General features: G+C 42.1%; 2 protein-coding genes and 1 pseudogene across 3 annotated transcripts in view; 2 read left to right on the top strand and 1 right to left on the bottom strand.

Annotated features, from left to right (window-relative positions):
• The window catches only part of TTC26 (tetratricopeptide repeat domain 26), a 54998-nt gene extending 5975 nt beyond the window's left edge, over nt 1–49023 (bottom strand). The window contains exons 1-16 of the mRNA XM_003261401.4: nt 48913–49023; nt 47985–48122; nt 44498–44590; nt 42442–42556; nt 39838–39887; nt 34878–35023; nt 33785–33956; nt 26996–27070; nt 22786–22888; nt 21128–21183; nt 19624–19677; nt 18675–18738; nt 9767–9855; nt 9470–9553; nt 8115–8184; nt 6847–6953 (exon numbers count right to left, since the gene is read on the bottom strand). Coding sequence (XP_003261449.1) covers nt 6847–6953; nt 8115–8184; nt 9470–9553; nt 9767–9855; nt 18675–18738; nt 19624–19677; nt 21128–21183; nt 22786–22888; nt 26996–27070; nt 33785–33956; nt 34878–35023; nt 39838–39887; nt 42442–42556; nt 44498–44590; nt 47985–48122; nt 48913–48915 — 1419 coding nt within the window. The 5' untranslated portion in view covers nt 48916–49023. The remainder of the gene's footprint in view (nt 1–6846; nt 6954–8114; nt 8185–9469; nt 9554–9766; nt 9856–18674; nt 18739–19623; nt 19678–21127; nt 21184–22785; nt 22889–26995; nt 27071–33784; nt 33957–34877; nt 35024–39837; nt 39888–42441; nt 42557–44497; nt 44591–47984; nt 48123–48912) is intronic.
• Nucleotides 10081–15605, top strand: LOC105740726 (annotated as a pseudogene).
• A 24929-nt stretch (nt 49024–73952) lies between the features above and the next one.
• On the top strand, nt 73953–143960 carry ZC3HAV1 (zinc finger CCCH-type containing, antiviral 1). Of its 2 annotated transcripts, none has more exons than XM_030826025.1 (13): nt 73953–74649; nt 97296–97431; nt 103290–103542; nt 107360–108133; nt 108950–109051; nt 111177–111300; nt 113540–113714; nt 122516–122636; nt 126986–127088; nt 132508–132598; nt 133701–133831; nt 134213–134343; nt 139621–143960. In XM_030826025.1, the coding sequence occupies exons 1-13, from the start codon at nt 74342–74344 to the stop codon at nt 139881–139883; spliced, it is 2712 nt and encodes a 903-aa protein (XP_030681885.1). In that variant the 5' UTR covers nt 73953–74341; the 3' UTR covers nt 139884–143960. The 2 variants fall into 2 exon arrangements, with proteins under 2 accessions (XP_030681885.1, XP_030681884.1); XM_030826024.1 differs by having other exon boundaries at nt 107360–108499.
• The last annotated feature ends 219 nt before the right edge of the window (nt 143961–144179 follow it).

Raw genomic sequence — 144179 nt, 5'->3', positions numbered from 1 at the left:
TCTGGGAAGTGGGGAGCACCTCTGCCCGGCCGCCCCGTCTGGGAAGAAGTGAGGGGCGTCTCTGCCCAGCCGCCCCGTCTGGGAAGAAGTGAGGGGCGCCTCTGCCCGGCCGCCCTGTCTGGGAAGAAGTGAGGGGCGCCTCTGCCCGGCCGCCCCGTCTGGGAAGAAGTGAGGGGCGCCTCTGCCCGGCCGCCCCGTCTGGGTAGAAGTGAGGGGCACCTCTGCCCTGCCGCCCCGTCTGGGAAGAAATGAGGAGCGTCTCTGCTCGGCCGCCCCGTCTGGGAGTTGAGGAGCGTCTCTGCCCCACCGCCCCGTCTGGGAAGTGAGAAGCGCCTCTGCCCGGCCACCCCATCTGGGAAGAAGTGAGGAGCGTCTCTGCCCGGCCGCCCCGTCTGGGAAGTGAGGAGCGCCTCTGCCCAGCCGCGCCCCGTCTGGGAAGTGAGGAGCGCCTCTGCCCGGCCGCCCCGCCTGGGATGTGAGGAGCGCCTCTGCCCGGCCGCCACCCCGTCTAGGAAGTGAGGAGCGTCTCTGCCCGGCCGCCCCGTCTGGGAAGTGGGGGGCGCATCTGCCCAGCCGCCCATCGTCTGGGAAGTGAGGAGCGCCTCTGCCTGGCTGCCCCGTCCGGGAAGTGAGGAGCGCCTCTGCCCGGCCACCCCGTCCGGGAAGTGAGGAGCGCCTCTGCCCGGCCGCCACCCCGTCTAGGAAGTGAGGAGCGTCTCTGCCCAGCCACCCCATCTGGGATGTGGGGAGCACCTCTGCCCGGCCGCCCCGTCTGGGAGGTCTACCACGGAGGCCAGATGCAATGTGGGGGCTGGACGTGGTGGCTCACGCCTGTGGTCCCAGCACTCTGGGAGGCCGAGGCGGGTTGATCACTTGAGGCTAGGAGTTCGACACCAGCCTGGCCAACATGGTGAAACATATGAAAAATACAACAGACAAACCAACCAACCAACCCAGTGACAACAAAACAGGTCTACCCTGGAGTCATACTCTAATTTTTTCTATTTTCCTCCCTTTCTGATCCCTTATCCCACTTTCTTTTTCTTCCTCTTCCTTCTCCTTCTTCTTTGTCAAATAGAGGATTGAGTTATTATCATTGATCCATACAAAGTCCCTCTCTCATTTATTTTCTTTAATTCCCACCCCCCATTTCTATTCCCCGTCTTCCCATGTGCAACCTTCCGAATATGTTTGATATGCATCTTTTTGTTTGTATGTATTTTTAGAAAATGTTTATTGTTTTGTGTGCAAAAAAAAAAATTAATTAAAAATAAAACAAAATAAAATAAAAAAGTCTTTATCGGCCGGGCGCGGTGGCTCACGCTTGTAATCCCAGCACTTTGGGAGGCCGAGGCGGGCGGATCACGAGGTCAGGAGATTGAGACCACGGTGAAACCCCGTCTCTACTAAAAATACAAAAAATTAGCCGGGCGTGGTGGCAGGTGCCTGTAGTCCGAGCTACTCGGAGAGGCTGAGGCAGGAGAATGGCGTGAACCTGGGAGGTGGAGCTTGCAGTGACCCGAGATTGCGCCACTGCACTCCAGCCTGGGTGACAGAGCGAGACTCTGTCTCAAAAAAAAAAAAAAAAAAAATACTCTTTATTGTGAAATAACACACATATAGGATGGTATATGAAACATCCATGTACATCTCACTAATTATAATGTGAAAATACTGTAAACACTACCCAGGTCAAGACACTGAGAGCAACACAAAAGCTCTCTGTGTGTCACTTCCAGACCATAACTCCCTCTTTCCATACCCGGAGGTAACTACTCTTCTGACTTTTACGTTCTCTCTTCAGTATACACATCTTTAAACAATATAATTGAGTTCTGCTTCTCAGAACTTTATGTGAACGAATACTGTAAATATTCTATTATGTCTTGTACCTATGATTCAACATTATAAGACTCATCTTTATTGCTGTATATAGCTCTAGTTGATTCATTTAAAAATTTTTTTTATTTTGAAGTATTAATAATTATAGATCCATGGACAAAGATAGGACAGAAGTCACGTGTACCTTTCACCTAGTATCCTCCAAAGGTTACAGCTTAAATAAGGATAGTAAAATATCACAATATCAAAATCAGGAAATTGACACTGGTACCATGTATGTTGATGATGGTCCTGTTATTTCATCCTATGTGTAGATTCATGTAACCACAGCCATACAACTATGAAGATACCGAATTACTCTTTTTTTTTTGGACACAAGGTCTTGCTTTGTCATCCAGGTTGGAGTGCAGTAAAGCAATCACAGCTCACTGCAACCTTGAACTTCTGGGCTCAAGTGATTCTCCTGCCTTAGCCTCTTGAGGTAGCCACCATGCCCAGGTAATTTTTTTTTTTTTTTTTTTTTTGAGATGGAGTCTCGCCCTGTCACCCAGGCTGGAGTGCAGTGGCGCGATCTCGGCTCACTGCAAGCTCCACCTCCTGGATTCACACCATTCTCCTGCCTCAGCCTCCTGAGTAGCTGGGACTACAGGTGCCCGCCACCACGCCTGGCTAATTTTTTGTATTTTTAGTAGAGACAGGGTTTCACTGTGTTAACGAGGATGGTGTCGATCTCCTGACCTCATGATCCGCCTGCCTCAGCCTCCCAAAGTGCTGGAATTACAGGCATCAGCCACCACGCCCGGCCTTCCAGCTGCTTTTTAAAAATGTTTTATAGAGACAGTGTCTCACTATGTTGCCCAGGCTGGCCTTGATCTCCTGGCCTCAAGCAATCCTCCTGCCTTGGCCTCCCAAAGTACTAGGATTACAGGCATAAGCCACCATGCCTGACCAAGATGCAGAACTATTATATCATCACAAAGATTTCCCTTGTTACCCTTTTACAGTCACATGCACAGCCCTCCCTGCTCACCATCCCTAACATCTAACAACCACTAATTTGTTCTCTATCTCAATAATTTTGTCATTTCAAGAATGTTACATATATGAAAGCAAACAGTATGGGACCCTTTGAAACTGGCTTTTTTCCTTCAGTATAATGTCCTTGTTATTCCCTGTTAATTCAAGTTACTGTGTGTTCCAATAGCTGGCTCCTGTTCTGGTCATCCTGCAAATGCAAGAGGGACTCCCAACCAAAGTTTGGTTTGGATGGTGAAACTGATGATGCCACACACACACAGCAAGAGGATATGAAACGTTTTCTTACATAGTTGAAGTCTAGGGAGAGTAGAACGGCTCTATTAAGCAGATCTGAAAAGGCCTGAGAGAGCAAGGAAAGGAGACTGGCTTTGGTGTTTACTGTGGTTAGGAGGTGGGGCCATGGTGAAGGTTCCTGTGCGTGGGCAGGGACTTGTGTGGTTTAAATCACCCTATGGTGCCAAAGAAGGGAGCACATAGGTTTTCTTATCATTTTGTCCAGATGTGGGGCACGAGGGCAAGAGGCAGGGGTGAGGCTTAAAAGCTGTCAGCAGTCAAACTTCCAGAAATGGAGTCAGACTTCTCATTATAGTTCCTTTTTATTACTGAGTAGTATTCCATGCCAAACCAGTCTGTTTAACCATTCACCTACTGAAAGACTTTGACTGTCTCCATTTTTAGGCTATTACAAATAAAGCTGCTATTAACATTTAAATATTAAAATTTGTGTTATTAACATTTATGTATTTCTGTGGATATAGGTTTTCATTTATCTGGGATAAACACACAGGAATGCAATTGCTGGGTCATATGGCAAGTATGTTTATTAAAGAAACTGCCAGCCGGGCGCGGTGGCTCACGCTTGTAATCCCAGCACTTTTGGAGGCCGAGGTGGGCGGATCACGAGGTCACGAGATCGAGACCACAGTGAAACCCCGTCTCTACTAAAAATACAAAAAAATTAGCCGGGCGTGGTGGCGGGCGCCTGTAGTCCCAGCTACTCGGAGAGGCTGAGGCAGGAGAATGGCGTGAACCCGGGAGGCGGAGCTTGCAGTGAGCCGAGATTGCGCCACTGCACCCCAGCCTGGGCGAGAGAGCGAGACTCCATCTCAAAAAAAAGAAAAAAAAGAAACTGCCAAACTATTTCATGGTGGGTTTTTTTTTAAATCCTTTTATTTTTGACCTATGTATATCAATATATTTAAAGTGAATTTCTTGTTGAGAACACATAATTGGGTTATGTTTTTTAATCCACTCTCTCAATAGATGTCTTTTAATTGGCATATGTAGACCATTTACATTTAATTATTGACATGTTAGGGCTTAATTCTGCCATATCCCCCCTTATTCTCTTTGTTTTTCTTTGACAAGGACCTCACACATATGCTTGATAAAGACTTGACTGTGTGATCCCCACAGAAGGAAGATAAGAAAACCTGTATTTGGCTTCTCTAGCCTTCACCTACACCTATCTTTTTCCTGCTGTTCCTGTAGTGTAATAAATTTTAGCCGTGAGTATAACTATATATTGAGTCATATGAGTCCTTCTAGTAAATCACCAAACTAGTGGGTGGTCATGGGACCACTGAGACACTAGGTAATGCCAACTTGTTTTTCAAGTAGTTATCTTCCTTTGATGTTAACCCTATTCCCCTCTCATCTGCTCAGGGCCTAACTCCATCAAAAATGCCCCATCCTCCTGAATCTTTAATCTTACTGTTCAATGGCTCATTTTCTTCTGCCTACAAATATACTCTCCTATCCCCATTCTAAAAGAACTCTCTACCCCATCCCCCCCAATTCCAAACCCTGATTTTCCATTTAAGTTAGCATTACATTTTTCCTTCTTATTTTTAATATCAAATTTTTTAAGACTGTGGTCTACATTACACTCGCTGCATCTGCTTTGTAATCTGAGTCTATTCTCTACCCTTACTGTCTTCTCAGTCTTCATGCATTTCTATCCAGGTGCAGATTTGACACTCTCCTGCCTTGGTTTTTGATTAAATGGGAGCAAGAAAAAGTAATGAAAAGCATTTTTTTCCTGTCCTCATTGTTTTCCTTCTCTTCTGTTCATCCTCTCTTTCATTTACTCTTCTTTCTCTTTCTAGCCCTTAAACACTGGTGTTCCGCAAGGTTCCTCACCCCATTTACTGGCTAATCTTATTCTCTCTCATACTCTGCTGTTGCTGCTGCTGCTGCTGCTGCTGCTACTACCACCACTAACTACGGTTGACTTCTAAATCTACATTGTTAACTACTAAATCTACATTGCTAATCCTGATGAATACCAAAGCTCCAAGCACAGCCTGTTAATTTCCTACTTCTGTTATCTCTGCTGGGAGCCTCAAAGACACTTCAGATTTAATACATCTAAAACTGAAATAATTTCCTGTCTTACTAATGTTTTCCTTCCCTCTGCCTCCCCTAACTTATTTAAGAGACTTGCCATCCACCAAGTCATGTTAAACTATTATTTTTAAGTTTCCTGTGTCTTAAAGTATTTTCTTTTCTTTTTTTCTTTTTTTTTTTTTGAGACGGAGTCTTGCTGTGTCCCCCAGGCTGGAGTGCAGTGGCGCGATCTCGGCTCACTGCAAGCTCCGCCTCCCGGGTTCACGCCATTCTCCTGCCTCAGCCTCTCCGAGTAGCTGGGACTACAGGTGCCCGCCAACACGCCCGGCTAATTTTTTGTATTTTTAGTAGAGACGGGGTTTCATCGTGTTAGCCAGGATGGTCTCGATCTCCTGATATCGTGATCTGCCCGCCTCGGCCTCCCAAAGTGCTGGGATTACAGGCTTGAGCCACCGCGCCCGGCCGTCTTAAAGTATTTTCCACTGATGGGGTTTCACCTCTTTTTTTGGTAATGATTCACTTTGAAATGAGCTTTTGTTGATTAATTTAATACGAGATTCTCTTTACCTGACATTTACCTGATTTTTGACATTTTTGGAAGAAATAATCCAAAAATAGGAACTTCCAGAATTTGAGGCTGATTTAAAAATAATCTTAATCTATAGGCTAGGTCCCCAAACTACTACCACCTCCCAGGCTTTCCAACTCCCCCCGCCCCTCCACACACACACCCCAGCATGCACACAAAACAGCCATTTCTTTACTAAATCTGACTAATTTTTTATTCTCTTTTTCTGGTTCCTTTGTCTTTCCTGTCTGCCATTTGCACCTCAAAGTTTGGTTTGCACCTCTTCTCACTTTACATTTTACTTGGGTCATCTCACTGTTTTTCAGGACTTCAGTTAATCCAGTCATGTACTTCATAACCGTATTTTGATCAATGATGGGCAGCATATATGACTGTGGTTCCATAAGATCATAATATTATATTTTTACTGTGCCTTTTCTATGTTTAGATATGTTTCAATACACAGATATTAGCCATTGTGTTATAATTACCTACAGTATTCACTACAGGAACATGCTGTACAGGTTTGTAGCCTAGGGAGCAATAGGCTATATCATATGGCCCAAGTGTATAGTAGGCTATACCATCTAGGTTTGTGTAAGTACACTCTGATGTTTGTACAATGACGAAATCACCTAATGACACATTTCTCAGAACTTATCCCCATTATTAAGCAACACAGGACTGTACTTAAATGTTGATGACTCCCAATCTATGTCTCTAGATGTCAGAAGACATCTTTCTTGAACTTCAGAACCAAATTTCCAACTACCAGATGAATATCTATACATCAGCGCTGACTAAAGATTCATATCCTTTAGAAATCTAAAACTTCCTGTCTAAATAATTATTTCATATACACGTAAATCTCTGAAATACTGCCTATCTCTGAGTTGTTAATTCATAAAAAGAACGGCATCTCTTATAACACTACGTGAATCCTCTCACTACTAGCCATTTAGTCTGCAGGACATTTTCCCCTAATATTTAGCCAATGCAGCAATGTGATACGAATCTTTAATGTTCCCTTTAGTCTCAGTCAGACTCACCTTGTAGCAGTCATTAGCAATGAGCTGTAAGAGACTGAAGGACTCGCCGGAGGTTTCCATCTTAAGATAAAGTTCCCAGGCTAGTCTTGGTTTCTTATTCATAATATCTGCAAAAGGAAACAAAGAGTTGTAAACAAATGAGTCATTTTTACATGTACAAAAAATAATTTCTGCACCTTTATTATTCTATGGATTTCGTTCTATATTCCAAATAAAGTAATGGAAAGCTTTCATGGAAAGCTTGCAATGTTGGCATTAAGCTGGCTCCCTGCCAGAATTCTACCATACTTAAAATATTTAAGTTAGGAGTCACATAATTATGTCTTTCAGATTGGATTGACTTCTGGTAGTTCCTACTTTGCTCATATGCTTAAAAGAGGATACCTATCATTCATTCAATCCTACTCATCGTTTCAATCTCACTTAGAAGATAAGATTGCTAAATTTTCCTCTGACTACAAAAACTCAGTGAACATTTAATTTAATTTTTTTTTTTTTTTTTTGAGACAGAGTCTTTCTCTGTCACCCAGGCTGGAGTGCAGTGGTGCGATCTTGGCTCACTGCAACCTCTGCCTCCCAGGTTAAGTGATTCTCATGCCTCAGCCTCCCAAGCAGCTGGGATTACAGGTGTGTGCCACCACACCCAGCTAATTTTAGTATTTTTAGTAGAGCTGAGGTTTTGCCATGTTGGTGAGGCTGGTCTTAAACTCCTGGCCTCAAGTGATTTGCCTGCCTCACGCTCCCAAAGTGCTGGGATTACAGGTGTGAGCAACTGTGCCTGGCCAACATTTTAAATCTTGAGTTTTAAAAAGGAACAAGAAACGATAGTGAGTGAGAGAGAGAAAGAGACAGAACGTAAAGTTCTATAACATACCAAAAAATTACATTTTTGACATTTTGCCACTTTTCAGACTTGACCCATAATGAAAAGTTAAAATCAGTGTAACAACATCATTTCACAAACAACACTATAAACTGAGACTCTGGAAACTTTAATGAGACTTTAGGAAGAACTTGACATTTTTCAGGCTATAAGTACTAGGTCAATGCTATACAGTAGAACTAATCACAGGGTAAACTTGTATGACACATTTACATGGCAACTCTTACTGAGTAGCATTAACAACCCTTAATTTCAGTGTTTACTCATTCTACAGAACAAAATGCAAAATAAAATTAGAAAACATTCAATGTCATTTCCAAACAGATTATGCAACCAAAAAGAAAAAGAGGATTCTTCTTGTAACATTTAAAAAAAGAAGACTCACAGCACCGAGCTAACCAGCTGAGGTAAATGTAATCGTTTTTCATCTTCTCACTTTGGATCAAGAGGAACGCCTGCAAGAAGAGGAAAGAAAGGGGAATACACATGAGGATGGTTTTACAATAAAAATACCCATTATTGGCTTGCCTTAGATTGATAATCACTGTAGCATTATAGATAACCAAATTCTACACAGGCTGCTAAGAAAAGTGAGGGACAAAATTGTGGTGATTTTAAAATATTACACCAGAAATTGATATTACAAGTTGACAAAAAGTTGGTAAGGATATAGAAGATTTAAACAGAATAATTAACAACTGTATGATACATATTCTTTTTTAAGCATATATGACCATGCTACACACAGGTCAGTAAGGCAAGCCTCAACAAATGGCACATGCCACTATACTCAGCTATTTAAAAAAATTTTTTGTAGAGATGGTGTCTCACTATATTGCCTAGGCTGGTCTCAAACTCCTGAGCTCAAGTGATCCTCCCACTTTTCAGCCTTCTGAAATGTTGGGATTATAGGTGTGAGCCAGCTCGCCCAGCCCAGAGCACATTCTATGACCACAAAAATACAATTAAGTTAGAAATCAAATAAGAAACATATTGATAGTCATCAAGCTGTATCCTTATGTATACTTTTCTGTACGTATGTTATAGTTCTATAAAATTTACTAAAAAGGGAAAATTTTAATATGGTTATAAAATCTATGTCTATTCACATTGTACTTTTTTTTTTTTTGAAGAGACAGGGTCTTGCTATGTTGCCCAGGCTAGAGTGCAGTGGCTATTCACAGGCATGATCATAGTGCACTGCAGCTTAAAACTTCCAGGCTCAAGCCATTGTCCTGCCTCGGCCTCCCAAGTAGCTGGGACTACAGGTGTGTGTCACTGCACCTTCTCCACAGTGTACTTTTTTTTTTTTTTTTTTTTTTTTTTTGAGACGGAGTTTCGCTCTGTCGCCCAGGCTGGAGTGCAGTGGCGCCATCTCGGCTCACTGCAAGCTCTGCCTCCTGGGTTCACGCCATTCTCCTGCCTCAGCCTCTCCGAGTAGCTGGGACTACAGGCGCCCGCCACCACGCCCGGCTAATTTTTTTGTATTTTTAGTAGAGACGGGATTTCACCACGGTCTCAATCTCCTGACCTCGTGATCCGCCCGCCTCGGCCTCCCAAAGTGCTGGGATTACAAGCGTGAGCCACCGCGCCCGGCCTCCACAGTGTACTTTTTAATGCATCCTAAGAATAGAGGAATCTTTAATAATCCTTAACCCTTGACCATTTTATTCCAGTGAGAAAAAGATAAGGATGTTTTTAGGCAGAATCATTCAAATGCTTTCAAAAGCAGGTACCCACCTCTTCACCCTCACTGGTATTGCCTGTTGCAGCTTTGGCTTGGGCATAATTAAAGTTAAAGATGTCATCATTATAGAAGTAACTCTGAAAAACATCCCAAGAACAAGTCACATTGCAAATGAACATATAAAGTATAAAACCATCAGTTATACGAGATAAACACAAAACTATCCTTAAGGATTAGTTGATGCCACTAATGCCACCACAGAAAAGGGCCATTTCTAAGGGTATCTTATCTTCTCTGACACATTCTATAGTATTTTGTATATAAAATCTTGTAGATAATTCTATACTGACCTTAAATGAGTTGAGGTAAATCAAAACATCATCAAATTGCTTAAGCAGGAAGAAACAGGAAGCCATGCACTGCCTCCCTGGTATTGTATCTGAAATGCAGAGGAAAAAAACCCACATATATTCATGAAACTAAAATCCACTTTAGCTGAAGTTTGAGTTATTTAATAATTTAGAGACAGGAAAATATTCCAAAATATCTTTCTAGATTCTGACATTATATATTTTGCTCAGTGGACAAAACCCCAGTATAATGGAGGTCACAGTCCTTGACAGTGACCAATAATCTCTCTGGGGATTAACTCCCAGAGTCCAAAATGAAGACACGCCCTGCACATTCACTAACTACGACATTACCCAGGTCATTTTCCAGGGCTTTGATTCTCTCATCCAACATGTGCACATTCAATTAGTGTGGCCTGGTCTCCATTATCACTTTTCTAAATCAACCTAGCACTACCAATCTCAAACGGAAAAATAATTTGCCATGGAACCATCTGCTTCTGATCCTGATCCAACTTTTTGCCTGATACCGGATTCCTATTTGAGTAGTGGAGGATTAGTATAACTCCCACCCTTACTTGCCACAGGCATTCCTAAGGCTCCTTATCCTGTTTAATTTTTTTCCTTTAGCATTTATCACAGTCTGATATACTATGTACATTTGATACACACACACACACACACACACACACTATATATATGTATGTCCGATCAGATATACATATAAAATATAAAACCATCAGTTATACCAGATAAACACAAAACTAATCTTAAGGATTAGTTGATGCCACTAATGCCACCACACAAAATTTTCTGGTATATCTGATGAGAGGTACATACATATAGTATATATATATATATATCTGATATACATAGTATATCAGACTGTGATAATTGATAAAGGAAAAAAATTAAACAGAATAAGGAGTCTTAGGAATGCCTGTGGCAAGGGTGGGAGTTATACTAATCCTCCACCACTCAAATAGGAATCTGATATCAGGCAAAAAGTTGGATAAGGATCAGAATACACATATCAGATATACATATGTAGTATAAATATATATATACACACATACTATATATATATATATGATATATTATTTCTTTTTTTCTTTTCTTTTCTTTTTTTTTTTTTTTTGAGACAGAGTCTTGCTCTGTTGCCCAGGGTGCAGTGCAGTGGTGCGATCTTGGCTCACTGCAACCTCCGTCTCCTGGGTTCAAGTGATTCTCCTACCTCAGCCTCCCGAGTAGTTGGGATTACAGGCACACGCCACCACACCCGGCTAATTTTTGTATTTTTGGTAGAGGTGGGGTTCCACCACGTTGGCCAGACTGGTCTCAATCTCCTGACTTCATGATCCGCCTGCCTCGGCCTCCCAAAGTGCTGGGATTACAGGTGTGAACCACCGTACCCGGCCACTGTATAGTGTTTCTAGTCCATCTGCCCTACTAGACTTAAGTTCCATAATGGTTGGGAGTTTTGTTTGTTTACTGCTGCATCCTCAACAGCTCAATAAATTTTTATTGTGTGAATGAATGAATGAATGAATGAATGAAATGGGGAAAATTGTACTCAATAACCAGTGTTGGTGAAACATTTGTGAATGTCCAGGAGTGATAAAAATATTTAATTTTCAGTTCAGCATGAACACTGTTACTCAGAATAGATGCCAGGCACAGACAACCAGTACAGGTAGCACCATATTGGTTCATGCTGGCTAATTGGCATCTCTTTTTATACCCCTTTCTCAAATCTTTCACTGAATCTTGCCTGATGAAATACTTTAATCACAAAAATGAAGTTTCAAGACTACTAGTGGGCAATATAGGTGAACATTATATAACTGTGGCAGAAAGAAAGCATTTTCTAAGCTTAATACCCATGCAAGAAATCATTATAGAAAAGAAAAACTTAATTAAATATGGTCTTAATATTTTTTGTTAACCTACTTTTTTTTTAATTTTTGTGGGTATGTAGTCCATATATCCATACTACATATGGATATCCAGTATATTTTGATACAGGCATACAATGCATACTAATCACATCAGGGTAAATGGGGTGTGCATCACATCAAGCATTTATCCTTTCTTTGTGTTACAAACAATCCAATTATACTCTTCTAGTTATTTTGAAATATACAATAAATTATATTGTTAACTGTAGTCACTCTGTTGTGCTGTCAAATACTAGATCTTAAGCTGGGCATGGTGGCTCACCCCTGTAATCCCAGCACATTGGGAGGCTGAGGTGGGTGGATCATTTGAGGTCAGGAGTTCAAGACCAGCCTGGCCAACATGGTGAAACCCTGTCTCTACTAAAAATACTGGGCATGGTGGCGGGCGCCTGTAGTCCCAGCTACTCGGGAGGCCGGCCGAGGCAGGAGAATTGCTTGAACCCGGGAGGTGGAGGTTGCAGTGAGCCGAAATCATGCCACTGCATTCCAGCCTCAGCGACAGAGCAAGATTCCATCTCAAAAAACAAAACAAAACAAACAAACAAAAAACAAATACTACATCTTATTAATTCTAATTTTTTTTTTGTAGCCATCCTCACTGTCCTCCCACTCCACTACCCTTCCCAGGCTCTGCTAACCATCATTCTACTCTATCTCCATGAGTTCAAGTGTTTTAATATTTTTTAGCTCCCACAAATAAGTGAAAAGTGTGTCTTTCTGTGCCTGGCTTATTTCACTTAACATAATGTCCTCCAATTCCATCCATGTTGTTGCAAATGATAGGATCTCATCTCATTCATCTCATCTCATCCTTTTTATGGCTGAACAGTAAGTATTCCATTGTGTATACGTACCACACTTTCTTTATTCCTTCACCTGTTGATGGATGCTTGGGGTGCTTCCAATTCTTCACCATTTTGAACTGTGCTGCAATAAACATTGGTGTGCAAATATCTCTTTGATATGCTGATTTCCTTTCTTTTGGCTATATACCTAGCAGTGAGATTTCTGTATCATATGGTCATCCTATTTTTAGTGTTTTGAGGAATTTCCAAACTGTTATCCATAGTAGGTGTGCTAATTTACATTCCCACCAACAGTGTACGAGGGTACCTTTTCTCTACATCCTCTCCAGCATTCATTGTTGCCTGTCTTTTGCATAAAAGCCATTTTAACTGGAGTGAGATGGTATCTCACTGTAGTTTTGATTTGCATTTCTCTGATGATCAGTGATGTCAAACACCTTTTCATATACCCATTTGTCATTTGTATGTCTTTTTTTTTCTTTCTTTCTTTTTTGAGACGGGGTTCCACTCTTGTTGTCCAGACGAGTGCGATGGTGTGACCTCAGCTCACTGCAGCCTCCGCCTCCTGGATTCAAGTGATTCTCCTGCCTCAATCTCCTGAGTAGCTGGGATTACGGGCGCCACCACCATGCCCAGCTAATTTTTTGTATTTTTAGTAGAGACGGAGTTTCACCATGTTGGCCAGGCTAGTCTTGAATTCCTGACGTCAGGTGATCCACCCGCCTCAGCCTCCTAAAGTGCTGGGATTACAGGTGTGAGCCATGGCACCTGGCCTTGTATGTCTCCTTTTAAGAAATGTCTGTTCAGAGCTTTTGCCCCTTTTAAATTGGATTGTTAGATTTTTTAACTATTGAGTTGTCTGGGCTCCTTCTATATTCTGATTATTAATCCCTTGTCAGATGGCAAATATTTTCTTCATTCTGTGGGTTCTCATTTCACTTTGTTGATTGTTTCCTTTGCTGTGCAGAAGCTTTTTTCACTTGATGCGACCCCATTTATCCATTTTTGCTTTGGTTGCCTGTGTTTGTGCAGTATTACTCAAGAAATCTTTGGGCCAGGCCACTCACACAAGGTCAGGAACCTCAAGTGTGCTTTATTGTTACTGTTTGCACCCCCTGACGCCACCGTGGGCTGCCAGTGGAGGAGGCCTCTGGACTACAGTTCCTGTCTTCATATTAAATCTCTCGTCCAGTGTGGCCCAGCGCCAGGTGGGCTCCCATGGGACGTCCTGCTGTCAGACCCAGATTGTTAATGTTATTGTTGGGAAAGACAAAAAAGGCAGAAAGATCCCAGAATATCTGATCTATTTTAATGGCTGGAACAGAAGCTGGGATAAATGGGCAACCGAAGATCATGTGCTTCATGATACCGATGAAAATCATAGATTACAGCATAAATTGGCAAGAAAAGCTGTAGCTCTCCTGAGGAGCACAGGAAGAAAGAAGTCCTGCAGGTTGCCTGGTGTTGATTGACTCTGTCTTAAAAGGCCTCCTCATTGATGAAAAAGATGAAAATGATGAAAACTCATTAGGCAGTTCCTCTGATAGCAGCAAAGGAGGAAGAAATAAGTGAAGAAAGTGATATTGAAGAAAAGACTGAAGTGAAAGAAGAACCAGAGCTTCAAACAAAAAGAGAAATGGAAGCAACAACAATAACTATAGAAATACCTGAAGTTCTGAAGCAGCAGAAGGATGATTGTTATTACATTAACAAGAGGAAATGGTTAATGAAACTTTCATGCCGGACCAACATCATAATGATTTTGGAAGCATTTTGCTCTCAATGCAGCCTTTTCAGCCAATGAGAGGCCTCGTCACCATCATGCTATGCCACATGCCAATATGAACGTGCATTATATCCCAGAAGAATGTTGACCTTTTTAAGGAGATGGTGGATGGATTAAGAATAACCTTTGATTACACTCTCCTGTTGGTTTTACTCTATCCGTATGAACAAGCTCAGTATAAAAAGGTGACTTTGCCGGGTGTGGTGGCTCACACCTGTAATCTCAGCACTTTGGGAGGCCGAGGTGAGTGGATCACCTGAGGTCAAGAGTTGGAGACTAGCCTGGCCAACATGGTGAAACCCCGTCTCTAGTAAAAATACAAAAATTAGCTGGGCATGGTGGCAGGAGCCTGTAATCCCCAGCTACTCGGGAGGCTGAGGCAAGAGAATCGCTCGAACCCAGGAGGCAGAGGTTGCAGTCAGCTGAGATCGCACCACCGCACTCCAGTCTGGGCGACAAGGGCGACAGGAGCGAGACTCCATCTCAAAAAAAAAAAAAGGTGACTTTGTCTAAGTTTTTTTTCCAATTCAGGTAAGTGCCACAAACACTAATACGATCCAGGAGGAACTCTCTCCCAGCCTGCCTTTGTTGAATCCATCCATGCCACAGTCCACAGAGAGTCAGCCAACCATTAGTGAACCAGCCACCCACAAAAGGCGCAAAGCTGAGTTGGAAGCATTGCAGTCTCTGAGGCGGTCCATGAGCCACACCACCAACTGTGATAGACTTTCTGACAGCAGCACCTCACCTCAGCCCAAGTGCCAGCAGCAGGACACATCCGTCAGTATAACCAAGCTGTTCCTGCACCTGGAAAAGAAGACACCTGTGCATAGCAGATTGTCTTCACCTATTCCTCTGACCCCTAGCAAGGAAGGAAGTGCAGTGTTTGCTGGCTTTGAAGGGAGAAAAACTAATGAAATGAACGAGGTCCTGTCCTGAAGCTTATGCCCGACAATTACCCACCAGGTGACCAGCCGCTTCCACCCTCTTACATTTATGGGGCATAACATTTACTGCGATTGTTTTTAAAACTTCCAGAAATCCTTGGAAAGATGTCCTTTTCTGAGAAAAATCTGAAGGCTTTGTTGAAGCACTTTGATCTCTATTTGAGGTTTTTAGCAGAATACTCTGATTACTTTTTCCCAGAGTCAGCTTGTGTTGCTGCCTGTGAGGTGCATTACAGCAGCAAGAATCTCCGGGCAATTTATTACAGTGTTGATGGTTCTGTAAGAACAACTCCTCTGTCTAGCTCAGCGCTCTGGGTTCCAGATGAACAACTATCCAGGTAGTGGGTCTTTACCCAGAGCACAAACACAATGCCCACCTGGCAGCTCTGACAGAGTTAGGTCCTGAGTTGCCCACATACTGTAGTTATTCTGTTAGGAATTGTTTCCTGGGTGCCTATAGTGCTCTAACACAACACTTGCTACTGTGCAGGCCATCTGTGATGGCAGGGAAAAAGCAACTGGGTCCATAGTGAAATGTTCGTGGAAGCATACATAGGTTAGGCTATTTCAATAGACATTGCAGTTAATTAGCTAGAACCACATTGTTTTGTTATTTGTTAGCATTAAATAATTTTTTTTTTTGCAAATTGGTTTCATTCTTTTGATGAAGCTGAGCAACTCTGTCCAACAAGGTTTAGTTTGTACTTGGAAACCACAAAGTAGTCTCAAAGTATTTTAGAGGGACTCGATATTGATGGCAAAAGAAAATTTGCAGCTACACATTTGCTTCTAACAGTTCCCTCTCTGTGAAACATTATTTTTGGTGGTCTAAAGACAGCATTGCGTTTCTTGTTTGAGATTTTACAGCTATACTTTGCTGTGTAATGTTATGGTTACTTTTCTGTAAAATGTTAGTTTTGGTGATCTAAATAAAGCCTATCTTGTTTGAAAGAAAACAAAAACAAGAACAACAATATAAAAGGAAGTCTTTGCCCACACCAATGTCCTGGAGAGTTTCTCCAATGTTTTCTTGTAGAATTTTCCTTATTTAAGGTCTTGGATTTCAGTCTTTAATCCATTTTGATTTGATTTTTGTATAGGGTGAGAAATGGAAGTCTAGTTTCATTCTTCTGCATATGGATATCCAGTTTTCCCAGCACAATTTATTGAAGAGACTGTCCTTTCCCTAAAGGTTCTTGGCACCTTTGTCAAAAACGAGTTCACTGTAGATGTATGGATTATTTCTGGGTTCTCTTAATGTGCTCCATTGGTCTATATGTCTGTGTTTATGCCAGTACCATGCTGTTTTTGTTACTATAGCTCTGAGGTATAATTAGAAGTACAGTGATTCCTCCAGTTTTGTCCTTTCTGCTCAGAACAGCTTTGGCTATTCTGGTCTTTTGTGGTTCTGTATAAATTTTAGGATTATTTTTTCTACTTTTATGAAGAATATCATTGGTATTTTCATAGGGATTGCATTTAATTTGCAGATTGCTTTGGGTAGTATGAACATTTTAACAACATTGATTCTTCCAATCTATGAAAATGGAATATCTTTCCTTTTTTGTGTGTCCTCTTCAGTTTCTTGCATCAATGTTTTATAGTTTTTATTGTAGAAATATTTCACTACTTTGGTTAAGTTAATTCCTAAGTATTTCATTTTATTGGTAGCTATTATAAATGGGATTACTTTTTTGATTTTCAGATTGTTTGCTGTTGGCATATAGAAATGCCACTGATTTTTGTTTGTTGGTTTTGTATCCTGCAATTTTACTGCATTTGCTTATGAGTTCTAACAGTTTTTTGGTGGAGTCTTTAGGTTTTTCCAAATATAAGATCATATCATCTGCAAACAAGGAAAATTTAACTTCTTCCTTTTCAATTCAGATGTCCTTTATTTCTTTCTCTTGTCTGATTACTAGCTAGGACTTCCAGTACTATGTTGAATAACAGTGGTGAAAGTGGGCATCCTGGTCTTGTTCCAGATCTTAGAGGAAAGGCTTTCCACTTTCCCCTTCAATATGATACTAGCTGTGGGTCTGTCATATATGGATTTTATTGTTTTGAGGCATGTTCCGTCTATACTCAGTTTTTTGGGGGATTTTTATCATAAAGGGATGTTGAATTTAATCAAATGCTTTTTCAGCATCAATTGAAATATCATATGGTTTTTGCCCTTCATTCTGCTGATATGATGTATCCCATTGATTTGCATATGTTGGACCATTCTTGCATTCCTGGGATAAATCTCAGTTGGTCATGATGAATGATCTTTTTAATGTGTTGTTGAATTGTTTGCTAATATTTTGTTAACAATTTTTTCATCCCTCTTCATTTGAGATATTGGACTTTAGTTTTCTTTTTTTGACGTGCCTTTGGTTTTGTTATTAGGGTAATACTGGTCTTGAAGAATGAGAGGAAATATTCCCCCCTGCTTTCTTTTTTGGAATAGTTTGAGTAGGATTGGTATTAGTTTTTCTTTAAATGTTTGGTAGAATTCTACAGTGAAGCCAATGGGTCCTGGGCTTTTCTTTACAGGGAATCTTGTTATTATGGCTTTGATCTCATTACTTGTTATTGGTTTGCTCAGGTTTTGGATTTGTTCATGGTTCAATCTTGGTTGGTTGTATGTGTCTAGGAATTTATCCATTTCTTCTAGGTTTTCCAATTTATTGACATATCATTGCTCATAGTAGCCTCTGGTGATTCTTTGAATTTCTGTAGTATTTGTTGTATGGTGTATACATATTTGAGATGAGGGTCTCACTCTGTTGCCCGGGCTGGAATGCAGTGGTGTAATTACATGGCTCACTGCAGCCTCAACTTCCTGGGCTCAGGCAGTCCTGACACCTCAGCCTCTCAAGTAGCTGGGGCCATAGGTGCATGCCACCATACTTGGCTAATTTTTTTTATTATTACTTGTAGAGATGGGGTCTTCCTATGTTGTCCAAGCTGGTCCTGAACTCCTGGGCTCAAGCCATCTGCCTGCCTCAGCCTCCCAAAGTACTGGGATTACAAGCCTAAGCCAGCATGCCTGGCTGGTTTTAATATTTTTATATGGAAAAAAATATCATAGGCAAAGTTTAAAGGCAAATGACCTACCAGAATGTGACAAAAGTTAATGCTCAAAAGAGCTCTTGAAAACTCAGTAAAAAATAACATTTTATATCTAAAACTGATTCAAAGTTTTAAAACTCTCAGGAACAAAACAGCAAATTTATTTATTCTCTTATCCCACTTTCACTGAGATGTTGAGAAGAACTAATTCAAATATTCTCTCTTATTTCTGACCTCACACTTTATAATGTGAAGCCTAATAGATACATCCCTAGACAGAGAATCAAACTTCACAGTCAATATATGCCCCACTCCAATTATGAAGCAGATCATAAGTACAGATTTCAGACATACCACATTCGCTAGCTGATCCTCCCACCAGCTGGAAGAACTGCTGGGCAATTTTCATATGATCCCTCTGAAAAACAAACTGAGCTGATATAGAGGAATAAGGTAAAAATATTTTATTTTATTATACTTTATCGTTCTAACATATTTGTCAGGATTTAAATATACCCTTGTTTTAAATCTTGCCCCAAACAATACTAATTCTCATTAACATAACAACTAGACCTGAAACTAACTAAAACCTGTGCAGGGACAGGCAGAAAAGAAGAAAAAGAATCAAATCCTTAAATTCTATCCTAAAACTTCATTAAATGAACACAATCATTCTACAAATATCTATTGCTCTTTTACCATATATCAGACCTTGGAACAGGAGCTATAGATATAACAAACAGTATTTATTAAACTCATTTATTTAATAAATATTTGCTGCCTATCTACTACACAAGGCACTGCAGAATGAACTTGAGATAAAAAGATTTATTCGTATCCCATTTTGTTCCAAAAAGAACAAATAACGCTGTATTAAGATGGATAAGAGCTTAATTTTAGACAGTGTTTTGGTGTTTATAAAAATAACTTCTCCAGAGAAACAATTTTCCCCACTTTACAGATGCCAAAATTATAACTAGATATATGTAAGTTAAAAAAAGTCACTGCAAATAAGAATGAAGTTGTGCAATGATTTTTAAGTTTTTATGAAATAAGTTGCTATTTAAAAATTGGACCCTTTTAAACAAGCAGGAGTCTTTAGGGTTACAAGTTTTTTTTTGTTTTTTTTTTGTCTTTAAATAACATAACATTCTTTTCACAATGCAGTCTGGATTGGGGGATATGGAGAAATAAAAGGAGCTACCGGAGAGCCTATTGCTGCTTGCACTTTGATAGTCATTTTGTTCTCTTCCATACACCTATAACTTTGCAACCTATAGATTATCAGTGATTTCATACTCACTGAACCCATTTCCTGGCCAAGGGCTGCATTGACCACTCCTTTGAGAATATACTCCTAGAAACATGGAATAACATTGATTAAGAGGAATGTGGAGCTATGAGATCATTTTCGAATTAACCCCTTGTATTAACTCAATACTTTACATAAATTATCAAAGATTACCCACAGTTACTTTTCTCTGTTCTATCCCTGGCTTGAATGAAAGAATTAGGAGACACTCATTTAGTTTCCAGCAGCCAAGTATCTATATAACATAATTTACCATATTTGTAAATTCTCAATCTTAAGCAAAAATAATTCAGTGGAAGCTCCAGGAGATAAGTTTCATTTTATTTCAATTCTATGGAAAAAAAAGTAAAATGTTGATACAATAATTTTTATTACCTTCTCAACCACTGCCATTCTCTGTGACCATACCATATATATTATTTTCCTTTTCCAATTTTTTATTTTTGAGACCGAGTCTCGCTCTGTCACCCAGGCTGGAGTACAGTGGCAGGATCTCAGTTCACTGCAACCTCCACCCCAGGGTTCTAGCAATTCTCCTACCTCAGCCTCCTGAGTAGCTGGGATTACAGGCCCCAGCCATCACGCCCGGCTAATTTTTTTGTATTTGTAGTAGAGATGGGGTTTCACCATGTTGGCCAGGCTGGTCTCGAACTCTGGACCTCAGGTGATCCACCCGCCTCAGCCTCCCAAAGTGCTGGGATTACAGGTGTGAGCCACCACTCCTGGCCCCTTTCCAATGTTATAGTAACTTTTCTTTGCTAGAAATCCTTTTCCTAAAAAAAAAATAAATAAAAGTGTCCTCTGATGTCCATTTATAAGGTATTCTCTCTTTTGGAGTCCTGGGGCCTCACTTGTATCCCTTTTTCCAGACTTGGTTCAATTCTTTAATAGATACCCTCCCTAGCTAGCAGCTTTATCAATCTTTCATTTAAGAGAGCTCACAAAGAACAGCATGAAAGAAGCTGAATCTTTTAATATACTTGAGAAATATAGTTGTTTAAACTCCATGGGGTCTGGAAATATTTTTCATTCAGTCTTTCATTCAATAAATGGAATGTTTACTATATACTTTATGTACATAGTGTTAGAGATACAATATAGACACAGTCCCTGACTACAAGGAGTTAACGATCCAATGGGGAAGAAAGACAAGTTACAGACAATTTATGAGATAATTGCATGTATCCAGTTGTTACTTTCATCAGAATTCTAAATTTTCATATTTCCAAATACTAAAGGAATTTTCCAAATTTCTTTACCCTTTTTGAGAAAATGACTACATATAAGGGGGTTTAAAAACATCAAAAAGCCTAGAACATTCATTCTCATATCACAAGTTGCATATAACATTTCTAAATGAATACATATGGTCTTTTCCTGGGATTCTACAGGCAGGAGTCTGCCTAATCTTCTCTAATATGACTTCCAACTAAATTTCTGAAGTTCCACTTTTAGCAGAACTTGGTTAGTAAAAATGTAAAACATTCTCAGTTACCTGAGGAGTAGTGGGTTCCAGATCCTTAATTAAGTTATAAGCTTCTTGTACATCATCTGAAACACAACAAAGTAATTATACTAGCCTGTATTCCAGAAAACCCTCCTGAAGCAGTCCTCCCAAAAGATAAGATCCTTCAGTACTTAAATATTCATGGGAAATATGATCTGTTTTATCTGTCTTCTAACTCTCCATGTTCGGTGTTGAGTAGTTATGCTAAAAATAACGAAATATCCTTAGAAAACTCATATTAAGCCATGAAGTACCTTAAAAATTGTTGAAGCTAAGAACATGGATGAGGCAGTCTATGCCAATGGCATTGTATTAAATAAGAAAAGCAATGATTTTTTTTTTAAAAGAGATATATATATATATTAAGTATATAGGAATTAAATGACATGAAGTCTGAGATTTGCTTTAAAACATTTCAGGAACAAAAAAGAGGTGATGAAAAAAGAAGATTGGAAATATCTTGAAAAGTGCCGAATCCAGGGTGAGTATTTGGGTGTTTATTGTACTATTTGTCTATGTTTGAAATTTTCCATAATAAAAATAATTTATAAAATATATATGCTGTTTATTTCATTCTTGTCCAAAACATATTTTTTTTTGCTTTTATATAAAAGAGAGGCTGGGCACGGTGGCTCACACCTGTAATCTCAGCACTTTGGGAGGCTGAGGCAGGCAGATCACCTGAGATCAGGAGTTCAAGACCAGCCTGGCCAACATGGTGAAACCCTGTCTCTACTAAAAATACAAAAATTAGCCAGGCATGGTGGCGCACGCCTGTAATCCCAGCTACTTGGGAGGCTGAGGAAGGAGAATCGCTTGAAACTGGGAGGCAGAGGTTGCAGTGAGTGGAGATCACGCCACTGCACTCCAGCCTGGGCAACAGAGTAAGACTGTCTCAAAATAATAATAATAAATAAATAAATAAATAAATAAATAAAATAAAATAGGACTGTTTGCAAGTTCATATTCTTATTTTAATAAATACATTTTCCTCCATGAGGAATCTGTTGTCCTGGTTGGATTTTACCATGCACCTAAAAAGGCCCACATTGTTAGTCCAGGGCCCATGACCAAATGCCACCACAAATGCATGGTGGCTGCTACCCTGTACTCATAGCTGTTAGAAAAGGCTGCTTTAGGTGTGTGTCTGACCATTTTAATCTTACTTAGGGGAAATAAATATCATATCCTCTTTGAATCATAGTATTTCTCATAAGCAGCCTGGGGTACAAAGAAACAGAAAGGCAGACAATCAAAGCAAATAAGAAACAGTTAATACTTTTTCCAAAAGACACAAGAAAATGTGAATGTACATTACACAACGGGGAAACTAGAAAAAGAAAAAAGAACTATAAGGGAAGGGGAGGAAAAACAATGAAAAAGAAAGAATGGATAGAGAATAAAGGACAGAAAAATAAAAGGAAAAAAGAAAAAGCAGAATGAGGGAGAAGGTAGGAGGCGACAGAAGAGGAAAGAGGATAAAAAAAGGCACAACAAATAACCACCAATAAACTTGTTCTATGAACTCGTTGCAAATATATTTTTGGAAGTATGAATTTAAAAAGTGAAGCAAATAGTTCCATCAGACATATTTAACTATTCTAAAATATCTCATTGTAAGTAAGACCAGGACAAATTTTTCTTACCTTGACGAAGGTAGTAAATCACCAAGTTTAGCCTAGCTTCAGGAATGACATCAACTAGGGGAGGTAAAACCTGCAAAGCCCCTTCACCTCCTCGGAAAACAACCTAGAGATACAGAAATCATGCTATTATGGCAATAATGATGTATATATTTATTGGTGACAATGTTTAAGGAGCTGGCACATATAACTGGGTTCATGATATTCAACTAAAATAGTTCTGGGAATCAGTTGATATATTGAGAACTTTTACTATTGGCTGAATTTATTATTGCCTACGTAATCCCTATGCTTCTTACCATCTCTCTTCTTTTCTTTCCTCTCTGCTTTTGATCCTTCTTGACAGCCTTGTCATAATTAAACATTTTATTTTTAACCCTATGTAAAACCTACCTCCATTATCATTCTCTCTATACCCTTGCCCTTCTTTTGTATTCGCAGCACTTATATCCTTATTTTATTGTATATTTCTTTATCTGTTTATCTGTTACATCCACCAGAATATAAGCTCCATATGGCAAGGAACTTTGCATTTACTGTGTATTCCTAGCCCCGAGAACTGTGACTAGTATAGTCGGCACTCAGTTATTTTTTGAAAGGACGAATATATTTTTGAAGCTCTATTTATACATATAACCTTGACCTCATTGAAAGAAAGCCATGATCTAAATTATAACAATATACACCTACTGTATACTCACAAAAATTTAAATTAAAAAGATCAAAACATAAAATTATTATAACTATGAGAAATAGAATAAAAGCATAACCCTTATTGTGTACATCTCTTTTCCTCTTCATAAGAACTGCAGAAAACTCCTAAAGTACCCAATAATTAACAAAACTCTTTTCTAGGCAGACATTCTAAATCAAAAACTCCATGATGGAATTTATATATCCTTTCTGAGCCTGTTTCCTCATCTCTAAATGGCATTAGTAATGCCTACCTTTCAGGTTATTATGAGGATTAAATGAGCACAAGTGGGCTAAATGTGTGGCACATATTTCAGTGTTTCATTGAATTAATTTAGTAAACATTCATTAGCGTGTACTATATGCCCACTACTGTAACAAGCACAGGGGTTATAGCAGGAACAGGCCACTCCCCTGTCACCACAGACTAGTCAAGTGGGGACAGACCTCCATAAAGCAAGCAAATAAATATGTTATCAGGTGATAATAAATGTTACAGAGAAAAGCTTAGAAATCAAAACAAACAAACAAAAAAATCCATGAAAGGACAATTTATTTTGTGTACTGTTGTATTTCTAGAGCCTAGCATAGTGTCTGGAATGTAGCAAGCTGTTTCACAAATAAATGCACAGAAAGCAAGGTCATCCAGCATGAACTACATAATCTCTTCTCTCGATCCCGAAATATCTATTTAGTGACCTTTTTTGGTTCCTTTTTCAGATATTCCCTTCTTTTGCCAAGATTCATTCACCTGTCTTCTTGATCCCATGACTTCTAACTCCATCTGAACCTCTTTTCTCCATTAATTATTGTACCTTCAATCTTCCCAAAGCCCTGGTCCTACTTCTCACTTTAAACACACACAAGGGGTTTTTGTTCTCTTGAAAAATCTTCCACTTGGCCCCACTGTTTCCTCTGGATAGTGCCCTATTTTTCTCTTTTCTTTCAATGCCACACTTCAAAAGTATGTTGCTTACTGCTTCTACTTTCTTCTCATCCTCACACTCCTTAACCTCTCAAAACATTGGCTTCTGCTCTCAGTATACAAATAAACTCACTCTCAGGAGTCACAAATTAATCTCTTTAGCCAAATTCAATGGACTTTTCTGTTCTCTTGCTCCCATGATGTGTCTGCAGTTTTGACACTGATGCCTCCAAGATGCCAATAATAACAACAATGCCATTTTCTTTTTTTTCTTTTTTTTTTTTAGACGGAGTCTCACTCTGTCACCCAGGCTGGAGTGCAGTGGTGCGATCTTCGCTCACTGCAAGCTTCGCCTCCCGGGTTCGCACCATTCTCCTGCCTCAGCCTCCCGAGTAGCTGGGACTAAAGGCACCCACAATAACGACCGGCTAATTTTTGTATTTTTAGTAGAGACAGGGTTTCACCATGTTAACTAGGATGGTCTCGATCTCCTGACCTCGTGATCCGACCGCCTCGGCCTCCCAAAGTGCTGGGATTACAGGCGTGAGCCACCGCGCCCGGCCTATCAATGCCATTTTCTAAATGCATACTGTGTGAAGCACCTTACACATATTACCTCATGTAATCTTCCCAAAAAAAAGCAAGATAAGTACTTTTTTTTTTTTTGAGACGGAGTGTCACTCTGTCGCCCAGGCTGGAGTGCAGTGGTGTAATCTTGGCTCACTGCAAGCTTTGCCTCCTGGGTTCAAGCAATTCTCCTGCCTTGGCCTCCTGAGTAGCTGGGATTACAGGCGCATGACACCACGTCCTGCTAATTTTTGTATTTTTAGTAGAGGTGGGGTTTCACCATGTCAGTCAGGCTAGTCTTGAACTCCTGACCTTGTGATCCACCCGCCTTGGCCTCCCAAAGTGATAGGATTACAGGCATGAGCCTCCGCACCCGGCCAAAATAAGTACTTTCATTTTCCCTATTCTACATATGAGAACACAGACTCAGCAATGTTAAGTGACTTACTCAAAGTTACAAAGCTAGTACATGGTAGAACTTGATTTTGACCTCAAATCTAACTTCAAAAGTTGATGTTTTTTAACAACCACTTATATTGCCCTGATATTTTTCAGGTTTAAAAAAAAAATAAAAGTAATATGTGTTCATTGGAAAAAACTTAAAGTATTATGAAAGAAAAATTTCCATATCGTTACTTCTCTTTCTAATCCTACTCTCTAAGAATTATCCCTATTTCATATGTTCCTTTCAGTCATATATTCATATAGTGGTTCTTTACCTTAGCTGTACATTATATCCACCTGGGATGCTTTCAAAAAAATACTGATAGCTGGGCTCCAGACCAACCATTAAATAAGATTACCTGGGGATGGGGCCCATGCATCATTAATTTCGAAAGCCTCCCAGGTGATTAAAATGTGCAGTTGTAAATGACATTACATTATCTAGATGCTTCTTCTTGTTTGCCCTTTCTTGTCTCATTTGTTGATACTCCTTCCTCCTGTCCCATAAATACAGATGCTGTTTTGGAACCATATTTTTCTATTTTTAATCATTTCTACAGTATTTATTTCACTTCAGCAATTGAAAACCTTCCATATTAATCTGTCAAGACTCTTAAAATAACTCCTAAATCTATTCTCAAGTCTTTATCTTTCTCCAAGCTTAAATTCCAGACTACTATATAACCCATAATTCTCCAGAAAAATTAATCTGGTTTCAATTTAGAAACTAAATTTGAAGTTAAAAGATTAGATGCAGAAACTCATAGTAGTAACTATCCAAATAAAACTGTATCTGCGATGGAGGCCTGAACTAGTGAAGAAATGGAGTAAATATAAGATACTGTCAACAAGAAGAGAATAGGATTTAGTAACTGAATAGAGATGGAGATAAAGAGAAGGGGAGTCTAAAACAGCTGTGGTTTACTGGAAGAACTGGTACTACAAAAAGGAATAGAGAAATCAGAAGGAAAAAGCATAGTTATTATTATTGCCACTTTTGGATGAAGAATCTCAGTAGTATTAGTTGATTTGCCCAGTGTTACCAGGTATCTGAATTGAGAGCAGCTGTTCTGCATCTCACTATATTACTTGGTCAACAGAATCATAATCTAGCCCTAAACCCAACCACCCATCCAACTTGAGTGTCTGCTATTCCCCAGTACAAATTTACTGTTCTAGTAAGATCAATCTGCTCACAATCTTTTACATATGTCAGCCTCATTCTAGCTCCATGTCCTTGACTAGAATGAACTCTCAGTCATCCTTCAAAGATGCAAAAATATTTCCCATTTATTTTAAACCACAGGGGGATATGTTCCTTTGTCTTGCTCAAAAAAACAGACACCTGGATCTACACTGCCTTGTGCTTCTTTCCAAATATTAAATATATTCCTGTTCTCACAAGGATTTCCTTAAGGAAACAGATTAGTACTTTAAAACTTATCTCCTCCACAGTGAGGAGGGGTTCCCTTGGAGTAAAGCATTATTTGCTGGGGCATCTCCTTTCATTCATCTTTCTAATTGCTGTGATGTACCAAAGCAGAATAGGACTGAACTCAGTCGAGACGGGAAATCGTTATTCACCAGATTGTGCCTGATGAGTTCTTTAGCAAATTCAAAGGATGAAGAAGCATTGTCCATCAAGCTTTTGAGTTCTGCCTGAAATTTAAAAAAGAAAGGCTTATGAAAATGACAAGTGTATAGTTCTTATACCATATATTGACACAATGGTTTATAATTTACAAGGAATTTAACATGCTATTTCATTCGATCCTCATGACTCTAGATCAATGTAATTATTATTATCCACATTTTCAAATGAGGGCAATAATAAATGGAAACAATGAGGCTTATAAAAGTTAAGGGACTTGGGCCGGGCGCAGTGGCTCATGCCTATAATCCCAGCACTTTGGGAGGCCAAGGCGGGCAGATCACAAGATCAACAGATCGAGACCATGTTTCCTCTGGTCAACGTGGTGAAACCCCATCTCTACTAAAAGTACAAAAAAATTAGCTAGGCGTGGTAGCACGCGCCTGTAGTCCCGGCTACTCAGGAGGCTGAGGCAGGAGAATCACTTGAACCTGGGAGGCGGAGGTTGCAGTGAGCCAAGATTGCGCCACTGCACTCCAGCCTGGTGACAGAGCGAGACTGTCTCAAAAAAAAAAAAAAAAAAGTTAAGTGACTTGAAACTTATACTAAGCAGCAAGTTTGAAAACTGGGATACACAAGTCTGAAGACTCCTAGAGTTAGTTTTTTCTTTCAGTGTCAAAGGTGATTAACGAGCTAAGCCTTAAACAACTAAGGTTGATTCTTTAATCTGAAAGGAGATGTTAAGAAATCCTCCTTTCATCCCTTTTCTATTTCTATTAGTGGGTTGCTAAGCTTTTCTGGATAAAATCATTAAATTCTTGATTGTTCTTCACTAACTACCACAAACTCATTCTGCCTGATCTCATAGTTGGGAGTGCATGTCTGCTCAGCAATTTTTTTTTATCACTCTTCTCTTGTCCACAGTACAATTCCAAAGTTTTGGGTAGTATTAGTTTACATCAGCAGTTTTCAAGCTTTTTGGTCTCAAGATCCCTTTTATACTCTATAAATAATCTCAAAGAATTTTTGTTTATGTGGGAAATAGCCATCAATACTTATCATATCAGAAATTAAAACAAAATTTTAAGTATTCAATTCATTGAAAATGGTAGTAATAATACGCCTTAAAATATGTTGGAATTAACATTTGGTCTCAATTTCAGAGCAACTTGTCATTACTGAAGATAAAAACAATTAAATTTTTTAAAAGTTTAAAAATAACAATAATAAACCCCACTACATATTGACATACATATTTTTTACTTTAAGAAACTGTATTTATCAAATCAAAAATTTAGTGAGAACAGTGTTATTGTTTTACATTTTTTGCAAATCTCTTTAATGTCTGGCTTAACAGGGGATAGATGGATTGTCATATCTGTATCTGCATTTGATCTATTTTAAGACCATTTGGTGCCAGGTGACAAGGACAAAAAAGAAAGCCCAATACCAGCACAAGGTGGGAAGTCTAGTGAAAGACCCTTCCCACAATCAGCAGGAACTACTAAAGAGCTACACTGGCAAAGGAAGGATAAAATGGAATTTTCTATGAACTTTTTGGGGACCCCTTGTACATAAATTAATAAAATAAAAAAACAGTTATATAATAGGATTTTTGAAAGTTGATTTTTGAAAAGACTAAAAAAATGTGAAAATGTAAATGAGATTGTCAAATTTTTAGAAAAATACAACTTACCAAAAATAACACAAGAAGAAATAGAAAACATGCATAGTCCTATAACCACTAAAGGAACTGAATTAGGTAATTTAAAATCTTCCAAACCTAGACAGTTTTGTCAATGAGTTCTACTAAACATTTAAGAAATATAAAAGCCAATCTTATACAAACATTTCCAGAAAATAGAAACATATGGTACCTGCTTCAATTCATTCATTTTCCTTTGAGATAATCTTTGCACCAAATCCTGACAAGAACTATACCAAAAAAGCAAATTATAAACCAATCGAACCAATATGTATTGATGCAACAAATTAAATAATAGCTATCTAATATGTGATATGTAAAGAGAAGAATGAACCATGATGAAGCTGGGTTTATTCTGGTATAATGTTGATTTTTAAAATATTTTGTTTTTTGAGACAGGGTCTCACTCTGCCACCCAGGCTGGAGTGCAGTGGCACCATCTTAGCTCACTGCAACCCCTGTCCCCCAGGCTCAAGTGATCCTCCCACCTCAGCCTCCCAAGTATCTGAAACCACAGCCACAAGCCACCACACCAGGGTAATTTTTGTATTTTTAGTAGAGATGGGATTTCACCATGCTGTCCAGGCTGGTCTCAAACTCCTGACCTCAAATGATCCGCCTATCTCAGCCTCCCAAAGTGCTGGGATTACAGACATGAGCCACCATGTCCAGCCTAAAGTTGATGTAACAGTAGAAAATACTTCAAATAATTTGCCACAAGAATAAAGGAAAATGATATGACTGTCTTAATAGACGAAGAATACAAGATGTTATACTTCAACATCTGATCCTTATAAAACCTCTTAGCAAATTAACACTAGAAGGGAAGTTCCTTAATCTGATAAAGGATATCTTTAAAAATCTACATTAAACATCATACTTAATGATGAAATATCATCAAAAGCTTTTCCTTTGAGATAAAAAAACCTTACAAGGATATTTCGTTTTTTACTTTGTTTTTGTTTTTGTTTTGAGATGGTGTCTAGCTCTGTCGCCTAGGCTGGAGTGCAGTGGCATAGTCTTGGCTCACTGCAACCTCTGCCTCCCAGATTCAAGCCATTCTCCTGCCTCAGCCTCCCAAGTAGCTGGGATTACAGGTGCATGCCACCATGCCCGGCTAATTTTTGTATTTTTAGTAGAGATAGGATTTCACCATGTTGGTCAGGCTGGTCTGGAACTCCTGACCTCGAGTGATCTGCCTGCCTCGGCCTCCCAAAGTGCTGGGATTACAGGCATGTGCCACCACGCCCAGCTAATTTTGTATTTTTAGTAGAGATGGGGTTTCACCATGTTGGTCAGGCTGGTCTCGAACTCCTGACCTCAGGTGATCCATCCAGGTTGGCCTCCCAAAGTTCTGGGATTCCAGGCGTGAGCCACCGTGCCTAGCCAGAAATGGTTTCTTAAGATACAGAAAGCACTAAACATAAAGAAAAAGATCAATGTGACTATGTTTCAGCCTATAAAATCTTTAATAATTACAAATATTTACTGACAGTTTACTATGTATATCAAGTTAAGGACTTTACATACCTCATACCATTTAATCTTCACAAGAACCTACAATGAGTCAATACTATTTTTTCCCTGTTTTACAGATGATGCTTAAGGAAGTTAAGTATTTCACCTGAAGTCACATAGCAACTATGCCAGGGTTGAAATTTGGGTCTATCCGATTCCAAGCCCAAACTCATCATCACTACCCTAGAGGCTGTGCCAGTTTTGGGGGAAAAGTTCTTCAACTCTTTAGTCTCTAAAACCAGCAGCTTTCTCCTCCTTTTTTATTTTTTTAAACCAGCATCTTACATTCAATGTTTCTATTTTTTCATCATCTACTTGCCATCCTTTCTGCCACACCCTTTATGAGAATTCTCAATCTGAGTTGTTACTCACTCACTCCTGATCTCCTTGCAACCTAGCTTCAAGCTCCAATAATAATGATATCCTGTGGCTCACGCTTGTAATCCCAGCACTTTGGGAGACCGAGGCGGGTGGATCACGAGGTCAGGAGATCGAGACCACGGTGAAACCCCGTCTCTACTAAAAATACAAAAAATTAGCCGGGCATGGTGGCGGGCGCCTGTAGTCCCAGCTACTCGGAGAGGCTGAGGCAGGAGAATGGCGTGAACCCGGGAGGCGGAGCTTGCAGTGAGCCGAGATTGGGCCACTGCACTCCAGCCTGGGTGACAGAGCGAGACTCCGTCTCAAAGAAAAAAAAAATGATATCCTAATCAGATAAGGAAATGTAGGAAACTCTAATTAAAATGGCCTTTTCTCAGTCTTCATTTCTGCTGACCTTTTGTACCTCCTCCTTCTTTTAAATGTGATTCTCCTTAATTTGTCAGTCATACTTTTAATTTCTCATTCAACAAATAAGTAGTTGGCATCAAATTTGTGCAAGCATTGTGCTCAGTCCTGGGACACAAATGTCAAAAGACACAGTCTCAACCATCAATGAGCTTGTTTAGATTGAAGATAATTAGGCAACTGACAAATAATAAGCAGAATGGAGACATTTTTTGTGTGTATATGGCAGGACATTTTAGTGGTTACGTCTATGTTGGAGTCAGATAGACAAAAGTTTGAGATTTGAATTTGCCACTTGTTATGTTAGTTGCATAAGCCTGAACAAGTTACTCAAAGTACTTTAAGAACTAAGTCAATCATTACAAATTATTTCCTGTTTACTTTAGAAAAGCAGGATGCTATTGGTGTTTGTGAGAGACTAAACAATATAATATAGACCCTATTATACAAGTTAGAAGAGTGTCTGAATTTAAATAGCTTATTAAAATTATAGTAATTAAACATAAACTCTATCTTACTGCTACCAAAAAAAGGTTCTTCTGGTACATTTGACATAGCCTTCTACTGCTGGAGTACATTATAAAATCAATATATAAACTACATTGACACAATTTCAAAGGAAAAAGCTTGTCTTTTGGGGTTAGAAGTACACTCTGATGTCCTAACTTGGATAATGCTAGGTGTATACTATAGATAGGATATTGAGTAACCATACTATGGAAATGACATATACAGACAAAATATAAACATTTAATAAATTGGACCATACACCAAAATTGGTAAATTTCCCCAAGACTGATTGACTCCAGGTAGAAGGGCAAGAATGTATTTCATTTATTTGTTCTTACTAATGGGTGAAAACTCTAAAGACACCAAATTGCTAATTCAGTCTATTACTAAACTGCTGATGCTGGAAACAAGCCAATTAGATAGACTTGGGGGACTCTTTAGTTGAAATGACTATTATCCCAAGAATGTATTTTATTTAATATATAAGTATATATTATGTGCTCAAGTGTATACTAAGCAATTCAGTTTGGAGGGCAAGGGTAGGATTTTTAAAGTTTGACACATGCAGAAATTTTACATTTAAATTTTGGTGGCTTCTGACATCAACTAAAGTAATAACCATGTTAAATTATCTATTTATATCCATATATTTGTATATAGATATAGTGTAGAACATATTCTCTATTCTTTATCTATGTATGTATCTACCTATATCTATATATGTACATATATGTGTATATGTTAAATAAAATTATGTTATTAAAATGTTAGTAAAGTTACATGTTATTTAAAACATGTTAAATTAAATAAAAGGAGGTAATAATCTATGGCCTCCTGTGTTTTCTCGATTTCCTACAAAACGAGAACTACGATAGCCTCTAACCACAGGCTTGTCAGGGAAATTAAATAATGGATTTAAAGTGTTCTGCATGGTGCCTACAAGTTAGCCAATTTCCAAGTATTTATAAAATGTCCACTATTTTTGCCTCTTGGGCTAACCTTAAAAAAGAAGTTGACGTGTACCAAGCAGAGAAAGAAGGAAGTCATTCCAGGAGTGAGAATGCTGCACACAAAGCTATGGTGGTAAGACAGTATGACATGTAGAACAAATTCAGTGGTCGGACTGAAGATAACAAGACTGACTAAAGGCAGGAACACTATTTAAAGAGCCAAAATAAGAGGTAAGAAACTCCTGGATTAGAATAGTGGCCAAGGAGAGGAAGGGATAGATAAAAGATATATCTAGGATGTATAGCTGATAGGAACTAAGGGATGATTATATGGAGATGAAGAAGAGAGCCAACAGATATGCCAGGTTTCTTTCTTTCTTTTTTTTTTTTCTTTGAGACGGAGTCTTGCTCTGTCGCCCAGGCTGGAGGGCAGTGGAACGATCTCGGCTCACTGCCAGCTCCGCCTCCCGGGTTCACGCCATTCTCCTGCCTCAGCCTCTCTGAGTAGCTGGGACTACAGGCGCCCGCCACCACACCCGGCTAATTTTTTGTGTTTTTAGTAGAGATGAGGTTTCACCGTGTTAGCCAGGATGGTCTGATCTTGTGATCCACCTGCCTCGGCCTCCCAAAGTGCTGGGATTACAGGCGTGAGCCACTGCACCCAGCCCAGATATGCCAGGTTTCTAATGTGGTTTACTGGATGTATGTTGGTGACATTCAATCACAGAGCCACACACAGATTTTAGAGGAAGAAGCTGAAGCATTTGTTTTTTGGTTTTTGGGTTTTTTTGAGACAGAGTCTCGCTCTGTCGCCTAGGCTGGAGTGCAGTGGCTCAATCTCGGGCTCACTGAAACCTCCACCGGCCCCCAAACCCCCCAGGAGCTGGGATTACAGGCATGCGCCACCACACCCGGCTAATTTTTTGTATTTTTAGTAGAGATGGGGCCGTGTTGGCTAGGCTGGTCTCAAACTCCTGGCCTCAAGTGATCTGCCCACCTCGGCCTCCCAAAGTGCTGAGCTACAGCGCCCAGCCAGAAGCATTTGGTTTTAAACATAAGCATTTGGTTTTAAATGTAAGGCATCTCAGTAAAATAATCTACAATTTAACGGACATAACACAGAGAATTCAGAAGTCAACATTCTTTTTAGAATACCCGATAAACATATAATTAGGTTCTTATAGAATCACACTGGCAATGACAAAGGGATATTAATCAAGAGTTACAGATAACAGAGTTTCATGAATAACTTGGAAAGTATAAAGTAATTCAAATTGGAATGAAGTACATTAAAAACACACTTCCATCAATACCTCCGCTGCTCTGCCATTGTAAAGGCGAAAATGATTACAGGCTTTAAGATTGAGTGCGATGGTACTATCAGGAATTTGCTGAAGGTAAACAGCCAAAACTTCTTGAGACACATCATAGTAATCCAACTTGTAGTAGCAAAGGGCTACATAAACATTGAGGGCAAGGTATTCCCTATTAGATGAAAGAATTAGGGTTAACCATTTAAGTCTACTTCACGGAAATGTCAAATTACAAAGCTCAAACGGACAAGGCAAAGAGGACAGTTCATGAACCTGCCTTATGAAGAAAGAGGGCAAGATATAATCAGTATAATTTTTTTCTTTTCGCATTGCAATATTTGGGTGTTTTGATATAAGTAGAGTGAAAGATGACAACCAGAGAAGGGAAAGTTCATGCTATTCATACTGAAAAACTAATATATGCAATAATTGAACATAAACACAAGCACAGTCCACACAGAAGACCAACAGACAAGACATGTAGGCTTGATGGCTGGAAATGGAAGCAGGTAGGAGACTAAGAAGGTAATGCAAAAGAGGATGGAAGGAAGGGGGATGAGATATTTTTTGGGAAGGGAGAGAGAGGCCAAGTGTTTAGTGATAAAGTTGGAATGTAAATTCTTAAGAATGGTTTGTATCTAATTTTGTCAGCAAGTTACCTACAATGTAACTATAATACTAAGTTTGATACATCTAGACCATACATTTCAACCGGGGTAATATCAATATCACCCCCAAAGGGGAAAAATTGGTTCTTAATGGGAGGATGAAAAAATCATACTCATTTTATATGTAAAGCACAGTTATACATATAGTACATAAATGGATATATATTAATATACATCTATCAGTATATTAAAATTTCATGGGAGGGCAATTGGGGGAAAAAGTCTTTTAGAAGGGTGACAATGCACAAAAAGGTAGAGAAAGCCTGATTTAGACAATATCTAATTCTTAATCTCACCAAATTATCAACTAAACAGATTTGAACACATAGTGGTACTAGATCCAGAGGACACTAGATTCTCAAACTAGTTACAGAAGAAACTAACAAAATGAAAGAAATGTAGAGTAGGCATAAAAGGACACAGACCTGTTATCTAGCAGTATTCGCTTATATATATCTATAGCTTCTTGGTAGTGAGATCGCATATAGTGGATTGAGGCCAAACTGAGTTGATCTTCTGTGACATCCTGAAGATTTTGATGAAAGCTCATCAATTTTTTCTCATCATTAAACTAAAATTGTGAGAGTGAAAAAGACATGTAAAGATTCTTATTAGTGTTGTTAGAGAAATCAATATCTATGTGATAGAGATTTTAACTCTTCCTTCTTTAGCCATTGTGTCTCTCTCTTCTTCCTATTTCCCTTAGGTTCTTTGTCTTCTACTTCATTTCCCCTGCAAAGAAAGAATGGAAATAGCCTCTGGAGGCATAGCTTGACAATGACAATGGAAAGCCCTTAGGTTACAGTTAATATTATTTGACCCCTCCCCTTATCTTTTCTTTTTCTTTATATTTTCTCCCTTTCCTTTTTTTTTTCTGTCTACTCTCTTTACTATTACCTGGTAACATTTTTAATCCGTTCTTTCTTTTTTTTTTTTTGAGACGGAGTCTTGCTCTGTCCCCCAGGCTGGAGTGCAATGGCACGATCTTGGCTCACTGCAACCTCCGCCTCCCAGGTTCAAGCAATTCTCCAGCCTCAGCCTCCCAAGTCCCTGGGATTACAGGAGCGTGCCACCATGCCCGGCTAATTTTTTGTATCTTTAGTAGAGATGGGGTTTCATCATGCTGGCCAGGTTGGTCTCGAACTCCTGACCTTGTGATCTGCCCACCTCGGCCTCCCAAAATGCTGGGATTACAGGCATGAACCACTGTGCCCAGCCAATCTGTTCTTTCATATCTCATTCTTCTTGGTAGACAATAGGGAATCAAAATGTATTTCTCATCATGTAACCTAGTGTACCCAATTTTTAATTTCCTGCTCTACATTTTTTCATCCTTTCTTCAGTTACTATACATTGTTGTTGTTTGAGATTGTCAGAATTCTATCCCAACCTTGTAATGCTTATTTCGTTAGATGGCTGCTGCAAATATTAGTTGCCTTTTGCTTATATATGGGGCAGAACAGATATATTTTTGACAGTGACCCTTAATATGTAGATTGCTCACTCCTGCCTGTTACAGAGAATGACTTATTAGCTTAAAAATTTTGTAAAGAATTGTCTTCTGTAGACTATCTAGTTACATGGAAAAATGTTCATGATACATTTTTAAGTGAAAAGCCTGGTTATAAAACAGAATATACACTATGATCCAAATTTGGCAATATAAATATAGATATATATACACACATAAAAATACAAATTTTTTAAAGACTGGAAGAAAAGAGAGTAAAATATTACAGTGTTAGCTCTATGTGGCAATCTTACATGAAATCTTGATTTTTGTATGTATGTAATTTGCTATTTCCTAAAAGTACTGTGAACATGTATTATTTTTGTAATCAGAAGAAAAACACGATAAAATATATTTCTTTAAATTCAAAGACTTTCACTACTAATAATATTAGAGTAGCTTATAGTATGCAGTGCTCCCACCAAGAACATCTAGAAAATCTTAAAAACTACTGAAAAATCTGTGTAAAAGGGGCCGGGGCAGTGGCTCACACCTGTAGTCCCAGCACTTTGAGAGGCTGAGGTGAGCAGATCACTTGAGCTCAGGAGTTTGAGACCAGCCTGGGCAACATGGTAAAACCCTGTCTCTAAAAAAATTAGCCGGGCGTGGCGGTGCACACTTGTAATCTCAGCTACTTGGGAGGCTGAGGCACAAGGATTGCTCAAGCCTGGGAGGCAGAGGTTACAGTGAGCTGAGATGGCGCCATTGCACTCCAGCCTGGGTGACAGGGAGTGAAATCTTGTCTCAAAAAAACAAACAAAAAAAATCTGTGTGAAGGGTTCAGAGAGCTACCAAGTGAGTGAAGACTTGAGATACCAAGATCCCGAGCAGAACAAAAGTGCAAAGAGGTGATTCTGATATTTAGTACCATTTTTTTCTCTAATGGTACCTACCAATTCTCAATTGGTGGCTGAGTTGCTGAAAATTAAGCAGAGCTTCAAGAAGTCTTATGGGCTTAATGGACAAAAAAATAGAGATTGGGGCCCACCAAGCTATCAGTTGGGACCATTGGAAAGCTACCCTAGAAACAGAGGTAAAATGGAAATAGACCAGCTTTAAATTGTTACAATCTCTGACAGGTATCGTTGATTTGCCCCTTTTCTATGTGCCTGCCAGAAGTAAAAGTAAATTCTAAATCCTCTCTGGAAGAAGACAAAAGCATCCAGAGACTCAAATTATCTCTATATATTTTAATATACAATAGCCAGCATTAAACACAATATTGCCAAGCAAACCAGGAGATAAGAACATTTGACTGAAAACCAGGAAACAGCTGTCTACTATCGGAATTACTAGACATGGACTTTAAAAATAACTGTTATCAATATATTTAAGAAATTAAATTTAAAATTAGGAAATTTTAACTGGAAATTAGAAATTTAAAAAGTAATAAAATGTAAATTCTAAAAATAAATACAATAACTGAAATTAAGAACGAAATAGATAAATGGAATAGCTGATTAGACACAGCTGAAGGACGATGATTAGTAAAATAAATTTCTGCAGGAAATATACAGAAAATGTGACAAAGTGTTTACATGTGATACAAATAAAAGGTCTATATACATACATATTACTGGGAGCCTAGAAGGAAAGAAGAGAGTATAGAGCAGAAGCAAAATTTGAAGTAACAATGACCAAGGATTTTCTTAATTAAAAAAAGAAAAGACCTCGAGCAAGCACTATGAACGTGATGTAGCGTAATACAAAGAAAACCGTATCTGGGAATATTATAGGAAAAGTGCTAATAACAAAAACCAATGTATAAATCTTAAACATGATCAGAAAAAACATCTTCATAGGAGCAACAATAAGACTGATGGCTAACATCTCAGTAGAGACAAGGACCTAGGAAGCAATAAAGCAACATCTTCAAAATGCTAAGCAAAAATAATTACCTACCTAGAACTCTACACTGAGAAAAAAATCCTTTAAAAAAGATAGTCGAATAAAAATATGTTTAGACAAAAACTGAGAGAATTCATCACCACTAAAGGAAATATTAAAGGAAATTCCTCAAATGGAAAATGATTTTAGATAGGAGCACAAACATGCAAGAAGAAATGAAGAGCAATGGAAAGGATAAATATGGCTAATTATAAATGAATATTAACTGCATAAAACAGTAATAAAACAGTCTTATGGGATTAGAAACATATAGACACTTAAAATATATTTCAAATTTGCACATAAGATGGAGAGTAAATGAGTTTAAATGATCTAAGGTCCTTTAATTTTCTAGAAATTGGTAAAAGTACTAATCAATATCAAACTTTTTAATATGCAAAAGACACATGATATGGTAACTGCTAAAATAATATTAAGAATGTACATAACTAGCAAGCAAATTGAGGATAAATACATAGTTTTTAAAATCAATCCAAAAAAAGACAAGAAAGGAGAGAAAAAGGAACATAGACCACATGGACCAGCTGGGCAAATAGAGAACTAATAATAGGATGGCAGTTATGAAGCTAACCGTATTTGTAAATACATTAAGTAAATGGATTATATACTAGAGTTTTTTTTTTAATAAAGATTTTAACTGGATTTTAAAACCCACAAAACTCATTTATATGCTGTTTATAAGAGTCACCTTAAATTTAAGGACATAGAAAGGTAGAAAGTAAAAGGATAGATGAGAGATATAATAGGCAAATGCTACCCAAAAAAGCTAGTATAGCTTACAAATATGACAAAGAGAAATTTTTTAGAGATGAGAGATATTTCATGATAATATATGTTTCAGTCTACTAGGAAGACATTATTGCTAGACAGTCTACTAGCAATTCTAAGTTTGTGTGCACTTAATGACAGAGTCTGCAAAACATGTAAAGCAGAACTAAAAAGAGAAAGAGACAAAGTGACAATTACCATGTGGAATTTCTAAATGTACCAAAAATATTTTCATATAATGCCTGTGGATGATTAAACTTTCTGTAAAACAACTTAGCAATATCAATTAAAAGCTTTAAAGTTGCTCATATCCAATAGGTATGTCCATTTCTAGGATGTTCAGAATGACATTTTTATAAATTTTTAAAATTATAAATAATCTAAAAGTCAAATAACTAAGAAACGTTGAATAAATAATGGCACATATGATGCATTTGGTGGAATGCTATAAAACAATTTTTTAAATAAACAATTATTTAAAATTTTAAATTTGAAAAATTATTTTAAAATAATTTTATCATTATCAAAATTTTTACAAAATTATACAGCAATTCTGAAAAGTGTATATTTATTTCTAGGAGTCAGGAGAAGGAGACTCTGAGTCTGTTTCCTAAGAGATAATAGGATAGTTGACACAAACTAAACTTATTTTTTTTTTTGAGACAGAGTCTCGCTCTGTCGCCCAGGCTGGAGTGCAGTGGCACGATCTCGGCTCACTGCAACCCCCGCCTCCTGGGTTCAAGTGATTCTCCTCCCTCAGCCTCCCCAGTAGCTGGGATTAAAGGCGTGTGCCACCAAGCTCAGCTAATTTTTTTTGTATTTTTAGTAGACACATGGTTTCACCATGTTGGCCAAGCTGGTCTCGAACTCCTGACTTCAGATTATCTGCCCGCTTCAGCCTCCCAAAGTGCTGGGATTACAGGCGTGAGCCACCATGCCCAGTCTAAACTTCTTATATGACTGTTGCTTAAGGAGAAATAAAACCTAACATCTCTGAATAAATTCAGCAGGTAAAGAACATTGATAGAGGAGAAAATATCAATTTCTCCTCTATACAATTAACAGTTATATTCCACTTGTTCTAGAAAACCATTAACAAGAATTTCTAATTAAGTATCTCTCACTAGTGTTAGTAACAAGAAGGAAGAAAAATAAAAATATTTTTAAAACAAAAAAATGTGAAATGAGAACATAAATACCTTGTGAGCCAAGTGGAAGAGGAGGCGGTTTTGGAGTCGGCTTTTTGAAGCTGAAAAAAAAATCCAAGCTGCTTATTAAAGAACTCAACAGTCTAGCAGTCCCTTGTAGGAATGAAATGAGACTCGGATGAATCTTCCCAAACCTTACTTATCTGATCCTAATATGTCTCTGCTAGAATACATAGTGTTTGAGTCTGGTCTCCACCTGCAGTAGCAAAAACAGCATCAAGAACTAGAAGAGAAATGTGCTAAGATTCTGCTCTTCTCCACTGCTTGTTCTACCTGATCCTATTACGGTGATCCCCGACGCAACACTCCACACACAGGGTTATAGTAGCAGCCCGCCTCTGTGTTGTTCATATACCAAACCAAACAGTGGTAAGAGACAACCACGGTCATCTCAATGTGTGTATGAATCCACTCTCATTCACCTCTTAGTCCCAGTATTCTTTGTTAATTCCTTCTGATATCTCCTTTTCCACAATTATACTGCCATATTTTCCTAAATACTAGCCCAGTCTCTATCCCACAGATTTTCTAGCATAATTATGTGCCATACTGAAACAGGCAGTCAAGCAAAAATGTTAACAGCTTTTAAGTTCCAAATCTCCTTTACACTCTTGGAAAACTTTCTGATTCTGGATACCCGATTCTTTTTTTTTTTTTTTTGAGACGGAGTCTCGCTCTGTCGCCCAGGCTGGGGTGCAGTGGCGCAATCTCGGCTCACTGCAAGCTCCGCCTCCCAGGTTCACGCCATTCTCCTGCCTCAGCCTCTCCGAGTAGCTGGGACTACAGGCGCCCGCCACCACGCCCGGCTAATTTTTTTGTATTTTTAGTAGAGACGGGGTTTCACTGTGGTCTCCATCTCCTGACCTCGTGATCCGCCCGCCTCGGCCTCCCAAAGTGCTGGGATTACAAGCGTGAGCCACCGCGCCCGGCCTCTGGATACCCGATTCTATCTCTTTTACAGAAAAAGTCATACTTCAATGCATAAGAAAGAAAAAAAAATATGGAAATAGAGATAGCTACCACGATCACCTTATATGTGTCTAACACTGTTCTTAGCACAGATAAAGCCTACAAATATGAGATAAAGTAAGTAATATAAAAGACCTTATAACTAAATTAGGAAAAACTACATTAGTACATATGAAATAATTTGGGTGCAAATCAAGAGAGGCTTTGCTGGGCGTGGTGGCAGGCGTGTCTGTAGTCTCAGCTACTCAGGAGGCTGGGGCTGGAGGATGGCTTGAACCCAGGAGTTTGAAGCTATAGCATGCTATGCTCAGACCTATGAATAGCCACTGTACTCCAGCTTGGGCAACATAGTGAGACCCTGTCTTTTTTTTTTTTTCAGAGTCTTGTTCTGTTGCCCAGGTTGGAGTGCAGTGGCGCAATCTCGGCTCACTGCAAGCTCCGCTCCCCGGGTTCATGCCATTCTCCTGCCTCAGCCTCCCCAGTAGCTGGGACTACAGGCGCCCACCACCACGCCCGGCTAATTTTTTTGTATTTTTAGTAGAGACGGGGTTTCACCGTGTTAGCCAGGATGGTCTCGATCTCCTGACCTCGTGATCCGCCCGCCTCGGCCTCCCAAAGTGCTGGGATTACAGGCGTGAGCCACTGCGCCCGGCTGACTCTGTCTCTTTAAAAAAATAAAAAAGTCTTCAAGTTCCATGTTTGCCATGAATTTGGGCTGAAATTCTTTATATGTATAAATTAATTCTACCTCGAATACATTCTTCCCTATCAAACATTACAGTGCCCACTTTCTCTGCATTTCCTTGAACTTAATTTGGTTCATACTTTAACAAACTTTTTTTTTTTTTTTTTTTGAGGTGGAGTTTCACTCTTGTTGCCCAGGCTGGAGTGCAATGGTGCGATCTGGGCTCACTGCAACCTCCACCTCCCGGGTTCAAGTGATTCTCCTGCCTCAGCCTCCCGAGTAGCTGGGATTACAGGCATGCACCACCTTTTGTATTTTTGTATTTTTAGTAGAGATGGGGTTTCTCCATGTTGGTCAGGCTGGTCTCGAACTCCTCACCTCAGGTGATCTGCCCACCTTAGCCTCCCAAAGTGCTGGGATAATAGGCGTGAGCAACCACGCCCAGCCATCTTTAACTTTTTCTACCATGTTTCCCTTTTATTCTTATTTTTAAATTTGAGTACAATCGCCCTGAGATGAATATCATATGTAAGAAAGCAGAAGGGATGATTTCTGGATTCTTCAAACTGAAATTGCTGGGTTTCTCACTTAGAAACAGGAAAAGCAGCCAAAAAGTCCACAGCCATAAGAGCCTGAACAAAACTATACCTAACTACCACCAACAGCATGCCCACCCTCCTGTGATGGGGCCTAAGAAAGACGCATGGACCTTTTTCTTCTTTTGTCCTTCTGTTTTTTGGCTGTAGCCTGGTGAGGGGTAGCACTAACTCTCTCTTTAAACATAGTTACTCTAATCCAATATTCTTTGAGGATTAAAGCTATTTTTTTAGCTTTCTAATATCAATTTTTTTTCTCAAGAGAAGAAGGAATACATTGTTTTAAAATCTTCAAAACAACTCTTAACTATGAATGAAGAATATCAGATATAAGAGCCCCTTTACCTTTAAATCCAGCTGCTTCAGCTTGTTTATACATCCCAAGAAAGAAGTAGGTGCAAGCTAGGTTCACCCAGACTTCAGAATTACAATTTTCCTCTTTTGTAGCATTTTCGTATTCCTGAAATATATAGTAAGCAGTGATCTCGTTTTGGCAGCAAAGCAATTGATGGGCCATTCTTCCACAATGGAATAGGATTTCATACTGAGATTAAGCAACTTCACATTTAGGGAATCCTACACACTCTGCAATTATTCTATCCTGAAAAGGTTAAATACTGAAACTAAAGCTCAGTCCTGCATCTGCAGGGCTATTGTCCATATAATCTTATACTTGTGGTTTTTGTCCCCCAATTAATACTGATAGGGACTAACAAACAGTAGAAACAAAAAGTAACTGAAATATTTTATTTCTGCTAACTTAAAAAGACATACAAAATACCCTTTAAGAAATTCACACATTCTTAAAATCTGATGGCTTTAATACACTACAAGTTTCATTTCATTCTAATTGTTTTCTGGCTTTTTTGGCATTGAGGGGGCCTTCATATTTTTAAAATGTTTTGTTTTTCCTGCCAAGGACACTTTCTAAGACTCACTTTGTTAGTGACATTTTCCATATACTCTCACTTTTTATCGGTCTTTCCCAGGTGCCTTTATTTCATTTTCTTACTACAAGTGGGTTGTTCTTTCTATCCTCCTATGCCTTTTACTAATACTACCAGCCTCTATTCTGTCCTTTTCACATCTTCCCTTTTCCTTCACCAACTTTGTTGCTTTGTTCTTCATCTCGCCTCCTCATTACCTGTCCTTGAATATTTTCATTTTAGTTATGAAGGTTCTTCAAATTTGCTTAGATTACATCTTGGGAATGAGAATATGTAGGAAATGTGGCTGGGCGCAGTGGCTCACGCCTGTCATCCCAGCACTTTGGGAGGCCGAGGCGGGTGGATCACGAGGTCAGGAGATCGAGACCATCCTGGCCAACATGGTGAAACCCCATCTCCACTAAAACACACAAAAAAATTAGCCGGGCATGGTGGCGCATGCCTGTAGTCCCAGCTACTCGGGGGGCTGAGGCAGGGGAATTGCTTGAACCCAGGAGGCGGAGGTTGCCGTGAGCCAAGATCGCACCACTGCATTCGAGCCTGGGCGACAGGGCAAGACTCCTCAAAAAAAAAAAAAAGAAAGTAAATCCATAATCCTATTGATTAATTATTGTAGATGGGTAGGGTTTACAATGACCAAGAAAAACAATTTCCCCAAAACAATTCTACTTGTAAAAATATAAATATAATCATTCCTATGTCTAAAAATAACCAAGCAAAGGAAAAGAGAAATTCTCTTGAGAGAAGACTCATGAAAGTTTTTATCAAAATGGCTTAATTTCCCTGTTCTGAAGATTGACTTAATAAATGCTAATACCAATATGTTGTACAATCTCATTAGTATGCATGTAAAAGTAAAACGTACACAAGATACATGTACATATACAGTAGCCCTCCTTTACCCACAGGGGATATGTTTAAAGATCCCTAGTAGATGCCTGAAATCTTGGATAGTACTGAATCCTATATATATTATGTTTTTTTCCTATACATACACAGCTGTGATAAAGTTTAATTTAGAAGCTAGGCACAATAAGAGATTAACACCAATAATGGATAATAGAACTATAACACTATATGGTAATAAAAGTTATGAGGATGTGGTCTCTTTTGCTCTCTCTCTCTGAAAATATCTTATTATACTGTACTCACCTATTTTTAGACTGAGATTGACCTTGGGTAACTCAGATGGACCTCGGGAAGCAAAACCATAGACAAGGGGGAACTACTGTAATGGAACATATTAACATCAGATGATTACTGAAGCCATAAATTTTTAAAAAGTTAGTGGTTACCTTCATTAACAAGTATAATTGAGGAATGCAAATAGGTAACTTCTTTTTGTTTCCTTCTGCATTGTTTGAATTTTACCATGAACATGTATTATTATAATATAAAGTTTAATAACATTTTAAACACAGTTCTGTTAGGAAAAAAAATTTTTTTACACTAACCTCCAGAGCTCTCTTGTAGTCACCCAGATGAAAGGCACAATATCCAATCCACAAATTAGTATCCTCTTCTTCTTCCCCAACATGACGTTTGAACTTCAGGTTAAAAATGTATTTAAAAAACATGAAAATTTTGAATAGTAAACTCTCTGTTTAAAAAAAAATGCTATGTTGGGTTACTGACGAACAACAGGCAATCTAAGTATTAGAAACATGACAATATGAGGTTTAATTAAACCTATACCTACAGGACAAGTATCTTCTAATTGTCACAGAAATTTATATTTTCAAGTATTTCATATTTGGCTTTCTGTATTTACTGATATTATACTCCAGAAAGCATTTGAGTTGCCTAACAATTCTGGGTGATATATAAAGAAGAGAATTATGTAAAATATTTAAAGCCAAATAACTGAAGGTTAGAGAGGCTGAACCATGAACTCAAGGCCACACGGCCAGCATGTGTGCTGGCAGGGACTTAAAGAAATGCCTGACTCCAAAGCCTGTGTTGTCACCCTCCACGCTCTACTGCATTTAACCTCCCGCTTGAGTCCTGTTGCATTAACACACGCATATATTTACTAATAGGTTGTAATCTTTCACTGAGGACAAGCCATTAAATCTTTCTATTACCCTTGAGCAGGCTAGCTTACAAGGCCTACAAGAGTTAAGGATGTTCAGAAGACTTGGCCTCACTTATGTCCATTGTGAACAAATATTTATGAATTCCTCAGCCAACAAAAGAAAAGCCTTATTTTGGAGGAAAAGACTGAGACCTTGACGGAGAATTCTGAATTTCCATGGTAAGATGAGTTTTTTTTCACTCTACAGGGTGTAAATCAAATAGGGAGCCAACACTTATTTACGGAGCATCACTATAGAACTTCAGGTGCCTCAGTCATTACAAGATGAAGACATCCCTTTGATATTTTCTTGTCTGGGCTAAGAATTTACTCCTGTAGCTAACTCTACAACATTAGAAATCCTCCTCATACCAAATGCTATGAATTTGAGTATCGTGCCTTAATTCTAGAGAAATTCTCATGTGAGGTTTCCCTGAATTCCCTGGAGCTACAGGAAAGCCCATGAGACTTCCTTACTCCAAACCATAGCAGTTTCCATTCCCACGCAGCAGGGTACTCCAACTAACGACCTAAGAATGTGAGCAAAGAGCAGAGCCTCCCTGCCAACTTAAAGGCAGCCTGGCCCTGTAATCCCAGCATTTTGGGAGGCCAGAAGCAGGAGGATCCGTGGAGCCCAGGAGTTCAAGACCAGCCTGGGCAACATGGTGAGACCCCTGTCTCCACACACACACACAAATAGCCAATCAAATGAAAATTAGCCAGGCATAGTGGCACGTGCCTGTAGTCTCAGCTACTTGGGAGGCTGAGGTGGGAGACTTGTGTGAGCCCTGGGAGGTTGAGGCTGCAGTGAGCCACCATCACGCCACTGCATTCCAGCCTGGGTGACAGAATGAGACCCTGTCTCAAAAATAAAATAAAATAAATAAAGGCAACCTGGTGTTATGCAATAAGGAAAATGTGGTCATTGTCTTAGAGAAAAAAGAGGAAAACAGACTGATGAAAATAGATACATACATAGCACTCAGTCCACTGATTCACAGAACTAGAAGGTTCTTCCATGCCAACTCCCCCACTGTAAAGATGAGAAAGCTGATGCCCAAAAAGCTAAACAACACGCTCAATGCCAGAGCACTTAGTAAAAAGGCAAACTAGGCCGGGCGCGGTGGCCCACGCCTGTAAGCCCAGCACTTTGGGAGGCCAAGGCAGGTGGATCACCTGAGGCCAGGAGTTTGAGACCAGCCTGGCCAACATGGTGAAACCCCATCTCTACTAAAAATACAAATATTAGCCAGGTATGGTGGCAGGCACTTCTAATCTCAGCTACTCAGGAGGCTGAGGCAGGAGAATTGCTTGAACCAGGGAGGTGCAGGTTGCAGTGAGCTGTTGCGCCATTGCACTCTAGCCTGGGTGACAAGAGTGAAACTCCATCTCAGAAAAAGAAAAAAGAAAAAAAAAAGAAAGTGAACTATTCATGGAAGATGGAGAAATATATGTAAACCTAATTATAACAATTATTAATGGTAGATTCAGAGTAATATGGATGGAGCAGCATTTTAAGAGAAATGAGTGTGGCACAACAAAACCAGACCATGCTGTCAGAACTCTTCATTCTTTGGTGCAACCCTTCACCCTCCTATAACATGTGTTTCCCACAAAGCAGTTTTTCAAAGCGTAGTCTCCTGGGACCATTTCCATCAGAAGCACTTAGACTACTCACCTTAAAATGCAGATTCCTGAGCACCACTGCAGACCTAGAGCAGAAGCCCAGGAATCGATATCTTATTAAGCACCCTAGGTAATTCCAATGTATATTAAAAGGTGAGAACTACTGCCTTGGAGATTTGAAATATTTTCTGGGGCTATATTTTCAACCATAAGCATGTTAGAATTATTTAAATTTGATCAAAATTTTAGAACACATAATAGGAAAAAATCATACATTGAACAAGGGTTGGGATAAGCAATGTGTGAAATGACATTGTATTAAATATCCCTTCATATTTTTAGATTGTAATCACCATTGGTGAACTAGACATACTCAAAAGTGGCCCTCAAGAAATAAGTTTTTTTGGTTTGTTTGTTTTGTTTTGTTTTGTTTTGTTTTGAGACAGAGTCTTGCCTTGTAGCCAGGCTGGAGTGCAGCGGCATGATCTTGGCTCACTGCAACTTCCGCCTCTCGGGTTCAAGCGATTCTCCAGCCTCAGCCTCCCGAGTAGCTGGGACTACAAGCACGTGCCACCACGCCCAGCTAATTTTTGTATTTTTAATAGAGACGGGGTTTCACCATGTTGGCCAGGATGGTCTCGATCTCTTGACTTCGTGATCTGCCCGCCTCCGCCTCCCGAAGTGCTGGGATTACAGGCGTGAGCCACCACGCCCGGCCAAGTTTAGTTTTTTTAGTTCATTTTTTATCAGGTTTATAGTTAACTTGGAATTTGGAATCTGTGCCTGACTAGATTTACAGGGGATTTGTACAGGAAGCCCCAGAATGCACCCACCTATTTCTTTCTTTCTTTTTTTTTTTTTTTTTTTTTGAGACGGAGTCTCGCTCTGTCGCCCAGGCTGGAGTGCAGTGGCGCAATCTCGGCTCACTGCAAGCTCCGCCTCCCGGATTGACGCCATTCTCCTGACTCAGCCTCTCCGAGTAGCTGGGACTACAGGCGCCCGCCACCACGCCCGGCTAATTTTTTGTATTTTTTAGTAGAGACGGGGTTTCACCGTGGTCTCGATCTCCTGACCTCGTGATCTGCCCGCCTCGGCCTCCCAAAGTGCTGGGATTACAAGCGTGAGCCACCGCGCTCGGCCCGCACCCACCTATTTCAACAGCATAGCAACCAGCATTCACCCAAGCATTCATCTACAGTCTGGTATTCATACGCTAAGAAGCAACGTTCTTTGGGCATTACCTCCAACAGGGTAATAGCTCCAGTGAAATCTCTTTTTGAAAGTAGCTCCTCTAGTTTTGGAATCTTCCTATCTCTCTTCTTTCTTTTGTCAGTGTGCTGTACGCCTCTGCCTACAGCAGGTTTGGCCCTTGAAAGCATCTGTAAAAGAAACAAAGACAGCTGTATGGTCCAATTCTGATTATCAGATTTAAACTGAGAATGACAGCTCTGTAATTTATAAATCAAGGCCGGGCCCAGTGGCTCACACCTGTAATCCCAGCACTTTGGGAGGCCAAGGCAGCGGATCACGAGGTCAGGAGTTTGAGACCAGCCTGGTCAATATGGTGACACCGCATCTCTACTAAAAATATAAAAATTAGCCGGGCGTGGTGGCACGCGCCTGTAGTCCCAGCTACTCGGGAGGCTGAGGCAGAAGAAACGCTTGAACCTGGAGGCGGAGGTTGCAGTGAGCCGAGATCACGCCACTGCACTCCAGCCTGGGCGACACAGCGAGACTCCATCTCAAAAAAAAAAAAAATTATAAGTCAAATCCTTAACAACGAACCCCAGGAAAGCCTATTCAAACTCGTTTTGTAACAAGTATTCTACTAGAAGAGCCATCACCCAATACTTAGGAAGGACCAAAAAGCTATTCCTAACTTTATCTTCTCTGGCTAGAGATGCTTTCGCACAGCTTCTGTCATCTCAGCTTTCCCTTCCTCTGCTTCCCATCCCACGAGTGGTTTAGACTGGGTAAACGGAGAAGCAGGAGGGAAGAAAGCATCGAGGTATTTACAGTTGCATCTCTGTCCCCCGTGGGAACACGGGGAGAGCTGGTGATTACCCTCTGCGGACACACCTAGACTTTACACAGAAGTGTGCTGGGAACCTCTAATCGCCAGCCTCAGGACCTACTCAAAGTACTCCCTCACTATTCAGAGCCACTAACCATCTTGACGTCGGTCTTGTGAGTCCCCTCCAGATAGCAAACGCCGCTCCTCAGCGTTTCGCCGCATCCACACAGCACGCTCTGTCTCCACGGCAACCCCGCCGGGAGGCTGGTACGTACGGGAGAAAAGCTCGTTGGAGAACCAGCGCCCGCGGCTTCTTGGTTCCGTGCAGCTTCTGCAGCGGAAGAGCCGAGGTTCCTCTTGGGAGGAGAGCGTCGTTCTCTGTGCTGATAGCGAAAGTTTGGTTGTGTCTCTATTTATGAGTTTACTTTAGGAAAAGGCGAATTGGAATGGCATTGTTTTTCAAATGCAAGTTTTCTGGGAAATAAATTTTCAGGGACCACTTCCGTTTTGGGCCGCGTTGGACTCCATAGCAACCCTTGGCTATGTGCACCGCAGAATCTTGGTCTCCGGCTGGTGCGGGAAGCTTAGAAAATTTCTGTTGAAGGGGTTGTAGTTCCGTGATTTGGAGGCAGGAGTGCACCAAAATACAGTTTCCTATTTCCACAGATACACCTACACACAATAGAGAACTGTAATAAATATTTGTCGATTGAATGACTTAATTTATCTATCTTACTCCTGAACCCAGTTAATACAGGGGCAACCATAGTCTTTAAATTCACGAAATCGTGGAATGTTAAAGTTGGAAGGGACCTTACAGGACCTCTGGTCAACCCCTCAGAATTAACAGACTGAAGAACTAACATCTTGTTAGTTAACTAATGTCAGCCTAAAATAACCAAAAAGCTCAGGGATCCAGTTGAAAGAGTTTATTCAAGTGCAAAGTGTGAGGGCGGCTATCCCGGGAACCACTGACAGCAAAGAATGGTGATCAGTGCTCCCTGATGTAGGGAAAGGTGCGGGTCGTTTATATCGCCAAAACAGGGGTGCTGTACGTAATTACAGCATTTTCGAGATGAGGCTAAGGTACACAGAAGATTCAATTCACTACTATTGATTACACTCTAAGGGGGCTGTTTAATATTCTATTGTAAAGAGGTAACAATCACAAGGGAAAGAGGTAACAATCACAAGGGTCTCTATCTCCAACGTCATTTAGTCTGAATAAAGAATAAAAAATCTGGCCGGGCGGGTGGCTCACGCTTGTAATCCCAGCACTGTGGGAGGCCGAGGCGGGCGGATCACGAGGTCAGGAGATCGAGACCATAGTGAAACCCCGTCTCTACTGAAAATACAAAAAAATTAGCCGGGCGTGGTGGCGGGCGCCTGTAGTCCCAGCTACTCGGAGAGGCTGAGGCAGGAGAATAGCGTGAACCCGGGAGGCGGAGCTTGCAGTGAGCCGAGATCGGGCCACTGCACTCCAGCCTGGGTGACAGAGCAAGACTCCGTCTCAAAAAAAAAAAAAAAAAAAGAATAAAAAATCTGGTTAATGTATAACATCAACACAAAGATCAGGAAGCAACAGTCATGCACCAGAGAAGAAAAACAGCCATATTCTGTGATTTAGGTTACAGGGCTTAACTTTTCCCCTTGGCGTAACACGTTTGGAAGGTGCTGAAATTTTCTTTTCACATTTTCCCCTTTTCTTCAAAAGCTTTCAGAGAAAGCGTTATAGAAGAATTATATTCTCAGGCCGTGTATTTGATGAAACCTCATGTCACTAGGAAGGCCCCTTCCTGGCAGTCACATCCCAGGGAGGAGGGGAAATTGGAAAGGACCAAGTCCGTATTATAATGCAACAAGAGAAAGTGGTTCTGGAACCTGATTCAGGCTACATGGCTGCCTCTTCAATCAAACAATTCTCTGAGTAGTCTTTGTTCTAATTTTCTCAGCTGTGTGTTGACCCAATTGCAGATAAATACCATAACAGCTCTGCAAACAAAGGCAAGACAAAACAGGAACTGTGGTAATTCCTAAAATACATAACAGCTTTTGCCACCAAGTTCCCCAAGATCTCAATCAACTACTTAACCAGTAGCTTAGAGAGGGTTTTGGATCCGAAAGGTTAATTATTAGAGTTTTTCAAATCAGTCATTAATTTGGTGACATTATTTGATTCATCTGGGATAGAAACACAGCATTCAGTTTCCGTCATAGCACAGGTTCCTCCTTGGGCTGCAGTGAGTATGTCTAAGACCATACAGTTTTGTAATACAGTCTTCTCATGAGAGTAACTTCATTATTTAATAATGAGACATTCATGTGGCTGTCATCTGGGGCCTTTTGTGTGTAATTGGTTAGGGCCTCTACATGGCAAATGACATCTTCAATACCCAGTTGTGGTACAAAGACAGAAGCGAATCTAAGTGGCTTCTGGAAGGTAAGTACTTTCTATTTCTTCTGTTAAAGACACTATTGCGTAAACCTTTACAGTAAGTTCCAGATTCATCCTTTAAATAACATCCGTCTGTAAACCCAACAACATCAGCCTAAGTAAGAAAAGTCTCTTGCAGATCAGTCCTAGGAGAAAACAAGTTTATCAATTAGAGTTATGCAATTGTGTGGTGTTTCATCTGAAAGTGAAGGAAGAAGAGTTGCAATATTTAGCTTATTACATCTAGAGATGGTGACATGAGAAGCTAAAAGAAGTGAAACTTCCTACGAAGCTAGTCTACTCATTGAATAATGTTGAGTGTGGTGTCAGTTTAGCAATGCTTCCACAGAATGAGGGATGAAAACAGTAAGGGGAGTTTTAAACAATTTCTTTTCTCCCAGAGTGTAAAGAGAAAGGAAAGGCCTCTTTAAGTTCCATGGAGCACCCCCATTCTTTATTTTCTGCCTCCACCTGTTGTTCTTTCCTTTTTAGTTTTTGGCAGTTCTTTTTAATGTGATCAGGCTTTTTGCATTAATTGAAAATGTATGGTTAGGTCTATTTGGGGGTTTATAAGGATATTTTGAAGGTCCAAGTTGTGTGGACATTTCTTTCGACTGTAAATTCATAATTTTATTAACCTTGCTCTTTTGTTTGGCCTCCTTCTCAGTTTCATCTTCAGTTATGAGATAACTGGGCAGCAAGACTGACCAAATTATGAATTTGAGAAGTGGCCCAGCGAGAGTTTTGTCTTTTCACTATTAGTGCTAATTCTTCATCTAACCCATTTATAAAACTGGAGTTGAGAAGAATATCATCTTGATTATTAGCTTAGCTTTCTTCAGATAAACCCGAATATTGTTTAAGTTTACTCACATCTCTCAAAATATATTACTGAATCATCTGGATTTTGTTGACCTTGTTGTATTTTAACTACAGTCAGCTACTCTTAGAAACAGTGAGGAGTGGCTTGAAGCAATGCCTTTGCAGTTTTGTGTGTCTGCCTACAGTCCTGAGCATTTATGAAAGTATTCTAAGAGATTTCTATAATGGGCCTTGTCTGTCTAATCTTTTTTTTTTTTACTTTAAGTTCTAGGGTACATGTGCACAACGTGCATGTTTGTTACATGTATATACATGCACCATGTTGGTGTGCTGCACCCATTAACTCATCGTTTACATCAGGTATATCTCCTAATGCTGTCCCTCCCCCCTTCCTCCACCCTACAACAGGCCCCGGTGTGTGATGTTCCCCTTCCTGTGTCCAAGTGTTCTCATTGTTCAATTCCCACCTATGAATGACAACATGCAGTGTTTGGTTTTTTGTCCTTGTGATAGTTTGCTGAGAATGCTGATTTCCAGATTCATCCATGTGCCTACAAAGGACATGAACTCATCCTTTTTTATGGCTGCATAGTATTCCATGGTATATATGTGCCACATTTTCTTAATCCAGTCTATCATTGATGGACATTTGGGTTGGTTCCAAGTCTTTGCTATTGTGAATAGTGCCGCAATAAACATACGTGTGCATGTGTCTTTATAGTAGCATGATTTATAATCCTTTGGGTATATACCCAGTAATGGGATGGCTGGGTCAAATAGTATTTCTAGTTCTAGATCCTTGAGGAATCTGGAACACTGTCTTCCACAATGGTTGAACTAGTTTACCGTCCCACCAACAGTGTAAAAGTGTTCCTATTTCTCCACATCCTCTCCAGCACCCATTGTTTCCTGACTTTTTAATGATTGCCATTCTAACTGGTGTGAGATGATATCTCATTGTGGTTTTGATTTGCATTTCTCTGATGGCCAGTGATGGTGAGCATTTTTTCATGTGTCTGTTGGCTGCATAAATGTCTTCTTTTGAGAAGTGTCTGTTCGTATCCTTCACCCACTTTTTGATGGGATTGTTTTTCTCTTGTAAATTTGTTTGAGTTCTTTGTAGATTCTGGATATTAGCCATTTGTCAGATGAGTAGATTGCAAAAATTTTCTCCCATTCTATAGGTTTCCTGTTCACTCTGATGGTAGTTTCTTTTGCTGTGCAGAAGCTCTTTAGTTTAATTAGATCCCATTTGTCAATTTTGGCTTTTGTTGCCATTGTTTTTGGTGTTTTAGACATGAAGTCCTTGCCCATGCCTACGTCCTGAATGGTATTGCCTAGGTTTTCTTCTAGGGTTTTTATGGTTTTATGTCTAATGTTTAAGTCTTTAATCCATCTTGAATTAATTTTTGTATAAGGTGTAAGGAAGGGATCCAGTTTCAGCTTTCTACATATGGCTAGCCAGTTTTCCCAGCACCATTCATTAAATAGGGAAACCTTTCCCCATTTCTTGTTTTTGTCAGGTTTGTCAAAGATCAGATGGTTGTAGATGTGTGGTATTATTTCTGAGGGCTCTCTTCTGTTCCATTGGTCTATATCTCTGTTTTGGTACCAGTACCATGCTGTTTTGGTTACTGTAGCCTTGTAGTATAGTTTGAAATCAGGTAGCGTGATGCCTCCAGCTTTGTTCTTTTGGCTTAGGATTGTCTTGGCAATGCGGGCCCTTTTTTGGTTCCATATGAACTTTAAAATAGTTTTTTCCAATTCTGTGAAGAAAGTCATTGGTAGCTTGATGGGGATGGCATTGAATCTATAAATTACTTTGGGCAGTATGGCCATTTTCACAGTATCGATTCTTCCTATCCATGAGCTTGGAATTTTCTTTCATTTGTTTGTGTCCTCTTTTATTTTGTTGAGCAGTGGTTTGTAGTTTTTCTTGAAGAGGTCCTTCACGTCCCTTGTAAGTTGGATTCCTAGGTATTTTGTTCTCTTTGAAGCAATTGTGAATGGGAGTTCACTCATGATTTGGCTCTCTGTCTGCTATTGGTGTATAAGAATGCTTGTAATTTTTGCACATTGATTTTGTATCCTGAGACTTCGCTGAAGTTGCTTATCAATTTAAGGAGATTTTGGGCTGAGATGATGGGGTTTTCTAAATATACAATCATGTCGTCTGCAAACAGAGACAATTTGTGTCTGTCTAATCTTTAGCTTTACTTTCTGATAGTCACATGTGAGTTAGTTGATATAAATCAGAATAACCAGGGCCATAAGCTCAGATATTTAATTCAAATTCCCTGGCAAAACCAACAGGATCCTGGTTAAGGTCGGGGAATTATTTAACTATGCCTTTAAGTTCTACCTTAGACCATGGTTGATAAACTAAAGCAGGTTTCCCTCTACTAGATGCTGGATGTTCATGAAATCAAGCCAAAAAAGTGGGAGCAGGTGGAAGGGAAGGAGAAGGAAGAGAAGGTCAGTCTGGGCAAGGTAGTTCTGATAAGGGGGGATAGAGAGAAGGGGGAGCAGAAGGAGGAGAAGCAGCAGTTTCAGCAGCTTTTCTGAATTAAAGTTTTAGAGGCTTTTCATTCTCTTTCTATAGGAAAAGAACTCTGTCACAGCCTCTTTTGCATGCTTCTGGGTAGCATTGGAAATAACTCTCCAAATTATATTGTTTAATTCTAGAGTTGGCTTTTTCTAATTGTGCATGTGAGCAAACTAACTTAGGCATTTCACAAGTACCCCACTTTGGCCATTGTAATTCAAGATCTTCTTGGGTCAAGTAAGACCATTTTTCCCAATACTGACAGGAGGTAGCAGGTGCAATGGCTCACACCTGTAATCTCAGCACTTTGGCAGGTTGAGGCATGAGGATCACTTGAGCTCAGGAGTTTGAGATGAGCCTGGATGATGTAGTGAGACTGTCTCTATAAAAACTCAAAAAATTAGCCCAGCATGGGGGTGTGCCTGTGGTGCCAGCTACTCGGGAGGCTGAGGTGGGAGGATTGCTTGAGCCCCAGAGGTGGAGGTTGCAGTAAGCCGAGATCGTACTACTGCACTCCATCCTGGATGACAGAGTGAGACCCTGCCTCATAAAACATATAGACACACATACACACATATTTATGTATGTAGGTTGTGTGTGTATATATATATACGTATATATATGTATATATATGTATATATGTATATATACACACAATACACACACACACACACACACACAGGAGGTGGCACCATAAGTCTTGTACATAAATTTAGCTGGAGTTTCTAAAAGTGGGTCCACCCTTAAAGAGGACTTTGTTTTAGATGAACAGTTGTCCATAATTTGTATCCTCTTTTAAATTGACCAAAGATTGAAAGGGAAAGATGTTTTGGGTCTAGTGTGCTGCTTAATAGTTTTTACTCCTCAAGGTTTCACCCATGAGTCACCTCTCCCCTCTTATGTGTCCCAATGAAACTCAGAGATTTCTGGCGGTTTAAGGCACCGGGAGCCCAACCCCTTATGTGTGCCCACCGAGTTAAGCAGATTTCCCTAGAGCATAGTTACACATCCCAAGCTATGAACTCTGACATTCTTACATGACCTCAATCACCTAAGGTGCTTTTCTTCTGGGAGGAACAAGGTCTTTTGTATTTGGGACTTATGTTCTCATATGAACCCTTTTATAAATTTTTGGTCACTCAAGAAGAAAACTTAAATGTCAATTTTTACTGAGCTCCAAAACCTGGGTCACCAACCTGGGTCCAGTTTAAGACCACAGTCAATTTTTTTTTTTTTTTCTGAGTCATGGTCTCACTCGGTTACCCAGGCTGGAGTGCAGTGGCATGATCTGGGCCCACTGCAAGCTCCATCTCCCGGGTTTAAGCAATTCTCCTGCCTCAGCCTCCCAAGTAGCTAAGATTACAGGCACATGCCACCATGCCTGGCTAATTTTTGTGTTTTTAGTAGAGATGGGGTTTTGCCATGTTGGCCAGGCTGGTTTCAAACTCCTGGCTTTAAGTGATCCGCCTGCCTCAGCCTCTCAAGTGCTGGGATTACAGGTGTGAACCACTGGGCCTGGCCTAAAACCACAAATTTACCTAAAGCCACAAACATTCACTTTCTCTTTTCAGAGAGAGAACCTATGTTGTTCTCTGATCAAATTCGAATGACCAAAAGGGCCATACAAAGTCTAGCAAGTAGTTCAACAAACAAACCTTAACCTCAAAGAAAAGTGAACGTCATAAATCTGTGAAAGACAATATAAGCAAACAAAACTTCTATCTTAAAGTAGAGCTTCAATTCCATCTCTGTGGAGCATAGAACTGAATCACTTGCGTAAAGTCTGAATCTCAGTCAAAGCCAGGGAGATTCAAAACCGGAGAGGAGCCTTGCCAGAGCCCCCTGCCAGTTCCAATGAGGTGGGACGAGCAAAAGCCGCTCCTGTAGACACCAAAGCTCCGAATGTCAGCGAAGAGGCACAGATCTAAGGAGGCCCACTTAGAGTCTCTGGATCATCAAAATGTCAATCTAATATAATCAAACAGCTCAGGATCCAGTTAAAAGAGTTTATTCAAGTGCGAAGTGTGACAGCGGCCATCAGGTAAACACAGACACCAAAGAAAGAATGGTGATCAGTGCTCCCCAATGTAGGGAAAGGTGAGGGTGGTATATATAGGCAACCACAGGTGTGCTGCACAGAATTACAGCATATTACAGCATTTTCTTTTCTTTTCTTTTCTTTTCTTTTCTTTTCTTTTCTTTTCTTTTCTTTTTGAGACGGAGTCTGGCTCTGTCGCCCAGGCTGGAGTGCAGTGGCACGATCTCGGCTCACTGCAAGCTCCACCTCCGGGGTTCACGCCATTCTCCTGCCTCAGCTTCCCAAGTAGCTGGGACTACAGGTGCCTGCCACGCCTGGCTAATGTTTTTTTTTTGTTGTTGTTGTTTTTTTGTATTTTTAGTAGAGACAGGGTTGCACTGCGTTAGCCAGGATGGTCTTGATCTCCTGACCTCATGATGCACCTGCCTCGGCCTCCTAAAGTGCTGGGATTACAGGCGTAAGCCACCGTGCCCGGCCAGCATTTTCTATATAAGGCTAATATACACAGAAGATTTAATTCACTATTGTTGATTACACTCTAAGGGGGTTGTTTAACATTTTGTTGTAAAGAGGTAACAATCACAAGAGTCTCCATCTCCAACGTCATTTAGTCTAGGTTTGAATAAAGAATAGAGAGCCTGGTTAATGTATAACATCAATAAAAAGATCAGGAAGCAACAGTCATGCACCAGAGAAGAAAAACAGCCGTGTTACATGACTTGGTTTCCAGGGCTTGACTCTTCCCTTTGGCATAATAAATTTGGAGGGTCCTGAAATTTTCTTTCTTTTTTTTTTTTTTTTTTTCACAGTAACAAGTTGGGCAAAGTGAGGCAATTCTCCCAAGCGAATTTAAGTAATTGCATTGTTGAGTTACATTACATACCCTCCTGAATAACTAGCCTATGGAGATTCAAGTATACCACGAGCTCATGGAAGGCAGGTCTGATTTTTTTTTTTTTTTTTTTCGAGACGGAATCTCACTCTGTCACCCAGGCTGGAGTGCAGTAGTACAATCTCAGTTCACTGCAGCCTCCGCCTCCCAGGTTCAAGCCATTCTCCTGCCTCAGCCTCCAGAGTAGCCGGGATTACAGGCATGTGCCACCACACCCAGCTAATTTTTTGTATTTTTAGTAGAGCTGGGATTTCACCATGTTGGCCAGGCTGTTCTGGAACTCCTGACCTCAAGTGATCTGCCTGCCTCTGCCTCCCAAAGTGCTGGGATTACAGGCATGAGCAACTGTGCCTGGCTGAGTAGGTATGATTTCTTAGATTCTATTGCATACTCCTCATGCTCCGGCAACCCGCCACCACACCCCCCACTGTCCCTGTCACCCCACTGCAGTCACTTGGTGAGTAAATGAATGACTGGATATCTTACTTCACTGATTATATATATAGAAAAACATCAATATACAGAGATACATAAAGACAGCTACATGTGTAGATTTCAGATAAGCACAAATTCACCAGTAGTGTACTTATAATTCTTTTGGTTCCAAATTTCAGAATTATCCCTATATTTGGTTGAGTTTAAAACAAAAATTATTTCTAGCTCCTCTTTACAGCAGAATGTTCTTGTAGGGGAGTGAAAAATGACTTCCCTCTACTCTTCTAAGTTCTTTGGCTGGGCTATGAATTAAATTGACATAAGACAGATTAACAAGAGGAAATCCATTTTTAATTATGTACATACCCATGCAAGCCCACAAAATATGAGATTCAAAGAAGGGTCAGATGATTGAAGCTTATATAGCACCCTAAGGTACAGAAGGGAATAGAGGCTTTAGACTTCTGTGTGGGTGGTGGTGACACCAGTTATGAGAATATGAGGGGAGGGAGTGTATGGTGAACAAAGGTTTCTTGTTATGCAAATGAGAAGCCTCTCAAGTAATAAAGGTTCTCTTGGAGCAGCCCTCAGAAGAAGAGATGGCTGTCTAGGCATGATGTCAACCTCCAGTCTCCCCGTCTGTGATGCAAGTTCATTGTCCCTGGTTGATAAGATTCCAGGGGAGGGGATTCATGACAATTGAGTTCCTTTTGGAGGATCCCTTGATCTGTCTTAGGCAGATAAGCAGAGCTCAGAGAAAGCCTCTGCCTGCATCTGTTTTTCCCCAAGTGACATCAGTTCAAAGTAATGAATATGTCAAAGCATCATAGTTTGGGGTGGCATTTCTGAACTCCCATTGTGTATTTTTGGTGATAGCTTGATATATCATTCAAATTACCATAAAACCCACACTTTTAAAGTGTGAGTGGCTTTTAGTATATTCACAGTGTGCATCCAGTATCACTATTGAATTCCAGGACACTGTTATCACCCCAGAAAGAAACCCCACACCCGTCAGCAATCACTCATTGTTTCTCCCCTCCTCCCAGCCTCTGGCAACTACTAATCTCTTTATTGTCATTATAGATTTGTCTATTCTGGACATTTAATATAAATGAAATCATACATATGGAGGTCCATATACCATGCAGCTAAATGCTGGAAAATTTTAAGTCAGCTTAGCAAACTGTTCAATACGATGTTTTATCCTCCTACCTTGACAAATATACTATTATGAAGAAGGTCAGACTCCAATTTGGAATTCTCAGACTTCTCAAAATTCTGTTGTGGATGTGGCAGTGCAAAGAGATCCAGCCCCAACCCTCAGCCCACAACCCATCTCGTCTCACTCCAGGTTCTCTCTTCCCACACCATATAGGGCTTTGTGCATGTGTGTGGACACCCAGCCCACAAACTCAAGCTGTAGTCACCCAACTCACCTGTGATCTGTCATTTCCTAATAGACCTATAGGGAGGACAGACCCCAGGAAGAGACCTGCTCAGGTGTGGAAACAGGCTTGGGGTTGCATCAGCAGGGAATTCAGAGTCCTGGGCACCACAGCATGGTCAGGAGAGGTGCAATGACCCCTTAGCTCCATGGACTTTTCATACCTGGCTTAGGATGTGGCCACAGTAGAGAGCCCAGAGCAGGGGCTTCTCTTGCCAGGGTCTAAAGGGCTGATGATACTGTAAACAACCCTGCTGAATTTCCTAAATCAATAGAAATGACCACTGACTTCCAACAGTTGGGTTTAGCTTTAAATCTCTAAATCCTGGTAGAGGCTGTTTGAACTGTAGCTGTAGTTATGAAGGGCAGAATATGGCATTGAGTGTACTTGCGAAGAAGTTATTATTCCTAACTACGGCTCTAATGGTATTATGAAACACATCATAACATAGGCACACAAAACCTGGTTGCATAGGTAACAGGCAAAGTTGGAACTTGCAATTTCATTGCAGCTGCAATGGAGCAGTGGATTCTGAGGGACTGTAAAACATAATCCAGGTTTTGATGATTGTATGACTATAAAAATTTATTAAAAAGCATTGAATTGGCCAGGCGCGGTGGCTCATGCCTGAAATCCCAGCACTTTTGGAGGCCGAGGTGGGTGGATCACAAGGTCAGGAGTTCGAGACCAGCCTGACCCACATAGGGAAACCCCGTCTCTACTAAAAATACAAAAATTAGCCTGGTATGGTGGTGTACACCTGTAATCCCAGCTACTCAGGAGGCTGAGGCAGGAAAATCACTTGAACCTGGGAGGTGGAGGTTGCAGTGAGCTGAGATCATGCTACTGCACTCCAGCCTGGGCAACAGAGTGAGACTCTGTCTCAAAAAAAAAAAAAAAAAAAGCATTGAATTACACACTTTGAATAGGTGAATTATATAGTACTGTAAACAAAAAATAAAATTCTAAGCCCCCGCCCCACCCCCACAAGCATCTGAATGGACCCCTCCTCTCAACCAAGGGCATTCCGAAGTTAATCTGAAAAACTAGTTCAGGCCATGATGGGACAGGGGAGCTGGACATGCCTCATTATACTCTCCTCGCTTTTGGAATTACGGATAGACTAAACTCTTTAAATCTGATAAGAAACATTTATTATCTATTCTCTCAGAAGCCTGCTACCTGGAGGTTTCATGTGCATGATAAAACCTCAGTCTCTACAAACCGTTATTGTAAACCAGACATTCCTTTCTATTGATAATAACTCTGAACCAATTGCCAATCAGAAAATCTTTGAATTTGCCTATGTCTTGGAAGCCCCTATTTAAAACTGTCCCACCTTTCCAGACCCAACCCATGTATAGCTTACCTGTATTGGTTGATACCTTATGTCTCCCTAAAAATATATAAAACCAAGTTGTAGCCTGACCACCTTGGGCTCATGTTCTCAGATCTCCCGAGGGCTGTGTTACAGGCCACTGGTCACTCATATTTGGCTCAGAATAAATCTCTTCAAGTATTTTACAGAGTTTGACTCTTTTTGTTAACAGTAAGTAAATTGTATCTTGCTAAATCTGGTTTTGTTCGTTTGTTTATTTTAACGATAATCCAGCCCAGAGCTTAGAGTGCTGCTCTGGAGTCTCTGTTTCTCCAATTCAGCCTTGATACACAGTGATACTGACCCTAGGTCCTTAGAAATCACTGTAGAAATCATGTCTCTGTCATTGACCAGGGCCATGAGTTGCTGAAGGAATGCCAAGGCACTAAGTGTTGGCATTTCCTGCTAGGGTTGATTTTCCTTAAGGAAAAAAAAAATCTCATGAAAAGAAGAATCCTCCACTCTCTGCTGCAGAGCCACAGTAAATCTATTCATTGGCTCTGTTTGAGGGCTGTTAGTTTTTTCTGTTTTTGTGTGCTAGGTTTACAAATATTCTGCCTTACCAAAAAACCAAAAGAATGTTTTGTTTTTTCTTGACAGAGATTGTTCCTTCTGAAAAAAGAGAAGGCTTTAAAAACCATATTTTGGCTGGGTACAGTAGCTTACACCTATAATCCCAGCACTTCAAGAGGCCAGAGGTGGGAAGATTGCTTGAGCTCAGGATCTCAAGAACCAGCCTGGGCAACATAGTGAGATCCCAGCTCTACAAAAAATAAAAAATTATCTGGGTGCAGTGGTGTGCCACCTATAGTCCTAGCTACTCTGGAGGCTGAGGTGGGAGAATCCTTGAGCCCAGTTCGAGGCAGCAGAGAACTATGATCACACCACTACACTCCAGCCTGGATGACAGAGCAAGCCCCTGTCTCAAAAATAAAGCCCAAATATTTTTCTGCTCCCTCTTAAGTGAACTATATGAAATCATGGGGAAGGATTACTGATGGCTTGTTCCAAGCAAGAACAAGAATGACTCCTGGACCAAGCATTTGAAAATATACTCCTTAAAGAAATACATTTTTTTCAAGCCAGGTGACATGGCGTGCACTTGTAGTCCCAGCTACGCAGGAAGCTGAGGCAGGAGCATCCGTTGAGCCCCGGAGTTCAAGGCTATAGTACACCATAATCATGCCTGTGAACAATGACTGCACTACAATCTGGGCAACATAGTGAGATCCCCTCTCTAAAAAAAAGAAAAGAGAAAAAAAGACTTTTTTTTTTTTTTTTTTTTTTGAGATGGAGTCTCACTCTGTCGCCCAGGCTGGAGTGCAGTGGTGCGATCTCGGCTCACTGCGACCTCCGGCCACCTCTGCCTCCCGGGTTCAAGCAATTCTCCTGCCTCAGCCTCCCGAGTGGCTGGGATTCCAGGCGCCTGCCACCATACTCTGCTCATTTTTTTTGTATTTTTAGTAGAGACGGGGTTTCACCATGTTGGTCAGGCTGGTCTTGAGCCCCTGACCTCGTGATGCACACCCCTTGGCCTCCCAACGTGCTGGGATTACAGGCGTGAGCCACCACGCCTGGCCAAAAAAAAGACATTTTTTCAATCATTTTAAAATAGCATTTTCTCTTATTACAAAACTACTTCATGTTCGCTGTGGAAATTTGGAAAGGTACTGAGAAGTAAAATCAAGAAAGTGTAAATCATCTATAAAATTTATAACCAAGAAACAACACCTGTTAACATTTTGGTGCTTTTTAAAAAATGATTTAACAAGTGCTAAGGGATAACCATGTTGTGGCTCAACTATGAGTACGTTGGCAGACGAGACAGCTACAGGTGATAATTGTTGAAGCTATATGATGAGTACATGGGCATTTATTGTACTATTCTATTTTTGTGTAGAAATTTTCTGTAATCTAAAATTAAAAAGAAATTTATTTGAAAATTCCCAAATTCGGCCAGGCACGGTGGCTCACACCTGTAATCCCAGCACTTTGGGAGGCTGAGGCGGGCAGATCACGAGGTCAGGAGATCGAGACCATCCTAGCCAACATGGTGAAACCCCGTCTCTACTAAACATACAAAAAATTATCCAGGCGTGGTGGTGGACACCTGTAGCCCTAGCTGCTGGGGAGGCTGAGCCAGGAGAATGGCATAAACCCGGGAGGCAGAGCTTGCAGTGAGCCGAGATCTGGCCACTGCACTCCGCTCTGGGTGACAGAGCGAGACTCTGTCTCAGAAAAAAAAAAAAAAAAAAGAAAATTCCCAAATTCTTCTTTATGGCCGAAGTTTAACTGAAATGAGTTAAAGATATGGGAGTCAATATTTATTTCAATATGAAAGGTAACTTATCTTTTTTTCTTTTCTTTTCTTTTTTTTTTTGAGACAGGGTCTTGCTCTGTCACCCAGGCTAGAGTGCAGTAGTGCAACCATGGCTCACTGTACCCTCAACCTCCTGGGCTCAATCGATCCTCCCACCTCAGCCTCCCTAGTAGGTAGAACTACAGGCATGTGCCAGCATGCCTGGCTAATTTTTAAATTTTTTTTGTAGAGATGAGGTCTCCCTATTTTGCCCAGACTGGTCTCAATCTCCTGGCCCAAACAATCCTCCTGCCTCAGCCTCCCAGAGTGCTGGGATTACAAGCCTGAGCCACTACGTCCTTCCTGGTAACTTATCTTCATAGCAGTTAAAACGAAGTAGCTTTGTTGGGCTGGGCACAGTGGCTCACGCCTGTAATCCCAGCACTTGGAACGCTGAGGTGGGCAGATCACTTAAGGCCAGGAGTTCGAGACCAGCCTGGCCAACATGGTGAAACCCCGTCTCTACTAAAAATACAAAAATTAGCTGGGCATGGTGGTGTGTGCCTGTAATCCCAGCTACTCAGGAGGCTGATGCAGGAGAATCGCTTGAGTCCGGGAGGTAGAGGTTGCAGTGAGCTGAGATTGCACCACTGTGCTCCAGTCTGGGTGACAGAGACCCCATCTCAAAAATAAACAAGTAAAAACAAAAAAACTAAGTGGCTTTGTGTGAGGATACTATAAAAAATAATTTTCAACTTGTAATTGCTAGTGTAACCATTTATTTGGCAGAAAGATGATTGAGAAATCAGAAAGCAATATAAACATAAAAGGATGCTAACGGGAAAACATCAGGTGTTCCAATGCAGGGAGCCCTGTAAGGAGGGCCCCTCTATGTCAGCTAGCTTCTGAGGTGCCAGGCCCTGTTGTGTTGTGTGGTTCACTTCCTCCTCTAGTGCTGAAGGCAGCTGCTAGCAAGAACTGAAGGTGACATAGGGTTGTATGCCTTGGAGTCAGCAAGACCCAGATTTGAATCCTGCCTCTGCTGCCTCCAATGTGTGCTAACCTGAGTTTCAGTGTTCTCCTCTGTAAGTCGAGGTAATTAAATTTACCTCACTGATTTTCTTAAGACTCACCAGATACATAAGCATGAAGCAGTATAATGTAAGCAATCAACATTCTTATCTCTTTCAGTTTCTGCTGAGTGGCTTCGCTGGGTGGTTCTGGCGCAGAGTCTCGGTGAGGTCACAGTTAATTGGGGCTGCAGTCATGTGATGCCTTGAGTGGGGCTGAAGGCTCCCCTTCCCACTGGCTCACCCACATGCTGGGCAGGTTAGTGCTGGCCATTGGTGGGAAGGTTTAGTTACTTGCCACATGGACCCCTCTCTAGGGCTACTTGTGTGTCCACCCAACATAACAGTTGGCTTCCCCAAAGCAAGGGATCCAAGAGAGAGCAAGGAGAAAACCACAGCGTTGTTTTATGACCTAGTCTTGAAAGTCACACTGTTATTTTGACAGTATCCTATTGATTACACAGATCTGTGCTGTTTAGTGTGGAAGGGTGCACAAAGGTACAAATACCTGGGGGTAAAACCCACTGGGAGCCAGCTGGTTACCACATCAGGCCATCATCACCAAGTTAACCCCACCTCTGGATTTCTACATCCCCATTTTCTGTGCTCTCAGATATGTTACTGGAAGAAGGGTTGCAGCCTCATTTTAACACCACCAAAACAAAGTTTGTAAATAATCCTCTGAGAGGAATATGGCCCTTCTCCAACTCTAAAAGTATACCTGCAATTCCTTCCCTTGCCAGTACAGTACTCCCGGAGGCACTTGCAGTGATGCAGGTTCGAGCTAGGGAAATCCCTGATGCCTGCCCCCCACTGCAGCTTTCCCCTATTTGTCTGACCTTTGATTAATGCCTCTCTCGACTCCCATATCTCCTGTAGAACACCTGTTTGGCATGGACTTTGGACATTCCAAATGTCCAAATTTGACTCAACTCTCTGATGTTTATGTACTTTTCATTTCTATGACTTAGCATAGCTGACTCATTGCAGCCTGTGTGTTTTCTGCTTCCCTCTCTGATCGGTGGTTCAACAAGTTCATATGGCTCAATGTCACCCTAACATGCCCTAGCAACTTCAGCTTTGCACTCTCCTCAGATCTATTTCATTGAAACTTTCACAAATACCCAGATCTTCTAGTAAAATACCAACAAACAATAATAATAATAAACAAAAACAAAAAAATCAAAACAAGGGCAAGTATCAATTGAACAAAAAAAAATTCTCCCTCTCATTACCTGAACAATCTTTTCCCTCTCTTCTCCTCCCCTCCCATTCCCTTGCCTTCTCTGTCAATCCTCTAAAATGAATGTTCTGTACTCAATTGTTTTATTTCTTTACTTCACACACTTTGATTTCCAACTTCAGCATTCTGAGAGAACTGCTCTGTCAAGTGAGCTGGAATAATATGAGAATGTATACAGGAGAATTTATTGATATAAGGGCACATCTCAGGATACGAGGTTGAGCATCCTGGCAAGAACCAGGGGACGGGCCGGGCGCAGTGGCTCACGCCTGTAATCCCAGCACTTTGGGAGGCCGAGGCGGCCAGATCATGAGGTCAGGAGATCGAGACCATCCTGGCTAACACGATGAAACCCCGTCTCTACCAAAAATACAAAAAAATTAACCGGGCGTGGTGGCGGGTGCCTGTAGTCCCAGCTACTCAGGAGGCTGAGGCAGGAGAATGGCGTGAACCCGGGAGGCAGAGTTTTCAGTGAGCCCAGACCACGCCACTGCACTCCAGCCTGGGTGACAGAGCGAGACTCTGTCTCAAAAAAAAAAAAGAACCAGGAGATGGTACAAAATTGCTGCTAGGGTGGCTCCCTGAATCCTGGAGAAGTGCTGGTTCATGAAGAGTGAGTCTGAAGTGCCTAACTTGCTATGTCAGGCAGCAGAGGAAAGGATTAAAAGTCTCAGGAAAGGGGACATGCTGAAACAGATGTAAGGTTAGGCCAGAACACCCACCAGGGGATTATGTCCCATAGGATGGCTCAAGGAGCCATATTCATCAAGGCCATAGGGAACGCATTGGTGAGAGGGACAGCAACATCGCTAGTAAGTTCAGTGGTGCTTTCCCCAGTAGAACATAGTTGATGGAAGGAGGGGCTGTCCTGGAACTTGGCTCACTGACAGCAATGAAGATGATGGGACCCTGATGCACTAGACTCCAGAATGATGGCACTTAAGGGCGGAACCACCAAATCAGAGTGGCAGCTAACAGAATCTGACTTTTCGGGAGTTGTAGGGATTGTAAATAGCACACAGTTTCTCTAGGAAGAACATAGACTCATGGGGAGTCAAAAAGTCCAAATGGCCCTCAACATATGATTTTTCTGCCTCACCATGTTGTGCATTCAGTAGAAACTGCACTTCGAATTTTGAACTTTGATCTCTTCCCAGGCTAAGGATATGCCATATGATGCCCTCTTGTGATGCTGGGCAGTGGCAGCAAGCCATAGCTCCCAGTCAGCCACGTGATGACAAGAGTAAACAACTGATACTGTACAGTGTAGTGAATTCAAAAATTACATGATGAGATATTCAGAACCTTATTATACACTAGGCTTTGTGTTTGATGATTTTGCTCAACTGTAGGCTAATGTAATTGTTCTGAGCACATTTAATGTAGCTTAGGCTAAGCTATGATATTTGGTAGGTTAGGTGTATTAAATAGATTTGTTTGTTTGTTTGTTTGTTTTCTTTGAGACTGAGTCTTGCTCTGTCACCCAGGCTGGAGGGCAGTGGGGTGATCTAGGCTCACTGCAACCTCCGCCTCCCAGTTCAAGCAATTCTCCTGCCTCAGCCTCCCGAATACCTGGGATTACAGGTGTGAGCCGCCATGCCTGGCTAATTTTTGTTATTTTTTTTTAGGAGAGGTGGGGTTTCATCATGTTGGCCAGGCTGGTCTTAAATTCCTGACCTCAAGTGATCTGCCTGCCTCAGCCTCCCAAAGTGCTGGGATTACAGGCGTAAGCCACTGTGCCTGGCCTAAATACATTGTTTACTTACAGTATATTCAATGTATGATGGATTTGTTGGGACATAACTCCATTGTAAGTCAAGGAGCATCTGTCCTGCTTCATATGTATAATCTAAAATAAAAGAATTAATAAGCAGGACAATGAGAAAACATTTCCTTGCCTGGTTTCCATTCCTGAACCAATGTTCAGACTCAGAACCCACTGAGTGAAGTGGTGGCCAAGTCACCAAGATGAAGGACCTGTAACACCATGGCAAGAACGTATTGTCACAGTTCCTCTGATTCTTCCCCTAAAGAGATCTACAATATTTATTCCAGTGACGGAACACTGGGGATAGGAGAATATGCAGACATTTTGGTGACTGTTGGGTACAAGGTCAGAGGTCAACTGATGCCCAGAGAACTGGAGCATTCTCATCACTTCCATGTTAGAGTGGGAGCAAATGGAGTCCTGACTAGGTCCAGCTTACAGTGCGTTCCCTGGGTCCATGAACCCACCAATCGTCCTCCTAATCCCCAAATATGTGGTTGGGATTGCCACACTTGGGAATTGGGTTAACTCTCACATCCTGGTTTTGTAGAGTGGGAGCTATCACAGTAGGGAAGGCTAAGTGGAAGTATCTGAAACTGTCCTCCACCCCAGCCAATGTAGTAACTACAAAATAGCCTTGCAGTCTAGGATGAGGAGGATGGCAGATATTAGTGCCACTCTTAAATATCTAAAGGATGAAGAAGCATGGTCCCTATCATATTTCTGTTTAATTTGCCAGTGTGGACCCTGCAGCAATGGGATGGTTCCTAGAGAATGACTTCAGACTACTGCAAGGAAGTAGTAGCTCTGTACTGGATATAGCATCTTTGCCAGAGCAGATTTATGCAGTTTGAAGTGGTTTGAGGCCATTGATCTGGTGAATGCATTCTTTTCTATTGCAATCAAGAAAGAGGATCAGAAAGAGTTCATATTCATACTGAATTCATAGCAACAAGCCTTTACAGTTTTGCCACAGGGCTATGTTCCTTTCAGTCCTCTGCCATAATCTGGTCCAAAGAGAACTGGAGCATTTGGACATCTCATGTAACATCGTATTGATCTGTCACATCGAGGATGTCATGCTGCTCAGGCAGGATGAGAAAGAGGTGAAGAGCATGGTAGAGGCCTTGGTATGACACATGTGCTCCTGAGAGTGGGAAATAAATCCTACAAAGATAGGGTAACCTGCCACTTCACTAACGATTTGAAAGGTCCAATTGTCGCCAGTGTGTTGGGACATTCCTTCCAAGGCAAAACAAAAGTTGTTGCCTCATTTATACTTATTGGAAAGAAGGAAGCACAAAGTCTGTTAGGAATCTTTGGGTTCTCGACAAAACACATTTCACACCTAAGAATACTGCTGCTGCACATACACTGGGTTACACAGAGGTTGCCAGCTTTGAGTGGGGCTCAGAACAGGAAAGAGCTCTCCAGGCTGTGATACAAGCAGCTGTTTTGCTTGGACCATAAAATCTGGCACAGTTTCTTATGTTGGATATGTCAGTGATGGAAAAAGATGTAGTATGGCATTTATGGTAAGTCCCAATAGAGGAATCACAATGCAGACTCCTTGGATAGTGTAACAAGGTCATGCCAACTGCAGTGAAGGATTACACTCCTTTCAGAAAACAGCTCCTAGCTTCTACTGGGCCCTGGTGGAGACACCAAGTGATCATGGATTCAAAACTGGCTGCCGTCAGCTATGTCCTGTTAGATACACCAGGTGATAAGGTCAGGCAGGGTCACTATCAAAGCCATCATAGGGTAAAACTGGTACATCTGGGACTGAACACAAGTGGGACCAGAGGGCACATGCACACGCAAGCTGCATGAGCCCAGATTTCCATGTCACTCACTACAGTCGCACCAGCACCCCTCCCCCAGCCTCACCTGTGGTCATGTGAGGGGGTCCCATTCAACCAGCTAAAGGAGGAGGGAAAAAGACCAAGTTTGGGTTAATGATGGGCTAGCTTAATATGTGGGTACAAGCTGAAAATGCATGGCAGCTATATTACAGTCTCACTCAGGGAAGGCCTTGAAAACCAGTGGTAAGGGAAAATCTCCCCAGCGGGAGGAGCTTTGAGAGTGTACCTAGTCATCACTTCGTATGGAAGGAGTATGGCCTAGGGTTAGAACATACATGGATTCCTGGGCAGTGATGGTGGCCTGGCTGGGAGTTTGGGAGCCTAAGAGTAAAAGGAAGAATATGAATAGATGTATGGAAGTGGGCAGTTCATATTACATTAAGACCCACAAAAGATATGCCAACTTCACAAAATAACTAGGCCAGTTAATATTGGCCAGGCTTAGTGAGAGGCCCCCTCCCCCACTGCTGCACAGAGAGGCCATGGTGGCCAAGATGGAAGTGATGCAAGAACCTAACAGCATAGATTATCGTTTGCCGAAATGAACATAGCTCCTGCCGTCTCTGAATGTCCGATCTGCCAGCCAAAAAGACCAACGCTAAGCTCTATTCCTAAAGGAGACCAATAGACTACTTGGTGACCAGCAGACTGCATCGGGCCCCTTTTGTCCTGGCAGAACCAGTGGTGGTTCTCACAGAAAGAAGCAGTTATTCTGGATTTGGGGTTGCCCTTCCTCCCTGCAGAGCCTCAGTAGTAGCACTCTTTTTTTTTTTAGACGGAGTTTCACTCTTGTTGCCCAGGCTGGAGTACAATAGTGCGATCTCAGCTCACTGCAACCTCTGCCTTCTGGGTTCAAGCGATTCTCCTGCTTCAGCCTCCCAAATAGCTAGGATTACAGGCGTGTGCTACCACACCCAGCTAATTTTGTATTTTTAGTAGAGACAGGGTTTCACCATGATGGTCAGGCTGGTCTGGAACTCCTGAACTCAAGTGATCCACCTGCCTTGGCCTCCCAAAGTGATGAGATTACAGGTGTGAGCCACCGTGCCTGGCCAGTAGCACCACTTTCTGGAGCCTTAAAGATTGCCCGATCCACAGACATGGAATCACACTTAACATAGCATCTTATCAGGTGAATCTTTTCATGGCAAAGAAAGTGGAGGGTATGAACCCATGAACATGGTATCCATGGTCCTATCACACACTTCACCACTCAGTAGCTATAGGATAAAGTATTGGAATGGCCAGTTAAAGATGGAGTCAAAGCACCAGCATGGAGATGATACCCTACAATGATGACATAGACTCCAGAACATTGTGGTATATGCCTTGAATCGGTCAAGTTAGTATGGTACTGTGTCCATACTTGAGTCTGGAAAGAATGGGTAAGCCTGAGTGGCCCTACTTAGTATAATTCCAATGACCCCTTGCAATTTCCTCTCCTGAAATGCTGGGCTCTGCAGAGTTAGAGGTCCTGGTTCCCCAAAGGGGCACACTCTTGCCTGGAGATACAGCAGAGATCCCACTGGAATACAGTGATGGCTGTCACCAGGTACTTTGGCCTCCTAATGGTCAGAGACTAGCAAGTAAGAAAGGGAATGGCCATCTTATCCGAGGTAACTGTTGCTGGTCACCAGGAGGTGTGGCTGTTGTTACACAATGTGGGCAGGTGGAATATGTATGGAATTCTGGTGACCTATTTTGGTGCCTCTTGGTAATCCTTTGCCCAGCTGGGCCTGAGATGTGCTCAGACCACTTACAAATAGGGCACCTGACCAGATTAAGCTACTGAGAGCAGCTGAGTGGTGGCCAAGGGTGAGAGGGATTGGAATGGATAGTGGTGGAGGGATATGATGAGGACCAGACCACCAGCTGTGGTCTTGAGACCAACTACAGTGACAAGGACTATAGTTCATTCCATTAATTTCCCTCTTGTAAGCTTCCTTGTAGGAAGAGCGACTCTGAAAAGCCTGTTCCCTAAATACAAATGGATAAAGAAAGCCATGTGGTACAAAGGGTGGACTACAGCTGACACAGTGTGGCACTCAGGTCAAGCTTGCAGCCCAGCTTTGAGAAGCATGTTTAGCTGAAATCCTCCAGCTTTAGCTCTTTCAAGATCTGCCCCAGCATTAGAGCTGAAGTCATCCACTTCTCCGGTGGCCCCCACCAGTGGCTGAGCAAGGCAGTACAAGGGCCTAGCCTTTTCTGTCCAAAGCTGGACTCCTACTCCAGAGCTCCTCATTGGGCTGGCAGAGACTTTGTCAGGTCCGCACCAAAGTCTAATAGGCCCCATGGATCAATCATGCTTTTTCCTTTGACTTTTTCTGGCATTATGCCCCAGAAAAAGTGCAGAGAAAGTTCTGCACTCTTAACTCCATTTCAGGATCTCCTTCCTGGAGAACCCAATCTCTGATGGCACATATTTCAAAATTTTTCAAAATGTCTCCTTTTCCCTTCCCAGAACTCCTTAAATCACCTTTCTCTCTCACTTTCCCTTTCTTTTTTCCTTCCACTTTCCCTTCTTTTTTCCTCTTTTCCTTTCCCTTCCTTTTTTCCTTTTCCTTCCTTTTCCCTCTTTCCTTTCCCTTCTTTCCTTTCCCATCCTTCCTTTCCTTTCTCTTCCTTTCCTTTCCCTTCCTTTCTTTCCTTTCCCTCCCTTTCCCTTTCCATTTCCTTTTCTTTCTCTTTCACTTTCCTTTTCTGTTTCCATTTCCCTTTCCCTTTCTCTTCTCTTCCGTTTCCAAAAGGATCTTCCTCTGTTGCCTTGGCTGGAGTGCAGTGGCACAATTGTAGCTCACTGCAACCTTGAACTCCCGGGCTTAAGAAATCCTCTCCCCGCAGCCTCCCAAGTAGTTGGGACTACAGGCACATACCACTATGTCTGGCTAATTTTTATTTTTAGTAGAGATGAGGTCTCGCTATGTTACCCAGGTGGATCTCACACTATGTTGCCCAGGATGGTCATGATCCTCCTGCCTTGCTCTCCCAAAGTGTTGGGATTACAGGCACAAGCCACTGCACCTGGCCCTTAAATCATTTTTCATGGCTTCAAATTGGAGGAAATTCTATGCCTGTACTCCCAACCACTGTAGCCAATCTAGACTCTTCAGTCTCTCATCTTCTATATTCCCACTGGGGCATTTACCCACGAATTTGCTTATATTTCCATGCATTTTTTCATGTCTTCGCATACATGCTCCTTGAGTGCAGGGACTGTTTCTTAAACTTCTGCATGTTCTTACATTACTAACTAATGTAAAGACCACATAGAAGATAGTCAATAAACATCTAGAACTTAGTTGATTTGATAATAAAAGGTCCCTGGGAACCTGTCAGACCACAAATAAGGCCAAGTGCATTAAAAGACAACTATAGAAGCAGCAACTAGAGGGAACAAGATGTCCCTCTTAGACATCCTAAGATGATCCTATGTGGCCCCCATGTTTGCCTGGTTTTCATAACAAAGTACTCTATTCCTGAAAGAGGGTTTATATACCATGAATGACAAAACTGAGGAGAATTCTCATTAATCATTTTGAAGTATTTCTAAGTTGGCAACCAGATTCTATTATTTTTTAAAAATATGTATTTCTTATCTGATCAATGACCCATCTATTTTATTTGAAGATGTCGGAAAAAAAAAAAAACCTTTTTCCTCTTCAACTTGTGTCCTGTCTTTGGGGGCCTAAAAATTAACTGGCACTAGACAGATAAACAGGAGAAAAGACAAAGTTTATTTACACATGCAGGCAGGAGCTTCCGGTAAGAGAAAACTCAAAAGTAAAGGTTTATATACCTCGACTTAACAAAAAGGAAATTTTTAGGGCTTCAGTAGGAGAGTTTGGAAGTTTTGATTGGGTTGTTTTGTGTTTTTGAGACAAAGTCTCAGTGCTATCGCCCAGGCTGGAGTGCAGTGGCACAATCCCGGCTCACTGCAGCCTCCTCCCATGCTCAAGCAATCCTCCCACCTCAGGCTCCCGAGTAGCTGGGACTGCAGGTGTACACCACCATGCCCGGGTTATTATTATTATTATTATTGAAGAGAGCTCACTATGTTGCCCAGGCTAGTCTTGAACTCCTGGATTCAAGCAATCCTCCCACTGCCTCGGCTTCCTAAAGTGCTGGGATTACAGGCTGAGCCACAGCACCCAGCCCATTGGGTTTTTTTGGTGCTAATGGTAATGGGACAGTCTGTCTTCCTGGCAGCTGAATACTCCGAGAGGCTTTTAATGGCACCATGTTTTCGGGAGGTTCTGCTTTAGTCAGATAAGGGAAGTTTCATTAAGATTTCTTTCTATATCTTCTGTAGCTCAATGTTTTCACTTAAAAACAATCTTTATGTCAACTCTGGGGGTCAAAGTACGTCCCCACGGTGGAAAAGTTCTTGTCCCAATCTCTACGGGGAGGAACCGATCTGAAATCTTGGGATATGTCTTAACATGTCCATCGCGATTGAGGTACAAGCAGTGGTTCAGGGCACCAAGTTAGCGATTCTAGGTAAGCAAGACCATGTCAAGAAGAGACAGGGTTTCACCATGTCTCTTGGTTCGTCCAAAAGTTCGTGAAAAGGCAGAAACGAGGGAGAGTGACAATCGTTGTTCTTTAAGAGGGCACAGTGGTGGAGGAGAAACTTGCACATCGGGGCCTGGGGTACCACGATCTGGGGCCTGGGGACGCGATTTGGGGAAACTCGGTGGCATCTGGGCTCCGCTTGATGCCAGTGCGTGTTCGTGCAAGTTACTTCCTCAAGTTCAGGGTGAGGATAGTATCTACCGTGTGGAGTTGCTGGGAAGATTCACTACCAACGGAGGCAGAGCGCACGGCTCACAGGAAGCGCTCGCTAGGGTCTGCTCTTTCCGGGAATGGGTGGGGTGCGCACTCCTCAACAGGGCTCTCAAGACTTGCGTCACGCGCCTCAGTCGGCTGGCTTATAAAACACCGGCCAGAGCCCCAAGATCGCTTTTAGTTTCTCTTCTTTCTAAAGAAGCCTCGCGGAGCCCGGCTGGGGAACCTCACCCTCGCCGAGCCTAGAACCGAGAGGGGGCTACCCCAGGCGGTCACCAGCAGATTTGCCCGCGCGTTCTCTTTTTTTCCACCCAGTTGCCCTTGCGGCCGGCTGTAAACCTGCCACTAGGACCCGGTCGGTGAGATCTAGCCTCTTGACCTGAGAGCCGAGGGTGGATCGCTGGGCTGGGCTAACGGCGACGGAGAGCGCGCCCTCGCTGACTCCGGGCGCGCCCAGCAGTAGCACCGCCCGCGCCCGCCCCTGGACACTTGTAAGTTTCGATTTCCGATTTCCGCGGAACCCAGTCCCGCGCCGCGGCAGAGCCAGCGCAGCCAGCGCGCCATGGCGGACCCGGAGGTGTGCTGCTTCATCACCAAAATCCTGTGCGCCCATGGGGGCCGCATGGCCCTGGACGCGCTGCTCCAGAAGATCGCGCTGTCTGAGCTGCAGCTCTGTGAGGTGCTGCAGGTGGCCGGGCCCGACCGCTTTGTGGTGTTGGAGACCCGCGGCGAGGCCGGGATCACCCGATCGGTGGTGGCCACCACTCGAGCCCGGGTCTGCCGTCGCAAGTACTGCCAGAGACCCTGCGATAACCTGCATCTCTGCAAGCTCAACTTGCTGGGCCGGTGCAACTATTCGCAGTCGGAGCGGTGAGTGCACCCGGAGGGAGGGGCGCTGTCCGCAGCCGTGGTCAGGGTGGACTGTCCAGGCGGGCACTGTTCTGGGAGGGGCACGGCCTCGCCGGGACCCCGCACCTGACAGCCTCTGCCTCCAGCCACTCCCTTCTCTGCTCCCCTCTGGGAGCCTCTGCAGGGCCCGCGCTTCTGCCTTTGCCATTCCCTTCCTTCCGGCACCTCCAGACGTTTTCTCGAGAATGGCTAAAATGCTAGTGCCTGGCGGAGACGAGGCTCAACCTCCACCCCTTTCCCCACCTGCCCGCACGAATCAGAAGAATAAAGTGCTCTGGAGCCAGCCAGGGCCTAGAGAAGCGGGAGGCAGGTTTGGGAAAGAAGGAAAGAGCCTCCAGTCTTTGGTATCTTGAGTCTTTCCCTCCCTACTACCTCCTTCCCTAGACGTGGCGGAGCCAGTAACCCAGCCGCGCTGGGCCCCCGGTCCGTCTCAGCCGGAGCGAGCCGCAGGTCTCTCTGCTTGTTCCTCCCTTCCTGGTCACCCCCATGCCCCTCATCACCGCTTTTCTGATGCCTGGCGCGTAGCAGGGGTGACCCTTTTCCAGGTTCCTGAAGTTGTAGCAGCCGCGGGCCTTCCCTCCGGGTGGTCTCTCCACGGTGGCGCGCGCAGTTGACCGCCTGCCTTGGGATAACTCTCTTAAATCCCTTTGAAGCAGTGCGGCTCACCTCTCGGGCCACTGCTTCTGTTGTTTCCATTTGCCTTTTTTTTTTTTTTCGTCGAAATGCAGATGTACTGCAAGGTTTGGGTTAAGTATCTTGAGTGATTTTCTTCCCAGTTTCTCCCTAAGAGAGCTTGCTCCCTCGAGGACAGCTGCACATCTAAAAAGATGGCTTCCAGGTCCACATTCGCTGCCCAGGCCTTTCCCTTGATCCCAAGCCCTTTCTCTCCCGCGTGTGTCCTGTCCATAGAGTCAAACTCATCTTTTCCCCCAGGCAGGGTTTTAATCTTCCTCACAATCTGTCATCATCAAGTCCTTTTTGTAAAGTCTCTTTCCCTTCTTGTCGGGTTCCGCCTTCCCATCTCATTTCTGAATGAATTGAATGAATGCCTTGTTGAATTAATGAATGGTTCTCTCTGGCCAGTCTTTCCTCCCACCCTTTCTGTCATTATGTGCTTCTGCTCAATTACTTTTCTCGATAGAGTACTTTTTAAAACACTTGGCCCATTCTTAAACACTTTGACTTGTGTCCCAGGGTTTAAAATGGTGGTCAGCAAACTTTTTAGGCTGGAGTGCAGTGGCTCCACCTCGGTTCACTGCAACCTCCACCTCCCAAGTTCAAGTGATTCTCCTGCCTCAGCCTCCCGAGTAGCTGGGATTACAGGCATGCGCCATCGCACCTGGCTAATTTTTGTATTTTTAGTGGAGACAGGGTTTCGTCATGTTGGCCAGGCTGGTCTCGAACTCCTGACCTCAGGTGATCCACTTGTCTCAGCCTCCCAAAGTGCTGGGATTACAGGCATAAGCCACCGCGTCCGACTGGTCAGCAAACTTTTGATCACGCGCCTAACAGAAACTCTAGTCACTCACCCTCAATGTACGTGTAATAAAACACACAAAGGTAAGTGTTTTAGATGGATGAGGTAGAGGACACAATATATTTTTTAAAAAATTTCTTTACAGCAAAAACCCTTTCAGCTCACTCTAACGTTTTTAAAAAGTGCTTGAATATGTTCCTTTATTTAAAAATTTCTTTAATATGTTACGAGGCAACAATTTGAAGCTTGTTTCTGAGTTGCTGGGAGTTATGGGTATCGAGGAAATCATCTAAGTCATCGCTGGTCACTGAAGAAATCTCTGAGAAGGAGAAGAGAGCAGAGGGTGGAGGATAGAAAAGGAAGGAACATTCTAGCATGTTCTAGCACTACACCAAATAAAATGGTTGGAAGGCTTTGTTATGTTTTTTTTCTTATCTTTTCTATTATGACAAATTCTTCACCAACTAGTGTTGACTTTTAGTTTGAAATACATATGCTTTTTATTTTTTGATTTCTTACTATAGATATTTTCAACATACTCAAAAGTAGAGAGAAAAAAAATGATGAAGCCCCTTGTACCCATCATTTCATTTCAACTGTTTTCAAAATATGGCCAATTTTGTTTCATTTATTCTCCCTATTCCCCATGTGTCCCCAACTCCAATGTGTTATTTTAAAGCAAATCTCAGCAACCATTTGATTACTAAGTACTTTAGTATCTCTAAAAGATAAGAACTATGTTTTATTAACATAATACAGTACAATGATCACATTTTTGTAAAAAAAAGTTACAATTTTAATGTCATCTAATGTCCAGTTGGTATTCAGATTTCCCTGATTGTCTTATAAATCCAACTTTTATTTTCAGGAAAAAGGCTCCATAGACATAATCCTTTAAAAAAAATTTTTTTTTTTAAATTTTTTGAGATAGGGTCACCCAAGGCTGGAGTGCAGTGGCCAGATCTCAGCTCACTGCAAATTCTGCCTCCCAGGTTCAAGCAATTCTACTGCCTCAGACTCCCAAGTAGCTGGGATTATAGGTGTGTGCCACCATGCTTGGCTAATTTTTTGTATTTTTAGTAGAGATGGGGTTTCACGATGTTGGCCAGGCCAGTCTCGAACTCCTGAGCTCAAGCGATCTGCCGGCCTAGGCCTCCAAAGTGCTGAGATTACAGCCCTGAGCCACTGCCTCACCTGGCTTATAATTGTTTTCATATGTTACATATCTAACATTTAAATACTTTATTTCAATTTGTTGTAGGCAATATGCTTAGAAATTTTAGTTTTATGAATTTTATTATGGTATATTTTTCCCTGGTTTGAAACAGCAAAACTGTTTTAAACTCGTTAATTGGGTTGTTAATCCCCACTTTTATAAAAATATATATAATATAGGGATTATTTGGTCTATCTAAATTTGGATGGACCCTCCAGAGAATTCAGTAAAGTTTATTTTTTGTAGTAGAGTGATAAAATCTTATTTCCTAACGTTTATTGGCCGAGCCATATTTTTAATTTCGTTTTACATCACTTTTGAATTTGGGAATTACAAACTTTTAATCTATTAATGTATAAAGTGTTATAACAAGGACCTCTGGGAGAATTTTTTTTTTTTGTCCTCGGGTCCTAGAAAACATGTTTTTTTCCTCCCTACGTACGTTTTAAAAATATTTTCCTCTTAGCAATAATAAAACCTTGTCTTCCAAAACTTGCCACTTGTGAGTTTAAGAACTTTCTTTGTAGATTACCAGTTAATGGGATCTGTTAACTAATTGATACCCATCTTGACATTACTATTCAGTTCAGTAAACTGGTCTCTGTTTACAGGGGAACGATTTGCATTGTGCTGGGTGTATAAAATTGTGTCTGTGGTACTATTATTTATAGATAGGATTTATCCTGTCTATTCTGTAGTTCCTGTCTTTTCTTTTGTAATGTTTTTAGTGATACATTTTTGTTGACAATACGGCTTGCTTCGATGTTGGATAATTGTTTTGGTGAATCGGTTTGGATATTTCTATTTGCTTTGCTGAAATATATGCCCACACATGGAGTTCTAATCCCAGTTCTGATGCAAAAATAATCACTATTTATCGAACAAGTAACTATGTGCCAACCACTATGATAAGCACTTTGGAGATGATATCCAGGTTAGTCCTTAGGATAGCTCCTAAGGTAGTATTTTAAGTCCCATCTTTATTATAGGAAACTCCGGCATAGAGTCTTTCAGAAACCTACTGAAAGTAACATAACTAGAAGCTGGCAGGATTGGTATTTGAATCTAAATCTGCATGACTTCCTTTTTTTTTTTTTTCTTTAGAAATGAGATCTTGCTTTGTCATCCAGGCTGAAGTGCAGTGGCACGGTCATAGCTCACTGCCACTTTGAATTCCTGGGCTCAGATGATCCTCCTCCCTCAGCCTGCTGAGTAGCTGGGACTACAGGTGGGCGCCACCATGTCTGGCTAACTTTTTTTTTTTTTCTTTTTTTTTTGAGACAGAGTCTCACTCTGTCGCCCAGGCTGGAGTGCAGTGGCGTGATCTCGGCTCGCTGCAACCTCCGCCTCCTGGGTTCAAGCGATTCTCCTGCCTCAGCCTCCCGAGTAGCTGGGATTACAAGCATGTGCCACCACACCCGGCTAATTTTTGTATTTTTTAGTAGAGATGGGATTTTGCCATTTTGCCTGGGCTGCTCTCAAACTCCTGGGCTTAAGCAATCTTCCCAGCCTCCCAAAGTGCAGGATTACAGGCATGAGCCACCGCTCCCGGCCTTGTTTGACTTTTTTTGTGTGTGTGACAGAGTCTCACTCTGTCGCCAGGCTGGAGTGCAGTGGTGCGATCTCGGCTCACTGCAATTTCCGCCTTCCGGGTTCAAGCTATTCTCCTGCCTCAGCCTCCTGCGTAGCTGAGACTACAGGCCCCTGCCACCACGCCTGGCTAATTTTTTTTCTTTTTTTGCTTTTAGTAGAGACGGGGTTTCGCTATGTTGCCCAGTCTGGTCTCGAACTCCTGAGCTCAGGCAATCCGCCCACCTCAGCCTCCCAAAGTGCTGGGATTACAGGCGTGAGCCACCACGCCCGGCCTTGACTTCTTAACTAGCTACTTCCATTGTCCAGTAACTATATGAAGTTATTAATTCAAAAATTTTTTTTGCCTGCATGATTTCTGTTTAACTGTTTCAAGCAGGCTGCCTAAGCGTCTTTACCTTGCTTTGCGGTTTTTGCCAGTGTGGGTGTTTCCTCTGGGTTCTTTCCTGTTTGTGTCTTTCCTTTTTGGTTAATTCACATTTTGGGTGGGGGTGGGTAGATAGGAAGAGGACTAGTTGACTATTTCGCAAATTGAATAGAATACTGAAAAACGCAAAGAATAATATAACAAGCATCAGAGAATATTTATTCTGAACCCATACAAGTTAATAACTCACCTCCTAGAATAAATAAGTGTTCACATTTTTCAATTTTGCTCCTCTTTTAAAATATAGTAAACAATCATAACAGACCTAAGGTTATTTTTTTTCTCATCCCCAGTCTCATTTCCCTTTCCTAAGAAGCAGCTTCGGCCGGGCGCGGTGGCTCACGCTTGTAATCCCAGCACTTTGGGAGGCCGAGGCGGGCGGATCACGAGGTCAGGAGATCGAGACCACGGTGAAACCCCGTCTCTACTAAAAATACAAAAAATTAGCCGGGCGTGGTGGCGGGCGCCTGTAGTCCCAGCTACTCGGAGAGGCTGAGGCAGGAGAATGGCGTGAACCTGGGAGGCGGAGCTTGCAGTGAGCCGAGATTGCGCCACTGCGCTCCAGCCTGGGTGACAGAGCGAGACTCCGTCTCAAAAAAAAAAAAAAAGAAGCAGCTTCAATCATGATTTTGGTGTGTATCTTGCCCTTCCCATAATTTTATAATTTCCTCTTGTATATATTTGTATCCATATACAAAATGTAGTATTTTATGTGTTTTAGAATTTTTATTCAATGCTGTGTTTTGGAGATCTATTCATATTGCTACACAAGGACCTAGTTTATTCATTTTAACAGTTGAAAAGTATTTCATCATAGGATTTATGCCACAGTTCAGTTACCTATTCACCCCAGTAATGGATATATGGTATATTTCCAGGTTTTTGTTGTACCAAATCATGCTGCCAAGAATTTACATGCAAGTGTCTCTTGATGTTCATGGTTAGAGCTTTTCCAGGGTAGATCATTAGGAAGTGGGATTGTTGGTTTGAATTGTTACATAGCTTCAACTTTTCCAGATTCTGACAAATTAGTATAAAGGTGGCTGTGCCAATTTATACTTATATGTCTGAGTGTCCCAGTTTCCTCATTTTCTGGCCAATTAATGCTTGGTGTTATCAGACTTTTTTGGCTTATGCCAATCAGAAGGCTTTGAAATAGTCATTATTTGAATAAAAAAATTTTTTTTTCCTGGGCTGGGTGCAGTGGCTCATGGCTGTACTCCCAGTGCTTTGGGAGGCCAAGATGAGAGGATCGAGGACAGGAGTTCAAGACCAGCCTGGACAACATAGTGAGACCCCATCAAAAAATAAAAAAAAATAAAAAAATAAAAAAATTTTAAAAAAGTAAAATAAATAAAAAAATAAAAATAATTAGGTAAAAAATATTAGCTGGGTGTGGTGGTAGTCCTAGCAACGCTGGAGGCTGAGGCAGAAGGATTGCTTGATCCCAGGAATTTTGAGGTTACAGTGAGCTATGTTCATGCCACTGCACACCAGCCTGGGCAACAGAGTGTGGCTCTGTCTCAAAAAAATTTTTTTTATAACAAATTTTAAAAGTTTTTGTATTAAAGTTTTTATTTCATATATATCATATATATATACACACACATATACATATACATATATATACTTTTCTTTTTTTTTTTGAGACGGGATCTTGTTCTGTCACCACTCTGGAGTATGGTGGTGCAAACATGGCTCACGGCAGCCTCCACCTCCTGGATTCAAACGATCCTCCCACGTCAGCCTCCCAGTAGCTGGGACCAGGTTAATGCCACCATACCTGGCTAATTTGTGTGTGTGTGTGTGTGTGTGTGTGTGTGTGTGTGTGTGTGTGTGTAGAGATGGTGTCTCACTGTGTTGCCCAGGCTGGTCTTGAGTGCCTGGGCTCAGACATTCCTCTTGCCTCAGCCTCCTAAACTGCTGGGATTACAGGCATGAGCCACCGAGCCCAGCTCAGCATGATTTATTACTGTTAAATATTTAGACATTTGTATCCAAGCCTCCATTTATAACCTTGCTCTGGGCCCCACCAATTTTAGAGAAGGACTACTCTGATTCCCTGAAATGTTTTCATTGCTTTCTTTTGCATGAATGTACATAATTTATATATTGATTTTCTTATTATTAAAATTGAGACTGGGCTCAGTAGCTAATATCTGTAATCCCAGTACTTCAAGAGGCTGAGGTGGGAGGATCTCTTGAAGTCAGGGGTTCGAGACCAGCCCAGGCAACATAGCTCCTACAAAAACATTAAAAAATAAAATTAGCTGGACACAGTGGCACACACCTGTAGTCCCACTTACTCAGGAGGCTGAGGCGGGAGAATCACTTTAGCCTGGGAGGACGAGGCTGCGGTCAGGCGCAGTTGCGCCACTGCCCTCCAGCCTGGGCAATAGAACGAGACCCTGCCTCTGAAAAAACAAAGTAAAATTGATATTGTTTTAAGTTTTCGCTATTAAACCATTATGCTTTGAACATTTCGGTATATGCTTCTTTGTGTACATGTACATGAGTTTCCCTAGGGATCTAGTAGTGGAATTTTGATTCTTAAAGTTTTACGTGATAATGCCAAATTGTTTTCCAAAGTGTGTTTGCCAAGTTATACTCCCACCAGAAGAATAAGAGCCTTCCCTTGCCTCACATCGTGGTCAAGTGGTATCATCAGCTTTTTAAAATTTGTGCCAATACAAGGAATGTGAAATTGTATCTCATTGTGGTTTTTTTTTGTTTGTTTGTTGGTTGTTTTTTGTTTTTGAGACAGAGCCTCGCTCTGTCGCCCAGGCTGGAGTGCAGTGGCAGGATCTCCGCTCAATGCAGTCTCCGCCTCCCGGGTTCAAGCCATTCTCCTGCCTCAGCCTCCTGAGCAGCTGGGACTACAGGCGCATGCCACCACGCCCGGCTAATTTTTTTTTTTTTTTGTATTTTTAGTAGAGACGGGGTTTCACCGTGTTAGCCAGAATGGTCTTGATCTCCTGACCTCGTGATCTGCCCACCTAGGCCTCCCAAATTGCTGGGATTACAGGCGTGAGCCACCGCGCCCGGCCCTCTAGCCCTTTTAAGTCTTATTACTCGTTTTTTAAGTTTGTCTTACTTGGCATCTTAGTAGTTGCTTCTTATTTGCATTTTACTTTTTTGGTCATCATAGCACTCTATTTTTGTTTGTAACAGTTTTTTTGGTTTGTTTTTTACCATTTTAAAAATGGCTAAAATGATTTATTTTTATTTGTTTATTTATTTTTTTGAGATAGAGCCTTGTTCTGTCACCCAGGCTGGAGTGCAGTGGTGCGATCTCGGCTCACTGCAACCTCCGCCTCCTGGTTCAAGCGATTCTCTTGCCTCAGCCTCCCAGGTAGCTGGGATTACAGGCACGTGCCACCATGCCCGGCTAATTTTTGTATTTTTAGTAGAGACAGGATTTCGCCATGTTGGCCAGGCTGGTCTTGAACTCCTGACTTCAGGTGATCTGCCCTCCTGGGTCTCCCAAAGTAAAACTATTTTAAAGTGTACAGTTCAGTGGCAATAAGTATATTCATGATGTTGTGCAACTGTTACCACTATTGGAACTCCAGAACATTTTCATCACCCCAAAGAGAAACCCCACACCCATCAGGAACCAGTCCTCTTTCTCCCCTTTCCTCAGCCCCTGGCAATCTCTAGCCTACTTTTCGTTTGTTTTCCAATTCTGGACATTTCCTATAAATGGAATCTAATAATATGTGGCCTTTTGTGTCTGCTTCTTTCACTAAGGAAAAATGATTTGCATTTTACTCTTGCATGTTCCATGTTGTTTGTGTGGGTGTATTCATCTAGGAGAAGTCTTCCAGAAGTTCCTTCTGTAACTAATTCTGCACTGTCCATGGAGTCATGTTGTTGTCGGACTGGTGGCCTTAGAGACATGCTGTTTTCTGCAACATCGTGACACAAAAGGGTGCGCCCTGTAAGAGTCATTTGGGAATTTTTGTTCTCTTTTCACAGTCACTACATCTCAAATTTTTAATCTGATCAAATTTGACTCTCAGTGTCTGCAATTTTCTTTAGAAATTAAGCTAACAAACGTTATGACATTATAATATTGTGAACCATGATAAAATCTTAAATAGTGACAAATGAAGCATGTGATAACACAGTATTTTCTACTTTTTACATAATGCAGAGACGGCAAAATTACACATTTAAAATAAGTAGATATATTTTTCCATCCATTAAATGGTTCTAATTTGCTTACTGCTTCTGCCTGTATTTACTTCCAAACCAGGTATCTCCGATCTTTACCTACGGCTACTTTGGAACAGAAGAAGCCATAATAACATGGGGGTGAAAAAGGGGTAAAAGGTTTCAGGAGCACCTAGGATTTCAGGCCCAGTGAGAAATCACTTTAACCAAATTGCAGCAGGGGAGCTGGTCTCAGGTTGGGAGGAGAGAAGGGAGACTTACTTCATGATCTATTCCCTATTTCCCATACAGGGAAGAGATAGAATTTTATTATTTTTTATGTATTATTTTTATTTACTTATTTATTTATTAAAATAGAGACGGGGGTCTCAATATTTTGCCTGGGCTGATCTCAAACTCCCGAGCTCAAGCCACCCTCCTGCCCCAGCCTCCTGAATAGGTGGGATTACAGATGTGTACCACCACTCCTGGCACTGAGAAGATATTTTAATGTGTTTTAGACCAATTTAGAAAATCAAGCTACAAGAGGTCATCTAGGGAAATCGTTTCCTAACATTTTGATCCTGCATGCCTATCAGCAGAGAATGTTTTGAGCATGTACTCCTAATGTGTGTACATTTATTTAAACATTCTATGATGGAAATTTCTTAATTTGTATACTATTTACTGTTTTACTTTTTAAAACCTTTTAAAATCAATTTTATTGAGGTATGATTTACATACAATAAAATGTACCCATTTAAAGTGTATGGAGGCCGGGCGCGATGGCTCATGCCTGTAATCCTAGCACTTTGGGAGGCCAAGGCAGGCGGCTGACTTGAGGTCAGGAGTTTGAGAGCAGCCTGGCCAACATGGTGAAACCCCACCTCTACTAAAAAACACACAAAAAAATTTAGCCGGGCATAGTGGCGTGCACTTGTAATCCCAGCTACTCAGGAGGCTGAGGCAGGAGAATCTCTTGAACCCAGGGTGTGGAGGTTGCAGTGAGTCGAGATTGCACCATTGCCCTCCAACCTGGGCGACAGAGTGAGACTCCATCTTAAAAAAAAGGTAAATAAAGTGTATGGTTTAAAGAGTTTTGATAAATGGATGCCTCTGCGTAACCATTACAACACTCCAGATACAGAACATTTTCATCAGCCCTAAAGGTTCCCTTGTGCCCCTTCTCAGTTAACCAGGGAGTCCCCCCACTCCTCCAGCCCTTTCAGCCCACGCAATACTTTTCTGGGCTGAAAATATTTTTTTACATTAAAAAACATAAGGAGTTCCGGCCAGGCGCAGTGGCTCACGCCTGTAATCCCAGCACTTTGGCAGGACGAGGAGAGCGGATCGCGAGGTCAGGAGATCCAGACCATCCTGGCTAACACGGTGAAACCTCGTCTCTACTAAAAATACAAAAAATTAGCCGGGCGTGGTGGCGGGCGCCTGTAGTCCCAGCTACTCAGGAGGCTGAGGCAGGAGAATGGCGTGAACCTGGGAGGCTGAGCTTGCAGTGAGCCGAGATCACGCCACTGCACTCCAGCCGGGGCGACAGAGCGAGACTCCATCTCAAAAAAAAAAAAAAAAAAAAAAAAAAAAAAATATATATATATATATATATATATATATATATATGGAGTTCCAATATTTTTTTCCATCCATGATGGATTGTTTTGAGTAGCTTCTGGGATGTAGTTACCTAGCTTTGGGGCAGTACTTCTCAAACTTTGACATGCATTTTCATCACATGGAACAGTCTACTAAAATGCAGGTTCCCAAGTCACCTATTGGAAATTCTGTTCCGAAGAGGTGGGTTGGGGCCTGATAATCTGTGTTTTTATTCATTTATTTTTAAATTTTTCTTTTTATTTTTTCTTTCTTTTTTTTTTTAGACAGAGCCTCTCTCACCCAGGCCAGAGTGCAGTGGCACGATCTCTGCTCACTGCAACCTCTGCCTTCTGGGTTCAAGCGATCCTCTCACCAAACAATCCTCCCACCTCAGCTCTGAAGTAGCTGGGATTACAGGCCTCTGCCACCATGCCCAGCTAACTTTTTGTATTTTTAATAGAGATAAGGTTTCGTCATGTTGCCCAGGCTGGTCTTGAATTCCGGAGCTCAAGGTATCCACCCGCCTCAGCCTCCCAAACTGCTGGGATTACAGATGTAAGCCACTGCGTCCCAGGATCTGCATTTTAAATACCACCCTAAAGAATCCATTTGCAGGGGTCAAACCACACTTTCAGAAACATATAATTCCTTGGGGGTACACTTCCTGGAAGACTGCAAATGCAAAGTTTTATGTGGCTTTCGAGTTTGAGGGAGCGAGTAAAAGAAATGAATTTTTTAGTTCTGAATGAATGAAAGATTTTTCTTTAAGTGATCTTTCTCAGAGATTAGGGGTTCTATGACTTTTATGTGACAGACCAAAAGACATAGGAAACTTTTGGCATCCTAGGCACCAGGTCAATAAATATTTATTGAGCACAAACTTTGTGTCACAAATGGTAGACAATTCTAGAGGCTTCTACCCCTTCCTTTGTCACTCACAGGATCCTGAAATACTGTCAACCAGTTAATTAATCTCTCTCTGGTTAATATTTGTTAACTTTCAGAGGGACTTATGCTGGGAAGTATTGTGGCAGGTGGTGGGGAGAAGCCAGCCTGTGAGAGGAGAGGGGTCTCGTGTGAACTACTTTCTCTGATCATCAGGATTTTGGTGGCCGGGTGCGGTGGCTCACACCTGTAATCCCAGCACTTTGGGAAGCTGAGACGGGTGGATCACCTGAGGTCAGGAGTTCAAGACCAGCCTGACGAAAATGGAGAAACCCTGTCTCTATTAAAAACACAAAATTAGCCGGGAGTGGTGGTGCATGCCTATAATCCCAGCTACTCGGGAGGCTGAGGCAGGAGAATCACTTGAACCCAGGAGGCGGAGGTTGCGGTGAGCTGAGATCGCGCCATTGCACTCCAGCCTGAGCAACAAGACTGGAACTCTGTCTCAAAAAAAAAAAAAAAAAAAGATTGTAGCAGTAACGCCACCACCTGCGGCCATCTACTCTCCTTTTTCTCAGTCCTGATGTGGACCTAGGGCGATGTTTCTCAAACTTTGCTGCATGTTGGGATCACTTAGGAAATCTTTAAAAAATACTGATGCCCGACTCCTACATTCTGATTTAATTAGGGTTTGAATTGGACATTGGGATTTTTTTTTTAAGTCCCTAGATGGTTTTTAATGGGCAACAAAGCTTGTGAACCATGAACTTAGGGGACTAGAGAAGTCAAGACTGGAGAGACTGTCCATAATAACAGAAAGATGGTATTTTGGTGGCACCGGCACTGTTTGTCCCACTCTTGGTACAACCGTAGGGTATGTGCAGATTCTTGGCCTCCGGCCTCCCCTATCCTCAGTGGGCCCAGCCTCCTCTGCTGTCCAGTCTTGCAAGGCCCTCGGTGCTTTCCTCTCCCTCGGTGCAGGCTGGGGCTTGCTGTGGCTGCAGCCTTAAGGTCACCATTTTCTGCAGTGAGCTGGGGCTCTCTTTGTGCCTGGTGTGTTCTGGGTAACACGGTTGTGGTTAAAGCAAGCTCATTTTTTTCGGCTCCACCCTCTGTCTCTCCCCACATCCTTTGTTACCCCGCTCATGTGATCTCATCTGGTCCATTCTGTTTCGCCTCCATCTTACTAGGGGCTCTAGAGGCAGTGAACCATCCCTACCCTCTAATAACATGGCAATTTAATCTTGAATATCAGAAGTACAAACATGGGGAATAGGAGCCTCGTGGCTTTAAAATAATATCGCGTTAGGGTTGGTTTTGACTGATGACATTTTATTCTTTAGCTCAATGTTCTCTAGATTTTATCTTTCACACATCCTGGTTCCTTTTTTACCTGGCTTATATCATGGTGAGTAATTTCCTGTTTTCTATACAAATCAACGATCTTTTTGTTTTTGCCAACCGTATTAGGTGTTGGGGAGCAGAGGGGATGAAGGAGAGGAGGGAAGGAGTACTTCGATATAAATTACTGTCCAAAAAAAAAAAAGACTCGGGTTACTGTCTCTTTTTGGTCTGACTGTTGAGTGGAGAGCTAGCCCTGTGTTTACTGATTTGTGAAGTGCAAGCTCAGAGGTGAACATCCAGTTCAGGAATCTAACCCAGAATCGAATCTGACAAGCGCATCCAGTGATTCTCAGCTCTGACTGCACATGGGAATCACCTGGGCTCCCACCCCAGTCAAATGAAGCCAGTCTCCAGGGTGTGGCCCAGGTTTAGGTTATTTTCAACACTGCCCAGTTGATCATTATGTGTAGCCAGGAATGAGAATCACTGTGCAGGCTAGTTGTTTAGACTGCACCCGTGGTGAGAAAGCGCTTATTGCCTGGGCTAAAATAACATTTTGTTCTGTGGCTGGAAGAGAAAAGTGAAAAGGTCATTTGTTTTTAGGCTTTTGGCCGAGTTCCTTAAAGAGAGACAATTCTGCTCCTTTCAAGGATGTCTTTGCTCTTTTTTTTTTTTTAAGTTATCACCTCCTACCGCAACTCACCCTCTTTGTTTGAGGTTTATCTGCTCCAGGTGTGGGTAGCATTCTGCAAACGCTTGTTTTGTCCTGGGAAATTCATAATAATTAGTAGGAGAGCTCTTTTTGTACTGGCGAGAGGCGAGTTCCCACAGCTTCTAACCAACCTTCTGTAGGACCTGTTGTCCTTTTTGGGGAGGTGGCCCTGAGCTGCCTATACTCCAAGTATGTTCGTAAAACCAGATTGTTAGACATACAAATTCTTGGCCTCCAACCCTAGATTTACTGATTCAGACACTCCAGGGTGGGGGCCCAGGAATCGAATGGACCGCCTGTCTAGGTGATGCTGATGCATCCTAAAAGATTGAGAATCACCCTGGGATGTCTGGGATGGCGCCTGAGAATTTGCATTTCTGACAACCTCCCAAGTGATGCTGATGATGCTGGCCTAGGGACCAAATTTTCAGCATTGCTAGCTTAGCAAACCCCAAAAGGCCACGGGAGACTTTCACACTATGTCCTGGCTGAAGCCCACTAGCCAATATTAGGCACCTGGAGCTGGGAAAGAGTGATCAGAAGAAAGTCGTAAGGAAGGTTCTGCCACCTGAAACCTACACATGACCCCCTTCAAGCTCTGATCGTGGCCCATGCTGCTGAGCTTGTCTGTACAATACTAATTTCCACTCGTGTCCGTGTGAAGAGACCACCAAACAGGCTTTGTGTGAGCAACAAGGCTGTTTATTTCACCTGGATGCAGGCGGGCTGAGTCCGGAAAGAGAGTCAGCGAAGAGAGATAGGGTTGGGGCCATTTCATAGGATTTGGGTAGGTAGTGGAAAATTACAGTCAAAACGGGTTGTTCTCTGGTGGGCAGGGGTGGGGGACACAAGGTGCTCAGTGGGGGAGCTTTTGAGCCAGGATGAGCCAGAAGGAATTTCACAAAGTAATGTCATCAGTTAAGGCAGGAACAGGCCATTTTCACTTCTTTTGTGATTCTTCAGTTACTTCAGGCCATCTGGATGTATACGTGCAGGTCACAGGGGATATGATGGCTTAGCTTGGGCTCAGAGGCCTGACGCTAATCACAACAAATAGTGCCTATCACATAATGTGTTCCTACCACACCCTTTATGTGATTTATGTCCACGATCTCTGCTTGCATCCTGCTTAAATAGTTGGGGGAACAGTGGCTTAAATAATTCAGGATGCCAATTTAAATTTTTTTGGTTTGAAAAAGTTTCAGATCTGTTTTTGTTCATTTTTCCAGCTTAGGTTTTGGCTTGTGTTTTGGGATGCGTGTTCATTACTGGATCTTCCTCTTATCTCAGTCACCTTTGATTTCTCATTTTATCAGGCATCAGTTTCCCAAAGTAGGATTATCGTGACTACTAAAATAACATAGGTAAAGTTCCTGTCACTTAGTAAATGCGTAATAAATGTTAATTTCTGTAATTAACCCAAGTAGAAGGTAAGTGTAAACTGCCCCACCTTCGTGGCTGATCAATATCCTGAAATTAGGGCAAAGATAAAGCCCCTAAGAAGCCGCTGGGGAGAAGTCTAGGGAATGTGGGAAAACGAAGCAGAATTTGCCAGGGAAGGGGCTGCAGGTCAGACCAAGACAAGACAGAGATGTTGCAGGCTGAGACTGGGTTCAGGGTGAGAATCATAGAATCTAGAGGAATAAGAAGTTTGCCTGAGGATGGAGATGAAAAATGAGAAGGAAAACCAGGCCCCGAGGTGGGCAGCACCATGGACCCCAGCCAGTGCAGCATGGGCTAGCTTTGACTTTTCTTTCAGACATGAGCACCTTTGGAAAAGCCTGGACACCTGAGGTTCCAGGGAGAGGGCTCCCCATTAGGCTACTGGCTTCCCGTAGTTATTTAGAGGAAGTGCTGACTTCAGGGACCTTGGAAGTGCCCACTCCTCAGCTAGGACAGGACAGGAACAATTCTGCATCTCGTCATGAACAATTCTGCATCTCGTCATGACCTGCAGAGGTGCCGTAGGCTTGGCTCTAAGTTCAGGACGTCTGGGCTGGAGCTAAAGGGAAAGCAAAGATTCTTAATTCCTTCTGACTAACAAGTTGCTATGTAATGCCCAACCTTGTTTTTACTAACCCTGTTTTTAGACTCTCCCTTTCCTTTAATCACCTCGCCTTGTTTCCACCTGAATTGACCCTCCCGTAGCTAAGAGAGCCAGACAGACTCCATCTTGGCTCTTTCACTGGCAGTCCCTTCCTCAAGGACTTGTGCAAGCTGACTCCCAGCACATCCAAGAATGCAATTAACTGATAAGATACAGTGGCGAGCTATATCCGCAGTTCCCAGGAATTCGTCCGATTGATAACCCCCAAAGCCCCGCGTCTATCACCTTGTAATAGTCTTTAAGCCCCTGCACCTGGAACTGTTTACTTTCCTGTAACCATTTATCCTTTTAACTTTTTTGCCTACTTTACTTCTGTAAAATTGTTTTAACTAGACCACCCCCTTTCTAAATCAAAGTATAAAAGAAAATCTAGCCCCTTCTTCAGGGCCAAAAGATCTTTGAGCGTTAGCCATCTCTTGGCCGCCGGCTAAATAAACGGACTCTTAATTCGTCTCAAAGTGTGGCGTTTTCTGTAACTCGCTCAAGTACAACAGCTAAATATATCAGAGCCAGAGGGCAGAACCTGTCTAGAGGTGGGAAGTTTCAGTGAGGTCATTTTCAGCTCAATATCAAGAAGAATATTAGGGTGACACGGTGTCTCACGTCTGTATCCCAGCACCTAGGCCTAGGTGGGCGGATCGCTTGAGCCCAGGAGTTCGAGGCTGTTGTGAGCTGTGATTGTGCCACTGCACTCCAGCCTGGACAACAGTGAGACCCTGTCTCAAAAAAAAAAAGAAAAGAAAACATTAAAGGTAATGGCCATCAGAACAGCGAGGTAAGATCCTTGTGAGATAAAGGGGCTCACAGTCATCTGGTCAATCCACCGTAGAGAGGATTTCTGCTTTGAGGTGGAGGCTGGAGGGGATTACCTTTCTTTTTTTATTTTTTTGAGACAGAGTCTCGCTCTGTCGCCCAAGCTGAAGTGCAGTGGCGCGATCTCGGCTCACTGCAAGCTCCGCCTTCTGGGTTCACGCCATTCTCCTGCCTCAGCCTCCCGAGTAACTGGGGCTATAGCTATTTTTAGTAGAGATAGGGTTTCACCTTGTTAGCTAGGACGGTCTCGGTCTCCTGACCTCGTGATCCACCCGCCTCGGCCTCCCAAAGTGCTGAGATTACAGGCGTGAGCCACCGCGCCTGGCCGGCCGGAGGGGATTAGTTTTCAAAGGCCCTTCTTGCTGTAGGAGTCCTTCCTCCGGGATTGATAAAGTGGAGTCTTAGCCCAGCTGCTGAGGGTTCTGGGTGGGGGCTGGCGGGGACTGGTTATCTGAAACCATAGCGCAGGACCAAAAAGCTGAGGTCGACCTTATCAAGGAGTGCCAGGAAGCCAGGGTCACAGGGTGGGGAAAGCAAGGAGAGGGTCCGCCTGGGAGAATGGCAAGGATAGAGGCTGTCGCTACAGCCTGAGTGACTGGCCTTGACTTCTCCAGGAGGCAAGGTACACGGAGGGCTGGCCGGGTTTCAAGGTCTCAGCTCCTGGTTGACGTAGTCCTTGATTCTCTATTTTTTTCGTATGAGGTTACACTGTAAAATCTGAGGGCAATCTAGAGAGTTGCAGACGTGATTTACACACAAATAATAGCATTGAATAAGTGACTTTTAAAAATTAATTCTTAGAGAATAACTTTTACCTAGATGTTTACATTTTCAAAAATTCATCAATTTCAATAAGATCATTTTGCATTTCTATTTACCAGTGACAAAAAATAATAGTGCAACAGATAATATTCAATATTTTGGAAATGAAGGAGAACTATTAAAAGAAAAATTTAAATTCACAATAGGAAAAAACAGAATAAATGGAGAGATATTTTCTGTTCCAGAATCAGAAGATTTAATGAAGTTAACATGATATACTTAATATCCAATCTAATTTATGGAGTTAATAGAAATTAAATTCCCAATATACTGTTTTATGGAAATTGACATAATTTATTCCCTAATAAAATGTTTATAATGAAAATAATAGGCTGGGTGTGGTGGTTCACATCTGTAATCCCAGTGCTTTGGGAGGCCAAGGAGGGAGGATCAAAGAAAAGAAAATAATAGTTAAGCACACTAAAGAGTTTTTTGAAAAGGTGTAAGCCAATGATATGAAAAATTACTGTTAATATTTAAAGTATATTTAAAATGTTAACAAAGGGCCAGGCATGGTGGCTCATACCTGTAATCCCAGCACTTTAGGAGGCTGAGGCGGATGGATCACCTGAGGTCAGGAGTTCAAGACCAGCCTGGCTAACATGGTGAAACCCCGTCTTTACTAAAAATACAAAAATTAGCCAGGTGTGGTGGTGGGGCCTGTAATCCCAGCTACTCGGGAGGCTGAGGCAGGAGAATTGCTTGAACCCAGGTGGCAGAGGTTGCAGTGAGCTGAGATCTTGCCATTGCACTCTAGCCTGGGCAACAAGAGCAAAACTACATCAAAAAAACAAAAAAAAAAAGTTAACATAGCTCACACCTGTACTCCCAGCACTTTGGGAGGCCAAAGCAAGTGGATCACTTGAGGTCGAGAGTTCCAGACTGGCCAACATGGTGAAACCGCCTCTCTACTAAAAATACAAAAATTAGCCAGGGGTGGTGGTGCGTGCCTGTAATCCCAGCTACTGAGGAGGCTAAGACAGGAGCATTGCCTGAACCCAGGAAGTGGAGGTTGCAGTGAGCTGAGAGTGTGCCACTGCATTTCAGCCTGGGCACAGAGTGAGACCCTGTCTCAAAAAAAAAAAAGACATTGATATGATATTATATGATAAATTGTATGATATTAGATTCTAAACAGAACAGTAGATTGATTAAAAACACAATAGGGATTACAATTTTTCTTTTTAAATTTTTTATTTATTTTTTAGAGACTGAGTCTTGTTCTGTCACCCAGGCTGGAGTGCAGTGGCAGTCACAGCTTGCTGCAGCCTCAAACTCCCAGTCTCAGTGACCCTCCCACCTCAGCCTCCTAAGTAGCTAGAACTACAAGTACGCACCATCATGCTGTGCTAACTTTTAAAATTTTTTATAGAGGCATGGGTCTTACTGTTTTGCTCTGGCTGGTCTCAAACTCCTGGCCTTAAGTGATTTTCCTGCCTTGGCCTCCCAAAGTGCTGGGATTACATACATGAGCCACCATGCACGGCCCCAGTGGTTGTAAACTTGATAAAAGGTTAATAAAAAAAAAAGTCTAGGATAACAAAATAATAAGAAAGGAATCATATTTAATAGATGTAATTGAGAAAAGTTGATATAAAACACTTATGTCCTCTGATGTCATTTATTATAATAATCTCCAGATGTTTTTATTATTTTTTTTATTTTATTTTATTTTTGAGATGGAGTCTCGCTCTGTTGCCCAGGCTGGAGGGCAGTGGCATGATCTCGGCTCTCTGCAAGCTCCACCTTCCGGGTTCACGCCATTCTCCTGCCTCAGCCTCCTGGGTAGCTGGGACTACAGGCGCCCGCCACCACGCCTGGCTAATTTTTTGTATTTTTATTAGAGACGGGGTTTCACTGTGTTAGCCAGGATGATCTCCATCTCCTGACCTCATGATCCACCCGCCTCAGCCTCCGAAAGTGCTGGGATTATAGGCGTGAGCCATCGCGCCTGGCCTACTAATCTCCAGATGTTTTAAAGAATTAATATTGAAAGTATCTCTTAAAGTTAAACTAATTAGTGTATATGTAATAGTTATCAAGCTGTGGTGGGTGAATTAATTTTGCAAGTATTAAAGCAGTAGGCTAGGGCCGGGTGCAGTGGCTCGTGCCTACAATCCTAATACTTTGGGAGGCTGAGGCGAGCAGATCACTTGAGGTCAGGAGTTTGAGATCAGCCTGGCTAACAATGGTGAAACCTCCTCTCTACAAAAATACAAAAATTAGCTGGGCATGGTGGCGTGCACCTGTAATCCCAGCTACTTGGGAGGCTGAGACACAAGAATTGCTTGAACCTGGGAGGTGGAGGTTGCAGTGAGGGTAGATCATGCCACTGCATCCCCCTGGGTGACATCCCCTGGGAGACAGAAAAAGACTCAGTCTCAAAAATAAATAAATAAATAAATGAATAAAATAAAGCAGTAGGGTAAATTATAAATGGCAAATTGGAAGGACCTGATCATATAAAAATTTAGCAATAATAATCTTAATCAACTCTTGATAAAAAGGAAGAAATACAAAACTATTTGAAATAAAGCTGGCAAAAATTAATATTAAAAATATAAAGAACAATTACAAATCTGTAGGCCAGTACTCGTTCTCTATTAAACAGTTAAAGGATATGAACAAATAGTATAAATAAGAGGAAACACAAGCACGAAGCCAACATTTGGGAATATTTTGGTCTTGCTAATAATGAAAGTGTGAATTAAATAAAAGAATGTCTTTCAGGCCAGGCGCAGTGGCTCATGCATGTAATCCCAGCACTTTGGGAGGCCAAGGCAGTGGATTACCTGAGGTCAGGAGTTCAAGACCAGCCTGACCAACATGGTGAAATCCCATCTCTACTAAAAATACAAAATTAGCTGGGCATGGTGGCACATGCATGCCTGTAATCCCAGCTACTCAGGAGGCTGAGGCAGGAGAATCTCTTGAACCTGGGAGACGGAGGTGGCAGTGAACTGAGATCTTGCCACTGCACTCCAGCCTGGGCAACAAGAGCAAAACTTCATCTCAAAAAAAAAAAAAAAAAGTCTTTCATATGAATTACTTGTATTTCATATCTATTGAAGTGGCATAGTAACAAAATTCAATGTTAATGTGCGTGTGTAGGAAATAGACACACTCCTAGATTGCTGGTGTGTTTTCTGGACAACAGTAGATCAAAATGAAACACAAGCTGCCAAGAAAATTATTGTTTTCTTTAAGGCAATATGCCCAAAGGAATAACTCTCAGGAAAATAATGTAAAAGAAGAAAGGTTATTTGTGTAAAAATAATTGTAGCCACATTATACTAGTGAAAACCTGGGCATTACCCAACTACCTGACAACTTGATAATTGTGGTGAAAACTAGAAAATATTAATATGTGGCCATTTTTTTTTTTTTTTGAGACGGAGTTTCGTTCTTGTTGCCTAGGCTGGAGTGCAATGGTGCAATCTCCGCTCACTGCAACCTCCGCCTCTCGGTTTCAAGTGATTCTCCTGCCCCAGCCTCCCGAGTAGCTGGGATTACAGGCGTGCACCACCACGCCTGGCTAATTTTTTGTATTTTTAAGAGATGGGGTTTCACCATGGGCAGTCTGGTCTTGAACTTCTGACCTCAGGTGATCTGCCCGCCTCGGCCTTCCAGAGTGCTGGGATTATAGGCGTGAGCCACTGCTCCCAGCCTGTGGTCATATTAATAACTACTAAGGCCTTAAACCTAAGGACTTTGACACTATCACATGTAGAATATTTAAGTTAAAAGGTGGAATGATAGTCAGGTGTGGTGGCGGGCGCCTGTAATCCAGCTACTTCAGAGGCCAGGGCAGGAGAATCGCTTGAATCCAGGAGGCAGAGGTGGCAGTGAGCTGAGATCGCGCCATTGCACTTCAGCCTGGGTGACAAGAGCAAGACTCTGTCTCAAAAAAAAAAAAAAAAAAAAAAAGTGGAATGAGGCCTGGCACGCCTGTAGTCCCAGCACTTTGGAAGGCTGAGGTGGTTGGATCACTTGAACCCAGGAGTTTGGGACCAGACTGGGCAACATGGCAAAACCCTGTCTCTACAAAAAATTAAAAAATTAGCTGGGTGTGGTGTCGCATGCCCGTAGTCCCAGCTACGGCTGGGACTGAGGTGGGAGGATCACCTGAGCTTGGGGAGGTCAAAGCTGCAGTGAGTCTCATTACACCACTGCTCCCCAACCTGGGGGGAGAGAGTGAGACCAAAGCTGCAGTGAGTCTCATTACACCACTGCTCCCCAACCTGGGGGGAGAGAGTGAGACCTTGTCTCCACAAAAAGGAAAAAACTGGAATGAGTTTGTTATATGGACATTGATAACTGTCAAATTATGTTTGTCTAGTAAGAGCAAAAGTGCTGCTAGTGTTTCTCAGTGATCTCAATCAGTGCTTCTCAGACTTTAATGTGATGAAATCAAGTGCTCCATCATGCTTCCATCTATGGCTTCCATATTGGAAAGTTTATATTATACAACAATTCCATGATTATAGAAAGTTCTACTGGACATTGTTGAACTAAATCATTAATGTCTCAAAGTGAAGGGGATGTTAAATCTTTTTCTGTAGAGTTGTTTGAAACAATTAAGACCTCGTTCCATTCCTTTGTATGTACAAATAAGTATGTACATTGGTATATAAGACATACAAGAGATACAGCAATGAGCAATGTTATATAATGAAAAGGTTAGATAAATGGAATTCTTTTGTCCCATTGATTTTACTGCAGTCCTGGATGCGTTTTCATAATTTGTTCTCTCTTTCTTGATAGGCAATCATTTTTAAAAGATTGGTTTTAGTTTCTTTGCCAATCTTTTCTTCTTCTGACCTTTCTGAGCAATACACAAATTATAACTTAATGTATACTACAGGAAATGCTGTTTAAAGAAATATTGCAATAATTTAAACTCAGATATATGTATATATTTGAAGAAGATACACCATACTCCCATCTACCTGTTTCATGAATTTATTTTACTAAAGTGTATTTTTGGCCGGGCGCAGTGGCTCATACCTGTAATCCCAGCACTTTGGGAGGCTGAGGCAGGCGGATCACCTGAGGTCAGGGGTTCGAGACCAGCCTGGCCAACATGGTGAAACCTCATCTCTACTAAAAATACAAAAAATTAGCCGGGTGTGGTGGTGCGTGCCTGTGGTTCCAGCTACTCGGGAGGCTGAGGCAGGAGAATCGCTTGAACCCAGGAGGTGGAGGTTGCAGTGAGCCGAGGTTGCACCACTGCACTTCAGCCTGGGCGACGAGCGCAACTCTGTCTCAAAAAAAAAAATAATAAAGTAAAATAAATAAATAAATAAAGTGTATTCTTTAAGCAGAAGCAACCTGTGTCCGTTATCAAAGAATATGGGCATGGGTCTTTGCTGACTGAAAGTTTAATGGCTGATTTCTGTTTCTTTGCATCTGTGGTGTAGAAATACTGACCATTGTCGTGTTTTCTTCCAGGAATTTATGCAAATATTCTCATGAGGTTCTCTCAGAAGAGAACTTCAGAGTCCTGAAAAATCACGAACTCTCTGGACTGAACAAAGAGGAATTAGCAGTGCTGCTCCTCCAAAGTGATCCTTTTTTTATGCCCGAGGTAAGTTGTGATTCCTCAGTTTAAGGAGGGAGAATATTACTGGCTGTATTGTGTCACAGATACTTTGGAGTAGGAGCAGAGAAAATTCAAAATTAATGCCAGGGTACTGCAGGTGGCAGTCGAAGCTGTTGTTGAGTAAACTCAGAGGTCCCAGAAATTTCTCTCCTATTTGAGGTTTTATAAGAATTTGAGTCTGGAATATCTCTTCCACTGGGCTGCAAGGGAACCCTGTGTGAGTAAGTATGAGCTGAAGATCTGATAGTAGTCAGACTACTTGATGCTTTAAATCAAGGTGACTTCTTGGAGGAGATGGACTTTGGAATGAGGTTGGGAAGATGGCAGGGAAGATGAGGGTATGGGCTAAGCTGTTGTAACAGAGACCCCCTCAAAATACAGTGATTCAAATAACATGTAATTTTGTTTCTCTATCACTTGATAATCTAGGTCAGGGGTTAGCAATCTATAACCCAGAGGCCAAATCTGGCCTGCCACCTTTTTTTTTTTTTTTTTTTGAGATGGAGTCTCGCTCTGTTGCCCAGGCTGGAGTGCAGTGGCGTGATCTCAGCTCACTGCAACCTCTGCCTCCCTGGTTTAAGCAATTCTCCTGCCTCAGCCTCCCAAGTAGCAGGGATTACAGGTGCCCGCCACCATGCCCTGCTAATTTTTATATTTTGGTAGAGACGGGGTTTCACCACGTTGGCCAGGCTGGCCTCAAACTCCCGACCTCAAGTGATCTGCCCACCTCGGCCTCCCAAAGTTCTGGGATTACAGGTGTGAGCCACCGCACCCGGCCTGTTTTTATAAACAAAGTTTTATTGGAACACAACCACACCTATTTGTTTATGACTGCTCTCACCCTGCAAGGGTGAGTTCAGTAGTTGCAGCAGAAACAGAATGGCCTACAAAGCCTAAAATATTTACTATCTGATCCTTTATGGAAAAGGTTTGCCAACTCTTGGTCTTTCCTGGATATGGACAGGGGGGTAGCCTGAGTTGTCAGGCAGCTAGACTCAATGATGTTATCAAGGGATTCAGGTCAGTAGGTCAGCTCTGTTATCTTCAAAATGTGGCTTCCGTCTCTGTGTACAATGAGTCTGTACTCACTGTCACCATTTTCTAGCCAGTGGAAATGTAGAGAGGAAGTAAATGGAAGGCAAGCAGTTTCCTTTTTTAAAAGATGTGACATGGACATTGTATATGGCACATCTGCTCAATCACATTGGCCAGAGATTATTACATGTCACACTTAGCTGAAAGGGAGTCTGGGAAATATAGTTTCTGTCTGGGAAACCATGTGTCTACCTAAAACTTGGGAGCTTCTATTACTAGAAGAAAGACAGGGACAATGGTGGATAATTAACAGTTTCATCCACTCAGGAATATAGACTTAAGGATCAGAGAATACTGTTTAAAGCCTGCTATCTGGCCCGATAAAATCCATGAATAGAGAAGTTAGCCTCACAGTTAAAGAGAGTCATAGAAACATAATGGGTGAGTGGAAGGGATTGAGAAAATGTAAGTAAAGTTGAAATTCAGTTGCACTTCTTTTTTTTTTTTTGGGACAGGATCTTGCTCTGTCATCCGGGCTGTAGTGCAATGGCATGATCAGGGCTCACTGCAGCCTTGACCTCCTGGGCTCAAGTTATCCTCCTGCCTAAGCCCCCCAAGTATCTGGGACTATAGGCATGCACCACCATAGCTGGCTAACTTTTTTTTAATTTTAGTAGGGACAGGGTCTCACTATGTTGCCCAGGCTGGTCTCGAACTCCTGAGCTCAAGCGATCCTCCTGCCTCAGCCTCTCAAAGTACTGGGATTACAGGCATGAGCCACTGCACCCAGCTCAGATGCACTTTTATATACAGTGAGATAGCTGTTGGGGACTTCCGGAGGCTTAAACACTTTTTGACTCTGAGCTCAGTGTGTTTCCCTAAGAACTTAAAAAACTTATAACATGAGAAGTGATTTTGAGTTGGCCACTGAGCTCAGGAGAGATACGAATGAAAGACACATTATAAAGACTTGTTGGGAGTTAGGGGAGGAAAATATGTCCCATTTGCTCTCCAGCCCCATGCATTCTTCTATCTAGATCTTGGATTTGTTTCTCTCTCTCTCTCTCTCTCTCTGTCTTTGTCTCTCTCTCTCTCTCTGTCTTTGTCTCTCTCTCTCTGTCTTTGTCTGTCCCTCTGTCTCTCTCTCTCCCTCTTTCTCTGTCTCTCTCTGTCTCATTTCCAGGAGTCCAAGGTTTAAAGGTCTTGTCTTGGGATATCTATGGCCCTTGACCTAGGTACTAGCCCAGTACCCTATGACTACCAGCATGGGAAAAATGCCTTACACATCAACCCCATTAAAGCTCACCCCGACCATCAGAGACAGCCCATCCTTTTCCTTTCATTGAGGGAATGACAAGATGCAGTCTTGCCATGACACTTGAGAGAAGGTATTTTGTGGTCTATCCTTAGTCTAGTGTTAACCCGGAGGCTTAGAAAGGCCATTCATCATGTCTGATCGCTGCTTCAGTTCTTCAAAAGCAACGGGTACTTTTAACATCAGGCCACACATCTATGTTGAGTCCCTGGAGAATAAGGACAGTCTTCCTGTATTAGTCCATTTTCATGCTGGTGTGAAGACATACCTGAGACTGGGTAATTTATTAAGAAAAGAGGTTTAATTGGCTCACAGTTCTGCATGGCTGGGGAGGCCTCAGGAAACTTACAATCATGGTGGATGGCAAAACACGAACATCTTACATGGTAGCAAGCAAGAGAAGTGAGTGCTAAGCAAAGGGGGAAGCCCTTTATAAAACATCACATCTTGTGAGAACTCACTGTCATGAGAACAGTAGAATGGGAGTAACTGCCCCCATGATTCAGTTGCCTCCTACCAGGTCCCTCCCATGACATGTGGGGATTATAGGAACTACAATTCCAGATGAGATTTGGGTGGGGACACAGCCAAACCATATCACTTCCCTTCTCTAGGGAGGAGGTCGGCAGATATGAACCTAAGACAAGGCGCTGTTGTGTAAGGGATCCCAGAAGAGCCCATTGACTACAGTGCTGTGAGGGTCCCTATAGGAAAATGCTCTCATCATGCTTTTATCAAACAGTGCAAAGAAGAGGTCAGCATCACCCAAGGCTCCCTTTCCGTTGTTAGAATTCAGTACCCACAATTAGAGGATGGGGTGGAGTGGGGAGGTTCTTGCCTGAAGCTTATTTTTGGCTAATAATTCAATTACCATTTTCCACTCGTCAGAGTTAAGATCCCAGAACGGGGGACTGCATTATTTCCTGAACTAGATAGAGGTCTGGGGAGCTGGTTTCTGGAGTTAGCATGACTTAGTACTGTTGGTATAAGTTTTTGTTCAAGAATGCTGGGCAAGAGAAGGCTCTAAAGGAGTGTTTTAACTTAGGGGGGAGTAGGATGGAATTTTTTCATAGGGCTTTGGCAGGAGGAGTCAGCCAGAGTTCAGCTAATTTCAAGAAGAGTTGGTCCAGGGTGGCTCTCTAAAGATGGAGGAATTATCCCTGCAGATTTGCAGCTGTTGTTTGGGCAATTTGGATTTTTTTTTTTCTTTTTTGAGATGGAGTCTCACTCTGTCTCCCAGGCTGGAGTGCAGTGGTGCAATCTCAGGTCACTGCAACCTCCGTCTCTGGTTAAAGCGATTCTCCTGCCTCAGCTTCCCGTGTAGCTGGGATTAACAGCCATACACCACCACACCCGGATAATTTTTTGTATTTTTAGTAGAGACAGGGTTTCACCATGTTGGCCAGGCTGGTGTTAAACTCCTGACCTCAGGTGATCCTCCCGCCTCAGCCTCCCAAAGTGCTGGGATTACAGGTGTGAGCCACCGTGCCCAGCCTGAACCACCATGCCTGGCCGATTTGGATTTTATCAGAAAGGAAGAGGAGGAAGAGAGGGGCGAAGTTAAGTGTAAGAGGCAGTGCAGAGAAACAGCTTTGTGGTTTAGGGGGTGTGAGATGGGGACCACAGTGGAATGTTTCCAGTCACTTCATTGGTTGTTTTGCATTCATTCAACTAATATTTAGGAGCACCCGCAAGTGTTAGTCACAATGTTAAAATACTGGAGGTAACCAGTGGGAATCCACACACCCAGCCCTAAAAAACTACATATTCGGCCGGGTGCGGTGGCTCACGCTTGTAATCCCAGCACTTTGGGAGGCCGAGGCGGGTGGATCACGAGGTCAGGAGATCGAGACCATGGTGAAACCCCGTCTGTACTAAAAATACAAAAAAAATTAGCCAGGCGTGGTGGCGGGCGCCTGTAGTCCCAGCTACTCGGAGAGGCTGAGGCAGGAGAATGGTGTGAACCCGGGAGGCGGAGCTTGCAGTGAGCTGAGATTGCACCACTGCACTCCAGCCTGGGCAACAGAGCGAGACTCCGTCTCAAAAAAAAAAAAACTACATATTCACACTTTTTCATTTTGTTTTGACTTGTGAGAACATAAAAAGATCAGGCAAACCTGACTGCCTGGTATATAAACTTGTACAATTGAAAATGGGCTTATTAAAGGAAGAAATGCTTTCATTTGTTCTGGCCTAATGAAGGCAGGAGCATTCTTGCTTAATATCAGCGTGGGAATAGGAATGTTAACAAAACATCATTTGTGAAGTTGCTAATGGTGCTTTTTTGCTACAGCTCAAACTTTAGTGGACATCAGAATCACCCGGAAGGTTTGTTAAAACACAGACTGTTGGGCCCCACCTCTGATGGTTCAGACTCTATAGATATGGGCAAGTGCCTGAAGATTTGCATTTCTAACAAATTTACAGGTAGTGCTGATTGTGCTGGTCTGGGGACCACACTTTGAGAATCGCTGGTCTGGAGTCTAGAATCTGGATAATAGACTTGATAGCAGTTACGTATATCTATTTGAATCAGGTTTTAGTGATTGTCCATGTGGCTAAATCATTGCTAGTGGGGTTTGAATCATGGCTTTGCCATCTAGACAGATCACAGTGAAGCATACTGATCTGGTTTGCTCAGAGTCTGTTGAAGTGACTCATTAAAATGTCTGAAATTCGGGTTTCTTACTAATTATATTGGTTTCCTCATTTCATGGTTCAAACACGTGCATCACACTTTATATTTTGCATAACACATTTACAAATTTTGTTATTTAGTCTGCTTAACAACTTGGTTTTTGTAGACAGAACAAATCGTTTCCTCCTGTTATAGCAAAGGAAACGGAGGCTAAGAGTAGGTAAGGCATCCTTTGAGGTCACACAGCTGCTTCCAGGGGGCCTCAGATTTTAAAACCAGCATCCTCCAGTTCTGTGTCATATGGCCTGGCCTCAGCTGCAGTATTTTCTCTGCCCTCTTTCCAGTAGGGACTACATCTCTTCAGAGCTAATCACGTACATGTATCTATTTAGATGGAAATACAAAACTTATCTTCTTTAGGCAATCTTTTGAGAAATGTCATTCTGCCTAGCAGAGACTAAATTTTGGATTTCCAAACAGTTGCAGGTAAGACCTATGTGTCCTTTTCATTGCAAAGTGAGTTGATAACCAAAGATGAGCCTTCCTGTGCTGGGTTCCTTCATGATATAGGGCTCACTTTGGGTCCTGTTTGTAGCTAACAAGCTTACGTTGATTCTTCCAAGGGTTGTCAAATTGATCAGTATCTTTTAGTTAGTCTGTGGACCTCTTCTGCCCCAAGTAAATCACCAATTGAATGTGACTCATCAAAGACTGTAGAATATGCATGTATTTTTCCCCCTTTGGTATATCTCTGCTTGCTTCAGAGATTTTTTGCACACGTGAGCTTGCCTTAATGAATGTTTGGCAAATACAAGAAGGTGTTTTGACTCTGGCTATTGTTTCTCCCTTCTGTAGATATGCAAAAGTTATAAGGGAGAGGGTCGGCAGCAGATTTGTAACCAGCAGCCACCGTGTTCAAGACTCCACATCTGTGACCACTTCACCCGAGGGAACTGTCGTTTTCCCAACTGCCTCCGGTCCCATAACCTGATGGACAGAAAGGTGCTGGCCATCATGAGGGAGCACGGGCTGAGCCCCGATGTGGTCCAGAACATCCAGGACATCTGCAACAGCAAGCACATGCAGAAGAACCCCCCGGGGCCCAGAGGTAAAGGCCTTTTCTTTTTCAATTGTGTGAATTCTTTTGTTTTTTTTGTTTGTTTGTTTGTTTTTGAGGCAGAGTCTCTCTGTCACCCAAGCTGGAGTGCAGTGGCGTGATCTCAGCTCACTGCAACCTCTGCCTCCCGGGTTCAAGTGATTCTCCTGCCTCAGCCTCCCGAGTAGCTGGGATTACAGGTGCGCACCACTACACCCAGCTCATCTTTGTATAAATTAGAGGCGGGGTTTCGCCATGTTGGCCAGGCTGGCCTTGAACTCCTGACCTAAGGTAATCTCCCTGCTTCAGCCTTTCAAAGTGCTGGGATTACAGGCATGAGCCACTGCACCTGGCCAATTGTGTGAACTTTCAAATCAGCAGAAATCGCAAACAAAGAAAAACTGCCATAATCACTCTACCTTGCCGTGTAAAACGGCATTTTTCCTTCCAAACTTCATGCATATGTATATACCATTTTTACATAATTATAATGGTAGTATACATGCCATGTTTGCAATTCAATTTTTATGCTTAGCACTATTGCCCCCCCCAGGTTTAAAAAAGTGCATATCATATTTCTAAAAACTAATTAATAAAGCTTTTTTTTTAAGGAAAAGAAACAAACATAAAATTGTTTAGATTTATTGGCTGTCAACGTTTTGCCCAATTGCTTTAGTGCTTTCTTTCTCTCTATGTATACATGCAGCTACTCACACACACGTGGAACATTTTAGTGGTTAAAGCATTTGATATATGTAAATATGACATTTCACACCTGAATATATCAGCATGTATCTCCTCAGAACAAGGCCATTCTCTTACATAATCACAAGACAATTAATACAGAAAATTTATTTTATTTTATTTTATTTTTTTATTTTTATTTTTTTGAGACGGAGTCTCGCTCTGTCGCCCAGGCTGGAGTGCAGTGGCGCAATCTCGGCTCACTGCAAGCTCCGCCTCCCGGGTTCACGCCATTCTCCTGCCTCAGCCTCTCCGAGTAGCTGGGACTACAGGCACCCACCACCACGCCCGGCTAATTTTTTGTATTTTTAGTAGAGACGGGGTTTCACCGTGGTCTCGATCTCCTGACCTCGTGATCCGCCCGCCTCGGCCTCCCAAAGTGCTGGGATTACAAGCATGAGTCACCGCGCCCGGCAGAAAATTTATTATTGATGTAAAACTATGTACGATTTAATTTATGGTCCTCGGTGCCATTTCTTTAAAAAAAAACCCAGTATTTTAAAATTTCTAGAAAAAACACAATAACTCCCATTCCCTCCTTTCCCCAGCCCCTGGCAACTAACATTCTGCTTTCTGTTTGTATGAATTTGACAACCCTAGGTAATTCACATAAGTGGAAGAGTACAATATTTATCCTTTTCTGACTGGCTTATTTCACTTAGCATGATGTCCTCAGGGTTCATCCATGTTATAGCATATGTCAGAATGAATATTTCATTGTATGTATATAATTGTATATTTTTTATCCATTCATCTGTCGATGGATATTTGGATCATTTCCAGTTTGGCTATTGTGAATAATGCTGCTGTAAACATGGTGTACAGATACCACTTTGAGACCCTGTTTTCAGTTCTTTGGGGGTATATAATCAGAAGTAGAATTGCTAGATCATATGGTAATTCTATGTTTAATTTTTGGAGGAACGATCACACCGTTTTTTGTAGCAGCTGTGCCATTTTTCATTTCTGCCAACAGTGCACATGGGTTCAAATTTCTCACATCCTCTATCATTTTGTGTTTTCTGATTTTTTTTTTAATAATAGCCATCCTAAGGAGTATGAAGTGCTATTACTTTTTTTTTTCTTGTTTTGAGACGGAGTCTCGCTCTGTCACCCAGGCTGGAGTGCAGTGGTGCGACCTTGGCTCACTGCAATGGCCGGCCGCCTCCCGGGTTCAAGTGATTCTTCTGCCTCAGTCTCCCAACTAGCTGGGATTACAGGTGCCCGCCACCATGCCCAGCTAATTTTTGTATTTTTAGTAGAGACGGGGTTTCACTATGTTGGCCAGGCTGGTCTTGAACTCCTGACCTCAAGTGATCCACCCACCTTAGCCACCCAAAGTGCTGGGATTACAGGCATGAGCCACCGTGCCCAGCCAAGTGCTGCTATTTCTGAAGCATTTTCATATTACATAATGGCATTCATTTTTAATGTCTTTATGAAGTGGATGTAGAAAAGATGAATTTTATGAAGCAGATAGAATACATGATTCTAAGATTCTGTGCAAAGTAATGAACAATTAAACCTCCTTATATTTGGGAAATGGTTTATCATTTACACGGGACTTTCACCCCAAATAAATATTTCATCATTGTTCGTCACAGTGAAACCACAAAGAAAGGTAGATATGTCATTTATTAGCCTTACTTAAGGGGGTAAAGAGACTGAGGCTCAGAAATAGTAAGCAACTTTTATTGCAAGCAGCCTCAGCTCATGTTTAGAAGAATGAAGGATAATGTAATGAAGAAATAAAAGGTAACATTTTCAAGGCCTCACATCACTAGAAAGTAGCAGAGTGCATGTTCTGATCCCATAGCTAATGTTTTTTCTCTCTCACTACGGTTCTCTCTGACCAGAGGAACATCTGGAGGGATGGGCTTTGTTGGTGGCTTCTCAATGTAAACTTATTGTGAATGAGAAAGATCTGTATGTATTTTCACTTCCAGTTAATCTCCTGAGTTAAGCCTTTTCTTGACAGGAGGAGGGTGTTTGCTTTCACTACATTACTGCTGCCCCCTGGGTTTGGAAGAGAAAAAAAATGTCTCTTCTACCCCTTCCCCACACAAAAAAGCACAACTCACACACACACAAGAGCACAAGTGCACACCTCACATTCACACACCACACGTGCACATGTGCCTCAAACACAGACATGCACGTCTTCCACATGTACCCCCAGCACACACACATACCCCACATAAGCATCACATGCATGCACGCCACACACATGCCACACGTGCTCACAAACACACGCTTACTCCTTCCTTCCTCCCTGCTTCCAGAAGGGTGTGACCTATCAAGTTTCTAGAGGAAGACCAGTTCCCTCCAGGCCACACTGCTTTGTTGATGTTGACTTCCGATATACTTTGGCCTTATAGAGTGGGATGAAGAAAACTGGAAAAATTTCCAGCTTAAACAAAGTCAGGCCTTTAGACAGTGGTTTCATTTTCTGTTGGTTTGTTTGAAGCGTTGTGAATCTGTCAATAGCCACGTACACCCATATCACAATATGGGCAAAATCGAATGCTTTCTGGAAAATCTTCTCTGATTTGCCCTAACCTATCTCTCCATTGACCATAGTGGTGAATGTTGACTCAGGACCAGGAGATAGTGGACAGCCCCACCTAAAAGTTTTGGGGTTTGGGGGCTACTTTGAGTCCCAGAAGAGAGCCAGTGTCTCACTATCATCCTAGGCCATGGAATGACGTGCTCTGCCGTGCAGGCAGAATGTCAAGATTCTTTCATCAGCTGACACAGTTGGTGAGCACCTGTAGTCCCAGCTACTCAAGAGGCTGAGGTGGGAGGATCGCTGGAGCCCAGGAGTTCGAGGTTGCAGTGAGCTGTGGTTGGGCCACTGCATTCCAGCCTGGGCAACAGAGCAACACTCCATCTCTTAAAAAAAAAAAAATCCCATCATTGTCAAACCACCCATCTTCAAGATTTGTACACATCAGAGTAGACCAAGTAATTTGATAGCACTTGGATAGCAAAGCTAGAAAAGCAAAGAGGAGGAAGGGTCGTAGGAACTCAGTCACATTAACTCTGATGTTCATTATTTTGTTTCATTTTGGCTTTTTTCCCTTAGCTCCTTCTTCACATCGTAGAAACACGGCATATAGGGCTAGAAGCAAAAGTAGAGATCGGTTCTTTCAGGGCAGCCAAGAATTTCTTGCGTCTGCTTCAGCGTCTGCTGAGAGGTCCTGCACGCCTAGTCCAGATCACATCGGCCACAGGGCTTCCCTGGAGGACGCACCTGTGGACGATCTCACCTACAAGTTCACGTATCTGGAGAGTCAGGATCGCGCTCGGCCTCCCTCAGGCTCGTCCAAGGCTACTGATCTTGGAGCAAAAAGTCAGGCCGGGGCAAGCCAGAGGTTTTTAGAGAACGGCAGTCAAGAGGACCTCTTGCATGGAAATCCAGGCAACACTTACCTTGCTTCCAATTCAACACCAGCCCCCAACTGGAAGAGCCTCACATCCTGGACGAATGACCAAGGCGCCAGGAGAAAGACTGTGTTTTCTCCCACGCTACCTGCCGCCCGCTCTTCTCTTGGCTCTCTGCAAACACCTGAAGCTGTGACCAACAGAAAGGGCACAGGCTTGCTTTCCTCAGACTACAGGAACATCGATGGCAAAAGTGGAACGCAGGACATCCAGCCTGGCCCTCTTTTTAATAATAATGCTGATGGAGTGGCCACAGATATAACTTCTACCAGATCCTTAAATTACAAAAGCACTAGCAGCGGTCAGAGAGAAATATCATCACCTAGGACTCAGGATGCTGGAGCTGCTTCCCGAGATGTCCAGGCCACTGGCAGAATCGCAGATGATGCTGACCCAAGAGTAGCACTTGTTAACGGTAAATACAAAGGGAAGACACTTTGGGCTGGTACATTTGTTCACGATATACCAAATGGCTCTAGTCAAGTGGCGGATAAAACTACTGATGTAGAAAAAACTGGTGCCACTGGTTTTGGCTTAACAATGGCGGTCAAGGCAGAAAAAGATGTGTTACGTACTGGAAGTCAGAGTCTGAGGAACCCGGTCCCCACCACACCTGGGGAATCCACTGCCCCTGCACAAGTCAGCACTCTGCCTCAGTCACCTGCTGCCCTTTCCTCAAGCAACAGAGCTGAAGTCTGGGGGGCCCAAAGGCAGAACTGCACCCAGGTTCCTGTTTCCTCTGCCAGCGAGCTCACAAGGAAGACAACAGGGTCTGCTCAGTGTAAGTCACTGAAGGACAAAGGGGCCTCTGTGTCTTGAGTCTGCAGCAGAGTGGCTATGGCTGGTGGTTTTTCCTTGGATGTTCCCCAGTTCTTAAAGGGTAGAGAGTTAGAGGGTTTGGGTTACGGGGTGGTCTGGTGAGGAGGTTGACTAGTGAAGACAGGGAAGGGCCAACCAGTAGAACCATAGGGAATTAGCTGCCACATTTATTGACAATAAGAATATTTCAACTATGATTTAAGAAATAAACATAGCTTTCACAGGACTCTGAGGTCCACATTTTTGTTCTATGGAGGGGCTGTCTAGACGCTCATGAGCAACACATAAATCATAAGAATTTTCTTGAACATGGCCCCCATTTCAGATATTCTTTCCCATTGTGAGACCAAGTGCCTTGATTTTTGGTTTAAACATGAAGATCAGCATACATGCATCCTTTTTTGTTTCATAGATTCTTTATCTGATGTCACAAGTACCACATCCTCTAGGGTGGATGATCATGACTCAAAGGAAATTTGTCTTGACCATCTGTGTAAGGGTTGTCCGCTTAATGGTGAGTAACCTAGGGACTTTTCTGTAAGCTTCTACCTTTTGGCCATTGTAAATAACACTGCTATGAACATGGGTGTGCAAATGCCTTCTCAAAACCCTGCTTTCAATTCTTTTGGATATATACCCAGAAGTGGAGTTGGGGGATCATACTTCCATGTTTAATTATTTTTTTTGAGGAACTATTATTCATAGTGGCTATACCATTTTTCTTTCCCACCAGCAATGCACAAGGGTTCAAATTTCTCCACATCCTCACCAACACTTGTTCTTTTTGTGTGTGTTTGTTTGCCTTTTTTGTTTGTTTTGAGACAGAGTCTCACTCTGTCACCCAGGATGGAGTGCAGTGGTGTAATCTCAGCTCCCTGCAACCTCTGCCCCCTGGGTTCAAGTGATTCTCCTGCCTCAGCCTCCCAAGTAGCTGGGGTTACAGGCGTGTGCCACCACGTCCGGCTAATTTTTGTATTTTTAGTAGAGACGGGGTTTTTGCACGTTGGCCAGACTGGTCTTGAACTCCTGACCTCAAGTGATCCACCCGCCTCGGCCTTCCAAAGTGCTGGGATTACAGGCATGAGCCACTGTGCCCAGCCACTGTTTGTCTTTGATAGCAGCCATTCTAACAAGTGTGAGGTGTGGACTATAATGAGTGGCTGTGTACTTTTCAGTTGGCCAAGTCTCAAGTAGGACCACTCTACGGGTGTCCCTGCAGTGTCTAAACCTGTCTTTTTTGTTTGTTTTGAAGTTGTCACACATCTTTATTTTGAATATTTCAAAACAATTTAAACATAACATAAGGCAAATTTTGAAAAACAGAACTATTTTCTGTCTTCCTGTACTGTAGCTTGTAACATCAATTCATTCTTTAGCCGGCATTCCTGCAATGGCTGTCTTTTGTATGGCTAGCCCTGTGCCAAATATGTAAGGGGGATGTAAGCTAAACCATGGTGCAGCCTTCTCTTTAGTAAGTTTATAATTAAGGTAGGGCATGAAAACATCCATAAAATGCCAGGCACGGTGGCTTATGCCTGTAATCCCAGAACTTTGGGAGGCTGAGGCAGGTGGATCACTTGAGGCCAGGAGTTCAAGACCAGTCTGGCCATCATAGTGAAAACGCATCTCTACTAAAAATACAAAAATTAGCTGGGCGTGGTGGCACATGCCTGTAATCCCAGCTACTCGGGAGGCTGAGGCGGGAGAATTTCTTGAACCCGGGAGGTGGAGGTTGTGGTGAGCCAAGATTGCACCATTGCACTCCAGCCTGGGCGACAGAGTGAGTGAGATTCTGCCTCAAAACAAAAACAAAAACAAAAACAAACAAAAAATTTGCAAATGGGAAAACTGTGTGAAGTAAGTAAAAACGTATAAAAAATTAACCCCCAACGGAATATTGGGTACTGGCTAAAGCAATGCAAAAAATACAAGTCAGATGGGGATGGAGTGAGATTCGTTAAGAGAATCTTTCTGGAAGAGATGAACTGTAGGCCAAGGCTTCAAGGAAATAAAGGCTGTTGCCTCTGCTGGAGAGCATTTTGGCTTAATACACTTGGGGGGGCGCAGAAAGGGTAACTAAATTTCTGATTACCTCAAATTTCTATCTGGGTAGAGTGATTTTGCGGGGAGTGGGGAATTTTTGTTTTCTTTTTCTTTTTGAGACAGAATTTCACTCCGTCACCCAGGCTGGAGTGCAATGGGGTGATCTCGGCTCACTGCAACCTCCACCTCCCAGATTCAAGTGATTCTCCTGCCTCAGTGTCCGGAGAAGCTGAGATTACAGGCACCCACTACCATGCCTGGCTAATTTTTGCATTTTTAGTAGAGACAGGATTTCACCATGTTGGCTAGGCTGGTGATGAACTCCTGGCCTCAAATGATCCGCCTGTTTCGGCCTCCCAAAGTGGTGGGATTACAGATGTGAGCCACCACTCTGCCTGAATTTTTGTTTTCTGATGAGTCTCCAAGGTAATGAAAGAACCTGGATAATGGACACACAGCAGTGTCAGCCAGTATAGATGGGACCTGTCTGGCAGGGGGCAGGGCAGGCATGGATGGGGAAAGCTGGCAGTGAACTTGACTGAATTGGTTAGAATCCCCGCTCAACAGTCCCTCAGACCCCTTGTTTGTCTTTGTAGGTAGCTGCAGCAAAGTCCACTTCCATCTGCCTTACCGGTGGCAGATGCTTATTGGTAAAACCTGGACGGACTTCGAGCACATGGAGATGATCGAAAAAGACTACTGTAACCCCGGAATCCACCTGTAAGTTGGTGGCTGTACTCTGGCTTTCAAGAGTCCAACATTACCAAAGGGAAGCATTAGTGCTAGGCTCAGGGGAAGAAGAAAAAAACACTTTTCCATCGGAATCCCATTCGAGTGTGAAATACCTCTTGAGATAAAAATGGCAAATGCCTGCCGAGTTAATGAAGGAAAAACACAGCTGGGTGGGTTTGAGGTCACACTGAGCCTGGCTAATACCAGAGATCCTGGGAATGTTTGCTAACTCAAATGAAACGAACAGTGACATGATTATTTGTTTAGTTGATAGTTGTCTGTGTCCTGCAGAAAAGCACAATGCAGAGTGAGGCTTGTATCCTGATCAGTTCGTCACAGAACTTTTAAAAGTACTAAATGATTTAGGACAAAAGAGCCTCTGGTTTAACTTCATAATTTAAAAACACGATGTGAATAATTTCATATAGTTTTAGTGTAGAATTTTGTTGTATACTTTAGCATTTAATACCTTCCTTATGTTTGCTATTTTCTCTATCGAGGCATCTAAGAGGGTACCTTACATTTCTGCTTCTGGCCGAGCGTGGTTGCTCATGCTTGTAATCCTAGCACTTTGGGAGGCTGAGGCAGGAGGATCACTTGAGCTCAGGAGTTCGAGATCAGCCTGGGCAACATGAGAAAACCCTGTCTCTACCAACAATACAAAAACTAGCCAGGCATGGTAGCACGCACCTGTGGTCCCAGCTACTCTCTGCTCGGGAAGCTGATGTGAGAGGATCACTGGAGCCCAAGAAGTGGAGGCTGCAATGAGCCGTGATTGTGCTACCACACTCCAGTCTGGGTGACGGAGGGAGACCCTGTCTCAAAAATAAATAAGTAAAAACATTTCTCCTTCTGGAAGAGCTGAAATTGGTGATACCCATATGACCGTATTTATCTATGGTGTGCAGGGATATAAGAAACATCCCAGTTTTACAAGGAAATTCGTAAGGCGGAAAAGTTACATTACTTTTCATCATATGAGAATTTAGTGATTTGAGGGTGGAGATTCTGTGTTGCTGGATTTGTACCACTAGAGGGCGACATCAGCTACTTTCTTGTTGCTAGGTCTCTATTTCCGCTCCCAGGCACGTTGAGAGCAGGGTTTCTCAACCTCAGCACTACTGACGTTTTGGGCCAGATTGTGTTTAGCACTATTCCTAGCCTTAATCCACAGATGACAGGAAGCACCACCCCCCGACCAGCCCCGCTGGTTGTCATAACCCAAAATGTCTTCAGATGTTGTAAAATACCCACTGAGATCAAAATCGTTCCTGATTGAGAACCACTGATCTAAGAGGTCTTTCTTAGAGCAGCAATTCTCAAACTTTTCGGTCAGAGGACTCCTCAACACTTAAAATGTACTCAGGATCCCAAAGAATTTCTGTTTATGTGGAATATAGCTATCAATATTTACCATATTAAAAATTAAAACTGAGAACAATTATATATTTGATTCACTTAAAAATAAGAATAAGCTTGCTATATGTTAACATAATGAACATGTTTCATGTAACTATATTTAATACTATATACATATTCACGTATATCCATTTAATATACATACCCAGGTATATAACTGTGTGTATTTATTTATGTGTTTAATTATATAAATATTTATATGGATAATTATAAAATAACTGTTTTCCAAAACAAAAAATTTATTGAGAGGAGCTTTATATTTTTGCAAATTAATGTCTGGCATAATAGAAGATAACTAGATTCTCCTATCTGCTTCTTTATTCAATCTGCTGTGAAATCATATATTGTGTAGCCTCTGGAAAATTTCATCGTGTATTCCTGAGAGAATGAAAGTGAAAAAAGCAAATAATGTTTAATGTTATTATGAAAATAACTTTAACCTTGCCAATTTTCTGCAAGCGTCTCCACATTTTGATAACGATTTAAATAATAATAAATAATTTTAAAAATGGACCAAATGTGAGTTTCTAACATACTTTATAACATTGAGCCAATCAGGAGTTTTGTGGGCACAGTTTTATTTTGATATACACTATGTAACACCATTAATTATGTGGTGCAGGCAAGTCACTTTCCCTTCTGCGTTTCCATTTTTCTTTTATGTGTAGGACCTGGAGCTATGGAAAGAAAACTTGAAGATCTATTTTAGCCCTGAAAGTTTAATTCTGTGCTCTCATTAGGGAAGACGAGATTGTAGAAAATAGGGGTCAATGAAGCATTATGTTAACTTAATACTTTTCTCTCTCAGCTGTTCTGTAGGAGTTTATACAATCAATTTTCGGGAAATGAGTAGTGATTTCTTTCCCATCCGACGCCTCTCTACTCCTTCTTCTGTCACCAAGCCAGCCAATTCTGTCTTCACCACCAAATGGATTTGGTATTGGAAGAATGAATCTGGCACATGGATTCAGTATGGAGAAGAGGTGAGCACTGTTCCTCCTTGTAGGGGGCTCTTGTTTAAGCTTGTCAACTTAAAAACAACACTATTGGCTGGGCACGGTGGCTCACGCCTGTAATCCCAGCACTTTGGGAGGCTGAGGCAGGTGGATCACCTGAGATCAGGAGTTCGAGACCAGCCTGGCCAACATGGTGAAACCCCATCTCTATTAAAAATACAAAAATTAGCCAGGCGTGGTGGCAGGCGCCTATAATCCCCGCTACCCCGGAGGCTGAGGCAGGAGAATCTCTTGAACCCGGGAGATGGATGTTGTAGTGAGCTGAGATTTCGCCACTGCATTCCAGCCTGGGGGATGGAGTGAGACTCTGTCTCCTAAATAAATAAATGAATAAATAAAATAATAAGAACACTATTAATGAAATGTTTGAAGCCTATGTGGCTACCCATGGAGTGTGGTAGAGGAAGTGGTATTTTTTTACTTTGCACACAGCTATATTCAATTTTTTTTCAGCAAGCATGCACTCCAATTGCAGTCATACATTAAAGTATATATTAATTTTTTTTTTTTTTTTTTTTTTTGAGATGGAGTTTCACTCTTATCACCCATGCTGGAGTGCAATGGCGTTATCTGGGCTCACTGCAACCTCCATCTCCTGGGTTCAAGCGATCTTCCTGCCTCAGCCTCCCGAGTAGCTGGGATTACAGGCATGTACCACCACACCCAGCTAATTTTTGTATTTTTAGTAGACATGGGGTTTCAACATGTTGGACAGGCTAGTCGTGAACTCCTGACCTCAGGTTATCCGCCCACCTCGGCTTCCCAAAGTGTTGGGATTATAGACGTGAGCCACCGCGCCCGGCCATATATTAATTATTTTTAAGGAACCGCTTGAGACATGTCAGCTGCACTTCCCTCTTTCCTCACCATCAGAGGGGAGGGCGGAACCTTGAGATAGCTTTCTATGTATAAACACATAAAATGTACAGAGACTACTGCTTTGAGCTGGAAAAGAGGGCAAGAGTGAGAACTTAAAGGACCGTATGGATGATGGCATGGTTAATTAGACCAGGGCATGTGTTAATTCACTCAAGCAGTGAAACCACATCTGGTACAGATAGTCACTACTATTCAATCGGAGTCTGGATTTAGATGGACTTAAAGGACTGGAACTAGAAGATCCTAGGCTGACCCATAGTGGGGGCATAGTAACAGGGATGGAAGTTTAGATAAGCAGAGCCTCTGTCCTTCCGTCTCAGTGTCCCTTCCTCCCTTCAACTCATAGGATTAAAGAGAGAGAGAAAACAGACCTTAAGCAGGTAATGAAATCAGGGTGATGAGAAACAGAAAATGAAAGCAAGAGATTAAAATGAAGCCAAAAATAATGCATGGGCTGGGTGCGGTGGCTCACTCCTGTAATCCCAGCACTTTGGGAGGCCGAGGGGGGTGGATCACCTGAAGTCAGGAGTTCGAGACCAGCCCGGCCAGCATGGTGAAACCCTGTCTCTACTGAAAATACAAAAAATTAGCCGGGTGTGGTGGCACGTGCTTGTAATCCCAGCTACTCAGGAGGCTGAGGCAGGAGAATTGCTTGAATCTGGAGGCAGAGGTTGCAGTGAGCCGAGATTGCACCACTGCACTCCAGCCTGAGTGACAAAGTGAGACTCCAAAAAAAAAAAAAAAAAAGACAATTCAGGGACAAAGGAATGGCAGTGTAAGGTTCTACATATTTAGGTTGGTGTAAAATTACTTTTGGGTTGGTGGTAATTACTTTTAATGGCAAAAACTGATTACTTTTGCACCGAACTAATAGTTACGAGTCAGTGGGTTATACATTTGGCTCTGAGCTGCCTAACTGCCAAAGCAAGCAAAATACTTGGGAGAGGCACTGCTCTGTTATGTTAGTGAGGCCTGAGGAAAACACTTCCTGTAGTGGGCCACATGGCGGGAACCCTGTGTGCTGTGGTGAGGTCCTCAACCACAAACAGCCCTACCATGAATTCAGCAGCATATTGGTTTCCAAACTGTCTTAGCAGCAGATACATTTTATCAAACCATCTTTCAAAGACCCTAAACGAGCCAACTAGAGTAGAGCAGGGCTGCCCTGGTGGAATAGGATATGAGCTTAGAGCCGTCTCCTGGGCCCCTCCTTGTTGCTCTTCTCTCTCCTGTGGTGGCCCATGTAGCATCTCTGTGGAACAGAGTTCTGCTGAAACTCCTGTGTGTGTGAAAACACCTGTGATATTAAACTTTGCACAGATTCTTTGTATGCTCAAGCCAAGGATGATGTCAAATAAGCGATTCTGTCAGGCACCTGTGGAAATAAAATTATGAACCCAAATTAATTAGCCTTGGTTAAAATAAAAATAAGCTATAGGTCTTGATGGTTTTTATGTCAAATAATTGGAATTTTCAGTAAGATATAAAGGGGAAGGTTGGCAAACATTTGCATTCTAGTTACATCAAGTTTCCAGGGGGCCAGGCGTGGTGACTCATGTCAGTAATCCCAGCACTTTGGGAGGCCAAGGCAGGTGGATCACCTGAGGTCAGGAGTTCGAGACCAGCCTGGCCAACATGGTGAAACTGTGTCTCTATTAAAAATACACACAGAAAATTAGCTGGGAGTGGTGGTGCGCACCTGTAATTCCAGCCACTTGGGAGGCTGAGGCAGGAAAATCACTTGAACCCAGGAGGTAGGGGTTGCAGTGATCCGAGATTGTGCCACTACACTCCAGCCTAGGTGACAGAATAAGACTCCAAAAAAAAAAAAAAAAAGATTTCAGGAACCAAAAAGAAGTATTCTGGGGAAAGAGATTGTATTTAAATTTAAATTTACAGAAGTTCAATCATGTTCCCTAATAAAACATCAAGAAACTTCCTGAACTTTTTTTTTTTTTTTTTTTTGAGACAGAGTTTTGCTCTTGTTGCCCAGGCTAGAGTGCAATGTTGTGATCTCGGCTCACTGCAACCTCTGCCTCCCAGGTTCAAGCAATTCTCCTGCCTCAGCTTCCCGAGTAGCTGGGATTACAGGCACCCACCACCATGCCTGGCTAAGTTTTTGTATTTTTTGTTGAGATGGGGTTTCACCATGTTGGCCAGGCTGGTCTTGAACTCCTGACCTCAGATGATCCGCCCGCCTCTGCCTCCCAAAGTGCTGGGATTACAGGTGTAAGCCACCATGCCCAGCCCTTCCTGAGGTTTTTTTTTTTTTTTTGTGAGGCGGAGTCTTGCTCTGTTGCCCAGGCTGGAGTGCAGTGGTGCAATCTTGGCTTACTGCAAGCTCCGCCTTCTGGGTTTACGCCATTCTCCTGCCTCAGCCTCCCAAGTAGCTGGGACTACAGGCGCCCACCACGCCTGGCTAATTTTTTCTATTTTTAGTAGAGATGGGGTTTCACCATGTTAGCCAGGATGGTCTCGATCTCCTGACCTCGTGATCCGCCTGCCTCAGCCTCCCAAAGTGCTGGGATTACAGATGTGAGCCACTGCGCCCAGCCTCCTGAGGTTTTTAATACAAAGTTCTCACTGGGACATTTAGTCTGTGTTAGCTGTAGAGTTTTTATTTTATTTATTTTTATTTTTATATTCTGGATTCCCATGAAAACTGTAGAGTTTTTAGAATGTAACACTCAATCTGCAAACACATGAATGTTGTATTCATTAAATGTGACACAGGTTTGTTGGATGTTCACTGAAGATGTGAATGAACTCTTACTGTCTCATACTAATAAGACCCATCATTATATAAATTGAATTGGCTCTAGTTATTAAAAAAAAAAAAAGGAAAAATCAGGCCCTGGGTTTAATGTTTTCCTTGCTGGGAGTCCAAGTAAAATTAAAATAATGTTTCCAGGAGATTTGAACCCCACATATCAGGAGCAGCCTGGTTTCCTTCATGGGTCAATGCATTATGGTCCAAGTTTGCAGCTCTTTGTTGACCTGCCTTGAGCCAGTGTACAGGCTAGGATACTTAGAGAAAAGAGTGGACTGTGAAGCCTTCAGCCAGTGCCCCACAGCTTTTATTTCTTGTAACTGAATTTTGAATAAGTCAGGCAACTAAGAGTTCTGGGTTGGAACCTCCCTAAGAGGAACTTGAGGTGTAGAAATTTTTGCCAACAGAGTAGGCACATATGCTTTGATTATGAGCTCTCTGGGAGGTAAAATAGATATCCTTTTATGGAAATTGATGTACTTAACCAGGACTCATACCTACACAGATGGTGGGCAGGGAGAGGGTGTGGTATTAGAAATGATGAGTGAATCGATGGGCAGTTGGGCAGCAATGGTGTAGGGTAGAGTGATAGCAGGGCTGACAGGAGGGTAGAGCCTGGGAGTCGTTGAATGTGCACCAGGTAGGGAGTGCAGATTCAGGTCCTCGAAGATGTTTACCAGCAAAGTAGCTAAGCTTAGCAGCTGTGGAAGCTGGTGTTGAGAACCAGCTATGGCCTGAGAGACCCTCTCAGAGCAAGGACAAGCCACAGCTCTAGAAAGCCAAGGTTGAGGCAATCATTGACACACAAAATAAAAGCTAAGACCTGTTTACTGCAACTGAAACATAAATTCAAGTCTTGTGGGGAATAAATAATTGACGGCTGTGTGATTCATTCGTTTACTCAGACCTGGAGTAACAGCACTGTACCCTAGGACACATTATGGCTATTAAACTAATGGTAGCTAAAAGGTCTAATGAGACATCTTGCAAGGCTGTCACTACCTGTCACTTAAGAGTATGGACAACTGTAGCTTAGGATTGCCAAAGAACTGGGGCCAGCTCAGCACAGATATGACTGACTTTCAGATACCACAAAAAGGACTTATCCTTACAAGAATAGCTCAGGATACCTTTACAATAGAAGCACCTGGTAATTGACCCAGACAACACACAGGAACAAGAGAGGGACTTTGAGAGTTGCTTCTGGACCATCAGTCAGTTGCGTGACCTCTTGACCATAACATACCCATGACATGGGCATGCTCCCGCTGTCCTGTTAGTCTTACAATAGCAAGGGTTGAATGAACCAGCCTATACATCAAGCAGTGCCTGAGACTCATCTCTGATGTGGATTAAACCAAGGGGAAATGTTACCTTTGAGGACTTCACCACCTATCAGGGTTCATGAACATGACAAGCGCAGTGTGAAGGCAAGGCTAGAGAAGGTCGGTGTGGAGCCATGCTAGGCTGTGCAGATGCTCAGACACTGACTTAGTGGCTTTGCGCTGTCCAGTATGACAACCACTTGCCACATGTGGCAATTTCATTTTAAACTTTAATTAAACACATAAAAAATTAAGAAATCAGTTCCATGGTCACTGTAGTCACATTTTCAGTGCTGTATAGGCACATATAGCTTCACTACTGAAGGAGTTAAAAATATACCACCCTGGCATATTGACTATTTTGAGTTAAAAGCACTTGAAAAACAGCAGGTGCAAGACGATCACTCTGACCTTCTGTTACTTAAAAGCAGGAGATGAAATTCTCATGTGAAAGATGTTCTTCCTAGGCTGGGCATGGTGGCTCACGCCTGTAATCCCAGCACTTTGGGAGGCTGAGGCGGGCAGATCACTTGAGGTCAGGAATTGGAGACCAGCCTGGCCAACGTGGTGAAACTGCATCTCTACTAAAAATACAAGAATCAGCCGGGTGTGGTGGGTCATGCCTGTAATCCCAGCTACTCGAGAGGCTGAGGCAGGAGAATCACTTGAACCCGGGAGGTGGAGGTTGCAGTGAGCTGAGATCGCACCATTGCGCTCCAGCCTGGGTGACAGAGACTCACTGAGTCTCAAAATAATAATAATAACAAAAAATAAAGAAAGAGGTCCTCCCTATACCAGAATGAAAGTAGCATTCTTATCATCAAAGCCAAGAAACCTGTGCAAACAAATCCTATTAGACAACTCTTCATCCTCCTGGACACTTCTCCACCCAATTAACTTCCCTAGCCGAAGCCCCTTTGCTTCATCCCATTTTCATAATTTATGACTTGTTGTCTAATTCAATACAAGTGTTTATCTCTAACTGCAGCTTAAGGTCTTCACTTTCTTGTGAAGGCTCCTGTGCCACATAAAACTTGTATTAAATGAACGTGTATGCTTTTCTCCTGTTGGTCTTTTTGTGTATAAATTTATAGAGTACAAATGTAATTTTGTTACATGCGTAGATTACCTAGTAGTAAAGTCAGGGCTTTTAGGGTGTCCGTCACCTGAATAATGTACATTGTACCCATTAAGTAATTTTTCATCATCTACTCCCTTCCCAACCTGCCCTATCCTTCTGAGTCTCCATTGTCTGTCATTCCTATTGTGGTCTTATGTCAATTTAATGCTCAGGTCCAGCCAAAATACTATAAAAGGGTAGAGATGAATTTTGCTTCCCTGGCCAGGTGCAGTAGCTCATGCCTGTAATCCCAGCACTTTGGGAGGTCGAGGCAAGCGGATCACCTGAGGTCAGAAGTTCGAAACCAGCCTGATCAATGCAGTGAAACCCTGTCTCTACTAAAAATACAAAAATTAGCTGGGGTGTGGTGACATGCGCCTGTAATCCCAGCTACTCAGGAGGCTGAGGCGGGAGAATCCCTTGAACCCAGGAGGCGGAGGTTGCAGTGAGCCGAGATTGTGCCACTGCACTCCAGCCTGGGCAACAGAGGGAGAGGGGACATCCTGTCTCAAAAAAAAAAAAAAAAAAGAAAGAAATTTTACCTCCCCTACATATCATATAGGACAGCGCAGAGAACATTTTCATCACCACAGAATGTTCTAGTGAATAGCACTGGTCTAGACCCTAGAGACTTGCTAGTCAAAGTGAGGTCCGCAGACCAGCAGCATCAGCCTCAGCGTCACCCGGGAGCTGGCAGAAGTATGGAATCTAAATCGTCCCCAACTTTCCCAGAATCATATCTGCACTTTGATATGATCTCTGGGGCACTCACATGTATGTCAATGTTTGAAAGTCTCTGGCCTTTTAAACCAGGAACAGAGTGGGTTTTACAGAGCTGAGCAGGCAGTGGATGCATATAGGACTTCAACTGTAGGGATGGGAAATTGGGAAGCGATTCAGCTAGTGGTCAAATGAGGGGGGATACCAAGGTGCTAGAGCGGCTCTACCCGCCCCACATCATGCCAGAGGTGTTTTGCCCACTTTGGCCCGAGGAAGGCATAGGGTTTACCAGGCACCATTGAATCACAGCAGCAAGCTCTTTTACAATCACTCTGATAGATACTATCCACAAAGCTGTGGCAACAAGCATCTTCATGATATGACTTAATTGTTGGCTGCTGTAAGTCAGAATGTTCTGCTAAAGTCAGCGTCCTTGTCCTTTCCACCCTTTGTACTGGTTCTACTTCCTGAAACACATTCAAGTTTATTCCTACTTTGCCCTGTGTACAAATATTTGAACACTGCTTTCTGCTCCCACCATGCTCCACTCCAGGATAAAGAGACCCAGCTCAGGCCTTTCTCTGTCCAGGACGTTTTCCTTGGACACGTACATTCTGTTGCCCTCTGCTTACAACCAGCAGGCATTTCCATTAGGGAAGAGGAAGGGGCGTAGGTCCAGCTGAAAGCCCGAGTCTGGAATGTCATTTAAAAAAGGAACTGTGAGCCCCTCCCCACCACGGCTGCTTGGAAAAATTTGCTGTCATTAACTCCTTTGTTCTAGATCACAGGAAACAAGTGTCTCCTCACCATTAAATACTGGGAACCCCTGCTGCTAGGGGCGTACTTCTAGTGTGCCCTGATTGGCCACCCTGGCCACGGAATGAGGAATAAGGGCAGTGGATCCGTAGCCTAGCCTGCCCCTTGCTAAAATCAACTCATTTCCCTTTTACCTACACATTCTGATGTTTGCATGCTTTCTATATGCTTTGAGACTAGAGATTATAGCTTTACATTTGGGGGGTATGCCTCATCCCTTCTTTTCTTTCTTTTTTTGATGGAGTCTCGCTCTGTCGCCAGGCTCTGCAGTGGCACGATCTCGGCTCACTGCAACCTCTGCCTCCTGGGTTTAAGCGATTCTCCTGTCTCAGCCTCCCGAGTAGCTGGGACTACAGGCATGTGCCACCATGTCCAGCTAATTTTTGAATTTTTAGTAGAGACGGGGTTTCACCATGTTGGCCAGGATGGTCTCGATCTCTTGACCTCGTGATCCACCCTCCTTGGCCTCCCAAAGTGCTGGGATTACAGGTGTGAGCCACTGCACCTGGCCACCTCATCCCTTTCATTATAGCTCCAGTTAGTGGCAAATCCAAGTGCATTTTCAGTTAGTTGGCTAGCAGGAGGCTTGGCCAATTTTGTTTACTTACTCTGGTTTGGGGCAGAGGAGAGGGTTAGGTTATTTATATTTGAACACTGCAACTGTTGGAGTTTGGACGAGGAGCAGATGGTCTTTCTTTACTTCCCTTCAAGACTACTGTAAACTGTGCGTGGCTAGAATAGCCCACGATGTTCTATTTCATGTAAGAGTCAGTGTCAGATTCTGTTAGATGACAGATGCCGGCGCGGCATCACAAAAGAGGGGATGCAAGTTGCTCTGTACATTTGGCTCGTATTTTATGGAAGGCTGTAAAAGAGTATTGCAAAAAGCTACATTTCTCAGGCCTCCCCCAAGTGTGTAGTGAGTTTCTGCAGGATAGACTTGTCTCTCTTAGGTATCATGATGGAGAAGACCACAGAAGTCTGTGACATAGCCCTGAGCTGGAAGCTCTTACAGTCTGGTTCGGGAAGCAAAATGTACTCCTGTTCACATCCCATTGCTAAAATGAAATCATATAACAGCAGAGATTTCCTAAAAGCCTACCCTGAACTCTTTACCTTTTATTTTTTTTCCAATTAGAAAGACAAACGGAAAAGTTCAAACATCGACTCTTCATACCTGGAGTCTCTCTATCAATCCTGTCCGAGGGGAGTTGTGACATTTCAGGCGGGCTCACGGAACTATGAGCTGAGTTTCCAAGGTGAGTTTCTATGTTTGGCAGTGTTGTGTGTCGTTGAAATCTGCCTGCAGTGTACATGTGGGAGTGGGAGCAGAGTAGGTATGCATTGCTATGGCCAGGGTCAAGGTCAAGATTTAGCAAGGCGGTGGAGTGCAAGCTAGTGGCCATCAGAAGACCTGTGTTCTAGAGCTCTGGTTCTGACCAACACTTGCTCTGCCACCCTAAGAGGGGCACCTGGCCTATCTAGGCCCACTTCTCTGAACTGCAAAATCAGGGGCTCAAACTAAGTAGTCTTGGGGGTACTTCCAGCTCTGCCATGCTGTTTCTGATTCTGGGTGGGCAGCTGCCCAGGCAGAGGCAATCTTTCAGGTGCTGGCGACTACGATAGAGGCCTTGGGGTTTTGGGCACCTTCAGAGTTTTAGAAACCTGCTGTTTCTTTTAGGGTTTATCATCTAGGTCAGTGGTTCCATCATCATATTGGTACCCAATCTATGGATTGGATACTGCTACTATAGATGTAGTATCCATCTATAGTAGCTCCAATAAACATGGTGAAAGTACTTTGCCTTCCACCCTGTTTATTGGGGCTACTATAGAAAGGTCTTCTGGTGAGCTGCTGCCAATCTACCTGCTGTTGTTTAGTTAGATATCAGGGCAGGAACTGCCCTCCTTCTGAAGGTACCATCCCGTTGGTCACCCCCTGCACATGATCAAGTACTTGCCCTTTCGGGACTTGCAGGTGCTTTGGAAGAGGTAAAGGAGCCTTTCTTAGGTCCCTGAATTTGCAGATGGTACCTGCAGTTGGATCCTGTACCACTTAGTGGGCATTAGATGATGTAGCTTTTACAAGGACCATTATACCAAGTATTTGGAAAAACAATCTGGCAGTACATGTCAAGTAACATTAAAATTTGCTAATATGTTTGTCTTTTCATTCCCTCAGGAACCTTTCTTAGGAAATAATTCACTAGAAGAAGGGGGGAAAGAAGCTATAGGCATAAAGTAAGGTGCTTGTTAAGCAGCATGGTGTGACCCAAGAATACTAGATCAAAACCATTATCTATAGTACTAAAAGTAGGACCAGTCTGTACCAGTACAGTGGTGACTAAATAAATTAAGGTATTAAATTTCAGTGGTGTATTTGGCACTTGTTAAAGATTTTGATTGTGAAAATTAGGAAAAGCAAAATTTGGTATTGTTAAATGAAAAAGGCAGAACACTTTTTTTTTTTTTTTGAGACAAGGTCCCACTCCATCACTCAGGCTAGAGTGTGGTGACGCCATCACGGCTCACTGCAGCCTCAACCTCCCAGGCTCAAGCGGTCCTGTCACCTCAGCCTCCCAACTAACTGGGAGTACAGGTTCATGCCACCATGCCCAGCTAATTTTCAAATTTTTTTGTAGAAATGGGGGTCTCACTTCGTTGCCCAGGCTGATCTTAAACTCTGGAGCTCAAGCGATCCTCCCACCTCAACCTCCCAAAATGCTAGGATTACAGGCATGACCCATAGTGCTCAGCCAGAACCCCAGATTTATGTTTCTGAAATTTTCTGTTTATATTTAAAATAGAAAAGTTAAAAAAAAAAACAAAAATCAATGTGCATGATAATTGCAGCAATGCATGCATGTGGGCTAAGACTGGAAGATAATGAAAAACTAAAATCTCTTCGATTGGGTGGTAGAATTAAAAATGACTTAAATTAAAAAAAAATTCTTAGATGGTATTGTATTTTTTTTATGGTTTAAAAGGGTGGTGGAGAGATGAGAGCCAATAGACTTTGTTCCTGAATCTAGAGCAATTTGTCCAGCTACTTCTGTTTGTTTGGTTCATAGAAACCAGTTCAGAGCAGTTTATAGTGTTCCAAATGGCTTTTTCTTTTCTTTTTTTTTTTTTTTTTGAGACAGAGTCTTGTTTTGTCACCAGGCTGGAGTGCAAAGGCGCAATCTCGGCTCACTGCAACCTCCACCTCCAAGGTTCAAGTGATTCTCTTGCCTCAGCCTCCCAAGTAGCTAGGACTACAGGTGTGTGCCACCACGCCTGGTTAATATTTTGTATTTTTAGTAGAGATGAGGTTTCACCATGTTAGCCAGGATGGTCTCGAACTCCTGACCTCGTGATCCACCTGCCTCAGCCTCCCAAAGTGTTGGGATTACAGGTGTGAGCCACTGCGCCCGGCTGCCTTTTTCTATTTCTTAACTAGACTGCAAGTGTATTCTGTCATGCATTAAGCTAGTATCTGAGTGCCAGCTGTATACTGGCTCCTGCTGTGGGTGCTGGGATATAGTGGTGAAGTTGCTCTTCGAGCCTATATTCAAAAGGGCGGTGAGAGACAGTGGTCAAGTAAACAAGTGAGGCCATTTCAGAAAGTGGTAACAGTTACTGAGAAAATGAAACAGTGGAGAAAATGAAACAGTGCAAGGAAGCAGCCAGAGAATGGAGGAGTCAGTGGGACAGCGCTTACTTTTTTTTTTTTTTTTTTTTTTGAGACGGAGTCTCGCTCTGTCACCCAGGCTGGAGTGCAGTGGCGCGATCTCGGCTCACTGCAAGCTCCGCCTCCCGGGTTCACGCCATTCTCCTGCCTCAGCCTCTCCGAGTAGCTGGGAATACAGGCGCCCGCCACCACGCCCGGCTAATTTTTTTTGTATTTTTAGTAGGGACGGGGTTTCACCGTGGTCTCGATCTCCTGACCTCGTGATCCGCCCGCCAAAGGGGACAGCACTTACTTTTATAGAGCAGCCTCAGCTTGCGGGAAGGAGGGTGCTCCAGGAGGAGGAAGAACTAAGGCTAAGGCTGGAAGGTACAGACCAGCTTGAAGTTTCACAGAAGAGGTAGATGGTCTGTAAGAGATGACAGCAGAGATAGAAACTTGGATATTTTATTAGACGGGGGCCCTGGGAAGATTTTGAGCAGTGTTGTGGCATGATCCGATTTGCTTTTGTGTGTGTGTGTGTGTGTGTGTGTGTGTGTGTGGTTTTTTATGTTTGTTTCATATTTTAAGAGTGCAGTTGGATGAGTATTGACAAATGCATGTAACCACCACCCTAAGCAGGATATAGAACATTTCCATCAATCCCAAAAGTTTCCTTATGTCTCTTTGCAGTGAGTCTCCCCAGCAACACCACATACACGTCACTTTATCCCCATCACAGGCTGTTGCTGATTTGCTTTCTGTCCCTGTTTTACCTGTTCTAGAACTTGATATTAATAAATGCTTGCAGTAGGCACGTTGCATGTGGCTGACTTCTTTCACTCTGAATAATGTTTTTTAGACTCATCCACGTCGTTCCATGTATAGTAGTTGTTCCTCTTTTATTACTGAGGAATAAGTAATAAGTTATTGTAAGGCTATTCCATAGTTTATTCGTTTACCAGCTGATGGACATTTAGGTTATTTCTCCTTTTTGGCTATCATAATAAAGCTGCTGTGAGCATTCATATGCACATCTTTGTGTAGATACAGGTTTTCATTTCTCGTGGGTAAATACCCAGAAATGGGATTGCTAAATCGTATAGGGGTGAATATTTAACTGTATAAGAAACCACCAAACTGTTTTCCAACGTGGTGGTTTTTTTTGTTTGTTTGTTTGTTTTTTGAGACGGAGTCTCGCTCTGCCACCCAGGCTGGAGTGCAGTGGCGCAATCTCGGCTCACTGCAAGCCCCGCCTCCCGGGTTCACGCCATTCTCCTGCCTCAGCCTCCCAAGTAGCTGGGACTACAGGCGCCCGCCACCACGCCCGGCTAATTTTTTGTATTTTTAGTAGAAACGGGGTTTCACCGTGTTAGCCAGGATGGTCTCGATCTCCTGACCTCGTGATCCACTCACCTCGGCCTCCCAAAGTGCTGGGATTACAGGGCACCTGGCCCAACGTGGTGGTTTCATTTTACACTCTCACTAGCAATATATTATGACTTACTTTTTGAAGGGATCACTCTGGTTGCAGTTTGGACTGAGGTTTACAGCATGAATTGAAAATGATCTTTCACACTTGATGTAGAAAAGAGCCCGTCAAGACAGCTACCAGATTCCAGCCCGTAATCACTGATGTCTGGTGCAGGGAAGCTTGCAAGGATGGTGTCTTGTTATTTGGCTGCCCCAGCTCTCCTCTTTTACCATCCAACTTGGATTTGAAGATTAGATTAATTCCTGAATATTCATTCACTCCTTTGCTTTGAGGCTTCTACTAATGGCAGTGAAGGATACAAGTCTTTTACTGTGAGCAATTCTCATCCCAAAGGATTTTCTCTATTCGTATACATCCAGGTCAGTCTTGAATATTTGCTGTGTAAATAGCCTCTGCAAAATAACAAGAAGTCATTTTCTGGGACTGATCCTGATTCTCACTGCTTTTTTTTTTTTTTCTGTCCAAAGGGATGATTCAGACAAACATAGCTTCCAAAACTCAAAAGGATGTCATCAGAAGACCAACATTTGTGTCTCAGTGGTATGTGCAGCAGATGAAGAGAGGGCCAGAGTAAGTGTTCGAAGCAGCTGTTTGCTGACAGATGCTTGAGATGTTCATGCCCTGGGCTCATCAAGTCACTCGTGAATCTGGAGCCTGTTTCCCTGAAAAGTTCCTGCTTGCATTACTCTGCAGTTTCCATTTGCATTATCGATGAGTAAGATGCTTGTTAAGCAGCATGGTGTGACTGAAAGGATACTAGATCAGAAAATGAATTTTCTTTCTGAAAGGGAAGTCTGAGCAAGTCTCCTAAATACTCTGGGCTTTAGCTTCTCCAGCTGTTTAAGAGCTGGATTGATGCAGTATGCCTAAGGAATAATCACATGTACTGGGTTTTTCTTTTGCTGTGGATTCTTTTTTTTTTTTTTTTTTTTTTAAGAGATGGGGTCTCACTTTGTTGCCCAGGCTGGTCTCAGACTCCTGAGCTCAAGTGATCTGCCTACCTCAGTCTCCCAAAGTGCTGGGATTACAGGCATGAGCCACCGTGCCTGGCTTTGCTGTGGATTCTTTTGTGTGTCTTTTGTTTTCCTACACGACTTATAGAGGATGAGGGGCGGAGAAAGAGATAGAAAAAAGGGATGAGCTAGCTGTTAGAGCAAGGGCTTCGGCGAGAGATAATGTTGATTGAAGGGATTTTAAAGGAAATGTTGCTGTGGGGGATTCGTTGTAACTCTCCTTGTGAACTGCTCAGTAAACTCTGCATTGTTCATGAACATTTTTGGAGTTGGATATTTTTTTTCTGGGCGATGTGCGATTACGTAAAACAGGCTTCAAGAGAAGTATAAAGTCAAGGTGTTCTAACTAGGTTCTTTTGGTTGTAAGAATTCAAGCTATTTGATGAAAAAGGGAAGTTGCTAAAAAGATAAATAACTATGAGGTCATATGGAAAACAACTCGCAAGAATCTAAGAATGGAAACTGAGCTATATCAGGGCCTCAGGAAGGGGAGTTGCTTCCAATTCTGCTTTAGAACTGGAGCAGCCTAGAGTCAAAGATTCTTTCTTGGGACCAGGTTAGCAGCCTGGATGCTGGATCTAGCTCACTTAGGTTCAAATTCCACCCTGCCACCCATTAGCTGTGTGGATTTGGACAAATGAATCACTCTGTATATCCTCATCTGTAAAATGGGCTTAATAATAATACCTTCCTCACGGTTGCTTGGGTAACACATTCCAAACACTCATCGGGTGTTCAGAAAATGTTAACTGCTCTGATTATTATTATTTTTATTCCCCTGCTATTAATAGACTTAGTAACTATATATATAATTAAGTTGACTTAATTCTAATTCATAATTCCAACTTGTATATCCCTTCAGCCTTATCTTCTGCCACTAACTGCCTAATTTGCTCTGAATTTCTCAAGTTGATTTCCCAAGAATTAGAATCTGATTGGTGTAGCTATCTAAAGTCCCTTTGAGTAATTTTTTTTTTTTTTTTTTTTTTTGACAGAGTCTTACTCTGTCGCCCAGGTTGGAGTGTAGTGGCATGATTTCGGCTCACTGCAACCTCTGCCTCCCTGGTTGAAGTGATTCTCCTGTCTCAGCCTCCTGAGTAGCTGGGACTACAGACGCATGGCACTATGCCCAGCTAATTTTTGTATTTTTAATAGAGACGGGGTTTCACCATGAGGGCCAGGCTGGTCTCAAACTCTTTACCTCAGTTGATCCACCTGCCTCGGCCTCCCAAAGTGCTGGGATGACAGGCATGAGCCACTGCACTTGGCCCCTTCCCGTAGTTTAAATATTCAAATTAATAAAGTAAAAAGAATATTTCAGGGTTTAGGGAAGAGAGGAATAAAGCTCATGCCCTCACGGGAGCTTACATTCTGGTGGATGAGGCAATAACTATTTCAGTTCCTGACAAATGTTAGGTGGGGGGAAAAAAGGCAGAGTAGGAGGATGAGGAGGGGCTGTTCACATTCAGCCAATGAATGAGATCATCAGAGCTGCTTTTCATTCGTTACAATCGTTCTGGCAGGATGTCTTCACAAAAGTGTGTTGGAACTGTCTTTCCTTAAAGCAACAAAACTGCATTTTTTTTTTAAAGTTCCGATAATTTTGATTTTTTAACAATTCAGGTACTCCCAATTAGTCTCAACTAGTGAGACCATGCTTTGTGGCCCTTCCAGACAGCAGGAACTGTGGAAAGTATAGTAAACCTTGACTCCAAGCTGGATGGTTCTTTCTATGCACATGTATTTCTAGGGGAAAAATTGCTTTGTGGCGTTTCCAGATAGCTCCTGTAGTCAGCCATTGTCAATCTCAAGAACTTTCATATGTCAGAGTTGCTTCACGCTTTTCCATTTGCCCTTCCCCTCTCCAGGAATACTCCTTCCCGTCATTCACGTGAATACAGCACCCCTCATGATTTAGCTGGAATGCCACTTTCCCATACTATAACATTCCTTGTGACTCTCCTCCAATTCTCCTGTGCCCTCCAGGAACACTCGAGATTCCCTTATAGTACTTACCCACTTCTACCTTGTGATTCAGTTATTCATGTAAATGTCTCTAGCACAACCTTCCCTCCTCCTCCCTTCCCCCTCCCTCCCCACCAACCTCAATTATCAGCTCCTCAGAGCTCTTGAAATATGTTGTTTTTTTTTTTTGGTGGGGGGTGGTTAGGGGGTTAGGTTGCTGGGGTGCAGTGCACAATCACAGCTCACTGCAGCCTCAACCTCTGACTCAGGCGATCCTCCCACTGCAGTCACCCAAGTAACTAGAACTATGTGTGCACACCACTACACCTGGCTAATTTTTGTATTTTTTAATAGAGACACGGTTTCTCCAGGTTGCCCAGGCTGTCTTGGAATATTTTGTGTAATGCATGGCACATAGTGATAATAAATAGCCACATGAATAAAAAAAAATAAATTAGAAAAACATGTTAGTGGGGGAGGGTGGAGGGTGGGTCATGCAGGGAACCAACTTTAATCCTGCTCTCACTAGCCCAAGGAGACACACTTGCTGTAGGATAGAATAAGGGCTGGGGTACTATCCTGAACTACAGTGGGATATAGACGCGAACTATAGCACACATCACTGTTCATGGGCATCTTACAACATATTCATTCAATCTATCCCACGTTATACAAATCCAGAATGGAAACCTGACCTTAACATAGAGATAAATTGGGGCCAATCTTTCTCATTCTAATGAGTCATCTTCTTCTTTAAAGAGTTTTTTCCTTCAAGAGTTTATTTTTTAAAATGTAATTGTTTTGATCATGGAAAATTTCAAACATAAAGTACAAAGAATTGATAATAAACCCCTGAGTACCTATCATCCAACTTAAACACTGTCAATATTTTACTATCTTTGTAACATATTTGTAGTAGCAACAATATTGTTACTACCATCACCTCTAAACTTTTTTTTTTCTTTGAGAACGAGTCTCATTCTGCAGCAGGTTAGAGTGCAGTGGTGCAATCATGGCTCACTGCAGCCTCAAACACCTGGATTCATGTGATCCTCCTGCCTTAGCCTCCTGAGTAGCTGGGACTACAGCCATGCACCACCACACCTGGATAATTTAAAAAAAGTGTTTCTAGAAATGGGGAGGGGGATCCCACTGTGTTGCTCAGGCTGGTCTTAAACTCCAGAGCTCAAGCAATCCTCCTGCTTCGGTCTCCCAAAGTGCTGGGATTATAGGCATGAACCACCACACCTAGCCCAACTTTTTTTCTTTTGCTGGAATATTTTAATGTAAATCCAATACATGTTATCATTTCCCTGTATATATATTAGGTGTGTTCCTACCAGGTAAGAGGTTTTAAAAAACATTATACAATATCATTAACCTATGTAACAAAGTTAATGATAATTCTTTAATATCATCTAATACCCAGTTCACGTTTTATGTTTTCCCATTGTCTTAAACAATGACTATTTAGAGTTGATGTATTGCAAGTCAGTATCTAAGCAGGGTCTGTACACTGTGTTTGGTTGATTTGTGTCATAAATATCTTTTAGTCTACTACAGTTTCCCCTCCTCTACTTTTTTCATGCAATTTCATTTTTTAAGAAACTAGATAGGCCAGGTGTGGTGGCTCATGCCTGTAATCCTAGCACTTTGGGAGGCCGAGGCAGAAGGATTGCTTGAGCCCAGGAGTTCAACACCAGCCTGGGCAACATGGTGAGTTGAGACCCCATCTCTACAAAAACTTTTTAAAAAGTTGGACAGGTGTGGTGGTACACACTTGTGGTCCCAGCTACTCAAGAGGTTGAGGTAGGAGGATCACTTGAGCCCAGGAGGTTGAGCTGTGTTTGCACCATTGTACTCCAGCCTGGGCAACAGAGTGAGACTCTGTCTCAAAAAAAAAAAAAAAAAAGAAAAAGAAAATTAAACAATAAAAACAGCGACTAGGTGATTTGACCTATAGAATTTGCCAAATTCAAAATGTAGAAAATTAACCTGGCATGCTGGCTTACGCTTATAATCCTAGCACTTTGGGAGGTTGAGGTGGGAGGATCACTTGGGCCCAGGAGGTTGAGGATATACTGAGCCATGATCACACCACTGTACTTCAGCCTGGGTGACAGAGTGAAACTCTTTCTCAAAACAGATCAGCAAATTATTTCCTCATGGGGTCATTTGATGTGTAATTTCCATAAATTGATCATTAGATTTAGGGAACTGATTAGATTTAGGTTCAATTTTGAGTCAAGTATACTATACAATTGATGGCTTCGTACCAGTCATTCTGTCCCAACTTATGAAGAGATATACGGTGTCTGATTGTCCTATTTTTAGTGATGGAGATCACAGAGTAGGTTCAGGTCATTCCAGTCTGATCATTCCACTATACTATTCATCTGATCTTTCACTTAATGGTTTTAGTAGCTAATGATAATGATTGTTTAGAACCATGAGATCATTAGGTATTGCCAAATGGTGGTTTTCTAATTCTATCAACTCTTTTGCAAGTATTAGTGTGATTCATCTATAAAGAAGAATTTTTCTGGTAGCTTTAGGTTCTATGGAATAGAAAAAAAATTACTTCTTAGGTATGGTTACCCTGAAATACAGTTCATACTGGAAAGGCAGAATTCTTTCCTCTAAATTCCTAATATATTTAATTGTTTATCCTTTGACCAAGAAGCTGTAAGACACATTTGCTTAATGCTAACACATTAGGACCTTTGACAGTTGAGCAGAAATATAAAAAAGAGCCCATACTTTTACATTTTAAGTCAATAGGAAAATGGCATTTAATTGACCGATTATGAATAGTTGCAGCATTTTTAAAAGACATGATAACTGGTACCTCTATACCAGGAATATGCGAGGATGTAGTCCAGAGAAAAATACAGAAATAAATATCGTGTATTTCTCTAGGCATCCTTGGCCTAGTGGCTGGAAGTTGAGAGAAAACGTCACTTGGGCCTGTGGAGCAGAGAGTTAAGTGAATTCTTTCTCTTTATTTGTAGCCATCAGCCAGCAAAGACCTCGTCAGTGTCTTTAACTGCGACCTTTCGTCCTCAGGAGGACCTTTGCTTCCTATCCTCAAAGAAATATAAGGTACTTGGTTTTACATGTTTGGTGGATGAATCTGTTAAAAGTTAGAAAAAGTACTTTGCTACAAGTGTATGTGTTTGGATGAATGAATTGCTCCCACGAAACTCTTAGATCGGCTGGGTGCGGTGGCTCACCCCTGTAATCCTAGCATTTTGGGAGGCCGAGGCGGGTGGATTGCCTGAGCTCAGGAGTTCAAAACCAGCCTGGACAACACGGTGAAACCCCGTCTCTACCAAAAATACAAAAAAATTAGCCGGGCGTGGCAGCATGAGCCTGGAGTCCCAGCTACTTGGGATGCTGAGACAGGAGAATCGCCTGTACCCGGGAGGCGGAGGTTGCAGTGAGCCAAGATCCCGCCACTGCAGTCCTGCCCACTGCACTCCAGCCTGGGCGACAGAGCGAGACTCCGTCTCCAAAAAACAAACAACAACAACAAACACTCTTAGATCAAGGTTGAAAGGCAGTCATCTAATGGTTCTCTTTCCCAGAGATCACCTAACTGCTATAGGGCACCTCATTGTTTCCAGAGTTCGGCCACACACAGTCTCATTTGGGCAGATCCTCACAACAGCCATGTGAAATGGATATCAACATCTCTATTTTATGGACAAGAAAACTAGAACTCACAGCGTAAAAGTGACTTGTCCGTTAGTTACAATTAACAAGTTTCTATGGGAGTCAAACAAACTGTGCCTCACTGTGTCACTTAACCTAGTTGGAACACAACTATTCCTAGATGGCTTAGCCTCCCCATGCTGGCTTCAGCTTTTGTGCAGGCTGGTCTGCTTGGATTGCATGGCACCTCAATTCCTCTTCCCTTGCATTGGGAAGAGGTTACTGGACTAACACAGACTGCAGGGGACTTCCTTTTCCCTTAGGCATAGTGCTTTGCTAGCTTTAAGTTGGCCTGGACAGACGCCCGCTGCCTCTCTAGTTAATTACGGGAATGAGTTGGCAGATGTGGGAACCCTAAGCCAGCTCATCCTATCTGCTGTTAGAAAGTACCCTGGTAACAATACTTCATGGCATAAGGGGGCACATATGTGGATGTATCATGCTTTAAATGTTTCCTATTTCACATTTATATATTTTTAAACTTTATTAGTTGTCAGAGATCCATCACCTACATCCAGAATATGTCAAAGTAAGTGAGCATTTTAAAGCTTCCATGAAAAATTTCAAGATTGAAAAGATAAAGAAGATCGAGAACTCAGAGCTCCTGGATAAATTTACATGGTTGGTGGCCAAGTTATGTTTCTTTACATAAAACTGGAAAGGATTAGTTAATATCTGTCCTTTAAGATTTATATTCACTGATTTATTTTAGTAGTTAACAGTTCCTTCAGGCTCTAGTCTTTTTTTTTTTTTTTTCATTCTATCAACTCCGGCTTCTCTCTCTCAGCCTTACTGTTTTACAATTCAATGATTTCATGTGTCTATCTTTTCAAAGTTTTCATAAATTTATTATTGTACAGCTGCTGCCTTAAAGTTAGTAGCTCCATTGTGAAAGCTGATGGAGTGAAATTTTTAGATGATTAGACTTTAGCTGGGATTAATGTTATGAACTGGAGTGGGAAGGGGATGTCTCAGTGTTAAGTCTCACATTTCTTATATTAGGAAGAAATCGCAGATGAAGGAAGAAGGAAAACTCCTATTTTATGCGACAAGCCGTGCCTGGGTGGAATCTATCTGTGCGAATAATTTTGACTATTTCCTACATGAAACTCATGAAAACAGATATGGAAAAGGTTAGTGCCGGGATAGAGAAGCGTAACTAGTAGAGTCATAACTCGGGCTTTATACGTGCTTCTATTAGGAGGTGTATGTAATTATTTTGTATTAACCAGAGTGTCCAGGCTCTAGTGGTCCTGGAGAGATAATAAGCTCACGGTAATATCAAATGCCCAAATGAGAGTGAATCAGTTGACTTGGAGCTTGATTGCTGGACCTTAGTCCCACTCCTGTCTTCTGTTTTCTTTCTGGGAGTGACCAAAGTCTTCATATGTGCTTGTAAACTACTCTATCTGTTGGTTTTGTTGTCTACCATTACTACTCACTTCTGGCTATGGCTCTTCCTGAACCCATGTCCATGACTGCGAAGCTATCTGAAGCTTCAATTGTCACAGATTGGTTTTAATTAAAGACAGGGAGAAGAGGCCTCTCCCCATCTCAGGCCACACTGGGTCACCTCGGTCTGAAGTGTCACAGGTCTGCCCACACACAAAATCTTTATAGCTCTTTCTTTTTGCTCCTAAACTCTTGCATGCAATTTTTTTTTTTTTTTTTGACACAGGGTCTCACTTTGTCACCCAGTTTGGGTGACAATCTTGGCTCACTGCAGCCTCAACCTCCTGGGCTCAGGTGATCCTACCACCTCAGCCCCTCAAGTAACTGGGACAACAGGTGTGTACCACCACATCCAGCTAATTTTTTGTTGTTGTTGTATTTTTTGTAGAGACAGGGTTTTGCCATGTTGCCACGGCTGGTCTCAACTCCTGAGCTCAAATAATCCGCCTACCTCGGCCTGCCAAAGTGCTGGGATTTTAGGCGTGAGCCACCGCTCCTGGATGCATGCAACTCTTTTTTTTTTTTTTTTTTTTTTTTTTTTTGAGACAGAGTTTCACTCTTATTGCCCAGGCTGGAGTGCAATGGCTCCATCTCAGCTCACTGCAACCTTCACCTCCTTGGTTCAAGCGATTCTCCTGCCTCAGCCTCCCAAGTAGCTGGGATTACAGGCATGTGCCACCATGCCTGGCTAATTTTGTATTTTCAGTAGAGACGGGGTTTCTCCATGTTGGTCAGGCTGGTCTAGAACTCCTGACCACAGGGGATCTGCCTGCCTCGGCCTCCCAAAGTGCCGGGATTACAGATGTGAGCCACCGTGCCCGGCCTGCATGCAACTCTTAAAAACAAACAAACCAAACTAAGAATCACTCATCTTTAGGAAATAAGTAATAGTTTATCACAGATTCAAAGTGAGTTCAACTCATACAACTAGGATTAAATTCAATTCTTGCCCCAAAAGGCAAGAAGTCAATCAGTCAGTCAGCAAATATTTTTGAGTGTCTTCTGTACACTAGATGGTGGGTACACAGTGGTGAACAAGTTAGACATGGCCCCAAACAAATTTTGCATAATTATCTTACATAATTAATTAAATGACTGTGGCCAGGCATGGTAGCTTAGACTTGTAATTCCTGTACTTTGGGAGGCTGAGGTGGGAGGACCACTTGAGCCCAGGAGTTGGAGACCAGCTTGGACAACATGGCAAGACCCTGTCTAATATTTTATTTTAATTACAAACAAATTTTTTTGATTACTTGGGCGTGGTGGCACATGCCTGTAGTCCCATCTACTCAGGAGGCTGAGGTGGGAGGATTGCTTGAGCCCAGAAGTTTGAGGCTGCAGTGAGCTGTGATTGTGCCACTGTACTCTAGCCTGGGCGACAGAGCAACACTTTGTCTCAAAAAAAAAAAAAATTAAATGATTGCAAATGTTGGGCTGCTATAGAGAAAAATAACAGGTCCAGGCCAGGCGCGGTAGCTCACGCCTGTAATCCCAGCACTTTGGGAGACCGAGGCAGGCAGTTCACTTGAGGTCGGGAGTTCAAGACCAGCCTGGTCAACATGGCGAAACCCCGTCTCTACTAAAAATACAAAAATTAGCTGGGTGCAGTGGCACGTGCCTGTAATCCCAGCTACTTGGGAGGCTGAGGCAGGATAATTGCTTGAATCCAGGAGGCAGAGGTTGTGGTGAGCCGAAATCGTGCCACTGCACACCAGCCGAGACTCCATCTCAAAAAAAAAAAAAAAGAAAAGAAAAGAAAAAAAGGAACATGTCCTGTGGACAGCTAACCCAGCTAGAGAGGTGTTCCCAAGGATACAGATAGAGTAGGATTCCCCTGCCTTGTAGAGTTACCGCATAGTGGAAAAGGGAGAAATGGAACAAGATATGACCATAAAGAGCTAAACTTGACGGTAAGGGCATGGGAAACTAATGAAAGGTTTTAAGCTGGGGAATGAATTTATTGATGAGATTTCATAAGTTTATTAAGTTTAAATGTATCAGTAAAACTTACCTAGAAGTGTTTGGAGGAAATGGGAAATGTAGTAGCCATCTTAAGTGACATGTAATAGGTGAAATTAAAACCCATCAGTTTCTTACAGGTCTATCCTGTGTTAGAATTCAAACAAATATTTATCCTAAAAAATGAAATGTTAGGCTAGGCACTGTGGCTCATTCCTGTAATCCCAGCACTTTGGGAGGCCGAGGTGGGTGAATCACCTGACGTTAGGAGTTCGAGACCAGCCTGACCACATGGTGAAACCCCCATCTCTAATAAAAATACAAAGTTAGCTGGGCGTGGTGGCACATGCCTGTAGTCCTAGCTACTCGGGAGGCTGAGGCATGACAGTTGATTGATCACAAGAAGGGGAGGCTGCAGTGAGCCAAGATCCTGCCACTGCACTCCAGCCTCAGCGACAGAGGAAAACTCTGTCTCAAAAAAGAAAAAAATAAAGCACTCGGAAATGTAGGAATAGAAATGAACTTTCTTAACACAATAAAGGGAATTTTAAAAATGAAAATATAGATTCCAGATTATGTAAGTGTGATATAAAAAAACTGATGCAACAAAAACAAAAATGGACAAATGAGATAGCATCAAACTAAAAAGCTTCTCCACAGCAAAGGAAACAATTAACAAAGTGAACAGACAAACCCACAGAGTGGGAGAAAATATTTGCAAGCCATACATCTGATAAGGGATTAATATCCAAAATATATAAGGAACTCAAACAATTCAACAGAAAGAGAACAAATAACCCGATTTTAAAATGGGCAAGCTGTTCCCATAAGTGGCCTGAGGTGATCTGTGAAAATGGTTCGCTATTCACTTGACCCAGAAAACTCCATGAAGTCATGCAAATAAAGAGGTTCAAATCTTCATGTTCACTTTAAGGACACCCATGAAACTGCCCAGGCCATCAAGAGTATGCCTATGTGAAAAGCCAGCAAGTGTGTGAAAGATGTCACTGTATAGAAACAATGTGTACCATTCCAACGTTACAAGGGTGGAGTTCGCAGGAGTGCCCAGACCAAACGGTGAGGCTGAGCACGCAGTTGGTGACCCCAAAAGAGTTGAAGTTTTGCTGTATACACTTAAAAACGCAGAGAGTAATGCTGAACTTAAGGGTTGAACTGTAGATTCTCTGGTCATTGAGGATATTCAGGTGAACAAAGCACCCAAGATGTGCCACCAGACTTCCAGAGCTCATGGTTGGATTAACTCATGCCTGAGCTCCCCCTGCCACACAGAGACAATCTTCACTGAAAAAGAACACCGTGTTCCTAAACCAGAAGAGGAGGTGCACAGAAGAAAAAGCTATCCCAGAAGATACTGAAGAAGCAAAAACTTATGGCACAGGAATAAATTCAGCATAAAATACATGCAAATAGAAGTTTCAAAAATGGGCAAAAGACTTGAATGGACATTTCTCAAAAGAAGAAATACAAATAGCCAATGAGTACATGAAAAAATGTTCAATCAACATCACTAATCATCAGGCAAATGCAAATTAAAACCACAATGAGCTGTTGCCTCGCACCGATTAGAATGGGAGGCTGAGGCGGGAAGATTGCTTGAGCCCAGGACGTCAAGGCTGCAGTGAGCCAAGATTGCACCACTGCACCCCACCCTAGGCAACAGAGACCCCGTCTCAAAAACAGCAGCAACAACAACAAAAAAAAAAAAAAAAGAGAGAGAGAGAGAGAGTTGGATGTACTGACTAGGACTAAAGTGGAAAAAAGTTGTACAACAGTTCATATATTATGATCCTATTTATGAACAAATAAACCACCATAAAACTATATTAGAGTATATGCACATATACGTATGTGAATGCATAGAAACAGGTGTGAAAGAACTCCCACCAGCCATGAACTGTTTTGGGAAGGGGGGTGGGACTGGACGTGGTAGGTCAGTATAGGTAGACTTCTATATTTTACTTTAAATATAGTAGAACATAATTTGCACAGAATATCTAGTATCTGACCTATTCAGGATAAGCAATGTTTCTGGAATTCAAACATCTAACTGTAAAATGATAAAAAGAACAAAAACAAAGTAAATGGAAAGTATATTAAACATTTGTTACCACAAATAAAGCAAATTCATTTTACTTATTAATTCTTGCATGGAAATAGGAGTTTGCAATATCTACTCATGGTCTTTAAAATGACAGAGTAGCTTTCTTAGAAAATATTATTAGTATTTTTTGATACAGAGTCTCACTCTGTTGCCCAGGCTGGAGTGCAGTGGTGTGATCCTAGCTTACTGCAGCCTCGACTTCCTGGGCTCAATCAATCCCGCCTCAGCTTCCTGAGTAGCTGGGATTACAAGTGCACGCCACCATGCCCGGCTAATTTTTAAATTTTTTGTAGAGATGGAGTCTCCCCATGTTGCCTAGGCTGGTCTCAAATTCTGGGCTCATGTGATCCACCCACCTCAACCTCCCGTAATGCTGGGATTACAGACATGAGCCACTGCACCTGCCCAGAGTGGCACTTGGCAATGATAAAAATAAAAATTTTAACTTGGCAGGAAATTGTTGGTCTGCTCTGTATGGAAGCAGCAATCATTATCTGAGGTTGTTTTAGAGTTGAGCACGAAGCATCAACCGACTCATCAGTTCCAAGTCGGCTCATTCAGCTCACACTGGGTGAATTGCATGAACTGGGCCACTGTGTCATTGTCATTTGGTCATTGCACCCAATGGCTCACACTATCAGCATGAGCTCTGCACTGTAGCAAATATTCCTCAGTCATTTCTATAGGGTTATATACTGTATTTAAGTTCGCCTGCATCATAAACATGTTTTTAAGTGCAAAGGAAAGTTTATAAGTATCAGTAAGGTATTATTGACATATGCTTAGTCCACGCCCATCTGCTTGAATATAACTAATCTTATAAACTGTATACCTGCTTTTATAATATTTCTTGACTTTTCTTTCTGATTCTTTCTAGGAATTTACTTTGCAAAAGATGCCATCTATTCCCACAAAAATTGCCCGTATGATGCCAAAAACATCATTATGTTTGTAGCCCAAGTTCTGGTTGGAAAGTTTATTGAAGGAAATATGACGTGCACGAGCCCTCCTCCACAGTGCGACAGCTGTGTGGATACCAGGTTGAATCCCTCGGTTTTTGTCATCTTTCAGAAAGATCAGATTTACCCACAATATGTGATTGAATATACTGAAGCAGACAAACCCTGCGTGATTAGTTAGAACCGATGAAAAAAAAAAAAGAACCGATGAATACAGCGTCAGAAGGATGCCATAACCATTCTGTTCCCTTACAGAACTAAATTGCCCCAGACAGGAGTTATAGTTTTATATTTTCCTGCCCAGCTATCTAATGTCTTAGATCAGTGGTCCGCAAACTTTCCTACATATTTGAATCATCTGGGAAATTTTAAACAAATTCCAATGCCCAGATTGCACCCCATGCCAATGAAATCATTTCTGGGTGTCAGCGCCAGGCAGTTGTATTTTTTTTTTTTTTTTTGGAGACCGAGTCACTCCATCGCCCAGGCTGGAGTGCAGTGGCGCAATCTCAGCTCACTGCAACCTCTGCCTCCTGGGTTCAAGCAATTCTCCTGCCTCAGCCTCCCGAGTAGCTGGAACTACAGGCACACGCTGTCATGCCCAGCTAATTTTTTGTATTTTTTAGTAGAGACAGGATTTCACTGTGTTGCCCAGGCTGGTCTCAAACTCCTGAGCTCAGGCAATCTGCCCGCCTTCGCCTCCCAAAGTGCTAGGATTACAGGTGTGAGCCACCGTGCCTGGCTGACAGTTGTATTTTTTAAAGCCCTTCTGATGATTCCAATGTGTTGGAAAGTTTACCTTGTCTGAGATGTAACTGGTAAAGGCTGATTTCTACATTATCTGTAATTGCAGCAGCCTTTCTCTCCTGTCTACCCTTTTAGTTTACTGTATGCCATGGTTTTATCTTGGTTACATTGAAAGAAAGTTAATTTGGAAAATTTGGGAGAAGTCTAATCATGCCCATTAAGGATATAAGACATTATAGCCTTAGAAGAAAGATTGTGAAAAGCTGGGGAGAAAATGCTTAAGGACATGCTAGGGGAAAAAAAAGTAAAATTGAAATGCTATTGCAGACATAGCTGCAGTGCTGTACCTTATCATTCTGATGAAACTGATTTGGAGCACCCTTTTCTTTATCGCTACATTTATTTAGGGGACAAACTCCATCCAGGCTGACTCTCTCTGGAATGCGGTAATAAGAGCTGGCAAGTAAGGCTCAGAGAGAAGCAACCAACTGGAGTTAATTGCCCATTTGGGCTCTTTGTATAATTATGGCAAAGTAGACATTTATGTTCTAATTAATATGATTACAGAGAAGGCTTTTTCTCAGGTCAGGCTTTTCATGAAAGTATTTTGAGAACAATGAATTGCAATAACCAGCTTCACACAAGCATAACTGATAAACGCGAGTGCTATTGTAGTCTTGGCAAATGAGCCAAGAACCTAGGAGCAGGGCCATTCCTACTGAAGGACGGGGCCCCTACGGAGATGAAATTTGTTTCCTGGTGAGCACAGAATCAGAACAAAGAACGATATCCCAAAGAGGCCCTGTGTCTACCAGGAGCTTCTTTTTCCAAATGTAATGGATTATGTGGAATTGTAGTACCAACGGTTTTTACTTAGAGCCCTTGACGTGCTTGGACCAATATTTCCTTCCTTCTTATGAACCAGGTTTTTCCTTCTGATTTTCCCTTTTCAACATTCCTTACCAGTCACCAAAGTTTCCTGTTATAATTTCTTCTAGCAGACATGTTATAAGTCCAATTTAATTAGCATCAGAGTTGATTTTATATTAGTCAGATTTTGGATCATCACAGAGATCTCCACAACTCCTTGGCTTAAACAGCTCCACCAGTAAAAAACCAAAAAAATAGAGAGTTTTTTTAGAGTAGAGTTATTTTCTGGGAGGGTTACCACAAATGCTTATTCTCATTGACTTATTTCTTTCATGGTAGCTTTCGTTTTGGAGTGTTCATTTTCTGAACTTGACCCTCATATTGTAAGGTTGCAGTTTGTCCAACTCTTTCCAACAGCCCACTAGACACCACTAGCTGGATATTTCACAGGCATCTTTGATTCAACATGTCCAAAGTGGAACTCTCCATCTGCCTCCCTCACATGAATCTGTTCCTCTCTCAGGATCTGTATGTAAGTGAATAGCATCACCATCTACCCATTGGCTCAAGCAGAAATCTGGAAGTCATCTTTGATTCCTTCCTCTCCCTCCTGATAAACATCTAAGCAGTTTCTAAGTCTAGTTTTACCTCTTAAATATCTCTGTTCCCTTCTAAGTTGTTTGCTGTGTTTTCTTCAGAGCAAGAAGGTTATATTTTTTAAAATGTACTTAGTAGTGCACATTCAAAACACACATCAAGGCTTCAGGATAAAGTTCAAAACCGCTATCATGGCCCCAAGTGATCTCTCCCTCCCCTACCCCTCTATCATTTAGTTTCTTCTGCGTAAGCCACTCTGGCTTTCTTACAGTTTTGTGGTTCCCGTTTTTAGCTAGTTCAGTGGTTTTCAATGGGCATTTCTGCCTTTTTTTTTTTCTAAATGACAAATAGAAATACATCTTCTTTATTATCCTCCAAATCCAATTCAGAGGTAATATACTCCACCTACACACAATTTTAGAAATAAATTAAAAATTAAATAAAACTAATATGAACATAAAGAGGAAATAAAAGGTACCTAACTTGGGCACAACTGTAATTGAAGACCTAATGAAGTAGTCAGATGCTTACAACTATTTATAATGCATCAATTTGAACTTAGAAGGTAGGAGATCAGATCATATGTGGGAAAATGTAAAAGCAGGGATATGGGTGGGCATTAGAATAAAAACTAGGGATACAATAACTTCTTTGCATATGACAATACTTATTTGTATATAAGAGAAAGAACGAAATAACCTTTATTGAAATAAAGATACTATGCAAAAAAATGTACAGTTGTCGAAGTGGAGAAAATGAGGATATATTTTTGCAGACGAGCTATAAGTCATACATGAATGTCTAGTGAGACATTCAAAATTCGTATAGGGTGCAGAATAATTTCTTATTGTGAGGAACTGTCCAATGTATTGCAAGATGTTCTGCATACTTGGCTCTCACATACTAAATGCTAGTAACGCCCCCACCCCCACGCCCAGTCATAGTGACAACAACAAACCCTATCAGATCTATTCACCCTTTTCAGAGCAGGTATTTTGTAACATTCTCTTTGCTGTCCTGAAATGACTCATAGATAATACAATCTACTTACACACATGAATTTCTTAAAAAATCAATTTAGTGCCCTATCTCTCTTATTAAGGAGAAATAGAAAAGAAGAAATTTATAATGAAAAGAAGATGAATTTCATTATGTAAATGCTCAGGCATGACTACGCTGTTTGAAACAGAGAGATGTTTACTCTTCCTTGTAATGAGTAGGTTTGGATTTAAGAGCCGATTAGAGGCTACTTCCTGTAAACAAGTACGGGAAAATGAAACTAGAGGGATGGGGGACACTAGAATGAAAACCAGTGTTAGGGTAAAGACAAAACAGACCATATACATAATCTGTATATGGGAAAAGAAAGAGCGAAATTACCTTACTTAAGGATAATAGGACAAGACAAATTACAGATTGTCTCAGAGAAAACAAATGAGTTACACTCTCAGACAAGCTGTAGGTCCTACCTAAATGTTCAGCAGGACATTAAACAGTCGTACAGGGTACAGAATAATTCTTCGTTGTGTGGCACTAACCCACACACTGCAGGACATCGTTCTCCCTGGCTGCATCCACTCAGTGCCGGGAGTAGTCCCCAGTTATTATGAAACCACCAATAACCCACTGACCACAGTGAGAACCACTGATTTTTTCCACTGACCTAGCGAATATCTAGCATCCTTAGATTGGCTCAACTGTTACTTCCCTAAGGAGTCCTTCTATAGAATAGGTCAGATCCTTGCATCCCAAACCCCTCATTTTTAAAATACTTTGCGCCTTGCTTTGATAATTTGTATTATGTATCCAAACTGAAATATCTGCTTTCTGCATTAGAATGTAAGCCCCCTGAGGGTTGAGTCAGTCTGTCTTGTTCGCTGTGCCATGCCTGATGCCCAGCCCAGCAGCATGCTTTGTACACTGATCTATTGGGTAAATTTTGTTGAATAAATTAAGCTCAACTATTTATATTTCAATAGTTGAGTTGTATTGCTTCCTGTTCTTCAAGCTTAATTTGAACTGTCTAATAAAAAGAAGTAATTAATTTGGTTCTACTGCCTTTATTTGATCTATTTCTAGATATCTCCAAAAACATCATCAACTGCAGACACCAGTTATTCAATGGGAGAGAGATGATGTGTTTTGCCCCTTCCAGCTTTATCATTCCAGGGCTCAATGACGAAGTCACCTGGGCAAGGCACAGTGGTGGTGATGTCCCCCACATCTTTTGTCTGGGGACTTTGAGAGGAAAGGGCTGAAAGCT

This window comes from Nomascus leucogenys, chromosome 13 (genome assembly GCF_006542625.1).
Source record: "Nomascus leucogenys isolate Asia chromosome 13, Asia_NLE_v1, whole genome shotgun sequence".
Classification (NCBI taxonomy): Eukaryota; Metazoa; Chordata; class Mammalia; order Primates; family Hylobatidae; genus Nomascus; species Nomascus leucogenys.
The sequence above is the reverse complement of the archived record's forward strand: the minus strand, read 5'-3'. Positions and strand labels throughout refer to the sequence as shown.

What these genes read in the sequence shown, in the direction of transcription:
- ZC3HAV1 (XM_030826024.1), top strand. Translation starts at nt 74,342, where the DNA reads ATGGCGGACCCGGAGGTGTGCTGCTTCATCACCAAAATCCTGTGCGCC. An exon ending in ATCCTTTTTTTATGCCCGAG is followed by an intron (nt 97,432 to 103,289) that starts GTAAGTTGTGAT and finishes TCCCTTCTGTAG; the next exon opens with ATATGCAAAAGTTATAAGGG. An exon ending in TGTAACCCCGGAATCCACCT is followed by an intron (nt 111,301 to 113,539) that starts GTAAGTTGGTGG and finishes TTTCTCTCTCAG; the next exon opens with CTGTTCTGTAGGAGTTTATA.